This window comes from Crocodylus siamensis, chromosome 8, assembly GCF_052110815.1.
Source record: "Crocodylus siamensis isolate JL-2025a chromosome 8, ASM5211081v1, whole genome shotgun sequence".
Classification (NCBI taxonomy): domain Eukaryota; kingdom Metazoa; phylum Chordata; order Crocodylia; family Crocodylidae; genus Crocodylus; species Crocodylus siamensis.
In genome coordinates this window covers 45,579,989-45,683,534 of record NC_143402.1, presented here as the reverse complement: position 1 = coordinate 45,683,534, position 103,546 = coordinate 45,579,989, and the positions used below count along the sequence as shown (strand labels likewise).

General features: G+C 44.6%; 1 protein-coding gene across 13 annotated transcripts; it reads left to right on the top strand.

Moving 5' to 3' along the window:
* The first annotated feature begins 16,352 nt into the window (after positions 1–16,352).
* On the top strand, positions 16,353–101,615 carry ZNF185 (zinc finger protein 185 with LIM domain). 13 transcript variants are annotated; one of them, XM_090060615.1, is made up of 35 exons: positions 16,354–16,613; positions 37,901–38,014; positions 39,869–39,953; positions 44,956–45,091; positions 48,395–48,439; positions 49,095–49,133; positions 50,055–50,129; positions 50,906–50,980; positions 51,730–51,810; positions 53,003–53,086; positions 54,316–54,354; positions 55,242–55,325; positions 58,989–59,066; positions 59,791–59,871; positions 61,554–61,622; positions 65,094–65,183; positions 67,096–67,179; positions 72,574–72,678; positions 73,335–73,430; positions 73,959–74,057; positions 75,001–75,096; positions 78,074–78,172; positions 79,174–79,296; positions 81,024–81,077; positions 84,630–84,719; positions 85,006–85,107; positions 86,238–86,384; positions 87,211–87,306; positions 87,588–87,686; positions 88,897–88,998; positions 95,357–95,425; positions 97,427–97,507; positions 97,976–98,078; positions 98,723–98,821; positions 99,397–101,615. In XM_090060615.1, exons 3-34 carry the CDS (start codon positions 39,929–39,931, stop codon positions 98,819–98,821), a joined length of 2,745 nt encoding a protein of 914 aa, XP_089916741.1. In that variant the 5' UTR covers positions 16,354–16,613; positions 37,901–38,014; positions 39,869–39,928; the 3' UTR covers positions 99,397–101,615. The 13 variants fall into 13 exon arrangements, with proteins under 13 accessions (XP_089916750.1, XP_089916741.1, XP_089916746.1 ...); XM_090060620.1 differs by having other exon boundaries at positions 59,794–59,871; positions 99,650–101,614; XM_090060618.1 differs by having other exon boundaries at positions 16,355–16,613; positions 84,633–84,719; positions 99,650–101,614.
* The last annotated feature ends 1,931 nt before the right edge of the window (positions 101,616–103,546 follow it).

The following is a 103,546-nucleotide window of genomic DNA, read 5'->3' as shown; positions in this document are numbered from 1 at the left end:
TGAAGCTTTGAGAGCTGCTTCAGTCGGATCAAGGCTGAAACCCAGTCCAGAACCCCAGATTGGATCGCTGCCATCTGAAGCGGCCGGTTCCAAAGCCGGATTGGATCACTGCTGCCTCACACAGGCCTAAAAACCATTGCAAAGAAGTGATTCTCCTGCTCTACTCGGCTCTTCTTGGTATTGGTGAGACTGCAGTTGGAGTACTGTCATTTCTGGGCTCTGCACTTTAACAAGGATGTGGTAAAGCTTGAGAGAGTCCAGAGAAGGGCTACCCATATGATCACAGACTTGCATGGCAAGCCATATGAGGAAAGGCTGAGAGACCTGGGACTCTTCAACCTGAAAAAGAGAAGGCTGAGAGGGGACTTGGTTGCAGCTTACCGCTACATTAGAAGCATACATCTAGGGCTTGGTGAACAACTGTTCACCAAGGCACCCTTGGGGAAAACTAGAAGTAATTGTCACAGTCTGGACACCCTAGTTGTGAAGTAGTTTTTTCTACTGTTGAGCCTGAAACAAGCCTGAAACGAACTTCCAGCCTTTCCTCATATAGCTTGCCATGCAAGTCTCTGATCATATGGGTGGCCCTTCTCTGGACTCTCTCAAGTTTACCATGTCCTTGTTATGGTGCGGAGCCCAGAACTGGGTGCAGTACTCCAGCTACGGTCTCACCAGTGCTGAATAGAATCGGGTAGAGCAGGAGAATCACTTTGCAATGGTTTTGCTGGAGATGCATCAATTGATGCATGCCAGAGTACTGTTGGGTCTACTGGCTGCAGCATCGCACTGCCAGCTCATGTTCATACTGTGGTCAATTATTACCCCCAGTTGGTGACAAGTGATGGGGGATCTTCAGTCCTGCTGCCTGATGAGAGGCAGCAGTTGCACAAGCACCCATGTCATGAGTTTTGCTTGTCAGCAGCCAGGGGTGCAGGGCCCCAGAACCACCCTGCACCTATCTTATTGACAGCTGGCAGGCTTTGTGGCCACAGCAGGGCCTAGCAGCCAGGCTTGCAGTGGTTTCCCCTGCACCTCTGTGCCAAGACAGACACAGTTACACAAGCACCCATGACATGAGTTTTCCCTGCCTGTGGCCAGAGGTGCAGAGCCCCGGAATCCCTGCACCCATCTCCCTGACAGCTGGCAGGTTTTGTGGCCTCAGCAGGGGCTAGCCGGCCTGCAGCTTTCATCCTGCCATGCCTTAACACAAAGTGTCACCCATGTCACAAGTTTTGTTTGTCCGCAGCTTGGGGTGCAGTTTCCCCAAACCCCCATGTCACAAGTTTTGTTTGTCCGCAGCTTGGGGTGCAGTTTCCCCAAACCCCTGCACCTATCTCCTTGAAACTTGGCAGGCTTTGTGGCCTCAGCAGGGGCTACCATCCCTGCAGTTTTCATCCCTCTGTGGCTTAACACAGACATGTGACATGAGTTTTGCTCTCAAGAGTTTGGGCTGCAGTTCCTCTGAACCCCCTGTACCTACCTTCTTGAAACTTGGCATGCTTCATGCCCTCAGAAGGGACTACCATTTCTGCATGTTTCATCCAAATCAGGCCATAAATAACAAAATTATAGCCAGTTTCAACCTTCCCCATTATATACTATGGGCGAAATGTTGGAACAGGGTCGAAAGGGCAAAACTTTTTGATGGAACGGAACAGAACAGACATTTCGACTCAAAACAAAAGCTGAAATGTAACACTGTTCTGTCAAACATCAAAATGCTGGTCGAAACAGAACGTTTTTGTTTTGCACAGCCCTTCTGATCATCACTTCCAGGCTGTTGGGCCTGGCCTAGTGAAGGCTCTAAAGACTGAAACCACTTCCTGCCTGCACTGGTGAGAGACACTCTTGCAGCAACCATATAGTAGGACTTTTGTGATAGCTCTTTCACTGAGTATTGGGAAGGAGTCTTTTTTCTGTCATTTAGTTTTATAGCTCAGTTGTGGTATAGTTTTAAAGCCTTTCTGTCAACTGAATGAGGTGTCGTTGTTGCAAAAATGTTGCGGTTCGTTTCTCAGGAGGCGAAGAACTCTCAGACACACACTATTAGCAACACAAAAGGTATATTTGCAAATAGGGTCAGAGTGAAGACAAAAGACCACACACTCTGCCCCCGAGGAAAACTCTCAGCTGGGTTTTATCCCTTCCCTCCTGGGCACGTGTGCAGAAGCAGGAACTCTTACAACTCATTTCCGGTTCATACAAACATATATGAAATGACATCACGTCATCCATCGCATGTGCATTATAATTAACTACTTAAGTATGCGGGGCGGATAGGCATATATGCATTAGCTAATTACGCATGCTTAGAAAGCTCTCCAGGTGACCAAAAGTTCAAACCCCTCTCTTTCCCAAGGACACAGCCAATTAAATCACAGCCTTTGTAGTTTACAAGAGTAGAGGCAGAGGAGTTTGAAGGTATGTGTGATTTAGTGTTACAAAGAGATAGTAAATTAGCGAGATGTCCTTGGTGGTGTTACTGCTTATCAGGTACGAGATACAAACTGTGCAGTTCTAACAACACTCTATTCACTATACATTTTTAATAATATTTCTAACAATGTCAATCCTTAAGTGCACTAGGTTTGAATCTCACTTGACTGCAACATAATCAATTCTTCATCTGTCCTGCTCAGAATAATGTCTTGTTGCTTGCAGATAAAAGTAAAAAATTGCATCCGTCACAAGTTCTATTTGGCTTCCTGGGGTGAAATGGAGCTGCTGCCTGCAAAGTTTTCTAAGAGCCAAGCAGAAGGGATACAGAAACCTTCACAGTGTCCTAGACTAGAGTACTCTCACCTGTGCCTTTTCTCTAGACTTGCTTTACTTCCCTAGCTATTTGTTTTGGAGGTGCTTATCTTCACTGATTTAAGACCTCAAAGCACAGAAGTTTTGTTTATTTGAGCAATGATGGGAGCAGGGATAGAGGAGATGTATTTTGCTGCGAGAGGAAGCACAGTAGCCTTGTGGGGTTTTTTTGTTTAAAATTTTCAGATTCTCTGATAAAAAAATCACAAATTCACTGATTAACCCCCCCAAACACTGCATTTTTCCAGGATTAAAATTAAATGCCACTATATATACAGGTATCAGTTGAACAAAATGTTTTAATGATATATTTACAATATTAAAGCAATTTTGAAGCCTACCAATGCCTCAATCACTATAATAAAATAAATTCTAAATACTTACAAACTTTGGCATTTGGTTTTGGGTTTTTTATCATGGAAAATCAGAGCTCTCTCTGCCCCCTTCACTCACCAGGATGTGTGTCCAGCTGTGGCTGTCCCTTCCCTGCACCCACTGCTTTGTTTGTGCTGAGCAGCCCTGATATGCCAGTGCCCTTCCCACGCCATTGCCCCTCACTGCCCACCCACAGCCCTCCAACCCTTCAGGTGCCCCTCACTTCCCACCTACAGTTCCCCCACCCCACGCTAGTGCCCCTTGCTCCCCACCCACAATCTCCTGCTCCACCGAGCCCTGCCAAAGGGGCCAGGGACCCAGGTCTACAGCCCCGTTCCCCCTAGCAATGCCTGAGCCCTGGCTGCCACCCACAGGAGGTGGCAGCTGCTGTGGCAGAGCATGGAGCCTGGCTCCTCCTCCCCCCCAGGTGGCACAACTGGAGCAGAGCTGGGGGTGGAGGGAAATGCAGGCTGCACACTGAGGACTTGGGGCTCCCCACCCTGCTGCCCTCCCCTGAGGCTTCTGTGGCCCAGTGGGTGAGACCCAGTGCAGCAGGACAGAGCGGGACCAGGTGGGGAAGCTCAATGCCACCACCAGGAGCACCAGGCCACCATGGAGAGGTGCCCCCTGCCTGCCCAGCAACTCATGCTGTCAGCCTCGCTGCTGCCAGGCAGGCAGGGAGCTCTTTGCCATGGTGATGCGAGGCTTCATAGTTTCATAGTTTGTAGGGTCGGAAGGGACCTGAGCAGATCATCTAGTCTGACCCCCTGCCATGGCAGGAAAGAGTACTGGGGTCAAATGACCCCAGCAAGATGTTCATCTAACCTCCTCTTAAACACCCCCAGGGTAGGAGCCTGCACCACTTCTCTTGGAAGCTGGTTCCAGACCCTAGCCACCCTGACCATGAAGTAGCGCCTCCTGATATCTAACCTAAATCTACCCTCTGCCAGCTTGTGACCGTTATTCCTGGTCACTCCTGGCGGTGCTCGAGGAAACAGTGACTTCCCCAATGCTTGCAGCAGTGGCACTGAGCTTTTCCACCCTACTCTGCACTGCTGCACCAGGACCCACTTGCTGGACTACAGAGGCCCCTTGAGGGAGAGCTGTAGTGCAGGGAGCCCCAAGCCTGCAGCAGGCAGCCTGCACCAGCCCCACCCTGTGGAAAATCTGGGAGAGCATGGGCCCCCCATTGCCACCCCTAGGAGTGCACACAGCAGCGAGGAGCCAGCCCCCCTCCTTCTCCTCCCTCCCCCCCAGCCCTCTGAAGGAGCTGCCCATGGCTCCGTCCCACTCCTCACCTGGGCCCTATGGCTGCGCATTCCAGCCCCAGCCCCAAGCCCCATGCAACACCCTGGCTGGGCAGCAGCCCTAGCCCAGAGCCAGCCCCAGTCCCATCCAACTCCCTCCCTCCCTCACTATGGGGGCTTCAGTTCCCCACCCTGACCCCACATCACCAACTTACCTGTAGGAGCTGTTCTCTAGACTGCTGAGCAGCCATGTGCATGTGTACATGCGCAGGTGCACATGGTGCCCCTGCCTGACCGCCCTCTTCCCGCTCCCCCCAGCACCTTGCAGGTTGGAACTCTGCCAGCAAGGGGAAACCCACCATTTCCTTTTCTTTTTTTTCCTTTAAAGAAGAAAATCTGGGGTTTTCTCAAAATAAGAAGATCTACATTTTACCACATTTTTCCATGGTGAATGGAAAACCCAGATCCCTGAAAGGTGTTGAAACAATGACACAAAGGAGACTCCTCTGCTCATCTCATGAAAGAGACTGAAGAGTTTGGGTTGGGTTGTTTGAGGGGTGCTTTGTGGTGTAAAGAATTCCTTTCAGTTTTCACTTTTGAGTCAGAGTTGTTGTAGAGATTTAGTGCAGACACACCTCGCAGCCAAAAAGGCAAAGCCTGTTAGGGAGAATGTTTAACAGCTAGAAACACTTGAAAAGAGTAATTAGGACAAAGTAGATCAGCAATGTTCCTGCTACTGAATTGCATGCTCTGCAAGCAAAAAGGTGTGGGGACTGGTTTAGGAGTCAAGCCCAGGATGGGTATGTGAGAGGTTTCAGGTGGAGAATAACCAAAGTGCTAGACCCAGTTTGTGTAGAGATCTCATCTCCCCCTGGGGGAATGCTATTATTTACTTTTATCTCTGGTACAAAGTCATTCATGGCATGGCAATGTCAATGTGACTATATAAGACAGCCCCTTCCTATTCAACAGATCCCTGCATGTATCAGTTCTGGCTTTATTGCCACCCCCATTCTGGTGCTGTGGTACTTTTTTATACCTGTTAGCCTTGCAGAGTCAATATAAGGAAAAGTGAGTGGGTAGGAGTCTGTTCCTTTTTTTGTGCATCATCAACAGAATGGTTTATCAGGTTTCAGTTGTACCTGTGCAAGCCCTTTGATGGCATCAAAGCTGGTGGTGTAATTTGCTCTATATTGCTGAAGGAAAGCAATTGACTCTAATCCCAGAACAATTAGAACTAAAAAACATCTTTAGTTCTGTCATCAAAGCTTGGCTCCATTGGGCCTGTCATTCTTATAGAAAAGAAACACACTAAGTACCAGATTTGAGTGTATGGAAGGAAGAATGGGAGCTGTGCCTATATGGCCCTTTGGGCTTGAAAAAACGCAGTATGAGTTAAGGACTGTACTAGAATCTAGATAGCCACTTGTGATATACTTAGAAAAAAACTCTCTCAAACCTGTTCTGATTTTGTTACATCTTTAATGGCCATCTTTCACTCCACCTTGTTACATCTTTCACTCCACCTTGTTGCCCTTTTGTGCCTCCTTCTAGTGCCCCAGTAGCAGTGCCAGAGCATAACTCCTTCTCTCCACCTATATGCTGATGGAGTTTGGAGTGGTTTCTCTCTTTACCATCTCTAGTAGTGCCACCTTACTGGCCAGGCCCCTTTCTTACGTTCTGTGTCCACTGGCAGCAAGAAGATCATACCACGTTAACACCACAATCTCTTCACCCACTGCTGAAAGGGAGTGCCCTTACAAGAATGGGAGGAACAAGAGTTCGTGAGATTTCTGTACACAGGTGCTAGGTAGGCAAGGGTACAAGACCCGGTTCAGCTTCCTATTAGAGAGGTGAGGTCAGGGATTAGGCAGAGCTCAGTAATGACAGCTCATGAAAAACCAGTCTGATTCCTTGCAACAAACAGGTGTCGTGGTTTATACTCCCTTCCACTCCTCACAGCTCCATTCACTCTACTTAGTGAATGAAGGCCTTAGTTACCTATCATCCTGGCATGGGCCCAAAGGGAGAGACTGATCAATTACCTTCTTTTAAAACTTAATACCAAGGGACCCCTAATTAAATTAGAGGATAGTAAATAGCAAATAAAAGGAAATGCTCCCTTGTGCTATGCATAATCACTAGTGGAATCCTCTGCTGCTGGAGATCAGTGACTCAAATACAATGGCTGGAAGGGACCTGATAATTTTACAGCTTCTTCTAAATCTACCGTGATAAAAGCCAAGATACTGGAATCACTGTCCATTTCCACTCCAAAATTGATCAGTTGCATTTTGTAAGGCCAGGTGCTTACATTCTAAGTACCATAGAGTGGGTCTACACTGAGTCACAGCATGACACAGCAGTGTACTGTAGATACGCTTCAAATAGCCTTAAAGGTTCGTGTTATGGTAGGAGTCTAGCTGTGGCAGCATGAAACTCAGTGCAGGTTTTACCCTGCCAAAAAGACTGTAGCATCAATGTACCCAATGAGCTTTAGTTAAAAGGGCTTACTAGATAACCTGATCTGCCTGAGACAGGACCCATGTCCCAGGGGTGCCATGATGCCTCTTTTTGAATACATGGCTCCCAATCCCTCTGACGCCTTTGGGTGCCCCCCTGCCTCCCATTGCTTCACATGCCATGCCTTGATGTTGTGCAAAGGGTTTGGGGGGTTGTCTTGAGGGCTCAGAGTGGGTCCAGTCCACTGCAAACTTGCTACTTGGGCAATCAGTTATTGATTGTTTGGTCCTATTGGTGTCCTAGGACATTGGTTCTCAACCTTTTTTATACCAGGACCCACTTGTAAACATTGATGGCCAGTCATGACCTAGTGCCTCTCACTCCTGACACACTGTCCCCTGCCCCAGCCCCCCAGTATGTGGGGCAGGGGGTCAGTCTGTGGGGTACAGTGGGGTGTGTGTGGGACACATGGGGCCCCAGGCAGCCTCTTGCAGGCTGGAACTCTGACAGCCTCCAAGAGAAAAGCCACAATTTCCCACACTTTTCTCCTTTAAGGGAGAATCCATTTTAAAAGTTTGTTCATGACCCTTTCATATATTATTGCAACCCACTTTTGGATCGCGACCCATGGGTTGAGAAATGCTGTCCTAGGACACCAAGTGATTTATAGACTCTATTCATGGACTCTGTCGACCCCTGTAGCCATGTTCATACCTTGTAGATGTCACTCCAGATTCTCACATCTGCTTGTACAGACTTCAACCCCCTTGGCCTTAACCTGCCAATTACTCTAGCTCTGGACTCCTAAGTCTGGGCTAGCTTGCACTCACTCGGTTTCTCTGTCCCAGCCTTATCATGAGCCTTCACCTGGTCCTTGTCACCCTCTCAGGGCTTCGGTTTTCAGCTATTAGTTCTGTTGGTGCCTCTCATCACTAAGTTAAAGAGCCTGTTAGGACTCCATGCTTATTCCCTGCAAAGACCCATATGCCCTGTAACCCATGGACTGGATCTAGCCTGCCTAGCCTTGCCACCTTGCCCATGGGGCCTGGGGGCGGGGAAAAAACAGGAATTCAGGGGTAGGGAAAGTGGAAATGAACCTATCACCAAATTATGGAATATAGAGTCCCACTGGGGTCTCATTTCAGCAATGGTGGAGTGAGCAATAGCTGTGTTAATTCCTGTGGCTCCCTGACCCAACATAGTGACTCAGGCCCCTGCAGCAGTTAACATTTCCTATAATCAAATTGCTTCTCACTCTTTCTGATAAACTAAATACACTAAGTTACTTAAATTGCTCACTATAGCACATTTTCTTCAGTCCTCGAGTAATTTTTTTGGCTTCAGCTTCTCCGTGTATTAGGTCATTCTTCTATTTTGCTGATCCCACAGAAAATTATCTCCTGTGTGCAGCTGAGATACAATTTTTCCTGCCTTCTGAGTTTTTTTCTGTGGAAAAAGAAAAAATCATGTGTAAGGAAAAAGCCTCAGCCAGCTGGACTGTGGAGAATCAGCTCATTTCCTCATCACACAGAGATGTAGCCAGAAGCCATTCCTGGTAAAATCAGAACTCCAGACTGAGATTTACCTCTGACAGTCAAAGGAACAGTGTTTCCTGGCTGTTGATGGAAGCAGGGCTCATTAACTTGTTAATCCCTCCCACTCCTGCTGCAGGAATGTGCATATGTCCCTGTAGACAGCTGAGTTGTTTAAACAGAACAGTAGGACATTCCACCTACACTTGGGCTGAGCTGTCTGGCTTTAGTCTCCTGGGCACACCTGGTACGTCAGCATTAATCACTCCATTGTTAAATTAGCTTTAGAGTTGGTCCAGAAATGCAGCATTTGTGTGTGGTCTTTTGGACAGACCCTGGTGGTCATAGATTTCATAGACATTTGGGCTGGAAGGGACCCCGGAGGATCATCGAGTCCAGCCCCTTGCCCCAGGGGCAGGAAGTCAGCAGGGATCATAGGATTCCAGCAACATAAGCATCCAAATGTGTTTTGAAGGCGTTCAAAGTGGGCGCTTGAATAGCCTCAGGTGCCAATCTGTTCCAAACCTTGGGGGCTCGGACAGTGAAGAAGTTCTTTCTTATGTCACAGTGGAATTTGTGACCGTTCCATCTTGTCATCCCTTGGGGGGCTCTGGTGAACAGCCCTGATAAGCTTATAGGTGGCCACCAAATCACCCCTGAGCCTGTGCTTTTCCAGGCTGAATAGCCTCATTGCTCTCAGCCTCTCATCATAAGGTCTGTTTTCCTGACCTCTAACCATGCGTGTGGCTGTCCTCTGCCCCCTCTCAAGCTTCTCCACATCTTTTTTGAATTGCAGAGCCCCAAACTGGACACAGTACTCCAGCTGCAGCCTCACCAAGGCCGAATACAGTGGGAGAATGATGTCCCGGGATCTGCTTGAGAAGCATCTATGAATGCAACCCAGCGTTTTGCTCGCTTTACTAGCCACAGCATCACACTGAAGGCTCATGTTCATCTTGTGACCAACCATGACCCCCAAGTCCCTTTCTTCTGTAATGCTAGCCAGCATAACACTACTGAGCCTATAAGCATGGTGCAGGTTTTTCCTCCCAAGGTGGAGAATCTTGCATTTTTCAGTGTTGAACACCATCAGGTTCTTGTCCGCCCATTTCATGAGTCTGTCCAGATCTGCCTGGATTGCTCTCCTGTCCTCAGATGTGGATGCTTTACCCCAGAGTTTGGTGTCGTTGGCGAACGTGGCCAGTCCACTTCTGACACCAATGTCCACATCATTGATGAAGATGTTAAACAGTATAGGCCCTAGGACAGACCCTTGTGGGACCCCACTGGTCACAGTGCACCAAGACGATTGACTCCTGTTGACCACCACCTTCTCGGTCCTACCGCAGATCCAGTTCCCCAGCCAGCAGATCATGGTGATGTCAAGGCCACAGTTAGCTAGTTTAACCAAGAGGTGATCGTGGGATACGAGATCGAAGGCTTTTTTAAAGTCGAGGTATATGACGTCGATCTCTTCCCCTTTGTCCAGGTGATAAGTCACCTGGTCATAAAAGGAAATGAGATTGGTCAAGCAAGACCTACCCACAACAAACCCATGTTGGGTATCCCTCAGGATATTGCCTTCAGCTAGTCTGTTAAGGATGGCCTCTTTGATAATCTTTTCCAAGACTTTCCTCAGGCTACAGGTCAGGCTGATGGGCCTGTAGTTTGCCAGATCTACTTTCCTCCCTTTCTTGAAGATAGGCACGACATTGGCCCTCTTCCAATCATCAGGCACTTCACCAGAGTGCCAGGAGCTCTCAAAGATCTGTGCCAGGGGCTGGGCTATTATGGTCTTATCACTCCACAGATTAAAGCAGGTTCCCTGGTGCTCTAATCCTGCATTACTGAAATCAAGAGTAACATTTTCATTGACTCAGACTGGCACAGAATCTGCTTTTAAAGGCATTCACCTTATGGTGGGATAATCATTTTCCTGTAAAGACTTTGTTTCAAACAGTTGTTTAGCTCACAAACATAAGCTTGGTTGTTTCATCCTGATACAACAACACATCTGCAGCAGTCACTGAACCTGGAACCACTGGTTTGAAAAGCATGAGTTTCTACAGTTGACACTAAAAGGCCAGTTCTATTAGACGTACGACAGTGGCAGACTCAAAAAGTCCTGTAATCTTGTTACTAAAGGGAAACAGAGAGCCTGGATTACACTAGTCCCTGTATATTTATCCCTTACACAAAACAACCCAATACTGAAGAGAGACCAAGGTGAGCTGTGGCCTGATACATAGGTGGTTTTAGCATGAGTTGGCACGAGTGCTTCCTTCTGGCCACTGCTATTATTTTTGCATGTGCTGTCATTTTAATCAAAAATAATCTGTACCTATAGATACAAGGAAGAACAATACTAATCGGGGATTCAGTCCCACCATGGAGAGTATTTCACTCTACAATGTGTCTGATATCTGAATTAAAATAAACCATAAAATGTGCTTGGTAGATCCATGTATTTCAACTGACCAAATATTCCTGACCGATTTTTTTGTAGCTCCTGCTTATTTACATAGCTCTGTCTGATTACAGAGATGATGTGAAGCTTATTGTCTGGATATCATGTTGAAAGCAAATTACAAGGTAAGCTCTCATGATTATTGTATTATTAACTGAAAGGAGGTACAGTGAAACCTCTTTTCTAATAACAGAGATAAGCACTTAAGTTTAAACCAGGATCACCTTGATAGGGCAGAGCACTAGGTCTATTAGCTTCATTTTTGTCATGAAGTAGTCAAACGGACACTGCATTTCATGTTGACTCAAATTAGGGCTATCCTGGGTGCAGCTGGTCCTGCCAGGAGGGCTGTAGGAAAGGGTGCTGTGACTTCATTCTGATCCCGTTCCAAGCTTTATTTGTTATTCCCTGGGGAAACAAGGTTAACATTTATCTAAGGTTAATATTTATCCAGAGAAACTCAGCTTATGGAGAGATTTTAGTTTATGTTGTGGACTGGCTTTTTTCTCCCCTTCTGGTGCTATTTCTAGTTCTCTTGACTCTGTGTGTAGCTGTCCAGGAATTGTCTGATGAAATGCTAACAGTTTTTCACTCAGAAAACACTGATTCGTTGAAACTGAACCTTTTTGCAGGTATGTGGCCTATGTGGGTACCAGTTACTGCAGCAAAAGTTGCACAGGTTTCATAGGTCCAAGATGGAGTTTCTGGAAGTGAGAGGTTTCTGGAGTGATCCATCCCACAGTAGCTGAGTAGTGCAGGTGTTGGCCTGGGATATGGAAAATTCAGGTTCAAATCTCTGCTGAAATGACTATTTAGTTATGGATATAAAGTAAAGTAGCTTCAGCAGGAGAGTTCCACCTCAGGCTAGGCAATAAATAGCCTTGTAGTTAGAAAACTCAGTGGGACACTGACATTCAAATCCTGGTCTGAATCAGGCCCTTTGTTATGCACATCCAAGGTGATACCTACCAGCTTAGCTCTTCTGCTGGGGCTTAGGTCCCTTCTCTTTTCCTCTTGCTTAAAATCTTGTTTATATCCATTGTAGAACGGCAACATTTTTGTAATCTTGAACATTTCCTAAGACAATAAAACCCTTCCCCAGCCAGCTTTAGTTGACTGAAGTACACAAAGGGCAGGTGATTTGGCTGTGAGGACAGAAGCTCCTTTCAACACTGGAGGACGAGCAATTCGTAGAGCTTTCTCTCCTCCTAACCCGCCTGATGGCAGAAGAAAAACCTGTTCCCTGAGAACTCCAGATGTGTCACTAGCACCAAACCCAAACCCCCACCCTCCTGCTTGGCTCCTCCCTAGCAACAGCCAGAGCTGGAACGGGTTGTTTCTTCTACTCCGTACTAGGTATGAGGCAGCCAGTTCCTCCTCAAGTGGAGTAGACTGCCTTACTCCTCAGGGGCACAGCACTGCTCTTATTGACTCTATGCCATTGCCTAAACCTCTGTGTCTGACATCAGCATGCCTGTTTCTCTTCATCATTATATCAGCATAAATAAAGAATAACTCCACTGAACTCAGCAGAGTTACATTTCTAAATGAGGTTTTAGTGAGAGAGGAATTCAGCCTACTTGAATTGACATTAGGTGCAATCACAAGTAGAGTAAAGCCTGGAGACTTTGCTACCAGTCAGCTGAGAGAGATAGGAGATATGAAGTGGTCATGACCAAGGCCTTACACTCTGGTACCTCTGTTTCATTCTTCACTGCAACTGTAGACCTTGACAACGGATGGCCCACTGGTTACAGCGCTTACCTAAGACTTGGGTGACATGTTCAGTTTCATGTTCCACCACATACTCACTATGAGTCTTTGGGTAATTTCCTATTTAGCACCTCTGCTTCATTCTCCACCTGTAAACTTGGGATTTTGGCACTTTCTTGCTTACCAGAGCTATTGTGAGGACCTACATATATCAAAAATATTGTGACGTACTCAAATACCTTAGTTCATGTAACTACAATAGGTGGACAAAGGGAGAAGAAAGAACTGAAAACCCATCAGAGGTACAGCTAGGAATTCTGGCACCTTGGGCAGGAGGTGCCGAGTACAAGAGAGCACAAGGGGAAGTTGGAAGACTGCCAAGTGTTGGAGAGTCTTATCTTTCCACATGCAGACTGCTGCCACTATTGCTGCTACCGCTGCTAAACTGTGAGCTATTGGTACAGCAGCCCCTGCTGCCGCAATGGTGGCATCCTGGGAATCCCTATTTCTGTAACCCCTCTAAATCAGCGTCAGGGCTGGTGCCCTGCTTACCCACACCTCGTTATACTACTGACACCCAGGTTACTTCCCATCCAGAGGGCTGTGATTCATAAATGTTACTGGCTCCATAATAATAATTACAATAACATATCTGTAATGGATTTAAATGAGATTAAGGTTGGAAGCGAAGGGATTGCACCAGAATAAAGTCACTTTTATTCTGAAACCGAATGACCACATGAGAGTTATCCTCACATCTCTGTCACAGTAGAATTATTCCATGGTAACTATGCTGAACAAGATCCCCATGTATACTCCAATGTTCCTAATGAGCCATAGATTTATTTGACCGAAGTGATATACGGCATGGAGCACTGGGAGTGATGTAGTCTGCCTTACTGAGATACAAAGTGGCAGAGTTGACGTAGGCTCACATTTGGAATAGTAGGGAGTTTTGTCTTTCAGAACTTAGGGACATTGTTAGACCTGTGTAGAAATTCAGCACTGAAATACCAGGGGTGCTGACTGCTAAGATACAGGGGCATCAACAGAGTTGGGGAGACTATGAGTAGAATGGCAGTTGTGGGGCAGAAGGGGCTGGGGCAGGTCAAGGCTGAGGCATTTCAGCAGAATATTGGGAGGAGGGGGAGGTGGTTGTAGAGCTCTCTGTCTCATTTGGCTGTAGCCTGTGCAGCATTTCATCATATTCATTATCAAGCCTTTCATAAAACTGAAATTCATAACTTAAACAACTAAGTCAGCAATAGATTCTTGGTTACTGTACACATGAATCTCTGCAATAGCCATACATGCATAAATGATTGTTTGGAAGTTCATGTCCATGTCTAGATTGACATTTTAGCCTAAATGAACTAACTAAAGAAGTGGTTTTCAACCTTGTTAGACTCAAAGCACCCCTCTGTAAACTCAAGGCACCCATAGGAGAATGCCAGCTCTTAATTTTAATTTGTTTTTTGACTAAGGAAAAATAATAGAACAATTCTTCTGTTGCAAAAACCTTAGTAAGACTACAACTAGTCAGAATGTTGTTAACACTATGGATTCCTGTTTGAAATCTCAGGGTTTATCCTGTGGATTATGTGTGTACAGCTAACAGTGTCAACTTTGCATGGCACCCTGCAGCACTCTTAAAAGGATCTCGAGCACCCCAGTGTACAGTGGCACCCAGGTTCAGAATCTCTGAACTGAAGGGTTAATTATTTCAGCAGCTATTTTGCCAAAGTTAATCAGAACACCAGGTACTGTCCATATTCTGATTGCTTAGGAGTGTCTGGGGAAGACAAGTTGATACATGTTTTTGCATCTAGTGTTCTAACTTGGGGGTGGCCAACCTGAAGCATGGGTACCACAAATGGCATGGGCAGCCTCTGTCTATGGCACATGGCAGACTGGGGAGGAGACAGGCAGGACAGTGACAGATAGGGCAGGGAGCAGAAAGTCAAGCAGCAGATCGGATAAGGGAAATGGATAGGAAACAGTTTTCCACAGTCCAGTAACAGAGTAGGTTTGTCATGTTGCTATATTGATCTCTGGACTGTTCCCTTTTTTGGAATTTTATCTAAATGCATTTTGTTAAGGTGATCCAGTTGGGTGCTTTGTGCATATTCACTGGAGAACAACATCCACCGAGAAAACAAACATGTCCTTTGGATGCAAAGCCTGGGGAATCCTCATTGCTTCAGCGTGGCAATCTTTTGTTCCTGAGAGGTGGAAAGGCCAGTAGGAACAGGGGCAGAGTTGGAGACACCATGAGTGGAATACCAGTTGGAGAGAAGGGGAGCTATAAGTCAGGGCTGAGGCATTTCAGCAGAGTTTTGGGAGGAATTTTTCATTGCAGAAAAAAAGCAGGAAACGCCCTAGATAATCCATAAAGATGGTTTAGGAGCCATAATGGTGTTTTAGTTGTGCCTGAAAGGAAAACCTGAAGTGTGAGTCCTGAGGCAGCGAGTATGTCTTCAGAGGCAGGAATTTGGAAGATTTTTTAACAAGCTATTTCCTCATGTTAACAATCAGAACCAACCTTTTCTCCCTCCATTCCCAGCTCAGGGTGTAGTAGCATTTATAAACATTAGGTCATAGCTTCCATCCCTGTCTCAAATGGTATCACCAAGAGCCCCCAGGGAAGATGGCTCACTTGACTGGTGTTGGCAGTGCAGCCCAAACAGCTCAGTGATACAGATCTGGGATTGCAATAACAATTTATGTCAGGGCTTTGCAAACATTAACCTCACTACTCTCCTGGGAGGCGGGTAATTCTCATCTTTATTAGCAGAGGGGGAAACCAAGAACTTTAGTGATGTGCCTAAGGTCCCAGAGCAAGCAAGTCCCAAAGCAAGCTGGATGAAATTAGGCTTCCTCCTTCCCAGTCCTAATGTCTTCCAAACCATGTCTGATGGCCACTTGGTCAAGGAAAGGCTGGTGCCTCATTTCTAGGTGAACAGAACAGACAGAAGGGAGAGATTCATGCTGTGCAGCAGGATGTTGATGACTTGATTTTTCAGAACGATTCAAGACCTACATCTTCTATTGACTCTAATGTGAATTGTGGGCATCAGGGGCTTTGGAAGTCAGGGCAAAGCATTCTGTTTCCTTTGCCCATCGTCTCTGCCATCAGCCTGGGAGTTATTGATGGGAAAAGAGGGCGATGGCACAAAGATGCTGGTTCTCCCCCAAGTCTGTCTAGGAGTCACTAGCAAGATCAGACTCCCTTGACACCTACCACAACAGGAAAAAAATAAAATGAGAAGAGCAGCCTTGGTGAAAGCACCTTGCTACTTCCTACTTCCTGTTCTGTAAGATGGAGATGATAATACCTACCCAACTCACAGGGCAATGAGAAGCCTTAATTGGAATGAGCACATAGCTGTTGGGTGGTAATTATTTCAGTCTGAGTCCCTGCTCCTATCCCTATGCCATAGGCACCAGGGCTGCAGTAAAGTGCAGTCCCATATGCTGCTTTCTCAGGCTCAACTGTAATTGACTAGTAATTAGTAATTAGGAGAGAGTGGTGAAACTGAGGAGCTGCTTCCTCCTTGTTGCAGGTAGATAAATCAGTCCCTGGGCAGTGCTTGTAAATTGATGGGAGAAAGAATTTAGAGGAGGGGAAGGCAAAAAAACCCAACAAAGTTTTACTGTCCACAAGCCTGTGTGCGGGGCGGTGAAGTAGCACTCAGCGGGAATGTGAGGAATGTGCAGCAAGGACGGAGCCCAGGCATCTCCACCGAGAAACCTGTTTGATTCTCCTCAAGGGCAGAACACACCCAAGCCTCCTCCTCAGAACAAGGCTTGGCACTCAGGAGCCAGCCCTCTCAGTCAACCTGAGCAGGTAACCACTTTGCCTCATGCACTGCCGCTGCTGCTCTGCACTTGATTGAAGATACCTGCTGTGAACACAGGAGGAGAGACCACAGGAGCCACGTCTGGGGTCGCTGACCATTCCCAAATTGGCCTCTGGGGGAGATCAGAGCTGAGAAGCAGTCACAGGTAGGGGCGTAAAAGGGGTTCCTCATTCCAGAGGGCATGTAAGAAAGCGAAATCCTCTGCCTTTCGATTCTTTTTCTCTTCCTCCTTTGCCAGAAAAGGCTGTCACAATCACAACCCCACTCCTTTTCTAACCTGTCAGTTCAGGCATGCACCCAGAGGTTTTAGCTGTTGGCAGACATTTACAGGAATCAAAACCCAAATCCCAGCATTCCCAGGAGCTTTCACGATCTGGATGTGAAATCCTAATTTTCCATAATGGGCTGACCTGAAACCTGGGTACAACATCACCGCAAGGATCACAGAATAGAACTGGAACAGAGTACTGGGAGGAGGTATATATGGAGCTGGGCTGTGTGGCGTGGGCCCATGTCTGATCTTTTTACCTCTGCCTGCTTTGCTTGACCATGGCGTTCCTGCCCCCCTCCCCTCCACCTGAACCCACATCCTAAACTAAGATTTCTGTCTTGGAGTCTGTCTCCCCTTGGCTTTTGTTATGGGGGGTAGAAGATTAGAGTTAAATAGAGTGTTAGACTTGATGTGCAAGAGACTTGTGTGCAGCTGGTGAAACAAGGAGTCCAATGATAATCTGTTTCCACATAGAGAAATGTTGCCCCACAAGCTTCTGGATCATACTTTCTCCTACAGAGCCTGATTTTCTCTCTCTCAATTAAAATGAAATTATTTCCTCTTGGAAAGGAGGGATGGACCTGGCAGCACGGGTACAGCCGGAACAGTATAGACAGGCACCTTCCTGAACCTCATCTCCATTGCACCTCCAACCTGTTACATCCTTCTTACCCCACATGCCATCCTGTCCTAGATTTCTGCTTAATATGCAAATGACACCAAATGAAGACCAAGGTCACCCAGCCCTGCCCCATTTGTTCCACTTGTGAGCTGGATAGCATGGGGGCTTTCAGTGGTGAAAGGGTCAGAGGTTTTTTTTTGTCTCTGAAGGTCCATGTCAAAGTGGCAGTTGTGGGTGGCAGGCCATATCAAAGGGGCTCATGGGCTATACTTGGCTTACAGGCCATACTTTGGGAACCGCTGCTTTAGAATCTGTTATTATTTTATTTTGTTAGGTGTTTTGTTTTATTTTTGCATCTTGAAAAAATACAATGCCATCTAAATGTATCTTTTTTTTTTTCTTCAGATTTTTTTTTTTTGGCCCTTTAAAAAAAATAACCCCAACAACCTCCTATTAACAGTTTTCAGCAGTTTCAAGGTGTGTGTTTTGGGGGAGGGCAGGATTATCTTTACAACAATCTGAAAAAGACTGACATCACATTGTAGGAAGCCTCCTATTTTATTAAAATTCTTTTCTATCTCAAAAGTTTTCAACTGAAAATGTTCCATATGTTTCTGTTTTGTGAAGCTTCATCTGTGATTGCAATGCATAGGCAAGGTTTGGCTTTGAAAACACAGAAATCTGTATCTTTCCTTTGTTTATACTGAGATCAGGCCTCAAGCTAAAAGAGATAAGGGTGTGAAGAGCACTGCTCTCCTTCCTTTTTTGGAAAAGGAATTAGTTGAATCTTTAGTAATTAATTACTTGTAACTACAGTAGTTGATATGACCCCCCATTTGGTGAAAGATATTTTGGTGCTATTGGCAAGAATGATAGTAAGCGTTTTGGTCAGGGAATGCCCTTTTTTATACCCAGCACAATTGGCATTATAGTATAGCATGAGGATTAAGATTGCCCCACCCTTCTCTTTGTAAAATGCTTCTCTTGCATGTAACTGAGGCTGGGTGTCTGTTTTAGGCTGATTTTTAATTTCAGGCAAAACAGTCCAGCCATTTCTAACAACAAAACCTGCGCTTTGGAGCAGGGACTTGGTCACAAGTGGCCTTTGTGTCATGGATATGCCTTTTTCTATTCTTGGGAAAACCTACCTAAATTTGGCCAAGTTACAAGCCTTTGAATGATCACAGTTCTCACATGTTCAGTAGAGACTTCTGAAATTTGAGTTGCTGAATTCCCCAGAGGTTCTAACTGCCTAGTGCACACTCCAGCCCAGGACTGAGCAAACTTTCCTTGCAATTGCAGGCTGCAATTGCTGTCTGCCCTGCCAGGTCTGGGTCTGGACACCTCACCTGACAACAAAAAAAGGAGTCTGTTTCTCCTTCAGTCTCAGTGTCCATCAACAGTTTGTTCCACTTGTGAACTGGATAGCATGGGGACTTTTGGTGGTGGGTTTTAAAGTTTTGTTCCTGAAGGGCCATGTCAAAGGGGCAGTTGTGGTGGGCAGACCATATCAAAGGGGTTCACTGTCGATAGTGCCAGGCAGCACAGATATGGTTCAGAAAGGACAAGGCACATGCTGGGACAAAATGCTAGTAGGAAGAGATGGAGGGGGGCATGCAGAAAGACTGAAACTGGGACTAGATGTTGTTGGGGAATTGTGACTGAGAACTAGTTGGGTGGGGAAGGAAAGGTGAGGTAAGAGAGATCTGAGGAGGAGTGGGGTCATTGGGAAAGGAGGAGTGGCAGGGTCAAGTACTTAGGGGCAAGGACACTAACACTGGACAAGAAGCCCAGGGAGGGAAAGAGAAACTGTAGGTGTAGTCACTGCACACCAGAGTCGAAGACAGACATATTAGAGAAGGAGCCAAAAGGGGAATTTTGGAAAGAATGGACAAAAAGACTAGGGGGAACCTACTGGGGAATAACCTAGGACTTGCTGAACCTGGAAACTAGAGCCAGGATGATAAACCTAAACCATGGAAGCTGGGATTTTATGGTTCTTGACTGACTCTCAGATTTGGAATCGATTTGGCTTGGAACACAAAAACCTTTCATATTTAAAAAAAACAAACAAAGAAAGTCTGGCAGGGGGTCAAGACCTGCTCCCAGGGCCATGGAAAGGGATAGGAATTGAACAGGAACAGGAATTGAGATTAGGCAATGCCAGAGGAGTTTAGTTTTGGTAGGGTAGGGAATGGGTAAAAAAGACTGCCCATTTTGGCATACTTCCCTTCAGGTCTGCATTGGATCACTGATCCTCACCATCCTTTCCTTTGAGCAGGTGTATCTGAAACTTACTGGCAAAGAGTCCTAGGGCTACTGTGCATAGAGAATGAGAACGTGTCATTTATGAGGTATTTTATTAGTTCAAGAGACTGGTCTGTGCAATGAAGCTAAAGGGCCTAGTTCTACTAATGAACCATTATCATGAAACTACATGATAAATTGGGTTTTTTCGGTTTCTTTTTAGATTCCAGGAAATTTAACATACAAACGCACACAAGAACATTATTAAAGCTGAAAAGTTAAACGCTCAGAGGTGAGATTGTACCAGTATTAAGGTCACTTCTGCAACTTTAATTATCCCTCTTGTGATTTGCATTGTGATATAGTCTTTATTTATATGATCACAGATATTTTTCCTGCCTTGTTTAGTGCATAAGTTAGATGGTTTGCACTCAGAGAAGTTGTTTAATACTTTTTTCCTACCTTGGTGTTTAGTGGGTGGCCCATACTTTACTTACCACATACTAATCAAAACTTTCCTTTGAAGACAGAATTATTAAATTTCCTCATGGGCTTTTTTTTTTTTACCCAAGTGCTTTGAAAACATTAATCTTCACAGCTCCCCAGTGAGATAAGAGGCTATGGTTTTCTTCATTTTACAAATGGGGAACTGAGTCACAATGATTAAGACCACAAACACGTCCACTCGTTTTGAGTGCCCAATTTCAGACAAAATCTGATTTGCCAAAGTACTTGCATAACAATATTTTTTTTTTTCAGAGCATAACTACTATTGACCTCAGCTTCAGCTGCAAATATTTAGCACTTCTGCAATTCAGGCCCCAGGCTCCCCAGTTAGGTAGTCAAAAGAAGAAGAATGCACAATTAGTGACTACATGTTAAGGGTTTGGTTTAAGTGACTTGACTGACATCATAGAAGGATCTTGTGTCAGAGGCAAAACAGGCTGCAGTCCACAACAGCAGCCTTCAGCTGCCTTAGCCACCCTTTCACTTCTTCCAGTCCTGTGTCTCATTCTCTGAGCACCTTCCAGCTTCAGCCACAAATCTCTCTCTCTCTCACAAGTAAGTTATGTCTGTGCATACAAACAAAGGGCAAAATAAAGTTGTACAGTTGACCTTAAATTCTGGAACTTCCTAACATTTCAGTGCTTGACTTTGCAGCCTTAATAGGGGTTTCTCAATTTCAATTTTTGTGCTCCCATGTTTAATAATACAAATGTTAAATCATACCATGCAGAGAAGAAAAGAGGGGTCCACGGAATTTTCTCCTTAATAAAAAATGAATGATGTGAGTGTTGTCTAGCATGATCAAACGTGCTGTAACACTCCCAGTTGTGACTATCCTTTGTTTGGGGTTTTGTCCATTCTTGCATCATAACACAGTAGTCTCTAAGCACTGTTCTCAATCCAGTTCTCTGCACAAGCTTCTTCCTTCTCTGTAGTAATTATGCTTCTGACGGCCGATGTCATAGAACTGCAGGTAGATTTGCCAGATTCCAATCAAGTGGTTCAATCAAGTGTTTTAAATCTAGTCCTGAGTATGTTTCCAGCAATGACCAGAGCTGTTGATAATTCAAACACTTGAAAAAGTCAGAGCTATAAATGCACCAAGTCCCATGTGTTGGTGGGATGGGGATTCCCTCTGGACATTGTATTTTATCAGTTTACACCCAAGGGCCTGCGTTGTGATTATCATTGTCTCTAGCCACCATAGCTGCAAGTGTTATTAATGGTTATGAAATTATCCATCTCTTCTGGCCATGGTATGCGACTTACCTTCTAGGTCAGGAATTCCATTGGCTAACTGTAAACTGCAGGAAAGAGCTTTCTTGCCCCATCTCTCCTTTCATTGGTCTTATACAGTAAGAGCCTGGCTTGCTTGTTTTTAATCCAGGATTCAACCCTTCAACAGGACTCTATCAAAATCAGGTGTCTGGTTCAGTCTCTTATAAGTGTCTCTTACAGAAATGTGGATTATCATCACACTAGGGTTTCATGCTCAAACCTCTCCCTAGGTGTGTGTTTGCTGCTTTTTAATTACATTGAGGGTCTTTGTTTCTGAGGTCAGGAAGACTAATTATTTTTTATACCATAAGGACTCCCCACCCCCAACAAAAAAGATGCCTCAGTGTTCAGTTTGCAGCTAGAGCCCAGGATTCACATTCTGTTTAAAATCCTTGATGAAATGTACTGAGCAGGATCTCAGCTCCTTTCCACACCAGCAGGGAGTGCACATCAGAGAATTGCCATGCATGAGTTCTGCAACAGTGTGGCATGACTCAGTCTCTGTACAGGGGAAGCACAGACCTGAGTTGTTGACTGCATTACCTCTCTTTAGAAAGACAGCAAGCCCTTCAGGTCCGAAAACAGATATTAGTAGGAATGAAAAGACCATACTACATCTGAGGGACTTCACCAGGCATTAGAGATGAAAATTACAGGGCTGAGTTTTATGCTAAGGGCGTATGTGAATCCAAGCAGCAAATTCAGTACAGAGTCCAGAACTGTAAAGGCTCCCTGTGGCACTCTCCAGTTAGGCTATATTTAAGTGATCAAAGCAGCCCTGCTTCCCTTCGCAAGGCATTCATTTTCTTCTCAGAACTTTGTCCAACAAAGGAGCCGGCTCAACACCAAGACAAATAGAAGTACAAGGTAGCTATTAGGTGTGAGGGGGCAATTATCATGTGTATCCTACAAGCTATTTAAAAAGGTGGATTTAAAAACTGTTGTTAACGTTTTTAAGTTGTGGTTGAGCCATCAAGAAGGGAAATGCTGGGTAGTGGGGTTTTTTTCTGCCTTGTTTGTAAGTAATGGGAACCTCAGACAGCTTCAAAAGATTACTGAGTGCTTCATCTCCAGGGGTATAATTAGATCTTTAACTGGCTTCCAAAGAAGCAGAAGTAGTTCCAGTTCAGAAGTATACTGCTGATTTCTAAAGTGTTCAGTCTGTAAACTGGTCTGTGCAGACTGAAGTCATCTGTTTTGACTTCTACTCATTTTCACTATCATGACATGGATCTTCAGAGTTAATATTTTCATCATAGGGAATTGTGTGGGAAGGAGGTCACTAGTGGGTGATGCCTTCCCAAGGTTGAGCCACCAATTAGGGGATTAATTTAGTTCTGTTTGCTCAAGGCAGTTGAGTGCCACAAATGATCTGGTAAAACACAGCTTTCTGGAGGCGAGTCAAACAGAGACCTAAGCACTACTATTTTCTGTCGAACAGTGAATCTTCAGCATCTCAGAAAATCAATCCTAAATGTGGGCTTAGCTGCTTAACTAAATTTGGAGGATGTGTCCTTGGTGCCTGTGGCTTTTGGGGTACATTGGGTCCCAGTTTTAGCATCAAGGTGCCCAAACATGAAAATTGTATTTCCTGTTTGAAGTCCTATCATAGCTAGCAGTATACCTGGATGCTACATCAGTAATTACGTGGCTCTGAGAATTTCTGTTGTATATATTGATGTGCTGACTGGCCATATTAATGACTGATCACAGTGACTTGTTAGGTAGCTTCTGTCAAATCTACATTGGCTGCTGCATAACCCAGTTTAATCATCTGTAGTTCTGCATCCTGGCACAGATGTCATGTTAGACTAGAGTCTCTGTGTACCTCTCCTTATAATAGTAGCCTTGATAGTTTAGCTTGTGTCAAGCTTTAACTAGAAGTGCTGCTTCTACCTATGCTGCTTCATTATTTGAACAGCTACCATCATGGTGGACACCAGAGAATGAAGCAGGGACTGCCAGAATTAAAATCAGGAGTTGTTGGAGCTTGCACTAGAGACCCAAGGTTCCCTATCTGAGAGCTATAAGATAGTCTTGTATCCCCTATATATCAAATAGTGAGGTGTATGTGGAACAGTGACAATGGGTTATGCTATTATTTTAGGCTTAGACCAAGGTCAAAATTTTTTGGGAGGGGCTTTCAGGACAAAAAGTCTCAGGTATATAATGAAAATATGTTAGAAATACCAGTTCCAGAACTTTTTCCTATTTGTTTAACTACTCAGCTCTTTTTACAAGGGGTAATTTTAATAAGTACTGTTAAATTGCCAACCCAACAATATCTTTTGCTGATCAAGGCTTGTGCATTTGCCAAGGGGTATGTCTACATAGCAAGCTTACCGTGACACCCTGGTTTCATATAGGCTGATTTTCAAAATAGAAACAGTGTAGTCATGTCCACACAGAGCTTTGGGAAACTTAATTAGCACTGCTGAATAACAGTGCCCGTTAGCCCATCCATAATGTTAATTAAACTGCCCACATCACTGAGCAGACATGACTACACTACTTTCAGTTTAAGAGGCAGCCCACATGAAGCAATGCAGCATACTAAAGGTACTGCTGTCTGGCATGTTACATTTGGGGGGGGGGGGGTGTGTGTATGTATATGTGTATATATATGTATGTGTATATGTATGTATGTATTAGTGTATATATATATATCTGCTTAAGAGGTGTGATTCATAATGGTGTTTAAAAAAACTGAACATTTGAAGAGTGGTAGATAAAATCTCTTCTATCATTCTTTTGATTTTGTTGCCAACCCGAGAAGTTCCTTGATGAAGTTTGTATTCTGCTTGTTACCCCAAATCCCAAAATATAACAGAATTTGTAGGTGCAAGTCCTGTGCATGACATTTTCAGCTGAAAGTGACAGCATCAAGAGCAGGGATTTCCAGGCTCCCTTCATTCCCTGATACAAATGAGCACCCAGAGCACCCAGAATGAGAGATTCTTAAAATCAAGCAGTGAGGAATGGGCGGTGATGACTGGTCTGGGAAAGCACTTCTGACTTATAAAGGACTCTGTCACAGTCTTTATAACCTAATGAATAAGCCTAACTCATTCTTGCTGTAACTCTGCTGCAATTAACTACATGGTTTACTAACAAACACAGTTCATCTACATACATTCTCCCTAGTAGCTTCCCCCCACTCCCAAATACACTTGCCATATAGCCCCACCTCTGTTCCTATCCCACCTTTTGTTCAGGAGGCAAGGAAAGGACAGAGAGTTTATTTGTAATTGTAGTTTAATTACTGGGAGGTGCTCAGATCCCAGTCATGAAGGCATATGAGCGCCTAGCTAGATTAACTGAATTAAAAAATAATATTGTATAGTGTGAGAGTTACTCATAAAATGCTGGTGCACGACAGCCACTGTGCTCCTTGGTAGTCATGCTCTACATTGGAAAAGCACCTCTTTTTTTCATTGATGTTGGTACTTAGGCAAGATGTCAGCCTATTTACATTCTAAAATAGTGGACAAAGTCTATTGGGCTTAAAAGCCTATATCCTCAGGTGGGAGAGGGCAACTTGGACTGAGGAAACAACAAGTGAGTGGACAATGCTGAATGAAACAGGGACAGGATTGAGAGTCATGATTTTAAATCAAGGGAACTGGAAGGTGACAATGAGCAGAGAACCCTGGACAGTGCCTATTGCTCTGTGTGAAAGGCATCAATCCGACGGCTCTCTCTGGAGGGAGAAGTTTGTGAAACACAGTGACCAACAAGGCAATTTTCCTAGTTGCACCTGGAGATTGCACCCGGAGAAAACCACTCTCCTCCGTGGGTATTACTCCATGCCAGGTAGTATGTAGTTAACTTCCCACTTTCACTTCTGGTGGGAAGATCTTGGCTTTATACCCACTTTATGGAAAAGGGAGGCTCCTTCCTAGCTTGCTCCTGGGGCCTTATGGCTGAGGGTAAGCAAAACTCAGGGGCATCCAAACCTCTGGGCTTGTGTCTGCATGTAGGATGCCTGCCAAAGGTTTTGGAAACATCTGAAGCCCAAGGTGGGGTGGAGGATGTTTTCTGGTATTAGGGCCACTTATGGTTCTGGACTGACTCTCATGGATTTGGGATTGATTTGACTTGGAACATTTTTAAAAAAAAAAAAAATGAAGTTTGTCCATAAGGAAAATTAGGCTTTGGCCAGACAAAGTAGATCAGGGGTCAGCAACATTTTTGGCTAGAATACCAAAAACACCCCAAACTCCACTCATGTCTTGACTTGGCATGTCAGAGGCAAGAGAGTCATGAGGGGCCCAATTCTTATGTTGGCAGTGGCTGCATGTGTGCGTCTGGGCAGACAGTAGTGGGGGGCCATACAGCCAAGGCAGCCACAGAGCCAGTGCTGGGGCTGAGGAGCCCTGTGCAGCTCTTTGCAGCCTCCTGGTTGTAGTCCCCCCAGGCTCTGGGCCTGTAAAGCTACTGCCTGCCACAGAGCCTCGGCTGCTTGCAGCCTTCCAGCCACTTACTGCAAGCAGCATGGGCTCAGAGGCCAGTGGCAGCTGCCCAGAGCACAGGCTGGCTGTGGCGTGCCAAAGAAAACAGCCTTGCGTGCCATGCTGTGGCATGTATGGTGGGGGTTACTGATCCCTGAAGTAGATGCTTAGCCAACACTCTGTGAAAGGGGTTTATTCAGGGTAATTAGCTAGGACTAATGTTCAGAGATTTGTAGAATTGCTAGCAAGGAAGGGCCAAGTCTTACAAGTAAAGTCAGGCTAAAGGCAGCTTTTAGAGCACTTCATTTCAGGCTAGCCAAGAGAAGCTATTGTATTGGTTGCTTTGAGTGGACCCTGAAAAGCTTAGCTTTGATTGCCTGGGCCTCAGGAATGTGATCCTGGTCTCAAATGTTGTGTAGAAAATAGAGCTGAGGAAACATTTTGCCCAACCCTTTTCTTGTGAAAAATATAGATCCCCAAACATGAAAGTTTGTCACAGTAACCCATCACTTTTGTCAAGTTTTTCATTTTGAAAAAAAAGTTTGGAAAAAATTCAAGGTAGTTTGATACTTTCTACATTTTGCCCTTTTAAAAATTGGAAATAGCTTGCATTTCAAAAGTTCCTTTAATTTTCTTTTAAGAGCTCACAGTAGAATATTTAGCTTAATCTGAAATGAGTTTCTTTGCTGAAAAAGTTGCAAAGGTGTATATTCATTCCAGAACAGCTTTTTTTTTTTTTTAGTTGCCAGTAAAATAAATAGTCTATTTTGGCTATCTTTAATGGTGACTCCCTTGCCCAACCCAACTATTCCACTGTCTTGCTGTAGGCTGCTATGGGCAGATCACAGCAGTGTATGCCTGGTCTAGCTAGCTGAGCAGACCAGTTTTACTTTTGCTGCAGGCTTTGGCCAAGGACCCACTGTTCAGGGCCCTTGCCTCTGCTGCACCCAGGCTAGTGGATAATACCCAGAGGCCACCCCAGGCTTGAAGTTAAACAAGTAAGTTAGCACTTAGCTTTTTCCAGTGGTTCTTCCGGGCTTTGCCTCCTGGCTGTCTCTTACTTTTCAAGGCATTGCAGAGCCTGCAGGTTTGTGCAACAAAGCAAATGATCAAGAAAGCAAACAGAGAAGAACCCTACTCATGGCTCTCCTGGTGACTGCTTAACCCCTTGCAGCTCGAGGCTGCAGGTAGCCTGTTCCCTAACCAGCTGCAGCCCCCTGAGGCTGCTTTCAGTGTCTTTTATCCTTCCACTCTGGGCTCATGTGGTTAATCCTCTCACTCCCCACATCCATGTCAGCTCTATTGCTGTGGGACTTGCTACCGCCCAGGACCTGGTTCCCCAACCTCCAGCGAGTTCTCCCCAGTCTTGGGTGGGTGTGCAGGGGTGCTTCTGGGGTGTGGGGCTGTTCATACTCCCCCGGATCCCTAGTAACACGGCAGGGCCCTGTTTTACTTACTTCCTTTTATCTTTCAGAGAGAATTTCCATGCACAGAAAGGGTTATGACTACATGGTACATAAAATGTAGGTTTGTAGAATAGAGGCATGATGAAGGCCCTTTCCTTTTTCAGTGTAAGCTGATTCAACCTTGGCACAAGCCACCAGGGAGACAGGATGCAGGACCTCTTAAAGCCACTTGCATGCAAAGCATCAAACTAGCTTTTTGTAAATAACTAATTGTGCTACTCTTGCAAACACACAAGCACTGCAGTGTCCCTAAGGGTCCCTGTGGGAGCACTGTATTACCGTGGCTACGCTACACATTTGTGCCAAAGCTAGAAATATCAGCTTTGAAAAGCAATGACTCAGGTGTTTTTAGGGATTGCTGTACAGTCCTGAGTTGCATGCAGAGCCTGTTTTTTAGCCTGCTTTTGAGTAAGCGGTCTTGGAAAGTGCCTGGGGACCTAGTAATTCTCTCCTTTTACCGATTCAAGTCAGGAATTAACTCCACTAAAATCAATGCAGTTATATCCGTGTAAGTGAGACAAAAATCATGTTCTCAGCTTTTTGTCAAAATATATGGCTCTTCCATAAACATGTTGCAGAAGAGTTATCTTGACTATCTAAGGCATGTCATGACACTGCATCTGTGAAACCAAAATCATTTTATTCTCTTGAATTCATGTTAAGCCTTGTCACAGATCAAGGCAGGTGACTTGGTGTAAAGTTATTTCCAGATAGAGTTACAACCAAGTGAAACGAGCATGATCAACATAGTGTAACTCCATGTGAAGGCAGAGGCAAGAATTCAGCCCAGAAAATCTAGATCTGGATTTCCGAACCTTGCACCCCCAAATCTGGGATTGTTTGAATTCAGGCTTTTGTTTTGGCCTATCTGTAAAGTTTAGATCTACTCGCCAATCTAGGTCTGGTTTTGAATTTTGAACCCCGTAGCCACCAAAGTTTAGGACTGTATGTGTAACACCCATGATCACCAGCATCATGGGGGAATTAGACCAGTCATACCTGAATCTCACTGTAGTCATGTGCATGTACCTGATCCAGTTTTAAATGAGCTAGCTGAAGTACAGTTAGTAGTGTAGCTGTGATACCATGAAGCTCCATACAGACTTCAAAACCCATCAAATAAGCTTAAGTAAATACTGGGGAGTTTAACCTTTTCTGAGCACTGTGTTTGCATGGCTACACTGGTAACCATGCCTGGCTGGTTAATTTAAGGATAGCTGTGGTGCTTCTACAGGAGCTGTTTTTACAGAAATGATTTCAGTGTAGGCAAACCTCAACTTGTCCAGCTGGAATCTATATTAGATTCATATTTTCTCAGAATCAGTCAGAGTGGGATGCTTGTTACACAAGACAAATTATATTTGGATCCAGAATTTTGGTTAAGGACCAAATCTGCAGGTGCCAGTGGTGTACAGAAACTCTGTTTGGAATTATTTGGGAAGCTAGATTGGCATTAGTTGCATGATTTCTACTAGTGTTCATTTCCCTGTTCACACAGGATCCTACAGTCTGGCCACGGCACCTGGAATGTATAATCTTGTGTAAAAATGGCAGTTATGAATAGTTTTTTGCAATTTTGCTTGACAGCACTTTCAGAATCTGCTTTGAAGCTAGGAGTGCTTTGCTTTCATAATGAAATAACCCTTGAATGAAAATACTTTTTTTCTATGTCTCCTGAATTCCAGAGGTATTGTTCCAGTTTGCAATGAACAGAAATGGAAATAAGGTATTACCATACTTTCTCACATGCAACATGCACCTTTTCTCTAAAATACATCAGCTGAGAATTGGAATATGCATTATATGAGAGAAATATGGTAAGAGCAGGTTCTGCCCCTTAATGGGTGAAACCAAAAATAAAATCTGCAGCAATCAAGGAGCAGAACAATGGGCTGGCTAGGCTCTCTCAGTGACTCACTACAAAGAAAGATCTCTTTCCACCCCCACCCCCTCTTCATTCTGCCTTTCAAAAACAAGGTGTGTATTACATTCCAGGGTGTCTGCTATGCAAGAACATGGATCATACAGTGAATTGGGTTGAGGGGAGAGATGCTGAGGGAGATTCTGCTGAATTCAATAGGCAGAGGTCTGTCAGAAGGTGCAGGTGAATCTGGGTCCTATCCCCACTTTGCCTGGAAATTTTAACTGGCACTGTATACAAGATAATGGCTGCTATGAAGCTCTAGGAAACTATGGGCTTCAGTTGTATTGTACGTGATTTATCTACAGAAGAAAGAGTAATGATTGGTTGATTGGTCCAACAAGCCCTTAAGGAGAATCAGAAAGTAGTTGTTCCAGTTGGTGAATTTGGGCACTGTCATCAAACACAATCTGCATTTTACCAGTCTGTTTACTTGATGTTTCTATAGAGGTGTGGCACACATGTTTATGTTAACAGATGTGGTAATATATAAAATTTTTAAGCTACTACAAAACAGGAAGCATGGGGGGAAAAGTCCTTTCCAGTGGCTGGTTGTCCTGTCTGAGATTTACAAATGGGGCAGGCACAGTTTTCTCTTTTTGCTAAAATATAATTAATCAGATGACCAGATGGAGGCATTCACATAATTATCATGAAGGCAGGGAGAGTTGCTGTGCGAGAGAAAGGGACTATAACTTGAGAGTCTTGAATTTTACTTCTGGCTCTCCAACTAACTTGTTCTGTGACTTTGTTTGATGTTGCTTTGCAATGACATACCTTGATGTCTCAATTGTGACGTGACACTATTTGCCTAGCTCACAGGCAGGTTGAGAGACTTAATTTTAATGTGTAGCTTGGCTTTGAAAAACAGCTATAAAAACGATACAGGGGTGCATCTACACGTGCACACAATTGTGCAGTTGTTACTGTGCAGTCATTTGGTACTTGCTTTAGCACTAAATAACTGCACAGTACTAATGACTTGCTTTAGTACTAAATGACTGTGCAATAACTGCCATTACTGCACAGCCTTGGTGGCACATGGGTCATTTTCAACCCTACTGCACAGTAACTTGTTGCTACTGCGCAGTAGCGGCCGCATCACCGTTAGTACCTGCTTGTGCTACATTACTGCAGTGATGAGCTACATCACCATAGCTCATTGCTATAGCAGCATAGTGTCTCTTGTAGATGTGCCCCATATGAGAAATTCTCTATTTATTAGTGAAAAGTCTTCTCACTGCTAATCTTGCAAACTCCCCCTGGGATCTGAGAGTCACATTGGGTTCTTTCCTTCTCAGGATTAATCTTTAAAAAGTTAAATTTGTTTCTCGGTTTGTGTTACTCTCTCTTCATCTTCAAATTTGTGCTCTGCCTGGGCACACCCATATGTCTTCTTTGCCTCCAGTGCATTTGTTCATTTATCTAATTGAAACATAGTAAGCAGTTCTGTCACAGATAAACAAGAATTAAAATACTTAAGCTTCTTTGAGGTATGCCGGCTCAACAGGAGTGAAAGGCTGGAAATCATTTGTGTGCTACTAAACTTGGCAGATGCAAGTGTGATATACACAGTGAGCCACCTTGATCACCTTTCAAAGTAGAGTCACGTTTTAGAGCTAATATTTCAAACTTCATTTGAGCTTTTATTTAAAGACTTGAGTAATCTGCAAACAGTAAATTTTATTCCAACTCTGTGACATTTTGTACAAAAGGAATCTTAAAAAATTAATTCATGTTCATCAAAGTAGTCATCTTTGAAGCGAAACTTCACAGCCAGAAGACAGCATACAGGACCATCCTGTGAGGCCACCTATACATGTGCTTAGAGGGAGGGCGAGCGCCGGGGGGGGGGAGCTTTTAATTGGAGTGATTCCCAGGCAGCTGTTCTAATTAAAATGGCTCAGCCTCACGAGTATTGAGGCCCCCTGCAGTTTCAAAATGGCCATGGGGCACTTTAACTAAAGCTCTCCCACAGCCATTTTGAAATGAGAGGGGGGGCTTCACACGGGTGACAGTGAGGCGACGCTGGAGCCCTCTAATTTGAATGTGAATGAGCTCATTTCTAGGCAGCCTAAAACAGCTTAGAAAGGAAGTGAAGAATGAGGTCCCATTCACCCATGGACTGTACAGAAAAAGAGACAGTCTGCTCTGAAGGACTTTCAGTTAGAAGTGGTTGAAACTTGTTCCATATAAATCATTCATATTTTTTTAATTAAATGGATATGTTGTGTAAAATTGTTGTTTTTTTATTGAAACTTTTGGGGTTTAAAAAGAGCTTTTTCCCGTAAAAAACATACTTTGTGCCTAAATCCAGAAATTTTGAAGTCGACAATTTTTCACATTTTCAGTCGTTCAAAAAAAGCTGAAAAACTTTAATGATAAAGATAAAATATGTCCATTTTCAGCAAAATGTTTTCATGGGGAAATAATATTCCCAAGTAATTCTACTTGCATTCCAAAATGGAGAAAAGATTAAGGATGGTAGTATAACAGGCAAGGAGATGATGATACTGATTGCTGCATACTTTTATTATTTACATGCTGTGCTGCCTATCATATTGTACTACTGAAGTCTCTAGGAGCCTTAGTCATGCATACATGACCTACTGGATCAGGCATTGTCCCAGAACAGAAGGAAAATATGGTCCCTGCCCTGAAAAGTTTGCAATCTTAGTTTAGAGCAAGAAACAACAGGTGAGTACAGGCAGATGGGGGAGCAAAGCAAAATAATGGGACAATACTAGTCAGCATCAGATGCAGTGATTTCAGCACAGCGGTGACTTAACCTTTATCAGATTCTTTCTAGGCATCATGCTGTGTTGCTTCTACAGTGTTGCTTCTGCTTTTTAATTTAATTGGGAACAGGTGACAGGAACAGGAGAGCCAACCTGAGCAAGGGAACAGGAAGGGAAAAGGCTTGTGGGACTGAAGGGGCATGGTGAAAGAATGGCAGAATGAAGATATGCCTGGAAGATGGGTGAAGTTGGTACTAGAAGGACAAAAAGTAGGGCTAGGGACAGAAATTACACATCCTGGTAAACATGATCAGAAACCAGTTCAAATCTGTAACATTATTGGTTCAATCTGAGCAATTTAGGCTAACCTGTGAAGATTGAATCAATTCAGCCTCAGTCTTTTAGACTGTCTGTACTTGGCCTGAGAGGGGCTGGAGGTGGATGGGAAGATGATTCAGAATGCTAGGCCCACTTGAAGCTGCTAGTTAGGCTCAATTTATCTGCCAAACTGAAGCATCCAGGGTTCTGGAGAAAATTGGAGAAAATTGTCATGGGATCTTTAATGAGTGCACATGATCTGGAGCTGGATATCATGAAAGTTTAACAAGTCTGATTATATAAAGGGCATTGAAATCCATTGGTGAAAGGGGCTGTGGAAGAGCAGACTCTGATTCTGACGGTGAAACTTTGAGAATGTTTGTTGAGGCAGAGGCACTTCGCCAAGCCAACAGGTAAAGACGTGCAGGAAGGCTTTCTTGGCAGGGTTTCTGCAGGCTCCTTTGTACAGCAAACAAGTTGCTTGCAATGTTGGCTTGCCTGGTTCCTGGCAGGAATAGAGAAGACTCCCTGCAGGGAAATTTGGGCTCTTTTGCATTCTCTACACTGTCCTCTCTATCCTTGGGATTTTTTCCCAGGACACGGTAGCTTCTGGGGGCTGGGGTGGTGGGTGCCAAGGTGCATAGCTAACAGTCAGCCCCGAGGTTGCAAGTTTGAGGCCACAGCATATGTGCTTATGGCGCATCCCTGGCAGATTCCAACAGATCTGTGAGCTCTGCTCTATACCCTGTCACAAGGATGGGAAACAGGAAAGGAAATAGTTTTCTGACAGAATTCTGTTCATCCTTTTGCCTCCCTCAGAAATGAGAAAATCCTGTCCTCTCAAAAACAAGTATTGCACTTAGGAAACCAAGGTAACAAATTAACAAGCTGTGACAGTTAAGAGGAGCTTATTGACAGTTCCCTCTCCTAAATTTTTGTCCTACAAGGTTGGAGAACAGGATGGAAAGGCATAGAAACAGGGCCTTAAGTGTTCTGTGCTGGCCTTACTGTAAGGGTTGGTTTTAAGAGCTTAAGGCCTTCTTATCAGGGTTGTTTGTCTTGTACAGATTCACAAAGACACTTCAGTGTCTCCCCAGAAAATCTTCTTTATTGCCCAAAGTCACACCAAATACATGACCTATCTCCTTCTTTTTCTTCTTCTCCTCACAGCTGTCCTAAGAATACATGTCTTGAAAGGCCAGGGCTCTATCTGACACCACTACAGTAAGATGACATTTGAATATTTCCTTCCCATGACACTTTGAGCAAGTTAATTCTTCCCACTCCCAACAACACTCTGAGAAAATGGGCTTTTCTATTGGTCTGTTCTGGATAAACCTGCATTTGAAAGCAATTCGGATTATCACACGTTAATTCTCGCTACAGGCTCTCGCTTATTTTTTGCTACATTAGCACTTATTCTTTCAGTTGACCAGTGACTGATAGGGACAGCACTGCTGTCCCTGATATGATGCAGTACCCTCAAAAGCCATACTGTTTTGATTTCAGGATGGTTGTAATTTTGCCTTCCATCTACACTGCAGTCACAATGTCCAGTGGTACCTATCCCATTTTTCTTCTTACCAGAAGCCATTTCTGAGAGATTTTTAAAGCTCTTCTTGGATATCTTGAGTAGCACAAGCTAGAAATATGAGTGCAACATAGTTGTTTGTTATGAGCACTCACAAGAAGACGGGAACAGAAAAAGAGGGAAGCCTGGAAAAAAAAATCAACCCAGCCTGAGGAGTTAGCTTGGCCATAATGAAAGTGTGAATAGTTTTCTGATGCCAGAAACTTCTTTTGGGTTGAATTTTTAATGCTAGATGAACTTGGTGCTTGTGTGAATAAGCAGCTTAGTTTCTGTTTAAGCAATAAATTGTGCCTTGAGGCACAAGAACAGATTCTTGCATTATATCAATCCTATCTCAACTGGGAAGAGGGACTCTGAGGACACAACAACCACAATTCTGCTCAAACTGAGTTCTATGCTGCATTTGCTACAAGCACCAGGATCTCACTCTGACTTTTTAAAGAATCCTATCTGCATACTTCTAAAACCATGTTTTGTGCCATTGAAAGCTCTGCCTCTGTATTAATGTGCCCAATTTTCCTTTTGCTTACACTAATTTATGTACATAACAGCACCCCAGCCTCCAAAAGACCATTCCAGTAAAACACAGCACTTGTAGGGCCATCATTCTATCCATACTTCTACTCCTGATTTAAGGGCATCTGACTCCCCTGAGACCAGTTCCTCATCACTGTGTTTCCCTTTGTCCTTGCACATAGCCTATATTATAACATTGAGGTACTGCAGGGGTAGTTAGTAAATTCGTTAACCTGATGTGTTTCTTGCCTCTTTCTAGTTGTCATCTTGTGTATCTAGCAATATAGGTAGAAATACCTGAGCTAGTTTTAATCTCTGTTGCTTGGGTACCCGTAGCATTGAAACTGCAGCAGGATGGGCTTCAGGCTGGGATGTCCAAGTTCCTTGTTATAGACTTGGGCAGCTAACATACCCTGAAGTCCAAGTTACCACAACTTCACTATACTCTGCGTGTAGTTGTATAAGCAGTGAAATACATGTCAGCGCACAGAAAATGGCTGTGGTGTGCTTTTGAACTAAAGCACTTCTGATGTGTTTTTCAGTACTGATCCACATTTCATCACTTTTATATAGTTGCAAGCAAGCATCATAGCGCCAGGCACTTGCGTGTGTAAAAATGCACTTAGTACTGAACAGAGCCTGCTCCGGTAAGAGTCACACAGTCAGATGAAGCAATAACACCCATAGTGGGCATACCAACGTGAGACATTTTGTGCAGAGCTGCCTAATTAGCTCTGCAGTAAAGTCTCAGTGCCTGCCCATGTGGCCCTATTATTAAGGGCTTCTCATTAAGAAACTGGGGGGCTGTGGTGTAGACACCCACACAGTCAAATGGGTCGCCAACTGGCTAATGGGCCGCACCCAGAGGGTGGTAGTGGATGGGTCCTTCTCAACCTGGAGGGACGTGGGCAGCGGGGTTGTGCAGGGCTCGGTCCTCGGGCCCACACTGTTCAACATCTTCATCAGCGATTTGGATGAGGGGGTAAAAAGCACCCTGTTCAAATTTGCTGATGACACTAAGATGTGGGGGGACGTGGGCACATTGGAAGGATGCAACAGGCTACAATCGGACCTAGACAGGTTACAGGGGTGGGCGGACGAGAATAGGATGGGTTTCAACACAGACAAGTGCAAGGTGATGCACCTCAGGAGGAACAACCGGCACCATACCTACAGGTTATGGAACTCCCCTCTTGTCAGCACGGAGGCAGAAAGGGATCTGGGGGTCATCATTGACTCCAAGATGAACATGGGCCGGCAGTGTGGAGAGGCAGTAAGGAAGGCCAACCGCACCTTGGCATGCATCCACAGATGCATCTCGAGCAGGTCCAAAGAGGTGATCCTCCCCCTCTATGCGGCACTGGTCAGGCCGCAGCTGGAGTACAGCGTCCAGTTCTTGGCGCCACACTTCAAGAGGGATGTGGACAGCATGGAGAGGGTCCAGAGGAGGGCCACTCGTATGATCAGGGGACAACAGGGCAGGCCCTATGAGGAGAGGCTATGGGACCTGAACCTGTTCAGCCTCCACAAGAGGAGGCTGAGGGGGGATCTTGTGGGCTGTTATAAACTAGTCAGGGGGGATCAGCAGGCATTGGGGGAGTCCCTGTTCCCCCAAGCACCGCCGGGAGTGACCAGGAATAATGGTCACAAGCTGGCAGAGGGTAGGTTTAGGTTAGATATCAGGAGGCGCTACTTCATGGTCAGGGCGACTAGGGTCTGGAACCAGCTTCCAAGAGAAGTGGTGCAGGCTCCTACCCTGGGGGTGTTTAAGAGGAGGTTAGATGAACATCTTGCTGGGGTCATTTGACCCCAGTATTCTTTCCTGCCATGGCAGGGGGTCGGACTAGATGATCTGCTCAGGTCCCTTCCGACCCTAGAAACTATGAAACTATTAGGCCAGAGTAAACTAATAAACACCACTGTAGATTAGTACTTGTAATGCTGCTGGAGGATAGTACTTGTGATTATTTAGTGCACTGCAATGCACATGTAGACATTAGGCCTGTACGAACAGGGAAGTATTTGATTTGGATTTGCCCAATTTGGAGGACAGTGATTCAATTTGGTGATTTGAATCACTGTCCCCATTTAATTTGGTTGAATCACAATTGGAGATTCAGCATTGATTCGGAGATTCTGATCCACCGGGGAGAAGCAGGCACAGCTGGGCAGCTGCAGGTTCTCCTGTGGCTCCTTTGGCTGTGCCTGCCTCTCCTCGGGTGTGGGGGGGAGTTACGGGAGAAGCCTCCATAGCTGCCCCACCCGGCCCCAGCTTTCTGGCACTTAATTGAAAAAAGAAAAGCCCTGCACCCAACGGCTGCAGCAGGAGCTATGGGGGCCCTGGGGGCATGTGGCAGAGGCCCCCCCCCGAGCCCCCGCTCTCCGATCTCTGCCCCAATGGCTGCCCTGCCCAGCCCCAGCATCCTGGCAATTAAATACAATAACAATAATAAAAAAAGCCCTGCACTCACTGGCTGCAGCAGCGGTGATTGCAGCCTCTTGGGGCTCCTGGCAGAGCCCCCTGCACAGCGTGGGGCAGCGGGGAGGCAGCAGGGATCAAACCCCTGCCTGGCACCCACATGGCAGCTGCCCCATGGCACGGATGCATTGCAGCTTGGTAGGGCACTGCATGCTGTCTGGGAGCTGGGCCAGAGTGGTGCTGGGCTCCGGCTGACGCATGGAGCCACCCTGGCTCCCAGACAGCGCGCAGTACCCTGCCACGCCATGCTGCACCCACGCCATGGGGCAGCTATGGCCAGGTGCCAGGTGGGGGGTCAATCCCCACTGCCCCACGCTGTGCAGGGGACTCTGCCATGAGCCCTCAGAGGCTCTGATCCATGCAGCCAGAGCTGGTGAGTGCAGGGCTTTTTTATAATTGCCTGGATGCTGGGGCTGGGTTGGGCAGCCATCAGGGGCAGGGCTGGGCCAGGCAGTGAGATCAGGGAATGGGAACTATGCTGGGGGGCGGAGGGGGCTCTGCCATGTGGCCTCAGAGCCCGCTGCTGTTAAGTACACTTTTTTGGTTTTGGTGATGGGTGGGGAGGGGGGGAGTGAGGAGGAGGGATAGGGGGAGAAGGGGGTTGGAGATTTTTATTCCTGGACTGCTTGGGCCAGGCAGGGGGGCCATCAGGGGCATGGCCGGGGTGTGTGGTGGGGGGAGATTGAGGAGCAGGGGCTGTGCAGAGGTGCTCTGTCAGGAGGGTCCAGAGCACCCACAGCCCCTGCAGCTGGTGAGTGTGAGGCTTTTTTTTTTTTGTAATGTGCCAGGAGGCTGGAGCTGGGCAGGGGATGGAGCTGGGCAGAGCAGCTGTGGGGGGCTTCTCCCACAGCTCCCCCCACCCAGGGAGAGGCAGGCACAGCCAGAGGAACTGCTGCTTGCCCCGTTCTTCCCTGCACGGGTCCAGAGGCAGTCCTTCTTACATCTAATTCCACCCTTATCTTCAGGGTCAGGCCAGACTCACTCCCTCCTGGGGGGTAACTTTGCCCACATCTCTATCTTCTTCCAGGTTCCTGGAGTGATTACCTTCACCCCCCAGGGCTGGACTCGCCAGACGAGCAGCTTCCTCAGCTCCTGTAGCGACTCTTCTCATTGGCGAAGATTCTTCCCTGGTTCTCTCCAGGTAAGCTGGAGGACTGGAGCTCTCCTTTAAGCTCTGGAATCAGTTCCCCTCTCTGGTGATCCCACCTGCCTTCTGCTTTTTCTTCTTGCCTCCCTCTCTTTCCTTCTGAACCCGGGCTGCCCTCCCGGTCTCCTCTATATCTCCTCTTTCTCCAGGTGTGTCCACTGTAGCAGCCCCCTATTCACTGCCTGCTTGACCCAGCTATTTTTTCTTTCTCTCTTTGGCGCAGTTTCTTTCTTTTCCCTTTGGCCACACTGGTTTCTTCCCTCTGGGTTCAAGCCCCAGCAGCTGGGTTTGCCATGGCAGCCTTTGATCTGCCGCAGCACCAGCCAACTCCTTTAATTTTCCATGCCACGGTATTCTCTCCATCTGGATTCATCATGGTTCTTCTTGCGTCTTGGGGTAAGTTTTCTTCTTTTTTTCTCCTTCTCCCTGTCGTTCCTATGGCAGGGTACTTCAGTTACCCTGTCACACACTGTTTTAGGATAAGATGCAAATATGCCCAACTTCAGTTTTTTTCAGAGGGGATTCAGACTAGCAAAGTGTAATTAACCAAACCAGAATTTAGCAAAGGTCCCAATGATAACATCTTAGTCTGACCAAAAATACCATGGGATGTCATAGCTTCATAGTTTCATAGTTGTTAGGTGCTGGAAGGGATCTTGCAGATTATCGGGTCCAGGCTCCCTGCACTTGGGCGGGAAAGACTGCTGGGATCAGATGACCCCATTTCCAGTGACCATGAGTGGCCAGGACTTTGGGGAAGGTGGAAAGGTCTCCCCAACATCTGCACAGGTGCACTGGTTCTGTGCTGACTCTCAAAAGCTTCTGGGAACATCGCTACAGAAGATAATGCTCAAAGACAGCCCTTCAGCCAAAATCAGCCTATAAAGAATGTAGAGCTCTTTGGATGAAAGAGGTAATATAATTCTTCATCACTGAGGTGTTTAACTTACAGACTCCTGAAAGCATCTGTTAGTGTGGGTGTATGCTTATGCATGCAAGTGTCTATAGAACAAGATGACCACAGGCTACTTCAAGCCATATGCATGGCTGGCAGGTCATCACCAAAGGAATGAGGAGTTGTCAGTTCTATAGAAAGTGATGTGTTATGAAAGAATTTTGGTGTTATAACATCATCAATATGGGTTTCCTTGGATTTTGAGTGCTTCCAGGCATTTGTTCCTGGGAAGCCTCTTATTCCCTGTGTAGGAAGGTTAGATCTGCTATGATTAGACTGGAATTAATGGATCTGAAAATGAATCCAAGTGATTGAATTAGTTCTAGACAACTTTCTCACATCAGTCCCTGGATGTATAGTATGTGGGGGAGGAACCTAAGACTGCCAAAAGGATTAATTGCAGTAGGAGGGGTAACACATTTCGTATCTTTAATTCCTGGTACTGTGTTAATACTGTATTATGTTGTTCATAAAATTGTTGTTTACTAATATCCAACCTAGATGTCCCTTGCTGCAGTTTAAAACTATTACTTTTAGCCTTTTCTCCTGTGGACACACAAACTAGTCTATCGCCATCCTTTTTATGATAACACTTAATATATTTAAGAACTGTTTTATAAATTCCTCCCTCAGTCATCTCTTCTCCAGGCTAAATAATCCCAGGTCTTCCAGTTTTTCCTTGGAAGTCATGATTTCTTTGTGGCTCTAATAATTGTTGTTGCTTTCCACCAGACTTTTTCTCATTTGTCTATGCCTTCCTTGAAGTGAAGTACCTGAAACTGGACCCAGTACTCCAAGGGAGGCCTTACCAGTGCTGAATAACACACTCCTCTACAGCTGGATTTGAAACCATTCATAACCAGATGAACAAACTGAGTTTCTTCTCTTTTCAGGTTCTTCAGGTGTACACATTGCTTTGAACTGGAACTAAAGTAGAAGCATACTTGAGAGCCATGTTGTCCCTTGGTGTCAGCAAAGGTAAAATCTTTAGTTTTGCCTCTTAACAGCCCTCTGCTTCCTTCAGACTTCTCTTCATTATATTTTCTCAGTGACATGAATTTCACTTTCCTCGATTGCCTGATTCATTGTTTAGTTTGTGAAATTCCATATGCCCTACTCCTTACCACTCAGATAAGCTAACTACAGAATTCTTTGAGTTTGATAGTTCACTGAATTAGAATTCTAATGCCCACAAAGACTGAGAAAGCTGGAAAATTGGCAACCTTTCCTGATTTTTATGGTGAACAAAATAATAGTAAGTTTGTGCGTTATCCTTCTTCAAATCTTCCATTAAAACCTTTGGTTTCCTCAAAAAAAAATTGTTATAATTAGGCCTGCAATATGTTAGGGCTGCTGCCTATACCATTAACCAGTATTGTCTCATTGCATCCTGTGCTCCCCCTGTATCTAAAAGGTCTTTGGGACAAGATATACGGTAGCTCCTATTTTATATGTGTACAGCACGTAGAACAATGGTGTTCTAGTCTGTTATCAGAACTTCTGGGCACTACGCTAGTTTACATCATAAATAAGTCTGACTCTACTTTTCTTGGATCGCCTCACTTAATCAGGGTGCAATAATCTTTTTGGAGCTATATTTCATTCAGCAATACTATCTGCCCAGATACCAAACTGTGAGGTATCATTTTTGAAATAATGTCGTGTCTTACCCACACAGTCAAAAATTTAATGGATCCTTTAAAATGCAAGTCAAATCTTAACAGATGTGAAATTTACTAAATCTGTAAGCAACTCAAAACAGTAGTTCTGTGAAGCGTGAAAGGCCACATTAATTTTACTAAAGTCAACAATCTCATTTTCAAAAATGTTATTTTCACTTTTATAAAAGTAACACCTTTATTTTCAAGTGTCAGTATTCAAGAGTAAAAGTATTATTTTCTGTTTGGCATGAAGGACTTATTTACACACAAAATAACTATGCCAGCACATCTTCCTATTGTGAGTACAGTTATACCATTATCAAGGTAAATATTCTGATACAGTTATTCCTAAATGAAAAAAACTAAGTTATACCAATGCAAAGTATGATTTGAGCTGTATAACTACATCCATATTAGGGGCCCTTCTGATACGATTTTTTAAAAGTAAAAAACCAACACCCTTACCTGATGTAGTTGAGCAGCTATGCTGGACATGCATTTGCACCAGACTTTGGAAATTAAGCAGAGCTGGACCTAGCCAGTACTTAGATAGGAGATCACATTGGATTAGTTTTGGGTGCTGTAGATTTGAGGCAAGGAGTCATGGTTGAAGACTTGGGGCCAAATCCTATTTCATCTTTGTGCCTCTAAAAGCCACTTATGTAGCTGTGTTACAGATGTTTGGGGCATTAGTGTAGATTTTAGAATCTGTTTTAACTTGTATTGGTGCACTTGTTCTGGGCTAACCTTCTATATTCAGAAGGCTCTGGGATGGCTAGGTAGGCTGTGTGGTAGAAGAGGATCACTCAGGTATACACATTAACAGTGTGTAAGTCTCTGAAAGCATGGTCAGAGAAAAAACCATGAGGAGCTTCTCGGGTGGAAGGGGTGGGAAGAGATGGGGATACTGCTACCTTCTGAGTCCAATAGCCAAGGGACTATTAGGGCACTTGCTCAGGGGTTTAGGGACCCAGGTTCTAGGTCTGTGAACCCAGGGGGTTTTGAATCTGCATCTTCCACTTCCTAGCAAAATGTTTTAACTGTCAGCTGTTTTCTAGGACATTTTGATCCTTCTGCTGAAACTGGCCCCTTGTGCAGCCAACAGAGAAGTAGATATGTGGCCTGGAGAAAAGCAAGTCAAAAGGAGGGCAAGCCACTGATATGGGCACTGCACTGGAATGAGGGTCCTGGCCCCTATCCCCAGGGGACTGGAACTGTCCCACTATTGCTTATCCTTTTCTCCAATAAATATTAAATGTAATGTGTAGCAAGGCCATTGGAAGGGGTAAAAAACAAGGGTTTCTTCCCTTCAAGGGCAGCAGTCATCTCACTGAACCACAATCCTTTTAGCTTGCTCTCCTCCTAGCCTTGCATAACTTCCCTGCTTGGCTGCCCAGTGGTGAAGTTCAAGAGGAGGCCACTCTGGATAATGCCTAGCCTATGGCCTGGTGTTAGAGCACTTGGCTGGGAAATGGGAGATGAAGGATCAGACCCTTTCTGAGTGAAGAGGAAACCTGGAACATGGGACTCCCATTCCCTAGGCAAGTGCTCTAACCATTAGGTTACTGGGCAAAAAAGGTGGGAGGATCCCCACCTCTTCTATTCTATTTTGGGCAGCGTAATAAAGATGAAATGGGATCAGCTCTCAGTGCATATTTTGACACAGAAATTAAATGAATAGCGAGTCTTCATTTGGCCCCATCATCACTACGGAAGTGAGGGATGGGAATAAAAGAAGTGAAGATGAAATATAGATATATTACTATAAAAACTGAGAGTGGCATTCTGTTCTTTTCTGGATGTTTAGACAACCTGGTTTGGTTCTCTATGGCCATGTCCACACATGGTATGGGCATTTGGTTCCCCAGGGACAACTAGCAGCGGCACATTTTGCGCTGTCACTAGTGTGGCATAGGTGTGCCCTGGGAGCAACATGCTCTGGTGTGCAGCAGGTTACCCTGGAGGTGGTAGGGGAGGCTGGCCCCAGCAGCCTTACCTGGGGTCCTGGGAGCCTTCTGGGGCTGCAGCAGTGGTGATTCTGCCTCATGGAGCCTGGCCAGCAGCCGCAGCACAGCTCCAGGCAACCCGGTTCCACTTTTGAGTGTCGTGCACTGCTCTGCTTCTTTTCTCTGCCAGGTTTTTTTGACCTCTCGATACCCAGGGGTCCAAAAAACCCTCTTCAGTGCTCCGTTGCAGTGTGGAGAACAAATGAATGTGCAATATGTGGCACTGCAGATGTTCCTGCAGACATGCCTGCAGTGCCATATACCGCACGGCTGCACTTGTCTGGACATGGCCATTGAAGTCCTCAAAATGCTACTTACGCAAAAATGACATTTTGTTCCTCAGAATGTACACACATAGGTGGCCGTGTATGTTCCCAGACTAGACTGGGCATGCACTCTGAGAAAGCGAGCTCCTATCTTTTCACTTCAAATAGGTAGGGTGGCTAAGGCACTTCAAATTTTCTCATGGGGAAGCTCTATTGGTGCATCCAGACGAGATGAGCATGCACGTGTGGTATGCAGTGCTGCAAACCACACGCACTATACACATAGACTTTTTTACCTGCACTGCTAATTCACAGTGTGGCAGGGTTTTTTGACACCAGGAGATCCCAGTGTCAAAACTGCATCTGAAAAAAGCGGGGCAGCGCATGTAGTAGCAGCATGCACTGCCTGAAACCAGAACCGGCCCTGCCAGAGCTACACTCCAGCTGCTGGCTAGGCTCTGTGCACTGGTTCACCACTGGTAGAGCCTCGGGAATCCCCCAGGACCCCAGGTAAGGCTTCTGGGACCAGCCCGGGTGCTGGCCTCAATCTACCCTACCCTACCCTACCCTACCTGCGGCAGCTTGTCACATGCCAGAGTGTATGTGCATGAGCATTCCCAGGGGAGAAGTAGCAGCAGCACAACTATGTGCTGCTACTATTTGTCCGTGGGGAAACGCATGTGCACAATCATTTAGATGCGTCCTATATCCCTAGTGAGAAAATTTTGAATAGAGGCTTTTCCCAAAAATATTCTCATTTTACATCCAGCTGCATTTGACACCTTGTGGGCAGCACTCAGTCCAAGATCCTCAAAGGTATTTAGATGTCTAACTCCGTTAGGTCTTAGACACCTAAATATCTTTTAAGGGTTTTGGCTTCAGTAACCTTCATAATGTCCGTGTTAGATGTTTGCTGCTCTCTTGCTGAGCCCAGCTCCTCTCCCAGCTCCTCCACATCCTCCCATCTTTTCCTAGTTGCTTCCTGGGTTTTTTTGGTCTTCTCAGTCCTCATCTGCTTTTCCCATCAACCTGTCCTGCTTTCTTTCTCATCTAATCTTTGTTCTGCTGAGAGAATTCAGTATCTCCTAACCACCACCCCTTCACATTTTCTATCCCCTACTTCAATAAAAATATTAATTAATATATTGAAGTGGAAGATGTAATTAAAGTCAGAGTAGGGATGGGAGTGAGGAAGATGGTAAGTAGACTTTTTTGACAGGTCACATTAAAGACAAAGGCCTATAGTGATAGGACACCCATAGCAATTGTTTTTGGAGGCTCCATTCAGACTCAGAGCCCCACTGTGCTAGGTGCTGTACATATATTTAGATAGATATGTTTGATCATATTTGTAGTTGAAGTAACAATAAGTAATCAAAAACTCACAATAAGCAGTTGAAAGGTATCTCCTTTCCCTCTAATTCAGACCTGACACTAGACAAAGTTGACAGCTAGGATGCATAAGTTTTATTTGCCCTTGATAAAGCATATCCTAAACTTGGCTCACCCCCAATCTACAGAAATGTCAAGCTACTTCTGAAAATCAGAAACACAATTTCCCCCAATCTCACATTTGCCATAGCTAGAACTACTCATAATAGATACCAGTGATGCAAAGGGAAACACTGCCTTTTAAATGTTTGATCCGACTGTCACCTAAATGCTCCTGGTGTTCTGCTCTAGGAAGACAATTCATTAAAGTTCAACCCTACTCTTACAGGAGCACAAGCAAATGAGTTGTATATATTTCAGCAGAGGGTGCTATAAACTAGGATATCCAGTGTAAAGTGACACTGAAGTCCACTTTGAAGTTTGCTTCTGACTTTACTGGCTGCCTAATGCCTTCTGCTAAAGTATGTTTGAGTGGGTCAAACATTCCCTTATTGTTGTAAATCTATTAGAATAAGAAATGGAGGCTGATTTCTGTTTTAACTCGAACTGAGTGTTGGCTGGATCAATTGAGAGTGGGATTTCTTACCCTTAATCAACAAGCCCAGTGCCTCCGTCCTCCACCTCCACTAAATCATTTCCTCTTGTTTGGTATTAGATGGTGTCATTCCACCTACCGAGGAAGATCGCAGGAAGATCATCAGGCAGATGAAAGTGCGCACCACATTAAAAGGGGACAACAGTTGGATCAACCCACAGAACTCAGATTCTGAGGATGAAAGAAAGAGTCCATTGTAAGTGGGATTACCCCTGCCAGCTTTTTGTCCCTGTCTCTCCCCACCCTTCCCCCTCAAACTGAGCTGTTTTAGGAGACCTCATTCCCCAAACTCACTGAAGTCCTAGACACCCCCATCTCTATCTGGATCTCCTTGCCTTGTTATAGGGTCCTGCTGCTGGCTGTGAATTTCAGTCACATGGGCACATTACTTTTATTTACTTTTGATAAATGCACATTAGAGGGAATTGTGTAGAAATGACTTTTCCAGGGAGCAAGGGAGCCAGCAGCTCAGAGAAATTGTTAAGCTTCAGGAACCAGAACAAAATCAGCTGAACTCATAGAGCCAGATTCTGCTCTCTGGTTGATGGGAAGGCAAAAAGGGTCTATAAAGCTGCCTTGTTTAAATAGATGCAGATCCCATTGGTGGAGAATCTCTGAATGATATGGAACTGGCACAGCTAGCTTTTCCTTACCGTTGGCTGGTCCCAGCATCGGAGCATACAGCAACCTTTAGCTACTCACCCTTGGCATGGGTCATTGAGTGAAGGTCTGCACCACTTGCCCTGAAGGTCCAATTTATGACATTGTTTAATTAAAAACAGAAACAAATAAGTCATTGTTCTCCAAACAAGCCTTTCAAAAGCTAATGTTTCTATCACCTTAACACTGAGGAGCATGTGTAGAAACCTTAGCATATCAGCAAGTTGGGACCTGCCTGGTAGTCGCAGGACTGCCCAAACCTAACTCTGGCTTAGAAGTGGACATTTTCTGATTTTCTCTACTCGTCTCTAAAACTACATCTACATCTAGAACACCTGAGCTACCAGGAAGCCTTAGACAGCCTGATCCCTGTACCAGCTTTGTGGTCAGAGCATCTAACTGGGCACATCTACATGTGAGATTAATTTGAAGTAGGCTTACTGTGCAGTAAGTCTACCCAGGATCATGTCTACAAATGCTCCCTCTTGGGAGCAGATATGCTTCTAAAGGGCGTGTCCAGACGAGCGCAGCTGTGCGGTATGTGGTGCTGCAAACATGTCTGCAACACCACATACCACACAGTCAGGTGTTCTGCACACTGAAAGGGCACACTGCCTGTGTGTGCGCTACTCTGGCTTTTTATTCTGTGGGGTTTTTTGACCTCTGGGTATCCAGGGGTCAAAAAAACCCATGAGAAAAAAACTGAAGCAGCGAACACACGGGTAGCACACACCACTGAAAAGCAGAGCCAGGCTGCTTGGAGCCGCACTGCTCTTGCAGTCCCAGGAGGCCCTCAGGACCCCAGGTAAGGCTGCAGGGGCCTGCACAGTGCTGGCCACAGTCTCCCCTATCACTCCCAGTTTAAATTTCTGCATGCCAAAGCATGTGTGGCACAGGTGTTCCCCTGGGAAAATTAGCTGTGACTCAAGGTGTGCTACTGCTACTTGTCCCTGGAGAACCAAATGTCCATGCTCATCTGGATGTGGCCAATGGAAGCAACCTGGTACAGGGATTCTCCCCCTGGGTGCTAGCGCAGGGGCTAGCAGGGAGCACGGGCTGGTCCCCATGCACACAGGGACAGGGGAACTTTGCCAGCTGCAGCAGTAGCAGTTGTCTCCTGGCCCTGTACGCATAAGATGGGGCCTGATGTGCATGGGGCCAGGAGACAGCTACTGGTGCAGAGATTTCATGTCCCATGCTCATGGGGACAAGCCCTGTGCCCAGCAGGACTTCCCTGGTCAGCCTGAGACTGGCCAGGAACTGTCCTGTTCTAGGCTGAGTGGGGAACTCTCCATGCAGCCCAGAGCTGGCTGGGACCTGCCACCGAATGGGACAGTTCCCAGCCAGTCCCAGTAGCCCTAGTGCTACTCAGCTCCCAACTCCTGTTGGGAACCAGAAGTTGAGCAGCACAAGACAGGGGGGTGGGCAGAGAGCTCCCCTGTCCCGGTGCTGTTCAGCTCGCAGTAGTGCCAGGACCAGAGGAATCCCCTGTTTCCTTTTGCCCCCCTAGTGTAGGGGCTGACCAGGAGCAAATTTCTTCCCAGACAGCATCTATACATGCACAGTTAGTTTACTACCTGTATTTATGGGTAGTAACTAGCTGTGCAGTAGATGAATTTACTGTGCCATAAATGTTTGCATGTGTAGACCCTGATGCTTTACTGTGGAGTAGATTAGTCTACTCCACAGTAAAACATCTCACATAGACACACGTGCTGACACAGGAATCCACCTCCACCTGTGTGGTTGCAGGGTTAGGACCTATCAACATAAATATATGGGGTGGGTGAGGAGCAAGAGCCCTCACCCCTTTGGATTTTTTGTAAATAACTCTCTCATGATCAGTTTTACTGCTGCTTCCCCTACACAGCCTCATGTCATTTCTCATTATACCATGCCTCTCAGTTAAACAACAGGACTTCCCAGGAAGAGCCCTTGCTTTCCTCCTATCCTCCACAACATCTTGCATATCAGGGTTGTTTAAATAATAATAGCAATCTGTGTGACATTGGGAGCATGGTGCCTTGAGGGGGGCATTTTCACCTCACCCTGACATGTGAGAAGCTGAAATATACTGAAGATGAATAATGGGGAGACCAAGGATATAGCTACACTATGTGTCTGGCACTGTCAGTGATGGATTCCCCTGAGCAAACCCTACCCAAATGCTCCAGCTCACATGGGCCAAATCCAGAATGCCCATGAAGGCACTTGCGGACATCTCTTACAGCCACTTTTGAGCATGCCACAGATTGAAGACTAGAGAGCAGCTGCAGTCTTTGAACCCAAAGCCTATCAAAACTATGGCTGTAAGGACCATACAAATACCTTGGTATGTAGCTAGAGAGTAAGAAAGGTGGAAATCTTGGTTACTTAGATTGTAAGCTTTTTTTGGTTTGTGTTTGTACAAAAGCCCAGGACAATAGGGTTCTGGTCCATGCTGTGTGCTCAAATGTGGTACTAATATCAATAATAGTAAGCCAAGATTTTAAGATGTCAACTGATTTGCAAAATATCTGTTTATTATTGCCCAGCCTGAAGTATTTAAATGGATCTCATTTTTACAAAGTAGTGGGCACCCAGCCTCTAAAAACCGGGCCCCTGCAAAGTTGGGTACTGCAAAATTGAGGTGTCTCAAATGATGAGCCTCTTCTAAAAACCTTGGTCTAGATACTAGTGGCCTGATTCCTGTGGGTCTGCTTGCTTCTTTGTTTCTCACACAGCCTAATTCTAGAGTCAATAGGTTTCATTGTTTAACAAATTATGTGACTATCATGTTGTTGCATCATATTTTGGGGTTCTAACCCCAACTGATGGTGTTTCTTTCCTGTTTCCCTAGGAGGCTTAAACCACAGTCACCTTCTGCAAATGGCCATTCAGACAAGTGAGTTCTTTCTGTAAAAGATAAAACATTAACTACATTGACAATTTCCTTCTTTCTCCTCCATCTGAGCATGCAGATTCGTTTAAGGGGGCACTGTCATAGCAATTTCTTCACTTCACTAATTCTAAAAAGTTCAGTTCAGGACATAGTGGGCATCTCTGCACATGCATTAATGTGCTGTTGTTACTATGCATTAAGTTTGGTATCTGTAAAAACAGGTACTAATTCAATGTGCAGTAACCATTGCTACTGCGCAGTAAGCACCAGCGCATGGCCTTTTAGTGATGTTAATGCATAGGAGACTAATTCTACTGCACATTAACACATCATGGCAAAAGCTGTGCTAATGTGCAGTAAGTATAATTAATCTAGTGTGCATTTAGCGTCTCATGTAGACATGACCAGTGTGTCCTGACACTGTTCCATAAAGAAACCATTAAGGGTTATTTCCAATCACAACTGTCAGATGTGATTCTAAGATGCATCACAGAGCGCACTTGGCTGGATTTCTACTTTAGTGGCTTTGGATAGTACCAGAACTCCTTGCTGAACAGACAGCCTTGTATTCTATGGCTATTTCCCTTTGAGACTGATATTGCCACTGCTGCTTTTCCTTGTCAGTTTTTTGATTTACTGATATCTGTTCCCTGTGCAGGTGTCCAGGTTCCAAGCCTCCCTCTGGTTACCTTATCAGGTTGGTATGCAGAGTCCTCAGCCCTCCTAGGAGAGGAAATACTTGGGCTGTAGATGAAATAGAGGGAAGATTTGGGAAATATCAATAATACTTGAGCTTCTACTCTTAGATTAGGGACATGGTGGTTCCTGACAGAGGATAGCCCCTGAGAGTAGATGTTTCAGTGCTTAATGAGAAGTTTAATGGTATCTTTCGTGATAATGAGAAATCAGATCTAATAAGCTGGGCAATAGACAACCCCAGCATTGGGGGTGTCAGAAAGGCATTCCCCTGTCCATCTTACAGAGCACTGCATTGGTGTTCAGTGAAAGTGTGGACAACATCTTCCAGTAAGGAACTGTGTATTAACTCATAGTAGAAATGGTGGACCCACAGTCTCGCACAGGATCACAAATCCTGTCTTGCTTCATCTGACTTTCATGGGACTTTCATACGGGAGATGATTTTACAATGTTGACTAAAACTCTGGGATAAAAAAGCAGGGTTTTCTCCCCCCAAACTGACTCTTTCAAGGGAGCAGATCCTATTTCATCTGTGTCTATTAGCCAAAATAATAGGTGTATTTACCTCCTAACCATTATTCTACTACCCGCTAAAGTTCTGGGTGAGTACTGGTACACATTAAGAGTCATAAGGTCATCATGCTTCAGTAGAATGCTAGGCTGGGGAGTGTACCATAGTAATGGACAGAGATTATACATCCATAAAGCACTAGTGCTGATCACAGCCACTCATATAACTGTCATGGGAACAAAGTCCTGCAGTTTATAAGCTTGATTGTTTTAATGGAGAGACTCATTCAGATGTTACTTTAACATGGTCCTCTCCCCCACAGCCTGTCTTAGTGGCTTCCTCAGGCTCCCTCTAATCTTGGTTCTGTAACTGGCCAGGTAACTAACTACCATTCTCCTGTTTTGCCAGAGGAGTTTTCACCAAGACTGTTGATAAGACTCTTCCCCAGATGACTTCCCCCTCTTTTAATGGAGCACAAAAAAGGTTTGTCTGACCTGTTCTCAGTCAAGGTCTGCTTGAGCTATTATTCAACATTAACTAGGGATCAGGTTTTGATTTTGGACAGTATATATGGGTTCCCATGGATCTCCATTACATTCTGGAACAGAGGGGCATTTAAAGGAAAAGCCTCATTTCCACCACCTCCTATAATTCACAGAGGATGAAGCCTGTTAATAGTCACATGGATTAGACAAAGTGAAGGAAACTGGAAACAAACCCTACGATATTTTATACAGTAAAAAACACAGACTCTGGTCAATTGAAACTACTTGCATAATTACACTGAATTCAGCAAATTGTTGTGGATGGGGTCAAGTGATACAAAGACAACTGAACTGACCCTGCCCATTTAGAAGAGTCTCTCTTCCCAGAGCAAGGTAAATTGAGTGCTTGAAAGCCACAACGCACCTACGAATTAATCCCTTTATTGTCCAAAAGAAAGCATTGTTAAAAGAGGTCTCTGGTGCCAGAACATTATCTGTCTTTGAAATAGGGTAGCATAATTTGATGGGTGGGGAGTCCTGGGTCAGATAGGATAATTCTCAGAGGTGCTTAGATCTCAACTCTCAGCCCAGGGCACCTTAAAAAACCAATGTACTTCCATACTTTGAACACTGTTAGCTAAACTCATAGGTAGAATCCACTGTGTCACTCTCCTCTTGTGAAATGTTCTCAGGTGTGCTTGGGGGAGACATTGGCAAGAGGGTAAGAGGTCATGAGTGTCGTGTTAATAGATGTTGAACTGTGTTTGTCTACAGCACTGCAGCTAAGAGTGCCAGCCTCCCGCGTGTCTCCTCCAGAGTCAAGATGACAACTGAGGATTACAAGGAACTGTGAGTGTACTGAGAGAAGCAGTGCTCTCCTTATCCAAGTGCTAAACAGCTGCCTCTAGGCCATAGCTTGGCACAGTAACCTGGATGATGAAGCCACCTGTGAATAAATGCCCAGTCAGGCCAATCATTCCATTTGCTGAATGTTCCAGCAGCCTTCATTTATAAAGGAAACTGCTGCCTAGTACTTTCTCAGGGCTTGAATGAGACTTACATGGCACCTTGACCTTCTACGGGCCTTCTGCCTGAGGTGACTACCATCCCTAGTGACTCCAGCTGGGACAGGAGGCAGAGGCCCCCCACAAAAGGGAACTTGCTCCATAGTATTGCTGGCCTTCCTGCACCCAGAAAAATGCAGAAATCCCTTAGCAGAGCCATGACAATTTCAGCCTAATTTTTTTAGATCATGGTTGGCTGTGATCTAAAGAATCCCTGAGAAGTAGCTGAGCATGCAGCATTCCTATCTTTTGAGGCTAAAGCCCTATATATATTAGGAAAATCTTAGAGGTTTGTTTTCATTGTGGTGCACAGGAAATTAAAGTGTCTCTTAAACTATGGTGGGGCTTACAGTAAATGAATCCTGCCCCTCTGTACTGTGCTGAAGTTTACCCCAAACCATCAAATCTGTTCATTTGCCTTGGTCTAGGTGCTTCAAAATCTGTTGCTTAATGCCTGCTGTTTTGAATTCCTCTAAGACTGCTTACAGAATCAAAACCATTAATGTAGTTCTCCCCTTCTCCATCGGATTTCAGGGCTGCGTATAATGTGAAACCCACATCAGCAGATTTAAATGAAGAGGAGCTACCTTTTAGTCCAGATGAACACAAAAAGAGGTACAAACTGCTGGAGTCAATCTATTTTCAAGCAGTGGTTGTGGGGCTTTGGGGAAAATGGACCCTGCTGAGTATAACTCTTCATTACCGTAAGGGTCAAGCTTATGAAAATGTTAGCTGAGCTATTGGGACTGATTGCAATGTAATAATAATAATACATTTCTATATAGAGCACATCAGTGCCACAGGCAGCAGGGCTCCTAACAACATATAATTATAAGCCTGACATGATTCAAAATGACAGCATGGCCCAATTAATTTCTTAGCTGGTGAGGGGGGAACAGAGAACTCATCAGCTGCAGGCTGTATAAGTTAAAGTATGGAAATAATGGTGCATAGGCATAGAAATATTCCGGCAGTGAGGTGAGCAGTCTACCAGTATCCATGCCCTCCTTATGCCAGCATCTCAAATCAGAACATTTTTTGGATTTGGATATACATCAAATTAGAACTTTATAGCTCAGGCCCCTATTTAGTTTTCACATCATTGTTAGGAAATGTGCTTCCTCCATAATGATGTTGTTCTTGAGACACTGCCTCAAAGACAGACGATCAGAGTTCCTGATACTTTATGTAAGATTTGCAGAAACACCTTGCTTCAGGGAAAGGATTGAAAAACAGAGTGACCAGCCCAATGTGCGTAAAAAAAAAAAAATAAAATAAAAAAAATTCCACGTCTTACTCACACATCCATGCTTCCCCTGCCCAGACATTGGGCAGTGAACCTTTTGAGTGAATCTGTAGAGACACCCAGTCTTTGCAATATTCCAGCTATGAGGCCAATACCCCATTCTCTGTACTTGTTCTGTTGTATTATGTACTAATATTGCATTCTCATATGCCTTCATCCTATAAACTCTTTGTGTCCTTGGGCAGTAATCCCTTGTGATAGGGACTGTTTTTTGATCTTTCGTACATTGCAAAGCTCTATGTACACTCATGGCACAGTATAAATGTCATAAGGGATGTAATTAATACCTTTGCACTGGGTTCCACAGCTAAATAAAGAATAGAGATAGATATAACATTGTTACTGCTCTTGACTTCTACTTGATTTAGGCCCTTCCAAGTGCCTGGCCTTTCAGAGTTGGAGAACAGTCGTCAGTGACTTATTCACTTTTAGTCCTCTGTATTCTCTGCTTTCTGTCTTTCAGCAACATCATTAAAATTTGTCCTTTTCCTTCCTTTACAGAACAGAGGCAGCCAACAATGTGCTGAAGCGCACAGCTAGCAAGGAGCGTGCTTATGTCCTGTCAGCTGCCAAGAAAAGCAGTGGGTGAGTTTCTAGGGCAGGTCTGGGGGGACTGAAGAGAAACTATTCATTGGTGTTCCACCTAGCTATGGTCCAACCCAAAGCACTATTAAAGGCAATGAGAATCTTAACATTAATTTCCCGAGACCCTTGATAAGAAACACCAGTGTGAGCTTGCACTCCATACCCTGGACATCTTGAAAGCTCTCCTCACCAGAGAGGAAAAACATTTATGGAAAGAAACTCATCATCTTTTTTTTTTTTTTTTTTTTTTTTAACACTCTACTAGATCCATATCTTCAGGTTTGATGTTTCAGTAGCAATGCTAACAGCTTGCTTTTCCCAAACCAGTATTATTGCAAAAGATAGCAGGAGAGAAGGGATTGGTGAAAAACCAGTATGGGACACCCAACCACTTTCAAAGAAACTGGAATCCAAGCAGGATTTGGATCCAGTTCACATAAACTCTTTGGCAAAAAAAACAGTTTTTACTCTCTATGTGAATAGTGCATAGAATGATGTAGCCCCCATTTCAATTATAGCCCCTTGACACTACTGTAAAACAAAAGCTGTATCAGTAAATATGTGGATGCATAAAATATTTCTGGTGTATGAGACTCCTCCATCCTTCTCTTTCATGTGGGCAGTAATGGCAGGTGTCAATAGCTGAAGAAAGATTGATTTCTCAGGAATACTGACTTCAATCTCTGCTACTTAGACTTGTGTTATCATTTTTTCTCCTGGTATAACTCAGGATAGTACAGTGAGGCAAGAGGGCGGGTGTCAGCACATGGGAAGGAATAGGAGAGCCAAGGAATAGGTCTGCTGTGATAGACACTGGCCAAATTGAGCAGGGATATAAATGGTTATTTAAGTTACCCAAGGATGATAAGACAGGGTAGACTGCACTGTATACAGTTCAGTTGGTGGGCTAAATAAGTATATTATATGACAAAAGGATAGGCACATGTGTAATAAAAACACACTATGAGAAAGGTAGAAAATAAGAAGTGGATATTTGTGGAGACTTTACACTGATTTCACCCTTCTTCTGTATAAATTGCATGATTTTTGCATGTTTAGTCAATGCCAAATCTGTGCAAAATGTCACTTAACCCCAGTTGCCCTATGTTTAAATGTTAGCATTGCCCTTCAGGTCCCAGTTGAATTTGTTCCATGAAAACAGTTTCTATACAAGATCTGAATTTGCCTGCTGATTTAATGTAACTACTGTTCTTCTGTCTACTTTATAGAAGCCCTACACAAGAGTTGCCACCTTTATTTGCCAAGAGGTGAGTCCTTGGCTATGTGCTCCAGAAATTATTCTGAAGCTGCTCTTTTAAAATATAGTCGTAATATTTGGGCTTCTCCTAAGTTTGGGGGGGGGGGGGGGGCTGAAGTTTCCAGATGGTGTCAGACTGAGAGCAGGGAAAGTCCCAAGATATGATTGGCCCATCTGACTGGGTTGAATCAAGTAGGGGACTGATGGTATTGATTTGGTTTGCCAAGAAATCTAAAATTTTGGGAAAATAATAGGGACTTTTATTTAAAAGGGAAAAATAAAAGTTCCCTTACTCTTCCAGGAGAGACTGGTTCCTGCAGAAAAGGCCACCACAGCTTTTTTAACTTTCTAAGCAGTCAGTCCCACAAAGAAATTGTGGAAAAGAGGATGCTCCTAACCCTAACTACAAAGTCAATACCTCACCTCTGTATAAAGAACCCACGTAATCATAACAATGCAGTTAGTGGTGATCAGATTTCCCTGGTTTTCTGATTTTCACCAAAATTAAGATTCCAACTGATCTTTCCTAGAACACTTTCAGCAAGGTTGGAATTGATGTGAAGATATCTTCAAAGTTATCTTGTGACAAGCAAATAGTGAAATATCATCTATTTGATTTGAATGGCCTTGTTCCCCTCAGAAGGAGGGGAAAGATGGCACCTTATAAACTAAGTCATTCAGAAATTCATAGGCTTCAGTCTATTAACAACACATTCCCCTATAATGCAGCTGGTGGAGTTCCAAGGAACAGAAACAAAATTTTCCTTCAAGATGAAAAAATAATCTACACAAGGGGAAGCAAAAATAAAAAGTTAAAATAATTGTGTGTGTGTGTATGTATGTTTATATGAAGTGGAAACACTGTAATCATCGTGTTTTTATTTTGTTTCCTGAAAGAGTTGAAATTGAGGAGGAAGAAATGCCACACCGCAAGAATCAGAGTTTAGCTGCTTCATCGAGGTTTAGTGCTGGTGACACCAGGTAGTGTCTTCACCTCTTGATTATAGAAGGGAGAAAGGGACGGGGGGGCTGGAGGCATTTCTTACTTTGTCTTCTAGTCTAATATCAAATATGAGTCTGACCAGAGTTAAGACAGAGATGCTGCAAAAGGGCCCACCCATAAAAACATCGTTTGTCATTCCTGATAGAAAATAAGGGTTGGAAGGGACCTTGAAAGATTATCGAGTACAACCCCCCTGGTCTGGGCAGGAATACTACTGAAATCAAATAGAATCAGTGAGTGGGAAGGGACCTAGACAGATCATCTAGTCCAACCCCCTGCCATGCGCAGGAAGGAGCACTGGGGGTGGGAGGGGTCATAAGACCCCAGCCAGGTGCCTATCTAGTCTCCTCTTAAAGATTTCCAGGGAAGGTGAGAGCACCACCTCTCTGGGCAGCCTATTCCAGGCTCTGGCCACCCTTACCGTGAAGTAGTTCTTCCTAATAGCTAACTTAAACCTATCTTCCCTCAGCTTGTGGCCATTGTTCCTGGTGACTCCGTGGGGGGCCCTGGTGAACAGACTTTCCCCGAGTCCCTGCTGGTGGCCCCTGATAAGGTTGTAGGCAGCCACAAGATCCCCCCTCAGCCTCCTCTTGTGGAGACTGAAGAGATTCAGGTCCCTTAGCCTCTCCTCATAGGGCTGGCCACAGAAGCCCTCAACCATATGAGTGGCCCTCCTCTGATCCCAGCAAGGTGTCTGTCCAGTCTCCTCTTGAATTCCAGGGTCAGGGACTGCACCACCTCCTTGGGAAGTCTATTCCAGATTCTGGTCACCCTTCTTGTAAAGAAGTTTTTCTTTACATCCAACCTAAACCCAGTTTATGACCATTGTTCCTTGTCCTCCCCTGGGGTGCCCTCGTGAACAGTTTTTCTCTCAGCTTCTGATATTCACCCCTTACATGCTTATAGATGGCCACCGAATGCCCCCTTCAGTCTTCTCTTCCCTGGGCTGAACAGTCCCAGATCCCTTAGTCTTTCGTCATAAGGTTTGTCCTCCAGGCCGTTAATAATTCTTGTGGCCCTCCTCTGGACCCTTTCAAGATTCTCCATGTCTTTTTTGAAGTGCAGCACCCAGAACTGGACACAGTACTCCAGCTGGAGTCTCATCAGCACCGAGTAGAGAGGAAGTATCACTTCCTCAGCCCTGCTCGCAACGCATCAGCTAACGTATCCAAGTATGTTATTAGCTCTGTTGACTACAGTGTCACACTGGCAGCTCATGTTTATTCTGTGATCAACCATAACCCAAGGTCCTTTTCAGCCATCATGCTGGCCAGGCCATTGTCTTCTAACCTATATTCATGTTGCTGGTTACTTTTCCACAGATGAAGGACTCTGCATTTATCATTATTGAACTGTAACTATTTCTGCTCTGCCCACCTTCCCAGCTTGTCCAGGTTCACTTGGATCTGCATCCTATCCCCTAGGATGACTGCTTTTTCCCCATAACTTAGTATCATCTCCAGACTTGAGAAGGAAGGGACTGAAATGCAACTGAGCACCTGCACATGCTACTTATTTATGCTAGTGTTACTTACATAGGTTTTGTACAGCTGTGTATGTTAGAACAGGATCCAGAACAGAGATAGCTGTCCCAGCATAGTACATGAAGCATGTAATTATTACAGCACCTCCCTCTAGGTGGTAGGGAACAGGTAAAAGTCTGCTTCCCTTGAGCAAATCAGTAACCTAGGATACATTGCAAACAGATGACATTTACAGTTGTGTAATTTTACTCCTGATTTTTCCTGGGACAGCTCTTCACTAGATTCAATTACGTTACACCAATACAGAGCTCTACATCTGCTCCTTTTTTTTACACCAGTATAAAGGTCAATTACTCTAGTCTAAACATGTTATGGGAGGAAAAACAGCAAGGGTGTGAATGAGGCCAAACTAGTTGGAAGGTTTTACAATGACAGGCCTGGAGGTGGTCATCCTGTATTTAATTACAGACCTGCTATAACACGGGTAATGTCAGTGTAAGGTCATACCAAACCCACACTATGCTTCTCTTTTGATCTAAAGATGTGAGAAGAGTTCAATCTCGGTAGCTCATTCATTTCTGACCTCATCTCACTGAAGATCTCATAAGCCCCAGTGATGAACATGGTATAAATACCTAGGCAGACAAAAGAAGCTCCTATCCAGTGAACAGCCATCAGACAATAAAGATTTTCTTTTACTAGTAGTTGTGGCTGGATGAACTAACCCTGCTACCTAGAAATAAATGACTCAATATCTTATTATTTCCAGTCTCCTGAGCCAACTGTCCCCTTTTGTAGGACTTTAAATTTAATTAATCTACCTTGACAATGGTAGCATAAAATCAGTCTGTCCATAAAGATTCAAGCTGTTTGACTTTAAATTGATCTTTGCTGGAGTGGCAAAGGTTACCCTAATTTCAAACTACCAACCAAATGCACATCTTACTGTTAAGTGTAAACTGTACACCATATCATAGAAAGGGGACCAATGCCAGAGGTTTCCCTTCCCTTTGCAGGAGGGAAAAGGTACCTGCTCCAGGAACTCAAACTCCTTGGTTCTTACTGGTGCAGAGCAGAGCAGTCTCCTTTGCCCTGGTAGTTGCTGCTGCAAAAGCCATGGCATGGGGCTGCTGCTACAGCACCACAGACCCCCTGGGGAGCCACCTTTCAGATCCACCCACCTAAGTGGCCTACTGGAGCGGGTGCCCCGTTCATCCATACCTTGTTACGTTACTGACCAATGCACTTTTATCATCCTACATGGAGCCCAGTTGATGTTGATTGAAAAAGTGTTGGGTGATTTGGGGCGTCAGAGGAGATGTGCTGAATAAAAAAGCTATGGAAAGGGAGACACCACCTGTCCCCAGAGGGAAAAACTCTGCTGTTTTTCACAAGGGATTCTTTCAGATTAGGATTCAGCTGTTTATTTCCACTTGAACAAGAAGCTTGCTGCCAGGTGTCAGTACTCTTGACTTCTCCAAGGTTTTTAAGCCTCATGGACAGGGAGCAGTGTCCAGGAGTTAAAGCTGACAGGCAGACGGACTTTGTCTTCTAGGAGGAAATAGGTGCATTTGCATTATGAAGTTGTGATGCAACTTCATTTCTCTGGGGTACATAACCACAACTCTGTCTTGACTGGAAAGTAAAAATATATTTTTTATAGATAGTGGTCTTTGTCTAAAGATGTTCAGGGATTGGTTTTTCAAGTGAGACCCTGGAAATGTTCAGTAGCAGCAGGCATTTGTCATACAAATTTTGTTTTGTTGAAAAAGTAATTTTTTTCTGTCAATAAAAACCTTTTGATAGAAATGTGATGCATGTTGGAAGACTCAGAACTGCACATAACTTCATTGAGCATGTACATGGGCATGGGTGTCTTCTCATGAGTCTCATATTACAGGATTATGGCTTTTTGTTGGTTATTAGGCTGTCACTTAAGCCTGGGGCTTGCAGATGGAAAGATCTAATGTTTAGTCTGTTAGCCTATTATGACCTAAGAGACCTAGGTTCAATTCCCTTTTCTGCCACAGACCTACAGGTGGCCTTGGGTGAGTCACTTAACTTCTTTGTACCTCTGTCCTCTCTTTGTAAAGGAAGGTGGTGAGATAGTCACACAACAGTAAGATAGATGGCTCTTAACACTTTATTTTTTATCAGTACTCATAGGGTGAAAAAGAGCCCAGCAGAATCTCCCCATAATGAGCCAAGGGCAAAAACCGCTGTTTCTAAAGAGAGGTAGGTCTGACAGCTCAGATCACCTGTGAGAACAGAAGTCTTTCAGGCTCCTTCTGAGAAGTTGCCTTTTTGACCCATATAACTGACAGTAAGCAAGTTTTGTGGGAGGCACCAGCCTGTCCCTTCAGCCTCTGCTGTTGCATTCACTCCTTCGATTCATTTCAAGCATAAAGTGCTTAGCATGTTCCTTCTGTGCAAGAGGCACTCTCACCAGATCAGGGGGAGCTGTATGAGACATGGCAGCCTGCTGTCACCTGAAATACGGCTCCCTAAGGCGTATTTCCTGCAAGAATCCAAAATTATCCCAAGTAAAGGAGTTGAAAAGTCCAGAGGGATTTTGGGGGGGGTGGTAAGGAGCAGAGGTGGAAATCTAGCTTTTGAATTTGCTTTTATTATCATCTGCATGGGGGTGGAACTGTTTTCCTTCACTTTTTTGAAATTCCTGATTCTATCATCAAAGATATTGTTGAAAGGGTAACTGAGAATTTTTATTTGCTGGAAATAAAGTGATTTGGTAAATTATTATTTTTATAATGGCTTCAATTAATTTTTAATGAAAATGGTTAATATTGGCATAATTTTTCATTAAAAAAAATCTGGAAAAGGCTGTTTTTTAAAAATGTGACTAGAAAAAAACCTTTATGCTCACAACAATTTTGACCAGCTGCACGGCTGAATTATTTTTGCTTGACAGCTACACTTTCTTCTTTGCTCTATTTTGTAGCAGTGATGCAGGCAGTAAAAGCCAAACAACCAGAACCTGGAGTGAAACTAAATTGAGGAGCTCCAGTTCTACTGAACACAGGTACAGTGCTTAAGATATGTCTTTTGAACCATAATACACAGCAACTAGAACACACCACCAATGGGATTGGGTTTTCATCATGTTGATAGAAAACTTGCTTATATGTGAGCCGCATGACTGCGGTACAGTGCAGTCATGAAACAATCAATTTCATAGTCTGGTGGCTGTAACACTAAAGAGGGAACTGAGGAGGCATCTTATAATGTTATTAAAGAGTTAATGTTTTAATTTAAATGTCTCTGATATGAGTCTTTCATGATAAGCTAAATGATAGCAAGTACCCAGAACACCCACACTGCAAACTAAAGCCAGTAATGACTATAGGTAGCCAGCAGCTCTGGGCCTTGTTGCACAGTAATTTTGGGTGGTTTCTAGAGCTCTTAATCCCTGGATTGTCTGCACATTAACATCTTGAAGTGTCTTAAAACAGTGGTTCACAACCTTTTTCCTACCAGGGCCTATTTGCAAAGATCCATGGCCAGACCCTCTTGGTCCTGCCAGTGTCTGACGCCCAACCCCCTGCCCCCCGGGCCATGCTGGCAGTACTGTAGCAAGGGAGGGGCAAGAAGGGTGACCACCCCAGGTGCCAAAGCAAAAGGGCGCCAACAGGCATTGCTCAGTCAGGGTGAGGCACGGGACAGAGCCACAAGCGGCTCATTTTGGGGGCGGGGATGTAGGGCCCCTGCATGTATCCCCAGGCAAGCATGGGGGGCATGTGCCCTCCAGATTTGTGCATGGGGCAAGGGCGGGCTACCAATGCAGGTTTGCCCCAGGCACCAAACTTTCTTGCTATGTCACTATATGCTGGTGTCCCTCGCTCCAGACCCCTGCCCCCCCAGCCCTGCCAGAGGGGTCCCCAGTTGCCCCCATCCTACTCAGGCCAGAGCATGGTGGCTGCGGCAGCTCCGGCTCATGTGGGCAGCAGCAGAGCAAGTCCAGCCCCAGCACGGGATGGAGGGAGAAGGAGAGGCCTGTGGCACTCCCCCGCCCCAGTCTTGGGCTGGAGCTACTGCACCGGGTCAGGCAGTCTGGTCATGGCCCCTCCCATCACCCCAGCAACATCTTTGGGCCTCTCCACACCTGTGAGCATAGGCACTGGCCCCAGTGCTGCCAGCCTGGTCATGCAACTCTCGCCCACCCCCTTAGACCACTAGAAGGGGCAGGTGCCTTTCCGCCACCCACTGCCCTGCCGCAGCTCACGACCCTTTGAAATATTCTTGTGACCCACTTTTGGGCTGTGACCCATGGGTTGAGAAACGCTGTCTTCAAACACTTGTTTTGCAGTTCAAATTTACATAACTCCAAGGCAGGGTTATCTCTTGATCTGCACAGCCCAGCTCCTGATCCATTAAGGTGTGGCCACTTCTCACAGATATGCTGACCAAGTTGAAGGTGTGGCTGCTCCAAAGCACCAAACCATTCAACATTTGTGTGGCTCACAGCGTCAGGTGTAACAAGACCCTCTGATATTTAGGCCCTCAGTAAACAGCACCTGTCTCCTTCAGCTAAGAGGTCAGCACCAAAAAAATGCAGTTTATGTCTCCTGAACTAAATGGGCTTTCGTTTTAACCTGATCCCTGCACTGTAGGGATGTGTATATCATAAACCTAATAAACTACTTCCTCCTCCCTATCTTGCTTCAGCACCTGCTCTGACTGATTTGTACTGCATTTTACTTGCAGAAATGGTGAAGACAGACAGCCCCCTAATGAGAAGTCCTCAGCAGAAATCGGGTCACAGTATGGGAAGAGGTAATGAGTTATGAAGGATAATCTGTGCTGCTTAACACAAAACATTCAGAACTAGCACCTATCAGTGGTTGCTGGAAAGTCATACATCCAGGCCATCCTTCATAAACACCCTTTATGGGTGAGCTGTACCTAATCAGGATTTTCTATTTCTTCCTCTTTCTCCCTCACAAGACCTCCTATTTGGCTTAGTCTTTACAGGACCTACTTAGTCTGATGCACTCTCACTATTTCCACCAGCAAGCTTTGTATCTGCCAGTTACAGAGAGAAGAGGTGTTTAGAGCTTGAGTTACTATGGCTTCTTCCAGTGCTGATTCTGAGTCGATCTATCAAATAGATCAGGACTGTCCAACTTCTAAGCAATTGGGGACTGAATACCCCATTGACTGAATCAGTGACAGCCTCGCATCCAGGAGCTGCTATTGGGTGAGCCATAGGCTCCCCCTAGGCTGCATGCTATGCAGACACCCCACCTTGCTGCACTGTACAGCCTCCCCACTGCTGCTTCATGAGCACTCAACTGCAACACATGCCTGCATGGCCCCAGGTTCACCCTCAGCTGCCCTGGCTGCAACACATTTCACTTCCCTGCCCCCTGGGGCAGGGGAAGGCAGTTAAAGCTGGAGGAGGGAAGGGGAACCCAGAGACTCCGGCTGCAATAAGCAATGGAGGAAGCAGTGGCCAGGCAGAATCCTAGGGGCTGCAACTTAATCCTATGTGAGCCACATACAACCTGCAGGTTTATCATAGCTGGACTGCCCTGAATGAGATACAGGTTTCTCTAGCTTTATGTAGGTTTTGGATATACAAATTCGCTCTTATGCAATGACCCCTTTTCTACCCAAAATTCATTATATGTGAGGTAAATTCACTGTTTCTTCTTTTGTGATCAGCAGCAGGTAAGTTGGTGGGGGCAGGGGAAAGGGCCGTGGGTGGGGTGGCAGATTTGAGGCCCCAGCAGTGAGGGAGGGAGCAGAGCACAGGCAAGAGCACGGGCTAGGACGAGTTGGGCCTCAATCTGCAGCCCCCACCAGTGATGAGGGAGGGAGTAAGGCTGGGGCTGGGGCAGGTGCTGCACAGCCAGGGCAGGGTGTGGGACAGGGTGCACACAATGTTCCCTCTAATGTGTAAGGTGTAAGGCACACACCGCTTTGGTCCATTCCTGTACATAGTGTAACAAACATATGACCACTCAAATAGTAATTGAGTTCTGCTTAAGCACTCCTATGTATTGTTTGGATAAGCCTGATGGGGCTCTGTAATGTGTGTCAAGGACAGCAGCAAGGTATTGTGTTTATGGGGTATTATACATTCATGAACAGATTTAAAAGGTAAAATTGTCAGTTGTCACAAACAGCTAGAGGATTTGGGTCTGATTCCCCTCACACAAAATTGGAAACCAACATAACCTCAGTACTTGAGTGTCTATTAATGAAGAAATTCCTATAGGTACTTACATATTGAATTAAATAACTTTACCCAAACATTGTGCCAAAGAAAAGTAAAATAAAGAAAGCAGTAAAAGAGTTCTGTACACCACTAGAAGTCATGTGAACTGCTTATGTGCAATGGTTTCCTTCTATGGTGTTTATAGGTCCATATTTTCTTTTCATCTGTGCCTTTGCAAATCAGCTGTGACTTAATTGAAAAATAGAAACTTACAGTGGTGTAAAACTTTTATGAGAGGGCTGGCCCATAATCTTTGGGGACCCCCTGCAAGATGTAGTTCTGGGGCCCCCAGATCCTTCCCTGGGGCCGGGGCCGAGCCAGGAACTCCTCCCCGTCTTGTCCAGTAGCTAAATGAATGTCCTGGCACACTGGAGGCAACGGAAGAGGTGGTGGCCAGAATTTCCGGCCGCAACAAGGTAAAAAAAACAGTCGGTGCAGTTCCCTGGTGCCATGAGGAGACAGTCTGCCCCAGCCCCCGTCCCCGCCTCTGCCTCACCTCAGCTCAGGGAGGAGCTGTTTCCTAAGGAGTGAGAAGCTTATCTCTGGTAAATGTTCCACACCAGCCCCGATGCCTCTGCCATGCTCTGTGCCCAGCTCCTCTCCGGACAGGTGCATGGCATTAAAAGTTTTTAAATCATGTGCGCACCTTGGAGGGAACCTCGGGTGTACAGCTTCTCCTGGTACGGGCTGCTGCTGCAGCCAGAGGCCACATCGGGCTCTTCTCAGCGGGGGCTGGGATGGGCTGTGCTTGGGGCAGGCAGTAGCACAGAGGGTGTATGCACGCACACGCGGGCAGGGGCACAAGGCACGTGCAGGTGGGGGAAGAGGGCACGTGCACAGGCGGGGCCAGAGGGTGCACACATGTATATGTGTGTGTTTGTAGGGAAAGTCCCACATATACACCCCTATGATACACATGCACCCATACCCCCCTTGCACTGCCATGCATGCAGACACCCACAACCCTCACACTCCCCAACCACCCTCCCCCACACACAGCCTTCCACAAACCCCGTACCCACCCACACCCCACATATCCACACACACACATCTACATGCTTCCTCAACCCACACACTCACAGCCCCCCACAAACCTATATGCACCCCCCACAATATACAAGCGTAAGACTTCCTTTTAAGCTATTGTGTAATCACCTCTATGAATGCTACACAAACGCATGTAAACCAGGGCAAAAATATTTTTTGAAATGAAATTAATTAATGTTTTAGATGTTTGCTTTTTAGAATATATTTGATATTTTTCTGGTTCTGAGATGGCAAAACCCCTTAATGAAAGGGACTTCTGGTGTGAAAAGTCAGTTGTTAGGGGGCTAGACATCTGGTCACAAAATGGTGACCGGGGGTGGAGCACCTGTCGAGGGGCCCTCAGGTTGCCAAAACTCAGTAAACAGTCCTCCACCCAAAATAATTGCCTGCTCTGTTCTAGATCTCACATGTCTTGTGTAGAAGGTAATTCTCCGTGCTATATAGTTTGCCTTTGCTAGTTTTTTTCAGGAGATAACAGTCCCTTTCTGGATAGGAAAGAACACTGCTTTAGCCAGGGAAAAAGCAATGAGGCACTTAGCTTGTTCTACCAACAATCAGGCTGCACTCCCTTCTCCACATTCAGCTCTCTTCTGCTTTTAACCTTGGTCACATCCACTTGTCCACTTCAGGTCCTATTCCCTATTTCTTGTACACAGATAACCTCTGACTATGTTCTCTAGCTTATATACAGGAGTCTGTCCTAGAGATCCTTCTGGCTAGTCCTTTTATTTAGACTTCCACAAGCAGAATAAGCTTATTTGTTCGCTTGTCACATGTTAGTAGGACTTGTCACCTTCATATTCACTCCTCTGATTTTAATGTTCAGATTTGATCAGAATAGACTTCAGATCTGGGCCTTGCCTCCTAAATTCAGTCTTCCTTTGCCCTGTTGAACTTAAATAACTGTAAGAGCGTTGGATATACCAAATACATCTGCAGCATCATGTCAGGTTAATTATAACTCTCTTTGTAACTAGCTCTACCTGTGAAGAATGTGTGAGCAGTGCCCCCCAGTCAATGCCTCCGAGTGAAGAAAAGTTCAGAGCTACTACATCTCTGATGAAAAGGTAGAGTTCAGACTGCTTTGTTGTCTGTTTAGTGGGAATCCATAAATACATTGCTGTGGTTTGTTATTATAGCAAATGCATGATTGTAGAACGCTCCTTGTGCACGTCCAGGTGTGCGGGGATGTTTGGTTTCCCCAGGGACACATAGCAGCGGCGCACCTTCCAGCACAGCTGCTTGTCCCCAGGGAACACCTGTGCCACACACACTTTGGCATGTGCCAAGTACTTGACTCATTTATATGGCTTCTCCCCTTAGGGGTGGTAGGGGAGGCTGGGGTGAGCACTGTTGGCCCCAGCAGCCTTACCTGCGGTCCTGAGGCTGCAGCCACAGCGATCCTGCTGGGCAGAGCCTGGCTGGCAGCTGCAGCGTGGCTCCGGGTGGCCTGGCTCTGCTTTTCAGTAGAAGCCTGAGCTGTGTCAATTTTTTTTCTGCTCTTTTTTTTTTTTTTTTCTTTTTGACTCCTGGATATCCAGGAGTCAGAAAAACCTGCAGAAAAAAAGAAAGGGCATAGGGTATGCTCGGGCAGCATGCTCGTGCAGCACGCTCTTACAGCACGGAGAACAACAGACTGTGCAGTTTATGGTGCTACAAACAAGTTTTGCAGTGCCACATACCACATTGACCATGCTTGTCTGAATGTGCTCCTTGTGGTTATAGACAGTTAACTCACTGGCTCAGTGACACAGCCATTCATTAGGGCTGTGGGAAGCTTCAGTCCCTGATTCAATTCAGTGGAGATTCAGCCCGAGTCAGTGGCTGAATCTCCAAATCTGATCTAATCAGAGGACCCTTTAATCTCTCCAAATTGAATTGGAGAGATTCAGCGATTCGAACATAGACGCAGCTTTAAATGTTTTTTTCTACATACCTCTAGGTAGCAGGTGGCTTGTGAATGCTGTGATGCTGGGGCACATGGAGCGTCCTACAGGAGCACGGTGGGGGGTCCCCAGCACTCTTGACAGCAGACCCAGAAATGTACTTCTGGTCCACTTCTGGGTTTGCCAGAGAGTGTGCTGGGGGGGTCCCCCACACACAAACCTTGGGCTCAGCAACCGGTGCCTCCTGGGTCTGGGGAGCACCTGGGATCCCCCCATGGCTGATCGCTGAGAGGGGGGATGCTGGGGGCTGCCCTGTGTGCTCCCCAGTGGACTAGAAGTAGTTCCAGTCAACTTCTGGGTTCTCCACCAAGCACACAGGAGACACCCCCCCCCCCCACACACACACACACACACTCCTGAGGTATGGTCTGTCTGCCCCAGCATCACAACAGTCACAAGCTGTGCCTGATACCTTGAGGTATGTAGAAAAAACATTTAAAGCTGTTTCTGTCTGAACCAATGATTCTCTGAATCAGCATCAAATCTTCAGATTTGGATTTGGCTAAATCGAATCTGGGACAGTAATCCAAATCAGCTGATTGAATCACTGTCCCCAATTTGGGCCAAATCCTAATCCAAATCGAATAGGGCCCATTTCACACACTGCTACTGTTCATAACAGTTGAATCCTTTAGACTGTGAGCTGGTCCCCCAGAGGAATAAGTTGAACTCATTTGATCCCAGAAAGGATAAAGCTTAAGGGGAACAAAATACTATAGGGAACAATTGGCAAAGGAGTAACTTAAGTCTATGGTCTGGCAGAGTAGGCTGTACTCTAGCATACCGTGACAGTTCTTTACCATACTCTTACTGTTATGAACAGTAGGGGTGTGTGAAATGGCCCTATTTGATTTGGATTCAGATTCAGCCTGAACTGGGGACAGTGATTCAATTAGTTGATTCGGATTACTGTCCCAGATTCGATTTGGCCAAATCCGAAGATTTGATGCTGATTCAGAGAATCAGCAATTCAGACAGATTATATTATCACGCAAATATTATATGGTCAAGTCTTATATGTTTCTGTTCCTAGTGACTGCTTGGTTAAGGAGGAGCCTGAGCTGATCTCCTGGGATGAATTGGTTACCAAAGCCACAACCTTTTCTGCAAGTCAAAGGTAGAGTCAGTGTAAAATGCCTGCAGTGAAATGAACATTGTGCTTCTAGTGGAACATGTGCTCTGGAGGTTTCAGGAAATGCAGGTCAATTGAAATGCTTCATGGAATTGCAAAAATGTCAATTAAATTTCATTTAGGAGGAAAACGGAGTGGTCCATTATAACACTTCTGAAACAAAATACTGTAGCTTCTTTCCTTTTGAAAATGTTTCCTTATTTTAATTTAAAAGGCAAAATTGAAACATTTGTGAACAAACCATTTTTTCACAGTTATCTTTCACAGAGAATGCATACATTTGTAGGATTTACTTCAAAACTAAAATAAATTTTGAAATCTAAAAGTCCTTCATTAAACAGATTTTCTGTTCTCCACATACCCTGAGCCTGTTGCCTTACACTGTCTATCAGGCTTTCCATTTAACTTGCCTTATGCCTGCGTTGGATTCCCTCTAGTGAAATATCATTCAAGTAAATCAGGCTTATTCCAACAATCTGGCAAGAGAGATGTAACCAGGATGAGGTCCTGACCTGGTTCTCCGTTAGTGTACTGCTTAAAACCCTCCCTTACCCAGGAAACGTATTGTATCCAGAATTGTTGTTATAGGTGTTCTGTTGATATCTCTAAATGAAAGTGGTTTGTCGCTGTTCTTCTTACCCTTTATGTAAGTTTGAATAAGCATCAGATGGGCATTAAACTTTTTATTTTTATATCTCATTTCATCAAGAAAGATCCCAAAGTAGTTTTATATGCCTGATTCTTCCTTGCTGAAGAAAGAGAAGGGAGGAAAGTTGCAGATTGCAGGCCCAGGCATAAACAGGGAGGATACCCCTGACCCAGAGATGGTGGATGAAATGTTGCCCTCCCCACAGATATACCTATTCCTTTCTAGGAATAACTCTGATTTCCCTGTCCCCCACTCACACCTTAAAAGACTTGACTCATTTATATGGTTTCTCCCCTTAGGAGGAATGGCTATCAGGTCCACCTTCAAACCCTGTACTAGACTATTGCCTAGTAGAACCAATGTTTTCAATATTTTCTCTTCCTCCCAGAACAGTGAAAAGCATTAACCCTTTACCAGTTCAGCCAGGGAGGGGCCAGCAGTTCCCATCCCACTCTCCTATTATGCCTAAAGGTTATCTCTCTGACAAAACTGGTTTGTGAAGAAGCACATGATGGAAGCTTGCAATGAATGTTTCTGTACTGTGGATAAACTGACTGTCAATTCTGCCTTCTTCACTCTTCACAAAATCACAACCTATTAAAATATAACTTTTATATTTATAAAATATAAAACAGTGAGCTGCTGGGAAGGGATGGCCTCTACCTCTCACCGCTGGGGAGGAGACTCTTCTCAGCCAGACTGGCTGACCTGCTCCACCAGGCTTTAAACTAAGCCTGCCATGGGATGGGGGCACTACCGCCACTGCTGGCCCACTGAACAACCCTTGCAAAGCCAGCAGGCTAAGGCACTTAAGGGAGCCCACCCTTGCCCCAGCCCTGGAACAAGCTGTAGGCAAGGCAGGAGCCCCCAAAGGGACACTTGCCTGCCTGTACACCAATGCCAGGAGCTTGGAGAATAAACAGGAGGAACTTGTCCTCCTGCTCAACACAAATAATTATGATGTCACTGGGATAACGGAGACCTGGTGGGACTCCACCCATGACTGGGCCACAGGTATAGATGGCTATACCCTGTACAGGAGAGACTGAGTGGACAAAAGGGGCAGGTTTGTAGCTCCTATGTCAAGGAAAGCTATGCAACCCTACAAGCTGACATCGGTGTCCAGGGTGGATGACTGGAAACCAGCTGGGTTAAAATCTGTGGGGGACACGGCACAAGGGACACAATGGTGGGAGTCTACTACAGACCTCCTACCCAGGATCAAGACCTTGACTAAGAGTTCTCTGGGGAACTGGCTGAGGCCACAAGCTCCTGGTGCATGGTTAACATGGGAAACTTCAACTACTCTGACATCTCATGGGAAGAGCGTTCAGCCAAATCTGAGCAGTTGCAAAGTTTCCTCTCATGCATGGATGAGCTCTATCTGATGCAGGAAGTCTGTGGACTGACGAGAGGTAAAGTGCTGCTTGACCTGGTACTGGCAACGGAGGATGACCTAATCAGTGACCTAATGATCGAAGGAAAGCTGGGTGACAGTGACCATGAACTGATCACCTTCACCATCTGCTGTAAAGCTGGCAAGGCAGTCAGCAATACAGAAGTCCTCGACTTCAGGAAAGCTGACTTCAACAAGCTAAGGAAGCTTGTCAGTGAGGCCCTTAAGGGCAACAACCCGAAGGGGAGGGGAGTTCAGGATAAGTGGTTGCTCAATCGTGGATGCGCAAGCAAAGTCTATCCTGTCTCAGAGGAAAGGCAGCAAAAGGGCACAGCATCCCCCTTGGCTCTCCAGGGAACTAGTGGACCTCCGGCATCTAAAAAGACAGATCTACAAAGGATGGATGACTGGATCCACCACCAAGGAGGAATACTCTGCACTGGTCCAGACTTACAGAGAGCAAACCAGGAAAGCCAAGGCTGCAACAGAACTCCAACTAGCTGCAAGTATCAAGGACAATAAAAAGTCCTTTTTTAGATATGTGGGGAGCCAAAGGAAAAGCAAGGGCAACATTGGACCCCTGCTAAACCAGATAGGACATCTGACAACTGACGCCCAGGAAAAAGCCAACTTGTTAAATGGGCACTTTGCGTTGATTTTTCACCAGTCCCAAGAGACACCCCTTGCCCATTATGGGATATCTTCATTAATGGTGTAGACATTGGTGTCAGAAGTGGACTGGCCAAGTTCACCGATGACACCAAACTCTGGGTTAAAGCATCTACACCTGAGAACAGGAGGGTGATCTAGGCAGACCTTGACAGGCTCATGAAATGGGCAGATGAGAACCTGATGGTGTTTAACACCAAAAAATGCAAGGTTCTCCACCTTGGGAGGAAAAACCTGCAGCATGCTTATAGGTTTGGCAGTGCTATGCTAGCTAGCACTACAGACGAAAGGGACTTGGGGGTCGTGACTGACCACAAGATAAACATGAGCTGCAGCTAGTAAAGTGAGCAAAACACTGGCTTGCATCCATAGATGCTTCTCAAGCAAATCCCAGGACATCGTTCTCCCATTGTACTCAGCCTTGGTGAGGTCGCAGCTGGAGTACTGCATCCAGTTTTGGGCTCCGCAAGTCAAAAAAAAGGATGTGGAGAAGCTTGAGAGTGCAGAGGAGAGCCATGTACATGATCAGAGGTCAGGAAAACAGATCTTACGATGACAGGCTGAGAGCCATGGGACTCTTCAGCCTGGAAAAGTCCAGGCTCAGGGTGATCTGGTGGCCACCTATAAGTTTATCAAGGGTGCTTACAAGGACCTGGGGGAATGTCTGTTCACCAGAGCACCCCAAGGGATGACAAGGTCCCATGGTCACACACTCCTCCATGACTGTTTCAGGCTGGACATAAGGAAGAATTTCATTACTGTCCGAGCCCCCAAGGTCTGGAAGAAACTGCCGCTGGAGGTGGTTCAAGCACTGACTTTGAATTCTTTCAAGAGACATTTGGATGTTTATCTTGCTGGGATGTTATGACCCCAGCTGACTTCCTGCCCCTGGGGCAGGGGGCTGGACTCGATGATCTCCTGAGGTCCCTTCCAGCGCTAGTGTCTATGAATCCATGAAAATAAACCAGACTCTCTCTACTTAGAAGAATTGATTACATAGTTGTCTTTGTATGTTTTTTACCCTGTTCTTTAAGGTGAGCTTGTCTAATGATAGGAAGGTAACTGGGGGGCACAAAAACAAAGACTGAAGTCTCTTCATTCATTGTCACTTTTTTTTCCTATGATAGAAAGAAGGAAAGCATCCCCAGACCAACCATGCATGTTGAAAAACATGACCCTATTTCTTCTGACGAGAAGTAGCATTCCTTTGATGCCTCTGAATTTGGGGCAATCACTTTAGTTGATATAAAGAATATGACAGATGGGTCCTTAACTTGAACAGCAGGAGAGGACCCTGACTCAGATATCCTCAGCAGTCCATTGTCATTTTAATTAGTAACCACACCACAGAATTTCTTCCCTTGTGGAAAGCATCTTTTAAAGCAGTGATACTAAACCCTCTTCAGTTTTCAATTGCACCAGTGCAACATTGCCAAATAGAGAATACACTATTCTGTAAGGGATATTAGCTCAAAAGGATTAGGGAGGACAACATTTGAATTTGATCTCTGTGCCAGTAACATTTACTGATCTCTTTCCTTTCTCTCTCTCTCACAGGCTTGGGAGTTGGAGGGTAGCTATAACTGCCTTAATTACAGCCTTCCATCTCCTTTTATCTTGCACAATCTCCTTCCACGTTGTCACATCTTCACCTGTCCCTTCCAGATCAATGTTTGTTATTTTCTCATCATTGCCTTAGTGACCTCTAGAAAATATAATCATGCCATCATAGCACTGTATAGCTCTGTAACAAATCTTGGAAGGCCTGATTTCTATTCTCATCTTTGTCGCAGATTCTCTGTGACCTTCGGCAAGTCACTTAGGGTAGTGCAGGATAGAAGTATCTGAAGTAGCTCACCAGAAATGGTATAGTCACATTAACATCATAGCGCTAACTTACCCAGATGCTGCAACGTGCTTTGTAGACATATCCTTATTCTACTGTCTCAATTCACCATTTATTGAATAAGACTAATTATACTTCCCTACCATATGGGGCTGTTATGAAGATAAATCCACTAGTGTCTGTGAAGCATTCTAGTACAATAATACTTGAATAGCCAGAGGGGAAGAACATTTGTGTCATGGAGCACAATTGAAGAAATGATTACCAAGGCAGGATATGGGGTACTGAGGAGCAGGAGGTCAAAACAAGCTATTTACTGATATGCTTTATTGCTTCCTACAGTGACAAAGCAACAAAACAGACAAATACAATGTTGGACCAAAAACCTGAAGTTCTACACATTATCATCTCCCCTGAAATAAGCCAGAAGGGGTATGGAGCAGCTCCTTCACTGTGTGCATGTCTGTAGGTTTAGAAACTAGGGCCCGTAGAATGTCCCAACATATTTGGAAATATCTTTGCTTGAATCCCCATACCCACTTCATACCACCACCTTCTGTCCCATCATTTCACAATGTTATGGTCCTTCATCTCCTTTCCCATGTTGGCATTTGTCTCTTGGACTCGCATCTAGAAACTGTCTTGAACAATGCAACGTCATAATGTGCAGTCTGCTGTGCACAACATAGCTGATGGGTAGTTACATGTCTGTAAAGGAGCTAGAGGAATATATTGTTTATCAATGATATTGTAACTTTGGATTCTTACCGGTCTCTCTTCCAAAGTGCCATGAATCTCTCTCTCTCTCTGTCTTTGCAGATCCAGTTCCCATTATGGGATTGGTGCTGCTGATGCTACACCTGAGCTGTACCACCTGTACAAAGTCCCTGTGCACCTGGAGGACACAAATTCCAACTTCCCAAGGTAAGAGCTTTGGAGTGCGCTCATCATGCCATGGGTATAGATTTGATTATATTAATAATAAATCATCTCTACTCAGATTTTCTACTGGAGAATCAACCAGGCTAGATTTAATCTACCTACAGCCAGCATTTTCCTTTTCCTGAGTCCCTCACTTTGCATCTTAATTCCTTACTTTGTCCTAGTAAAGGGTCTCAGAATTTAAGTGTGGTCTTGTGACACCATTCTAACCTTTTTGTGGATAGAAGACAAACTCAGATGCATGTTAGGAACTCTACTCCAAGAAGAAGCCTTGGAGTTGTTGCTAGCCATACAGGCTAACAGTCCCCTAAGAGATTCTTTCTGGGCTTTATCAGCAAGCTTCAAAGTCTTTGGTGAATAGGAAGAGGGAACCAGAAGAGGAGCTGCTCTATTTGAGACATAAGTACCTTGTGTTGTCTAGAAGTCTCTATTTTTGTCAGGAAGGGGTAGCAGGAATGCTTTTCTAAAAGGAAATCTGTACTCTAACTCAAATTACTTGCTATTTTTCTAGGCTTGTTAAGCTTGAAAAATGTAGGCTTGTTACTCCTAACAGTAATTCCTATGAATGCCATCTGAGAACCACTTGAACAACTTTCACCAACCAGTGAAGCAATTTAATAATTCTCCACTTTTGACAGGTCCAGCTCACAGTTTTCAGATATCCCTCCATCTCCTAATGACACCAGATACAAAGTCCCTGTACATCAGAATGGTACAGAATATAATATTAAAAGGTAAGAAGGCACTGGGTTTACTGAATTTACCAGAGAATATGAAGACCATGGAAAATGTGAAGTCCAGCTGCTCTGGAAAGACATAAAGGACTTAGTCTTTTTATTACTAGCAGTCAGGAACTGGGATAATGGAGACTGTTCAAAAGTCTGCATCCCCACTGCAAGACATTGAATGAGCTCTGGGTTGTAGCCCTTCTCTGCCTGCTCAGATTCAACACTCTGGCTCTTTTCTCCTGTGGATGTGCACTTAGACAGATTAGATCCCTTAGATTTTAACCAATACTAACATGGAGACGATATGGTCTACAATACAATGTTGCAATAGCAACAGAGGTGTTGAAGGGTGACTGAAATATGAGTACGTTGAAATGCATTTAAGCCCATGAAATGATCCCCATAGGAAGATCCTTTAAACAGTGCAACTGGGCACAAAAAGAATCTTTCTTTGTCCTCGGTGCATAGAACTGGTTCAGGAAGTAATTCAGCTTTCTGAGGTTGTAGTTAAGTAGGCTTTTTCTTGCTTACCAGAGCTGTCCCAGATGATGAGGAGAGAAGCACCACCCAAGATGCCAGATACAAGAGTCCTAGAGCCACAGAACGTGAAGAACCTGATCGGAATGACACGGAGTAAGGAGCCAAGGGGCAAGAACATATTTGCTGGGATGAATTTTGACACTATATTCAGTTCTTCTTTTGCCCAAACCTTATATCTGTTACTCGCTAACCCCTTAGTATGAGGAAAGTCCAGAACATTATATTCTGGTCAATTAGATGCTGCAGTTCCAAGTTCACTGCCAAGGATGTCACTTAAAACAACAAATATTCATGCAATATCCAATGCAAATATCAAATCTTGCAGTGAAATGATTTTATATTTCCCAAGAGCAATCTAGTATCTCCATGATCTGTCCATTACAAGTATATCTTTGGCACATTCCAGGCCTTAATAATCCATTTGGGACACACTGTGACTTCTGTGGAACTTACACAGATGTAATGCTTGTTAGAACTAGGCTTGGGGGTATGTGCCTGTGTTGAGATTCCTTTATGAACTCCAGCAGAAGTACTAATAATGGCTATTTCTATAGAACCCTGCATCCTAGAACTTTGATGCACTTCGCAAACAGGGATGTTCTTTGCTGCTTAATCTTCTCTGAGAGAGAAACAAATATTTATTACCCTTATTTCACCCAGGAAGAAACTGAGATATAGTGAGCTAAGAGGGTCTTGCCAAATGCCACACAGTAAATGTGTAGGAGAGTTAAGAAGAGAGGATATCTTCTCATTCTAAATACTTCACCTTTATACATCCTCTCTTCTAGTCTGACCCTGGGTCAGATTTCTCTGGCTGATACTTTCCATTAGTGACAATCATGTCAGTACTGTGGGAAGGAAAACCCCAGATACTTAACAAGGGGGTTCCATAGCCCATACTAATTGTCTACACATCCCCCAAAATAAATCATTCTGTGTAAATATTTTGCAAAGGATTTAGTCCTTTCAGATTCTAATCCCACCATTTTGTCTCCAAGGCACTTTACGTAACGGAGTAACCCTCCTTCTTTGGTAGGCCCTGCACTTCTGAAAGAGAGAGCAGCACTATTACCCAAGAGGTTCAATACAACGTCCCTGTGCATCTGGATGATGAAGAATTTGATCTTAAAAGGTAAGGGAGAGGTGGGGCTGTTTTTTAATGTCACCAGTCAGTGAAACTGAGGGCAAGGAATAACAATAGGATGCTCAGCAGTAAGTCTTAGAAGTAGAAATGGGACTTAACAAGCACCATCACAGTTATGATTGACAAAATGCTTCCTGTTGTCCAGTTCCCAATCAGATATCACATACAATATGCTTGATTTTAAGTGCATAACCTCCATCCTGAAACTTGCCCTTATCTAGAGTATATACTTACCTAAACTTTAAATAAGCAATCCTAATTAAGTACACAATGTCACATCTCCACTGTTGTCAGTGCTGTGGTATTTGCAGCCTTGAAACCAGAAACATAACCAGCAAGGCATGTGTCCTGGGCAGCCTGGGGGTCCCATCCTAGAGGTCATAATCCCCTAATCAGACCCCTTTCACCCTTCTCTGGTCCTTTCCCCTTCCTCTGAAGCAGTGGGAGACACTGCTGCTTCAGGGGGAGATGTCAGCATGGCCAGCAGCTAACGGGTTAATATAGCAGGGCCCTTCTTCCAGCCCTTTACTGCAGCCACTACTGCTGCTCACTCCTGTGATGCCAATTGCCATCTCTACCAGTGTTGGACAGCACTAAATTCAGTGGCTACAAAGCCAACAGCTACAGTAGAGGGACAGTTGACTTGCTGGCTGCACCAGTATCGCATCCCCTGCAGCAGTGGCCTCTCCCTTGACAGGGGGAGGGGAGGCATAATGACTGGGACTATTGAAGCACAACCCCTGCACACCTTAAATTACCACATCAGATGTGAATGTCTCATGTCCCTGCTCCCTATCATCAAAGCTTGAAAACTGGCCCTGGCCCAGCTCTTCCTTTAGTGCTGCTAACTTCCAGCATCAGCAAAAAGGGACAGCAGGGAAACTGAATTTGGCAGCATGGTATGGCAGTATCTTCTATGAATTGGTGCCTGAGGCTCATGCCCTGGTCACCCACCCTTAGCTCTGCTGCGGCCTGAAACTGACCAGCTGCCATCACTTTCAAGACTTCTAGTATCGTCCTTTAACAGCTGCCTTCCCTTTATTATTATGCAGTTAGCTAGAGTAGAGCCAAAAGATGCCATGCTCTTAAGTGATTTATGCAGGTAACTAATATTCAGGAAATCAATGTTTGTTGTAATGTAAGCCAAGGGCAAAGATTTGGAACTGGCTTTGTGTTATGCAGTTTAGTGAATTACGTGGTTTTCTGATACGTATGTAAGCAGAGTACACTAACAACTTCCTTTTGTGCTGAACACTATGTTCAGTGTGTGTGCATTGACACTATAGCAGACTTATCTGGCTAATATCCCTTCATTTGAAGCTCTCTTGGGTAGTTGTCCACAATGGTGAGAAGAAACTAAGATTTTAATAAAACACTGACTATTCCCTCATTCTGTCTGAGCTCTTCAACATTATAATCATTTGAAATTAAACATTCTTCTCTGAAGAAATCCATGCTAATTTTGTTTTATGAAATGAGACTTCATCATTTATACTAATTCCCCATCACTTACATTATACTGTAACACTGTTCTGATGAAAATCTTTTACTAAGGAACTCATTTATTTAGATTGTTTCCATAATGCCTTTCATCTCTTTAGCAGATCCAGCTCTCATTCTCAAGAGAACAAAGTCACTGCCATTGACAGCAGCTATAAAGGCCAGATGTAGGCAAATGATGCTCAGTTTGACCATGAAAGAAGAGTTCAGTATTTGGTATTATGACAAAAAAATAAGAGGACAAGGGGAAAACCTACAATTGGCTAATCTGGGAAGACCTGGAAACCATCATTCATTTGTCAAAGCTAAAAGATAGAGCACCTGGGATATACCAGCTAGGATTAGTTAAAGCTGTTACCATTGTGCAAATGATTGTTTTAGCGGTCAGAAGCACAGCTATCCAAGGTGACCATCTGAGAATCCCTAATTCAGTGGACAACTCTAGGGGATAGTTTCATAATTTCTAGGGTCGTAAAGGACCTGAGCAGATCATCTAGTCCGACCCCCTGCCATGGCAGGAAAGAATACCGGGGTCAAATGACCCCACCAAGGTGTTCATCTAACCTCCTCTTAAAAACCCCCAGGGTAGGGGCCTGCACCACTTCTCTTGGAAGCTGGTTCCAGACCCTAGCCGCCCTGACTGTGAAGTAGCGCCTCCTGATATCCAACCTAAACCTACCCTCTGCCAGATTTTGACCGTTATTCCTGATAATTCACTGTCATTTGTCTCAGGCAAATGCAGAACAAATAGGTCATAGTTTACTATGGTTTTATGTAATATTACTGCATGGCACATACTGATATGCTAGAACGGTTACTTATACATACTAATCACTCATTATATATGTAGTCCCTCCTCTTCCATTATTTACTGCTGTGGGAGTTGTACTTCTCTGCTTTTAAAGAATTCTTTTAGTCAGCAGTAAGCAGGCCAGCATTTATGGTAAAGGTCTCTTCAGATTTTCATTGGCACTCCAAGTTCACAGCATTTGGACACTAAAAAATACTGTGGAACATATTTATAGCTCCTGTGGTATAAAGTCATTACTGAGCTTGAAGCAGAAGTGCATTACTTTCCAGGAAATCTAGAGAATTCTAGGTAGGATTCTTATAAAGCTCAGCTATGATCAGAAAGGAACTACTTTGATATAGAACAACAGGACAAAAGCCAAGTGCCTGATATGCAAGGAGGTGACTTGTCTTATGATAAGGTCTCTACTCTGGTATTCCATTGAACTCCATAGCAAATTAAGATGTTCAGCACCTCTTGAGAAACATTCCATGCTTTATAGTATTATGCACTTTTACCAGAACTTTAGTATCCTAGAATGAAGTGGCAATGCTTGAAATATCCTCTGTTGAAACAGGATCTTCATTGAATTCTCCTGTGTACATTGAATTTAGCCCTCCAGTGGCTTAGGTATCGACAGTAACTGTATTAAAGGGATTTCTCTTTCTTTGCCAGCTCTATCCCAGCTTATGAAGAGGGAAGCACTAGCAGAGAGAGGGGACAGGAGAAGACTCAAGCAACAGATTACTACACAGCAGAAATGAGCACAAGAGGGTAGGGAGCCAATAGGTTTTATTTGACTGACTAATTCTTCCATCCTATCCTAACCAAAAATATACAAGTATCCCATTGTTTTGTAGTGCTCTGTGATAGGCAACTCTAACTCCAGAATCATGGGAGGGAAGTTTGGACAATGAATATTCAACTAGGGCATTTTTACACATGCTTTGGGATATAGCACTGGGCCCTTTAGAAAACCATGCTAACTAAAAGCACCCAAGTATCATGTGTGTCAGAATCCCCATGCTGAAAAGATGGTGGTGGGGCACTTTAAATTTCATTAAATGTGTTTTATTTCAAAGTGCCCCTCCACCGTTTTGTTTTTTTTAGTACAAGGACACTGATACACATGACATGGAAGGCTGCCAGAGCACATCAATTTCTGTGCTCCAGCAGACTTGATTAATTGAGTCTGCTCCAAAGCGTTGGATTTCCAGCATGTTGGAGCAGTCTCTGCGCATGTGTATAGGTGCTCATAGTGTCCAAAGCAAAGTCAAATAGCAAGTTTTTTACTTTGAGTCATTTATATCCTGCAACCCTACTGACATCAGCAAGGAAAGACAGCCATCTTGGGTTACAGAGACTTATCCCAAAATAACCCAGGCCTGCAATGATGTTACTAAGACTGTATGTATGTTTAATGTGTGTGTGTTTATGTGGGAGCGTCTATCAAGTGAAAGAGTCATGGCAACACTAAATCTGACACTCAGACATGCTTCAGTGGCTAGTACATTCCCTCTGAAACCATCACAGATCATAGCTATCAAGCTGAAATTTTGAAGTCCGGCTGAGGGATTTACATGCACAACTTGCTTCAGTTTCAGTTAGAAAATATGCTTCTAAATCCCTAGGGCAGCTTTTAAATCTCAGGCTTAGCCAACTATTTTTCCAGCTTCCAGCCTGATGATTCTGCCTTGAGAATGGATTTTCACACAGTGCAAACTAGTCATTTTTCACACATCCTTAAACAAACGCTCTGATCTTTTTCCCCATAGGTTTTCCAGTTTCAGGAACAATACTGAAAATACTGAGAATCTGAAAGTACCTGCTACAAATGACACTCAGTGTGAGCCTCTACCTGCCAGAAAGCATGCTAAGCCTGACCCGAACGTGGCAAAGTAAGAAGTCAAGGAATGGATCCCCTGTCTTTCTCCAGAAGAGCAGGGACTAATTTATTGTATATGCACCATGTCCATAAACAAATACAGACCTTTCCCTGGCTATTTGTTTGCTGGTTGACACTGTTATCAATGTATGATGAGAGAGGCAGATACCTGTGTTATTCTGAAGTCAGAAGGAGGGAAGGTAGAGATGTACCTTATAGATTAACTGAATCAGAGATTCATAAGCTTACATGATCAGATGCTAGATGTGAGCAGATGCTAGATCAAAGTTCATCAGATGCTAGATGTGAGCTGTTGCTCACTGGTTCAGTTAATCTGTAAGATGTATCTCTCTTCTGCCTAGTGCATGATAAGCTATAATTGGAGACAAATATCCATGTCATTTGTATTAATTAAATCAGAGACATCCAAATATTGCCAGGTCAGGGACTGCTTTGGCAACTTGCCCAAAGCCTCAGGGTCCTCCCTGTGCTCACAACGTGGAGCAAAATGTCACTGCCTGTTTCTCAAAGACAGCTGGGGGGCTGCCTGTGGAGATCTATCCCAATAGGCAATGTATGTTGTGACTCTCACACTCTCTGCAGAAGTACCTCCGTTCTCTAAACGGCGAGGGCTGCAGATCACAATTTAGAACTTCATGTGCCTCAGTTAGCTTTCTGGCTATGCTTTAGGCCACTCTGAATAAAGTATGAATTCCTTGTTCTCACTTCCCATTATAAAGGATCCCACTTGCCCCCTAAATCTCCCCTGACTTCAAGAGGTACTTGAATGCAACTGAAAATAGGATTTGGTCCAAAAGGATATACAGACAAATGTACCAATAGGAACCATTTCTGGGCCTATATCTTGACTTTTATTTTGATTTCCCATATAAACCTGTAGTGTTGAGTCTGCTGAACACACTGATATTCCAGAGCCTATTCTGGTTGCCTTCTTGTCATCCCTCTTTTTCAATGTAAAAATTTTATAAATTTTATCCTGAAAACTATTCTTTTCATGCTACAATGCAACAAAGCAGGCATGCAAATCTTTTCCCCAGAAGTCATACTGATCTTCTTCCTCATATCCATGTCATGGCCCAGGGACAGCACCATCACTAGCATGAGCATTAACAGTGGGGTCTCATCCCATGTGGAATGTTCAGAAGCTGACTCCCGGGGTAGGTGGTACGGTGGCATAGTTATGGCAAAAAGAGTATGCAAAGGCAGGAGGCATTTGGTGCAAGATTTTGGAAGGGAAGAAACAGAGCCTTAAAACAGATTTGAGAATCTTAAAACCTGGTTTGTCGTTGAGGGTCATCAAGTGTTGTCTCCTACGAGACAGGTACAGTCTTCTATACCTGTAGGCAGTAATAACAAATGGAAGTGGGACACCAGATAATGCAGGATGCATTGGACTTTATAAGATGATGCAGAGTACTGTGATGTGAATTTTTCTGGCTTCTACAGTAGTCATTGGAGTTCAAGCCATACCTATTTGCATACCAGTTTGTAAGAGAAGCCTATCTCTTGCTTACCAGTCCCGTTCAGTGTATCGAGAGAGGTGACTAAACATTACATAAGGCCCATGTCAAATAACTCCTCCCACTCTGTAATTTGCTATTGCTTAATCTCCCTATTGGAATGCTGATATAATATTCCTATTTAGCCACTTCTTCATGCTCAGAACTGATGTCTAAGTTTATTCCAGTACCAAATACTTTATCTTTTCCTTCTTTACAGATATATCCCAGATAACAAAAAGAGAAGCATTAGCAGAGACACAAGATATGAGAGGTGAGGGCAATGAGCAGAAACTAAGCTTAACAAAGTAAGCAGTCAGGAGTACTAAATGCATGACTGCAGCTTTTCTAAACCATTCTTGTGTTTTGTCCTGTTTTTTAGCCTGGAAATACGTGTTTCTTGTGTTAACTTTTTAGCACCAGGCAAGTATAGAACAGAAGGTTCCAAAATAACATATCTTTTCTCATGGCAGCAGGCCAGAAAATCCTAAACGATTGAGAGTCTGTAGTGAATGAATATTCACCTTAGCTGGTTGCATCTACATGAGATGCTACTGTGCAGTGGTTACTGCATATTTATTTAGTACTGATATAGCAAGTACTAAATAAATGCACAGGAACTGGAGTTACTGTGCAGTAGCACCAGCGAACATCTTTTAAGTGATGCTACTGCATAGTAGTCTAATATTGCTGTGGAGCTGCATCTCAGCACAGTTTTTGCCACAAGATGCTACTGCACAGTAGTATCAGGCTACTACACAGTCAGCGTCTCATGTAGACATGTCCAGTGACTATTAGTATTCTTGCCAGAAATATGGATATTGGTATACAAAGATCTCTATAGCTTTTCCCTTGTGTTATAAAAAGATATATGGCATTTAGTTATAAATGAAAGTAGCATTTTTCTTTTTTTGCTGATACATTATCCGTAACTATCTCCAACTAAGTGTACTATTCACGTTGGATGTTAACTTCACAATTGTGTTAACTTCCTGAACACTGAGTCCAAAAGGACTTACTTTGTCACACCTAGCTAAGCCCCAGATTCTTGTAAGGGCAGTACAAACTTTTACCATAAGTAGTTCTTTATGTAAGTTCCTGTATATCAACTATTTTTTCTATATCACAAGCCTCATTGAGATACTACCATCAGCTCACTTGCTTCTTGAGGTACAAGCTACAGTTTTCAGTTAACAGCTATAGCTATGAGAGGGTTAACACAGGACTCTACCATCTTGGCAATCACCCTGGCAGCTGCATGGCACAGTGAAGAAAATAGCTTCCCTGCTTAAAACACGCATAGCAATTTGGGGAGAAAAAGTGTGTACAGGCATACCTCGTTTTATTGTGCTTCACTTTATTGCGCTTCGCAGATATTGCGGTTTTTTACAAATTGAAGGTTTGTGGCAACCCTGCCTCGAGCAAGTCTATCGGCGCCATTTTTCCAACAGCATTTGCTCACTTCGCATTTTTTAGCAATAAAGTATTTTTTAATTAAGGTATGTACATTTTTTTTTTTTGACATAATGCTATTGCACACTTAATAGACTACAGTATAGTGTAAACATAACTTGTATATGCACTGGGAAACCAAAACATTCGTGTGACTCGCTTTATTGTAATATTCGCTTTATTGCGGTGGTTTGGAACCGAACCCGCAATATCTCCGAGGTATGCCTGTATATGACATAATGCAATACTTCCAAATTCCATATGTCTCATTCTCCCAAGTGTTTCCTTATAGAATCATAGAAGTAGGGTCAGAAGGGACCTTGTAGATCTCCAAGTCTGACCCCCCGCCTGGTCGGGAGAAAAGACTGGACTCAAATGAGTCCAGCCTAAGGAGTTTCCTTATTGGCCTTCTCCAGTGAAGAACTGTCACAAGGATTTTTTTCTTCTAACTGTTATTGCACCAAAAAAATCTTGGATACACTTAACAGATTTTAATGTCTTTCCTTTGAAAGATCCAAATCATGGTCTAGAGGTGGCACTGTCAAACCCACAGGAAACAAATATTAATATCCTACAGCTACATAGCACCTTGAGCCTGAACTGAATTTGGCTAGATATAAGGTGTCCATGTTTCTGGTTAAATTAAGTAATTATTGTAGTTATTTCTTGAGTTGTTTCATCCTGTCCAATAGAAACTAGCAATATAGGCAGTCCTTGCACTTACGGTAGGTTATGTTGCTGGAAAAGGCCTTATAAGTCAAAATGATGCAAGTCGAATCTGAGTTTCCCATAGAAGCAATATTATAATGGGGGTTATGTTCCTGACCAATGGCCTGATGCCCAACTTTTTATAGAAATGACCATAAACGCCATATTTGAATTAGCTATTTAATTTTATTTAATCAGAAGGTAAAAGGAACACCTTCACCGGGGTTATGGAATGGGCTTCCTTGGGGAGATTTTTGGGGAGACTTAGGGCCTCTTACAGCAATTCACACTTGTGGTGCTCCACCGTTTACAACCATGTTATTACTTACAGCACTGGATCCTCACACTTACGGCATGACGTTTGTGTGCCGCCTGAGTTGCCATCATGCCGTAAGTGCAAGGATCCAGCGCTGTAAGTAATAACATGGTTGTAAATGGCAGAGCATTGCAAGTGCGAATTGCTGTAATTTGAAACAACGTAAGTTGAGGACTCCCTGTATTTGTTTCTGTTTAAGTCTTTGAAGCAAAGGAACTTCATTTTATGCCAGGAAATCCTAATGATCCAGGGAAAGCCAATGACTATTTGTGAAGTGCCACCCCTACTAAGTATGAGAATTTTTAAAACAGAGAGAGAGAGAGATCTCCTTGGAGTAATTCCAGCAGACAGAAACCCTCCTTGGTGGGCCAGGAAATACAATATATATTCTCGTATGATCAGTATCCAATGCAGTCAGTTTATATTCCTTCAGTAAACAGAGGCTAAGAAAAATTACCATTGTAAGGCTAGATGTAGATGTACTAGTTCAGCAATAACAGTCACTGATTAAGTAACCCTCATGTGATGGTGAGAATAAACAGGGAATTCATATTAATTAGGCCATATCTTTTCTCTCTTCTTTCAGGGTCAAATTTTCAAATGTTCAACCTAGAAACAGCTTTTAACACAGACCCTGAATTCAGATACTTTTTTTTCCTTTCTCTTCCACATCACTGTGCAGTTTATTAGCTTCTTGCCACGCTGGGATCCCACATATTTCTGAGGCAGGTCCTTCATAAGACAGTTAGCTTCTTCACAGTCAAATTCTCCCATCTAGTATCTGTGACAGGGGGCATGCTTAGGGCCGGCTCTCAAGCCAGCCCACCCACCTGCCCATGAGGTGGTCCACCCAGTCTTTCCTGCTATGGCTTTGTTATTACACTAAGCTAGTAGTAAATGTGGGTGGCTGCCTATTACATGCCCTAATGCCAGGGGGCACTATCCATGACTCCGTACTACCCCTACTCTGTGGCTCATGCCTTGCAGATGGCATTCGGTATGCCACTGTGCTCCTGGCCTAAAGCCGGGCCAACTTAGTCCTACGTCAGGTCTCATTCACTCATACTGCCCACTCCCACTGGGGCCTCTTGCAGTCCACCATCTCTCACAGGGTTTCTTGCTCACTGCATAGTACTGTGCCCCTTTCACTTTGCCCACCTCCCTTGAGCAGATCCATAGGCCATCAGGCCTATTCAACTCACATCTGAAGTGGGTCTGCCTCGCCAGTGGAAGTCCTGCTAGGCATCCCTATCCCAGCAGGGTGCAGTTTGAGGTCATGCCCAAGACCCAAAGGTGCACTGCCACAAAATCAAAAACACTTTGCAGACTGTAATAACTTTCCTTCTTTAGCAGATCTAGCCCCACATCTAGAGACAGCAGCATCTGTACGTCAGAGATCCAACATGTAGAGCACAATGAGCCTGATTTGAACATAGCAAGGTAAGGAGGACATACATGTATTGTGTTTACATCTTGTACCTTCATAATCTAGTCCTACCTTAGTTTCAACAGAGATAGTGCAATGCCTGTTTCTTCACCAGTAGGAAGAGAAAGGTTTACATTAAGATGTTCTAAAAGAAGATACCACAGCAGTAACACACCACATATTGCCACACTGCTACTAATGGAGTCAATTTTTAATAACCTTATTTGATCTCACTTTCTTAGCAAATTGTGTCAGGAACAGGTGCGGAAGGTGATGATAAGCCTTTTCCTTCTTTATCAGGACTTCTCCAGCTAATGAAGAGAGACTTTCCACCCCAACGGGGACCAGTCATAACACTCCTAGAGTCATGAGTCACAATGAGCCTGATCTGAACACAGCAAAGTAAGAAGCCAGTACCATATGGGTGGTTCTTGAATCCTTATGTCCTGTCACTCCCATTCATTGATTTGTACTATAGGTAAAGTTCTAGCTGTATTAGAGTTAATGGAAAAACTACAAATGCTCATTTGACAAAAAGCTGGTTGCCTAATATGTGCAATGGGCAGCTAAACCTTGTAGCCCATCTCAACCTCTTTCAGTGCTATGTATTATTGTCAGTTTTATGGTTGTAGCAACAAACATGGCAGGAAAGAGCAAAGCACTAAAACTGATAGCTGGTAGTCAATGGACATGTCTACACAAACACTAGATACGTAGTAGACTAATTCTACTACACATTAGCACATCATGGCAAAAGCCATGCTACTGCACTAATGCATAGAATGTCTACTGCACATTATAGTCGCATAAAAAGCATGTGGCAGTGCTACCATGCAATAGTGCTGGTTACTGCAGTTTAAGTTAGTACCTGTTGTTATAGGTACTGAACTTAATATGCAGTAACTACTGTGCATTAATGCACTTGCAGATGTGCCCAGTGTCTCTGTTTTTAATAGGGGGCTATGAAACTGATTAGCATCAGTCTATTTTAGGGCTGCCAGTAATGGCCCTGAAACTGACTAGCGGTGGAGTAATTAATTGAGCTTACCAACCTGTGAATGGCAAAGCAATTGCTCTGTAAGAAGGTAGAAGGAGGTGCAAACAGTGGAATACATACTGTTTCTGTAGGCACTAGTCAGTTAACTTAATGCAGCTTAAACAGAGCATTTAATATGTATATCAATGGGAGATGGCAAACGGTATCTGTTATTTTTATGAATTAAGTGGCTGCCTATGTTAGCCATGGAGTTCTGCTTGTAATATAAAACTATTTACAATAATGATAACAGTAGGGCAAGAATATTTCCCCCTCAGCGTATTTGTTCATCTTCATTCCCAGTCATATGATTAACTGCAAGCACTACTTACAACACTATTTAATTTTGTATTCATTTACCATCTAGGGAATATCTACTGTAGCATCATAGGAGAAAATATAGAGTATGAATGAGATAACAGTTACTAATGAGAAAAAAGAAATCCATTCTCTCTGGAGGACTTTACAGGTTGTGGTATCTCTAATTCTTTAACAGGTCCAGCTCTTACTCTAAGGAGAATGTTGTCAGTATCCATCATGTGATGTCCTCGCATATGGACAGCCAGAAACAAAATGTCATTATGTCAGAGCCCAATCACAGGATATCATCCTACCTAGACAGAACAGTATACAACATTGGAAGGTATGAAGATTGGGAATGATGAAAATACACAGGGAAAGCTAAGCAAGCTGCTTAGGGAGCTGTCTGAAGGCAAATGTGAAAGTATTTAACTCTGGCCCAGGCTTGGGAACTATTATATAGAAATGTGAAACTGACTATGGAAGCCAGTTTTATACATGGTGGGATAAGTGACATGTGGATTAGCATGACTAGCAATCCCAGAACATGGAGGAGAAGAAGGATGGCCTGGTAGCTGGTGTGGTTCTGGACATAGATTCAGGAGATCTGCCATAGTGCTTCCTCCCAGACTTTGGGTGAAGTATGGGTGCAGTACAGACACGATCTGTCCCCCAAAGAGCTTGCAAGAGAATAAGAATTTCTGAAAATTCTACATTATCTGAAAGAAATAGAGGTCTGCCTGCAGTTTAAAAATATTCCCCAATTGGATCCATCCTGGACTGCTTGAAATGTTTTGGTTGCCACATCAGGGTCAGCTCCGCAGCATCTGGGAACCGCAAAAGTTGCAGTGGTATTTTTTGTGAGCCCTGGATGATCCAAGCACATTCAACCCAAACCCACTTACAGGCTACTAGGCAAGGAAATTTTAGCTTCATTAGGAGGTGTTGGTGTTGGCTTCTGCGGGTATTGCTTACATTGCTTCTGGATTGCAGATGATTAGCTGTAATTGCAGAGAAAGGGGAAGGGGAGCGGGGCATGAAGTAGGTAGGGCCAGACATGGAAGTACATTAGAATATCACTATTCAGCCAAAATATAAGTGAATCACCTGAGACCTGTAATGTTTCTAGACTAGTGTGGGAGGTATTATTAGAATTTTTGCTTTTTTAGGTCTGTCCCAGATTATGAAGGAAGTAGTCCCAGACATACCAGGTATGAGAGCCCACCTGCCAGGAGGGACAATGATTTTGACCCTGGCATGGAAAGGTAGGCACTCAGTGAGGTGAAAGCCTTATTTGTTAGTACAAATAATGTCCTGCTACTTCATTTGCTTGATATGTTAGGTGGTACTACTTTGAATTGAATCAGGCATGTTCAGTGCATTGCTATTAACATAAATGTATTTTAAATCACTGTAGTGTTTTGTGGGTTTCAAGGTCAGTATTGGGGACATGAGATGGGGAAGTTTCAGTAAATATTTGTTTGTTTATAGAAAGATCCACCATTGACAAAGTTCATTGTTTGATCATGGCTCTTCTTTTTCTTAGCAGGCACTACTCCCATCCTAGAGAGAGCACTGAAACCATGTCCCAGAGAAGTCACAGGGTGCCATGCTATGTAGACAGCTCAGACTACGGTACCAGAAGGTAAAAGGATAGTGCTGGTATGGGGCATGAAGGAAAGCAAATGGTTTGGGATGGGAGCCAGAAAGCTGAGTTGAGATTTTAAACCAGTGGCTCAAAGTAGAAAAAAATAAAGTGAAAAGAATGGTGCCCTGTGAATGAGTGCTGATTTGTAATGACAAGCACCACTGGTATCTGCTGGTATGTACAGAGCTGTCTTTCATCAACATTAATTGTCCCTGGAAATGCTACAAGGGACCAGGTTGTGACAGGTATCCTCTGTACGATGCTTGGTGGAGATTTACTGCCATTCTACATGGGGCCTTTGTGTGTGTACAAGGCTAGTTGAAACTCATGGAGAAAGATCATGGGGAAAAAGAAATAATCCCAGGGTAGGCAACAGGAGATCAGGAACCTACAGTACACTATCTTCAGAAATTTAACATTTGAGTGTTAGCTAGCTCCAGGAAGTCTTCTGAGCTGTGGGAGGTGGCTGGAGATATAGGCTAACCCAGATTTGTTCTACAGTTTTTCACAGACAGTAAACTGGACAAATGAGATGTACACATTGTAGACTATGAGTATTTGGTCTGCAATTTACACACAAAGGGGGTTGCAATGAGTATGAGCATTGGACATGGGATTCATAGATACCTTGGAGCCACATTTTTTCTTGAAGGCAGGATCAACTCAGCTTTCCATCTGTCCAAGGCAAAATAAGCATAAATCCTATACAGGTTGCTAAGCATGATTGATTCTAGTGACCCCATAACAACCTTGACTCTTTCTACTCTCTGCAGACACACATGATCCCATTGTTTTCATTTTATAAGGATAAAAGTTTATGCTGTTGACCATGGCCAGATATTTCCTTCTCCCATTCCTGTTGTTCAGAGTGCTGTGTATAGTTGTCCATCTGGCTCTGCTTCTCCCACCTCAGAGATGTCGCTGCATGATCTTTGGCCTTGTCAAGATCTTACTTGATCCTCCTTTAATTGTATCCAAGGATCACTTCTCTGAGAAGCCAATTCTCCCTGTCAAGTCTCTGCTACATGTGACAAAGGACAAAAGAACATTTTAGTCTGTGCAAGTGAAGGCCTTAATACTGGTCCAACTTAACTAACTTTTAGTAAAGATTTTTACATTCCTACTTGTCCCCTCTTCTCAGCACATAGATTTGACTCCTGTTGTTGTTCAGGTTTGTGGAGTTCCTAGACTTTCCTCCTCTTTTCAGGCTTCCTCCAAACTCAAGTGACAGGCGCTCCATCTCTCCTGCCACCTCTCATTACAGCAGTTTTTTGGCCAAAAGGTGTGAGTCTGATCCCAGCATTGCAAGGTAAATGGGGAAAGGAATTACTTTGTGGTTGTTATCATGAACACTTTTTAGAATCTCATGTAAATTACCATATTGGGCTACAGTCTGTTTTACAGTCCTGTGAATTGCACTATTTGAAGTAAAATGGGACACATGGATAAGTGTACCATCAACACGGGTTACATCTACACTGATCATTAGTGTCAGCCATAAGGTCATTGACACTGTAATTACTTGTTTCACCCTGGCAACAATCCAGTCAGACCCTGGAAACTTTGAAATTTGATGTGTGAGTTTGGCCTCAACACTACTCCACCTCCATGCGCACTTCCCCCTGAAGAGTATCTGGAACTTAGATGGGCATGCCAACCTCTAGCACAGGAAGTCTACCAGCAGCAATCCCCTGTTCCCGACTTCCAGCCCTTCTGTATTCCACGTCTTCTCTCTACTGCCTGTAAGTTTAGACAAGCTCTAAGGAAGAGACAAGCCTGCAGATCACTTCCTGGAAGGACTCCATAGGGGATATATCTCAGTGCTGCACTAAAAAATAAGAAGGATAATGTAGATAGCTTTGTGAGCTATGAGATATGATATAGATGGGGAAGAATGATTCACATGGCTTATTTAAAAATGACTCAGGGTTAACCCTAAAGAGCAGCCTAGACATACCCTTAGATATAGGAGAAGATAAAGCTAGAATCTGACCCAGTGAGTAGATTAAACCTCTTATGTTTTATTTTAGCTAATAAATACTTCATGATCCATGAAATATGAAATGAAGCAAGGAAGTGATCTAGTGTGCAGGCCTTCCTGCTCTTCATTACTGGACTGGGGATCCTGGAGGGATATTCTTTAATTCCGTTTCATTCACAGCTCACTCCTTTAAAATGAGCTCCTTTGCACTGCTTCTCTGAGGAAAAGGACACATTATATGCAGGCTACAGAATTCATTAAGAGAGGCCAAAATACACTCTGGAACATATGTGCGCCCTTATCTGTATCCCATCCGGATGCATGTGGCTGCACTACAGCTCTGCATGCTGAAACCCATAGTTTTCACTCCTTACTTTCAATTTTATGCAAATTCAACTTTTTAGCAATATGTTAATGAGGGTCTTTTCTGCGCAGTGTTTGGGGGTGGCTGGTATAATCTTATGCTGTTTAACAGAACAATAAATGTATAAGCAGAGACCCCTCATTTGAGATACTTGCCCTGGGGAGTGTCTATGCAAAATAAAAATGTTCTTTCCATAACACAGCTTAATTTGATTTAATAGATTTTATAGACACTAGGGCTGGAAAGGACTTTGTAAGATCATCGGATCCAGTCCCCTGCCCAAGGGGCAGGAAGTCAGCTAATGTCAAAGGATCCCAGCAAGATAAACATCCAAATATTTCTTGAAAAAGTCTGGAGTAGGTGCTTGCACCAGCTCTAGGGGGAGTTTGTTCCAGGCCTTGGGGCTCAGACAGTAAAGTTTTTCCTTATGTCCAGCCTAAAACAGTCTTGCAGGAGTTCGTGACCATTGGACCTTGTCATCTCCTGGGGTGCTGTGGTGAACAGGTGTTCCTCCAGATCCTGATGCACACCTCTTATGTACTTTTATAGGCTACCACCAAGTCACCCCTGATCCTGCCCTTCTCCCAGCTGAAGAGTCCCATAGCTCGCAACCTCTCTTCATAAGGCCTGTTTTCCTGCCCTCTGATCATGTGTGTGGCTCTCCTTTGGACTCTTTCAAGTTTCTCCATGTCCTTCCTAAATTATGAAGCCCAGAAATGGATGCAGTACTCCAGCTGCAGCCTCACCAAAGCCAAGTATGGTGGGAGAATGACATCCTAGGTCTTGCTCAAGATGCATTGGTAGATGCAAACTAGAGTTTTGTTCACTTTGCCAGCTGAGGTGTCCAATTGGTACCTCATATTTATCTTGTGGTCAGTCATGACCCACAAGTCTCTTTTGGTCATGGTGCTAGCAAGTGTAGCATTGCCAAGCCTATAAGTGTGATGCAGATCTTTATTCCCGAGGTGGAACACATTGCATTTCTCCATATTGAATGCCACCAGGTTTTTATCCACCCACCTTGCAAACCTATTGAGATCGGCCTGGATCACCAGCCTATCCTCAAGCGTGGAGACTCATTCCTAAAGTTTGGTGTCATCAGTGAACTTGGCCAGTCCACTTTAGACACTAGTGTCCAGACCGTTTATGAAGATATTAAAGAGTACAGGTTCAAGAACAGGTCCTTGGGGGACATCACTAATTACCGAGTGCAATGTTGATTTTGTTCCATCAACTACAGCTCTCTGGGTTTGACCTCAGAGCCTGTTCTCCAGCTACTGGACTATGGCGTAGTCGAGGCCGCAGTTGCCCAATTTTTCCATGAGGACATCATAGGACACCAGGTCAAAGGTTTTTTTTTAATGTCCAAATATATGACATCAACCTCTTCCCTCTTGTCCAGGTGATACGTCACCTGGTCATAGAAGGAAATAAGATCGGTCAAGCGAGACCTGCCCACAACAAACCCGTGCTGGCTATCCCTCAGAATGTTGCTTTCTGTTAGCCTGTCAAGAATGGTTTCTTTGATCTTTTTTTTTTTTTTTTTTTTTTCAAAATCTTCCCAGGGATTGAGGTCAGACTGATTGGCCTGTAGGTTTCCCGGGTTTTATTTCCTCCCTTTCTTGAAGATGGGCACCACAATGGCCCCCTTCCAATCTTCAGTTACTTTGCCTGAGTGCCACGAGTTCTCGAATATCCTCACCAGTGGCTGCACTATGATGTCGGTCAGTTCCTTTAGCACTTTTAGGTGCAAGTTATCTGAACCAGATGATTTATGGGGGTCCAGCCTCTCAAGATGCTCCCTTACAAGATCCATGCCAATGGTGGGCATATATTCATCTTCACCCTGGTCATCCCACATCATATTAGGCAGGGTGGTCCCTTTGGGCTGGTGAAAAAACAACGCAAAGTAATCATTAAGCAGATTGGGTTTTTCCTGGGTGTTGGTAGCTGGCTGCTCCAGCTGGTTTAGTAGGGGGATGCAATGTTCCTCTTGTTTTTCTTTCGACTCCCCATGTATCTGAAGAAGGATTTTTTATTGTCCTTGATTTGTGTAGCCATATGGAGTTCAGTTGCAGCCTTGGCTTTTCTAGTTCCTTCCCTGCAGGCATAGGCGACTGGTAGGGGATGCACGGGGGCACACGGCTCCCCCCCGATGGCCAACACTGATGCTGTCAGTAGGGCTGGTGCCCCCCCCCCCCCCACAAGGCTGCCGCTGTTGGCAGCTTCTGCATGTGCCCTCCCAGATTCAGGAGGCACCAGTCACTCATGCCTACAAGTGCGGGCCAGTGCAGTATACTCTTCCTTAGTGGCATTTCCTGTCTTCCATCCTTTATAAATATCTCTTTTTAGATGTAAGAGGTCCATGAGTTTCCTGTTGAGCCAAGGGGGTTGCTGAGCCGTCTTACCACCTTTCCTATGGGTGGGGATGCACTCCCCTTGTGTTTCTAGGATTGCTTCCTTAAAGAGCTCCCACTCAGCATGAACTCCCCTCCTTGTCAAATCATGGCTTCTCAGGGCCTCAAGAACAAGCCCTCTGAGTTTATGAAAGTCAGCTTTCCTAAGGTCAAGGACTGCTGCATTGCTGGCTGACTTGCCAGATTTGTGATGGATAGTAAAAGTAATCAACTCCTGGTCACTGTCACCCAGCTTCCCTTCAATTCTTAGGTCGCTGATTAGATCACCCCCTTTGGCCAGTACCAGGTCCAGCAGCGCCTTGCCACTTGTTGGCCCATAAACTTCTTGGGACAGGTAGAGTTCACCCATGCATGCAAAGAAGCTTTGTGACTGATCGGATTTGGTCGAGTGCTCATCCCATGAGGTGTCCGGGTAGTTGAAGTCTCCCATGATGACCATGCACCCAGAGTGTGCAGCCTCAGTCAGTTCCCTGGCAAATTCTTGGTCAAGCACTTATTCCTGTTTTGGAGGTCTGTAGTAGACTCCCACCATTGTATTCCCTTCCCTACATTCCTCTAATATTTTAACCCAAAGGGTCTCTAGTTGTCCTCCTTGGGTGCCAATCTCAGCTTGTAGGGATGTGTAGCTCTCTTTCACATAGAGAGCTACACTCCTGCACCTTTTTTCAGGACAATCTCTCCTATACAGAGTATAGCCATTTATACTAGGTGTCCAGTCATAAGAGGAGTCCCACCAGATCTCCATGATCCCTATGAGATCATAGCCATTTCTGTTTAGCAGAAGGACCAGCTCCTCCTGTTTATTCCCCAAACTCCTAGCATTAGTGTACAGGCATGTAAGTGTGCCATTGGAGGCCCTAGGCTTCCTTGTGCTTATGGAGAATCTCTGTTCCTGGGCTGGGGTAGGAGTGGGTTCCCTTGAGCATCCTAACCTGCTGATTTTGCAGTTGATGCTTGGTGAGCTTGCTCCAATGGTTTTCCACCCATCCCCCAGCAAGCTTAGTTTAAAGCCCAGTCGAGCAAGTCAGCCATTCTGGCTGAGAAGAGCTTCTTCCCCAGTGGAGTGGGGTGGAGGCCATCTCTTCCCAACAGACCACTGTCTCTCTTTCTGAAGAGCGGGCAGTGGTCATAGAAACCAAAGCCTTGATGGTGGCACCAGTGGCACAGTCTTCTGTTTACTGCCTCAGTTCATCTCTCCTTCTTCTGCCCATGCCCCATAACTGGAAGGATCAAGGGAAAAAAACACCTCTGCCCCCAACCCCATGAGCCCCACTCCCAGAGCCCTGTAACCACTCATGACCTGGCTGGGATTGCTCCGAGCCGTGTCATTTGTGCTCACGTCATTTGTTCACATAGAAAGAAAGAATTTTTCATAGCCTAAAGGCAGGGTTGAAAAATAAACATGGAAAAAGGTCACTTGCATTCAGCTTCTGGGTTTTTTTTCCACTGTTCATTGCTCTCCTAGAAGCAAGTTGGTGGGCATGATGTCTTACTGAGGACCTCACAGATTTCCAAACAGATAAGTAGTATGCAGGTCATTCTAAAAATAGCATTTCAAAGAGAGGAATGGGTACAAAGGGGATTAATTCTCTTCTCTACAGCACAGTAAATAAATAATGCAGCACAATAAATAGACAATGTTCAGTTTGCAATATATAAAAATATGGGAGATCTTTCAATGACAAAACAGCCATTCTGAGTAATCCTAAAATAGACAGTGTTTCATGTTAAAAGGTATAACCATTATCTTTCCCTGCATATTAAACCTTGATAACATATAAAAGAGGTGGTTCTGTCTTTGCCAAACTGGATGAAACTGGATGCAATAATTGTGTCATTATTATTACCTTCCACTTGTTAATCTGACTTTTTGATGTAATCCATTAGACTTTGGTTTTATAGTTATTATATTCAATATTTATCAATGGTGCTTGCAATTCCATAGTAATCCAACAACAGCTGCATCCAACCATTCCCCCTTGCTGTGGATATATGTGGTACACATTAGGGCTGTGCAAAGCTTGGGTCCCTGATTTGATTCAGCCTGATTCAGTGGCTGAATCTCCAAATCCAAATCAAATCTGAGGATCCTTTAATCTCTCCAAATCGAATTGGAACCTTCCAAATTGATTTGGAGAGATCCAGAAAGATTTGGACATAGAGACGGCTTTAAACGTTTTTTCTACATACCTCTAAATAGCAGGCAATGCTGGGGTGCATGGAGTGTCCCACAGAAGCGGGGGGGGCTCCCCAGCATGCTTGGCAGCAGACCAAGAAGTGGACTGGAAGTATTTCCGGTCCACTTCCAGGTCTGCTGGGGGGCCCCCCGACACCCACTTGGCTCAGTGACTGGTGCCTCCTAGGTCTGGGGGGGCAACCTGGGTCCCCCACAGCTGATCACTGAGCTGGGGGTGTGTGCTGGGGGGCCCCCTGATGCACTTCCTAGTGGACCTGGAAGTGGACCAGAAGTATTTCCGGTCCACTTCCGAGTTCACCACCAAGGACATGGAGGCCCCCCCCCCCCAAACACACACACACACTTCTGTGGGACTCCATCCACCCCAGCATCGCAGTGTTCACAAGCCGTGCTGGTACCTAGAGATATGTAGCAAAAACATTCAAAGCTGTGTCTGTGTCCAAATTGCTGATTCTCCAAATCAGCATCAAATCTTCAGATTTGAATTCGGCTGAATCAAATTAAGGACAGTGATCTGAATTAATGAATCGAATCACTGTCCCTGATTCGGTCCGAATCCAAATTGAATAGGGCCTGCTTCACATACCCCTGGTACATGTGTACATGCATGCGCGTGCACCACATGCACATCAACCTGAACATACATTTGTACTTTCGCGGTGCTTAGTTCATGTCTCCATTGATACAGATGTTTCCCTCTTTCTCTAGCAAAGGGGTCCTCTTTGTGAAGGAGTATGTGAACAGCAGTGAGTTTTCATCCTCTCCACACTACACGAGGTATGAGGTGCTGTTGGTTAACTCCTCGGCAGGGTGATGAACAAATTAGGTCATTCCATCAGGGTAATCTCTGAAAGGTCATACTGAAATTCCCAAGCCTCTGCATTTCATTACATATTTGCAAAAATTGTTGAATTCGGTGAGAAAACTGGAGGTATTTGTGGGTTTTCACTCAAGAGTAAAACTGGCTTTTTCTTAAACCTAAACTGTCAACACATGTTAAGGTTTGTTCAGTTAACCTAGACTTAGAGCCAAAGAAACAATTAACACCCTGTTAAGATGCCTGCCTGCTGTGATTTTGTCTTCATTCAACTTGTAACACTGCTGTGGCTGAGGAGTCTAGTTATAAACCTCTAGCTTGTCTGATGTCAAAAGCAGTGCTCTGTGCTGACGTGTTCACGCCATGCTGGCACTGAGACACAGTTATGACATCCCTCATGCTCTCTCTCTATCCATCCAATCCCACTTGCATGTTCCAAGCCCAGAAATACACTAATGCAGCTACTTCAAGGTGGTCCCCAGAGATGCCCTCAGGCACACTAGAGGTGGGTCCTAAGAGTAGCCTCACTGGTGCATTTCCAGGTTTGGAGCATGTGGGCAGCAGCAGATGGAAAGGGGGAATGCTTAGCCTGGATGCATAAAGCTGCTCCAGTGACATGCCCTCAAAGAGCTGCAATGCTATTTTTGGAAATAACACAGATATTTACTTAGGGGACCACAGCATTTCTAACAGGAAAGTTTTTTCAAGGAAAGTAGGCAGCTGAAGTGTTAGGAAATGCCTGATCTATTCAACAAATGGTAAGCATTGAGGCAGATTTAAGTCTCTTATTTGTGTGGAAAGTGTCTTAGGCCCTTTAAATTATATAGAATAAAAATAACAATGATATCCTAAAATGGTTTATAGGACGCGTATAACATCTTGACCTAACTGGCATAAAGAATTGTGCCCCTTAGTTCATGAGAGTTGAGACCTGCTTCTGTGTGGTGATCAGTATAAAATAAGACGGTGGTTTTGATCCAGTTCATAGATGTTCAGGTCATAATATCATATGCCACGATTGGATTTCTCTCGAGTATTTAACAAACCTTGCAGTGGCGGAAAGTTGACAGTGTCCTCATCCTGCTGCTTTCCTTGAGGCAGGTTAGAATATTCTTCGTGTCTTTGCGTTATGTGCCTTGTAGTTGTGCAACAAGGCTGTTTGTGTAGTTTTAGGAACAGGTTAGACAAGCTAGGATGTTTGAATAGGGATGTCCCTGCCTTGTGCCTGGGACTGGACAAGATGACCTCTTGAAGTCCCTTCTAGCCCTACTTTTTCATGATCCTATGATTAGCATTCTCACTAGTATATTTAGTTCCATTGGTGCAATACTGAGGTTTAATCTACACAAAGCAGATCCTGCCATTGTAACTGTTGTTGCAGAACTACAGTAGTAGAACCTGCTTCTGAAGACAGTTCTGCTAGCAGTTTTTCTGTCAATAGACAGCCACAAGGTACCTCAAATGGCAGAAGCCTTTCCAGCAGAAACCATCATCTTTCAGCTGTGCTGTGTCCATACCAGGGGGTTCGCCAGCTTAGTTTTGTCAGCTTTTCAACAAAGCTATGCAGGCAGAACTTTGTATTATAGTCAATGCCTGAGTGGAGCCCAAATTATCTTTTGTTACCACTGAGTGGTGCTTTGGGTCAGAATCTGAGCACCACCGGTGGCAGGGCATGGATTGGAGGAGCTTCCTGTTGTTCCCCATGCAGTGTTTTCCTCTAGCTAAAGAGAAGATTCACTCTCTTTTGAAAGTTCACCAGCACATTTCTTACTTTTGATTTTTAGTTGGCAATGAACAGCCCTCTTTAAAAGAGCAGGCAGCTGGAAAATCTCAAAGCAGTACAGTGCAGGGCATCCCCAGTCAGAATTTGGGGAAGCCCTGCACTGCTCATTTAACCATTTGGACCATTCATTGTACACAACATTGTCAAGCAATGGCATTTCTCTTCCTCTCTTCTTCAGTGGCAGCTTAGTTGATTTGACTGACAGAGAGAGAGCAAGGTACAGTAACACCTGCTACCTACACAGTGGTGCCCCACGAAGGTAAGACAATGAATTATACCAGGATGGTTTCAATAGACCGATATACAGAAGTATTCTTTATGACTTTATTGTACATGCTCTTTCTGTAATTTTTGTTATCTGTAGGTGTTCAGATGAATCTTGTATTTTTCCTCGGCTTCCCTTTAAAAATGTTAAAGTGGTCAGAGAATAAAGAGCATTGACCATAATGGCATGGAGATAGTATTGAAACAGTGTTTCCCATTGCCATGCAGCTTTGGAAGTAACTTTGAACTCTAGCAATCATGGAATGCCATCTTTACCTTCTGTACTGTCCCTTGGCTCAGCTAGTTGATATCTAGATACACATCCACTTTCATACTGCAGAGGTAGACAGCCACAAGAAATGGTAATGCTGGTGTTGGATACAAAACCATCTTTGCTACTGCTTATGGTATGAAGGCATCATAGTAAGGTGATTCATGAGTACATTTTTCTGCTTTTCCACAGGGCAGTTGATAGAATCTGCACTTACTGTGGCCGTGAGATCCGAGACTGCCCTAAGATAACAATAGAGCATCTCAACATTTGCTGTCATGAATACTGTTTTAGGGTAAGGGACCTTATTCCTTCCAATAATTCTCCACTTTGTAGTGTGTAAAGTAACTGCAGGGGACTCATGGATGAAGACATAATCTTGGGGCATTTGCTTAGAAGCTTTCAAAGTAAAAGTATGCTCTATTCCATTTGGGTGAAGAGATCTGGGTCCACCATTGACTAAGAGCTCACATTCCCACAGGTTTTGACAGTATCCACAAGTATACCTTCTGATCTCTGGATGACATTATGATAGACAAAACATATTCTTGTGTTATCATTTGGATTGAATACTGGCATTTTCATTATGAATTCTCCCCCTACCTGTTGCAGTCCACATACTAGAGCTGCCTTTTCGCAAACTCCATCCCACTGCACAAACTACTCGGCACCTCTCAAGTTTTACAGAGCTTTTCTTCTACTTCTCTTATGCTTATAGATGAGTGTGATGAAATTCCAGGTTTGCAGGGAAAACCTGAACTAACCTGACTTGTGCTGCATCTCATAGAAGTAGAAAAGTTTAGGCTTCAGGGCTTTCAACTTGGCATTTTCACCACCATTAAAATGTAGAGACTACAACTTATTTCTCTATCCTCTTCATATGTATTCTTCTAAATAGAGCTTTGTCTCCTGTCCAACTGCCTGTGTTTGTTTCCACAGTGTGGAATTTGCCATAAGGCAATGGGAGACCTCCTGGACAAAATATTCATTCATCGTGACATTGTCCACTGTGATAAATGCTATGAGAAACTTTTCTAGGTGAGTGCCACCTTTGCTAAGGTTAGCATAACTGGATGGACAGTAGCACATGGACAGCCCATAGAATAGGGAGCCCTAGCACTGGGCCACCAAGACTGTGGTCAGCCCAGGTATGTCCTTATATATCTATACTGGCAGGCACTAGACTAATGACAGTGAAGGACCTACAGAAAGTTAGGTTGGGATCTGCATTACAGGGCCAGCCTCTTCTGGTTATATTCCAGTAACTAGGAAATCTAGGTCTCATTTGATAAAACCAAGCATAAAGCTGCTGTGCTTAATGTATCAAGTAGTAATTCTGCCTTGCCAGTCTGCTTCAGTATTAACAGGATACTATATTCCTCCACAGTGCCTTTATTAACCTATCATGTAATGTTGCTGTGCACTGCTAAGCAGCTGTTACATTCCATCTTGGAGGTGGCAGCACTTCAGTGGTGGGTGAAGTGAATCCTGTTTCCAAGGATCACTGGGATCCTTTGAGATGAAAAGCCTTGTGAAAAAATTAAGTGCAAAGCACTGCACTGTGTTTTAGCCAGAAACTACATTTCAGTTGTTTCATTTTGTTTGCTTGCCAGTTGGAGTACAAGGCATGACCATCAGATAAAATCAGAAGCCTCTGCCATTCCAGTGACAGTTTTAAAAAAAAAAGTCCTTTCTCTCTCCAATGACTGTATACATACATGACTGCTTTATTTGTCACTTTTGATTAAATGTGACTAGCCAAACTGTGGCATCCCACTCCTGAATGTTCATCTGCTCCACTGATCTCTGTAATGCAGTTTTCTATATTGTACCCAATTCTTGTGTTCACCTTCTATTTGCTTTTAGTTTTTACAGAGTTGTAGGAGCCAGCCAGTTGGAAGACTTCGACAGTATATGTCAGAATGCATCTAACAGTTCTTGACTTGTTAAGATAGCAAACCTCTTATTCCCCACTTTCCTGAAGTTATTTTTCTCTGTTGTCACCTTATCACAATGAATGAATTGAACATCCACTAGTTTTATTTTGTTTGCTGCACACTATACAAATGCCAACACTAAAAAGAAAAGGCAGTGTCATCTACAACAGCTAAGTGCCATTATTCTTCAAATGGCACCTCCTGCTGCCATTAACTTCCATGGGATCTGTGTATACTGAGCACTACAAAAATCAGGCAGAAACTATTTAAGGCTCTCAGAAACTGCTGTATTAGGATTCATTTTTTATTCTTCTGTTTGATTTCTACAAGTTGACTACATCCTGGTTTGAACCTAATGACAAAACAAGCTGCTTGTAGATCTTAAGGGTGTAGAAGGCTAAACTCAGGGCCTTGGAAAGATCCAAAATGCAGGTCAATCCAGTGTCTATTTACTTCACTCCCATATTCTGATTACAAGTACTGATTACCTTCCACTTGCTTGTCAGGAATATTCTGAAGCACTTGCAGACTCACTTTGCCTTAACCATGTGTCAGCTTTAATTTCCCTTCCTCTCCTCCCCAGTTGATTTTATACTCAGCAAGCATGTGTGCTCAATGTTTTGGAGTGCTTGCACTCTTTTCTACCTGGAATTCTAGTTTGATTTCTGAGGGGGTGGTTTCTAATTGCCTTATTGACCATGCCAAGGGACCATGCTTTTCAGCTGACCTTCTTTACAGGGGGTGTCCCTTATTTTAAATCTAAATTTACTTCTGCTTGCTGAACCTGCTGAATGTCTCTTTTTATTACTGTACCTTATTTAGATCACAAATACTGACTTACAAAACTAAAGTTACAACAGATGTTGTACACGGTATGTCTACACATGCACTTTAATGTGCATTAGCCTATTTTAATGTCCATTAAAGCATCATGTACAAAACATGCTTTTTACATAATGTGCATTAATGCTTTAGTTAGTATGCATTAAGCCAGGGTAAGGCTCATTAGCCTGAATACCTCACAATGGAGGTAACTAGATTTAATGTGCATTAATGCACATGTAGACACACCCAGAAAAAAATGTGGATTTCTTGTAATCTTAGCTCCCCCATTTAGCCTTGTAAGGTTGAGAGCTATGCTGGGGTTCTTCAACACCAAAACCTCAAAAGTTATTCTTTCTGCCTTGAAGTATAGCTCCAAGTACAGCCAAAGATTTATTGTTTTATCCTAGAAAACATTAGAAATAGCTGCAGAGCAAATAAGCTAGAGCCTGTGTCATAGCTTGTGTGTGGAAACATGATGGCAAAAGCATTAATTGAAAAATTATTATTAACCATGTAATGCTGTAAGTGATGGATACTGGTATATATATGAATGCTTAACAATTTAATCTTTTCTACAGAACAATACCTCCTATTGTTTTCTAGCATCTTAGTCGTTAACCAGACTAAGGCATGATCTTGTATTGGGGCGGACAATTATTTCAGGCAGAGGGTCGCTTAATGAAGTTTGGCGAGCTGTCGAGGGCTGCATGGGTAGACCACCTCTTGATAGGTGCCCTACCCCTGGCCACTATCTTAGGACTGGATAGCCCCTGACTTTTGCCACCAGAAGTCCCTCCCCTTCTGGGGAGGGGAGTTGCCACTTAGAACCAGAAAAAAACAAATCATACACTAAAAGTCAAACACCTATTATAATGTATTTTAATTTTATTACAAAAAGTACTTTATTGTGAGTTGTGTTTGTGTATTGTATATCGACGTGATTGCATAATAACTCAAAAATAAATTCTTAGCCTTTTATATTGTGGGGGGGGTGTTGTTGGAGGTGTTTGTGTGTGTGTGTGATGGGGGTGTATTGTGAGGTATGGGGTATATGTGTGTGGATGGAGGGTGTGGGGGTGTTTAAGGTAGGGGGAGTTTGTGAGAGGGTGTGGCTGTGTGTGGGGGTACAGGGTACATTGAGGGGATTTGTGTGGCATTGTGGGGGTGCAGCTCTGGAACACATTGTCTTCTGCAGTCAATGCAGGCAACACTGGTGTGTGTGTGGGGGGGGTGTTTGTGGGGGTGTGTGTGGGTGGTTTGTGGCATGTGAAGGAGGGTGGGAGGGGTGTGGGGATTTATATAGACAGAGATAGATGTAACAATAGTATCGATATCACATGATACCTATATAAGCTGTTATGATGGAACTGTTACATCTGCAGGATTTTGTAGTGATCTGATAGAAAAAACTGCTATACCAGTCATCGGTCACCAATTGGTGAATCGGGATTGACCCACTGATTCTGGGCTGGGGGGCTAAGCGCACGCATGCATGTGTGTGCCCCCCCACCCCCAGCCCAACACATCAGTTGGTGGGGGAAGGGAAGGGGGCCAAATCGAAGCCCTTGCAGTGAGGGACAGATTCAGGAGCAGCTCAGTAAGTGGGGTCCTGGCTGAGTGGGTGGTGGGAGGATTGAGCCTGGGCAGCTCATCCAGGGAGGGAGGAGGGCTCCCACTGCTATGTGCATCCAAGTGGAGGCCCCAGGGGCACTTGCCCCCAATCTGTGCCCAGCAGAGGCAGCTTCCACTGTGCAGGCTGGGCTTTGTGCCCTGAGCCCCACTGCAGCTGGCCTGGGAGCAGCCCAATGCTACATGCGTCCTGCCCTGGGCTAAGCCTCCTCCCCTACCCACCCAGTCACTGGACACATGTGGCATCAGGCTGCTTCCAGGCCAGCTGTGGCGGGGCTCAGGGTGCAAAGCCCAGCCCACAGCAGGAACCACCTCTGCCAAGCACAAAACAGGGGGCATGTGCACCCCCCCAGATGTGTGGCAGCATGGGTGGCTGCAGCAGTGGTGAGGAAGGGAGCAGGGCTGGAGCAGGGGAAGGCCATGCACAGCTGGGACAGGGTGCGGCGAAGCTGCAAGCAGCTCATCCAGGGGGTGAAGGGTGGGAGGGCATGGGGGGGGCACAGAATTGCATGGGGCAGGGCGGGTGGGCTGCAGCTCTGAGCTGGGTCTGGGTTGTTCCTGACAGAGGCTCGGGCCATGTGGTGGTGGTGGTGCTGGGAATGGGCTTATGGGGGCCTGCAACCACCCAAAAATTTGCTGTAGTGCCCCCAACTCCCCTCCCAGCACTGCCCCCACCCAGCCCAACCACAGCCTCCAGCTGGAACAGCCCAACACTGCTTCCACCCTCCCTCCCCTGGGGACATGAGGGCTGTGTGCCCTGGATCTGCATGGGAGAGCGCAGGTTGCTGCTGCTGGCTGGGGCTGGGAGGTAGTGCTGTTCCCAGCAAAGGCTGGGGCCTGCACTCACACCAGGCAGTGGCGGCACTGGGAGGGGAGTTGGGGGCACTACAGCAAATTTTCAGGTGGCTACAGCCCCCTGTAGCCTCATTTCTAGTGCTGCCACCACCACTGCACAGCCCCAACCTCTGCTGGGAACAGCCTGACTTCAGCCAGCAGCTGCAGCCTGCCCTGCCCTGCACAATTCTGGGGGCACACCAGCCCCATGCCCTTCCGGGATGTGTGTGTCCCCCCCTGGCCCCGTGCCCCCCAGATGAGCCACTCATGGCTGCATCCCATCCCACCCCACCCAGCTGCACAGGGTCTGACCCTGTTCCAACCTTGCTTACCACCATTTGGGGAGGTGGGGGAGGGGAACAGATTGAGGCCCCAGAGGTGAGAGAGGGACAGGGTTAGGGCTGAGGCCTTGATCTGCCCCCTCCCCCCACCCCTTCCCCTTCCCCCACAGACTTACCTGCTGAGGAGGGCTTGCTCCCAAATAATTTTTTCTCCCTATGCTTTGATCTGCACCTCCCCTTCCCTCCTCACAGACTTA

Excerpts from the sequence above, each read along its gene's own strand:
- ZNF185 (XM_090060615.1), top strand. The coding sequence starts at position 39,929 with ATGTTGTCCCTTGGTGTCAGCAAAG. Across the intron at positions 74,058-75,000 it reads CCTGATCGGAATGACACGGA|GCCCTGCACTTCTGAAAGAG; the intron begins GTAAGGAGCCAA and ends CTTCTTTGGTAG. Across the intron at positions 87,687-88,896 it reads TCAGACTACGGTACCAGAAG|GCTTCCTCCAAACTCAAGTG; the intron begins GTAAAAGGATAG and ends TCCTCTTTTCAG.